The 144,179-nt window shown below is 39.9% G+C and overlaps 3 protein-coding genes and 1 long non-coding RNA gene across 6 annotated transcripts in view; 1 reads left to right on the forward strand and 3 right to left on the reverse strand.

The window, feature by feature from the left end:
* The window catches only part of LOC101395614 (prorelaxin-like), a 5,944-nt gene extending 4,847 nt beyond the window's left edge, over nucleotides 1-1,097 (reverse strand). The window contains exon 1 of the mRNA XM_087444551.1: nucleotides 725-1,097. Within this exon, the coding sequence (XP_087300677.1) occupies nucleotides 725-935 (211 nt within the window). The 5' untranslated portion in view covers nucleotides 936-1,097. The remainder of the gene's footprint in view (nucleotides 1-724) is intronic.
* A 750-nt stretch (nucleotides 1,098-1,847) lies between these two features.
* LOC147914387 (uncharacterized) lies at nucleotides 1,848-15,402 on the reverse strand. Its single transcript, XR_015555434.1, has 3 exons — nucleotides 15,324-15,402; nucleotides 3,357-3,455; nucleotides 1,848-3,077 (listed from the first exon to the last, which is right to left on the reverse strand). It is a non-coding gene; the product is annotated as an uncharacterized LOC147914387 (long non-coding RNA).
* A 4,247-nt stretch (nucleotides 15,403-19,649) lies between these two features.
* Nucleotides 19,650-65,238, reverse strand: PLGRKT (plasminogen receptor with a C-terminal lysine). 3 transcript variants are annotated; one of them, XM_087444552.1, is made up of 7 exons: nucleotides 65,152-65,220; nucleotides 64,299-64,526; nucleotides 63,649-63,776; nucleotides 61,747-61,833; nucleotides 24,660-24,790; nucleotides 23,563-23,672; nucleotides 19,650-20,049 (listed from the first exon to the last, which is right to left on the reverse strand). In XM_087444552.1, exons 4-7 carry the CDS (start codon nucleotides 61,825-61,827, stop codon nucleotides 19,928-19,930), a joined length of 444 nt encoding a protein of 147 aa, XP_087300678.1. In that variant the 5' UTR covers nucleotides 61,828-61,833; nucleotides 63,649-63,776; nucleotides 64,299-64,526; nucleotides 65,152-65,220; the 3' UTR covers nucleotides 19,650-19,927. The 3 variants fall into 3 exon arrangements, with proteins under 3 accessions (XP_087300678.1, XP_087300679.1, XP_004436880.1); XM_087444553.1 differs by having other exon boundaries at nucleotides 64,299-64,426; nucleotides 65,152-65,208; XM_004436823.2 differs by lacking the exon at nucleotides 64,299-64,526 and having other exon boundaries at nucleotides 65,152-65,238.
* An 11,418-nt stretch (nucleotides 65,239-76,656) lies between these two features.
* On the forward strand, nucleotides 76,657-92,419 carry CD274 (CD274 molecule). The gene is made up of 7 exons (XM_004436822.3): nucleotides 76,657-76,715; nucleotides 81,881-81,946; nucleotides 82,832-83,173; nucleotides 86,696-86,980; nucleotides 89,183-89,287; nucleotides 90,803-90,862; nucleotides 91,947-92,419. Exons 2-7 carry the CDS (start codon nucleotides 81,895-81,897, stop codon nucleotides 91,967-91,969), a joined length of 867 nt encoding a protein of 288 aa, XP_004436879.1. The 5' UTR covers nucleotides 76,657-76,715; nucleotides 81,881-81,894; the 3' UTR covers nucleotides 91,970-92,419.
* The last annotated feature ends 51,760 nt before the right edge of the window (nucleotides 92,420-144,179 follow it).

Genomic DNA, 144,179 nt, shown 5'->3' on the forward strand with positions numbered 1-144,179 from the left:
TCTTCAATCCTTTCTCTCCCAAATGAATTTCAAGACCCGGTTCAAAGAGGTGGGAGGCCATGCTCTCCCCTCTGGTGAAGTTCACAAATACAAATAAAATTATACTAAAAGAGGAAGTTTTCCAAGGCATGGGCGCTGGCCCAGCTTTTGGACAAAGCAGGAGAGTCGTGAAATCGAAGGCCCTTCACGTTTACCACTCCAGGACCCTATCAGAGGTCTCTGCCCCATGCCCTCTGGCGCACAAACACGATCGACAATCAGCTCACACCTCTCTCTTAGCCCCCTGTCGTCTCAAGTCCAGATGTCCTGTCCAGTTGCCGCAACCGCCAGCACGCCGGTTATCTGGCCCGCGGGACCTTGACTCGGGGCTCAGGCCCGTCTGCGCCCCACCTCCTGCGGGTCTTTGGGCAGCCTTCCCTCCTCCGTGGCTTCCCCCTTCTCCCCACCCTTCACCCTGGGTGCCAGGAGATGAAGGGCACCAAGTGCCTCTCAGGTGAGGCCGCTTGCTGTTCCCGCTGCTTCCCCTCCATCTGGTGAGATCCCCGGTGAGACCCTTAGTAGAAAAGCAAGTTACAAGGAAAAAGCCCGAACTTTTAGCCGCCAGCATCGGAGTCGCGGCCGCGGGCGGGCGGCTAATCAGGTCTCGAGCCAGGCCGTTCTGATTGGCCGGCACCCCGACGGCACCCAATGGGAAGTGCGGAGCGGCCGGGCCGGGAGCTCTTACCTGCCGGTGGTTCGGCGTCCAGCCCAGGCTCCTGCAGACTCACAGGCTTTTTCTTCCAGTTGATCGAGCCGCAGATCTGGATCCGGCGGCGGACTAATTCGCGGCCGCATGCCTTAACAATGTCGTCGGGGTTCTCGCCTGAGATGTCTCTGGGAAGTTGGCTCAGTAGCAGCCAGACTCCTAGCAGGTAGGACAAGCACAGGCGCGGCATCCCGGACCTGATCTCTGCTGCTGGACGTTTCAGCCTTTCTCTGGAGACTGCAGCTGCTGTGTCGCCTGCCAGCCTCCGCCTGTGTGCCTAGACTTCAGGCTGCTTTCCCTGCTTGGCTCCAGCAAGCTTTTATAGCCCTTGGGCTCCCGCTTAGACCTTGAGTCGGTGGTCCCAGCTCCACCCCAGTCTCCACCCACCTCCTTGGAATGCCCCACTCCCCGCCCCCAGCTGTCCCTCCCCTTCTCACCTTTCCTCCAGTTGCCCATCTTTTTGTTCTTGGCCCCTTTACAGTTGTTTATTTTTCTCTCCTCTTTCCTCAAACCGTTTGGTATACTTAGGGAAAGTCAGTCAGTAGTTGAAGTCTTTCTGGTATCATCAAGCTAGGCATGGCCACTACACTAAATTACATCCACAAAAATAAAATTGAGATCACCCATATTCTCACAACCCAGAGGTTTCCAGCTTGAACTTTGCTGCATAACCTTCTAATCTAAACAAGATCATATTAGATGAATTAGTATAGTGTCTGGCGTATCGATCCATAGAAAAATAATTAAGGAATGGCAAAATTGTTGACAAGAGAGAACTGATGACTTTTTATCTAAATCCTGGTAAAAACATGAAAATTCTCAATGCATCACTTTAGGCTTGTACAGTGTCCTCAGTTTACAATGCGCTTTTCCTTCGACTCTTCTGGTTTGATTATAACTAGTTACTTGAATATTTTAATTTGAGATTGTATTCTATAGCTCTAGAGACTGGAGAACACACACACACACACACAGACATACACAAACCAATAAAAAAGATGAAAAGTGTGGAATCTCACAGTTTTCAGAAAGAATATTTTGGCAACACATGTTACAACACAAAAATCATGTGTTTATTATTATTATTATTATTTTACTGTATTCTGTTTTTGTATTTGGTGAGGTAATTTTTCACACCTTCTAATTTAACTTTTAAGAATTCAACACAGTTTGAGATAATATGCTCGTGAAACAAGCTTTCTAGATGGACTGTAAACTTTTAGGTGCAAATAGGTTCATTTTATTTGCTTGTGTGCATAATGTACTCGGATTACCTCAGCTCTACCAGGTAAACTGGAGACTTGGAGGAAGTTAGGGTAGCTTTGAATTAAAGTCATAACTCAACAATCACTTAGTTACAAATAAAGCTATGGGATAGAATAATTTTAATTTCCAGATTGCTGCTAATTTCAAAGGGCCCGCTGCATTGGTCTAAGGCAAAGCATTGTGGAATTCTTCAAAAAAAATCTGACCAAAGCTCTGAGATGGTCGGAGGTAGTGTTTCTAGAGCTAACATCCGTTGCCAGTCTTCACCTCCTTAAGGCCAGATGGACTTGTTCAGTGCTCCACCCCTATGACCACCTAGTGGCTCTATTTGTTCCTTCCTTGGGGCTAGAAGATGTCATATTACTTATAGAAGCGCTGATGAAGTTTACTCCACAAACCCTTAATAATAGTCAAGTAGGAATAGTCTTATTAAATACCGGAATGTCTTTAATGAGCAAGGCTGTCCTTCAAAACAGAATGGACTTAGATAGTCTACCTGCATCCCAAAGTGGTACAGCGTAATCATTTGAGCTGAGTGCTGCTCAGACAAGCAGTTTGGGAGAGGCTTCTCAAACCTGAGGTTGGAAGGTATTTGTGGTTGACAGTCCTCGCAAAAAATAATCCATATGCAAGGCTTCCTCCAAACTAATTGCTTGTTTAAAATGTAAACTTCCCAGGGAGGGTTTCATTTGTTCAACCTTTGCATAGGTTGTCTTACAGAGTCCTCACAGCTGTCCAGTGAAGTGGCCATTCTCCTATTTTACAGAGAGAGGGAGCAAGTTGAAAGTGGTCAAGTAACTTGTGCCACTTTGTCTAGCACATGTGCCAGACGTGGGCTCACCGACTAGTAAGGGTAACAGGCAAATGGAGGATTCACAGCCTTTTCAGGCACAACTAAAAGGCATTTCTTGTTCTTAAGACAAACAACTGCGAAAAACCAAATGTGTGCCATGCGCACGTCTGGCAAGTGCTGGAGCTGGGATTCCTACCTGTGTCCATTCGATTCCAAAGCCCCCTTCCTTTGATTCCACTGTATCCCTGGGATCCAGCTTCAGCTGAAATTAATCTGCGTAGTGAAGGTTAATATTGATGAATAAACGGAAAGCAATAGGATATACTGGAGTACATGAGGAAGCCATATGGTTTAAAACTAATGTGGTTTAACCTTGGTTTTCCAGAGAGGCCTGATGTGGGCTGTTGAGCATGCATTGTACATCTTCTTTAAACAATTATAATGTCCCAAAGCCAAGAACAATGCCCTTAAAGATGCGGATGTTGCCTCCCCCATATCAGCATTTCTTTAAGGCTAGCATTTCTTTCCAGCAGCTAAAGATTAATTACTCACCTGCTTTAACTCATCTCGTGACCACTGACCTGCTGACCACCAACTTGCTGTCCTCACCTTGTGACCGCTGAGCTGCTATGGTAGCCAGGCATCTCGTGACTGTAGTAAAAGAGATAGTCCAGTCATATGCGATGTATTTTCTTTGTTCAAAAATGGTATATAACCGCTGTGTACACCACACTTCTTCAGAGTGCTTCCTTCCTTGGAAAGGAAGCCCCTAGGCTATCATCCTCAGACCTGGCTCAAATAATAAACTCACCCCAATTTTGATTTAGAGATTTATTATGAATTCTTTGTGTCAACAATAGATAAATATTAATGTCTTTACAAGTCAGTGTAGGTACAAAGCAGTAAGTGAACCTATAGGTTGACTACCTCAATCTCCTTTCTAGACCCTTGTCCCTTGCCTACCTCAACTGTCTAGGCTGTAAGTCATAGAAATGACTTCCCAATGTCTCCTGCAGGTAGCAGTGTCCATGTGACATGGTTCTGGCCAAGGCAACATAAACATACATGTGGAGGTTTCTGGCAAAGCCTTTCCTTTTCAGATCTAGGCACTAAGCCTTCTTCTGTCCCCTTCTTTTCCTGCTGGAAACACGAATACTGAGACCTACAGGTGCAGGAGCCGTCTTGGGACCATGAGGTGGGGAACATACGAGGAAGGCCCATATGGGAAGCACAACTGACTGAAAAGGTAGGAGGGGCCTGCTGGCATCATTCAGATGCTAAAAAGGGTTGGAGGCTTGCTCCCCAGGCTTGTTGAAAGCCACTGTTGTAGGCTTTTCTGTTATTGATGGAGAACACAATCCTAATTGTTACATATGTATAAGCAGAGTCGCTTTTTTATGTGAGAAATAAATTAAGCTTACATTTCTCAGTTTCTCATGAGAGCTTTAGGCATACTTGAGTGGTCTTTGAATTAGAAATTTTAAAGATTGAAGGACTTATTTGAGTGCTTCTACTAGATGGTTTACCACAGATTGTCTTTGTGCCACTTAACACTGGTCATATAATAAGCAGCAGTGAAGGCAGATTCTGAGACCAGAAGCCCTGCCTCCAGGGATTTCATGCAGGAGGGGATCAGGGACATGGGCCTGGGCAGGGTCTAGGGAGCTGCTTTTCGTGTCTGGGGCTGCACCTCTGTCTTGTACAGGCTATAAGTTTCCTGGACCCTGTCCTTGTTCCTCCGGGTTGGAATCTCCATTTCACAGAATTTTGTCCCGAGTGGCAGAGGAGCTTCGAGGTTCTACAGCCCCTGATAGAATTCCCTTGCTCACAGCCTTCTGCCTACACCACCCTCCAGCATCCACTACATCCAGTTGAGGTCGGCCAGTGGTTCTAAGAGAAACTCACTTTTTTAAAGATATGAGACTCTGCTCTTTTATATTTCACCACTAATCTCTTTCTACCAGCTTCATATCTTATGGCAAATTCTCACTATGTTTTTGATCTGTCACTAGGAGACAATCCCACTCAAAACCCATGATGATCAGTGCTGCACTGGATCTATTTTGTTTGTACGTTTCTTCCATCGTTTCGTTGGGATTGGAGGCAGAGGAGTGATAAACCCTGGTGTCTTTTCAAGCAGCTTGGTCAGAAATCAGTGCTGACTCTCTATCTTGTAGATGGCCTCGAAACTACTCTAGGTGTTTGTGCTTTCACTTCAGGTTATCATGCTGAAACAAAGACTGAAACAAAAAATGAAGGGAAATTGGAATCTTCAAAAAGTCTCTTGTCAGCAAACCTTTGGAAATCTCTTGGTTAAGAGATGAGAAAACATCAATAAATTCATTATTTTCTTTTTCCTTCTTATTTCAATTCAAATAACAACATATGTGCTAAGGGAACATTCAGAAAGAATCATGTCACTAGATGGAAACTCCATGTGAATAGGGATCTTAGTTTTGTCCACTGATGATACATGCTTGTCATGCAGTAGGCATTCGCAATAGGTCCCTAAATATACTCATTTTATTGATCACCATAAATGTTAAAATACTTGGCCTAAAATTAAGGCCCAACATTAAATGCTGCCTTGACGTCTGGTGAACTGCAAGGGACCGACATGGCCTAAACACAAGTTCTTCTCCCCACTCTGCTCCCACAGATAAAGTCCCCTAGCTAAATAACCCTCTTTACGAAGAAGACCAGGCACAGTTCTTGGTTATCCCTGAGTAGTGGGGTTCATTTCCCTGCCAGCTCATGGAATTATTCAAAGAAGCTGATCACATTCTTCCACGGTAACCATGGTTACCTCACCCCCTTGATACTACAAGACCTGCCTCACACAACCCCTGGTTGTTCACTCTGTTCTGAATGCAGCTCCCACGTAGCCTTGTGAGGCAGGCAGCAGCATCCTTCCCTGGGCTGTGAGTATATGTGACTAGTAAACTGCTGCCAGTCTCATCTGTGCAGTGTCCAGGTGTCGAATGTTGTGTGTTGCCATCCCCAAAACCTTGGGGCAGAAATTCCTCCCTTACCAACAGGGTGAATAGGAGGCCATTAAGACAATTGGCCCAATCATGACCGTGGACATGAGCAAGATGGCCCAATCATGACCAAGGACATCTGGTCAGCTTTAACTAACTGCTCTAGGCTAACTGACTGATTCCATGATATGCCAAAGGCTACCTGAGACAGATCTACCAGTTGCTGCAGGCTTGTGTTTTGCGCATACTCTGTGTTTATCTCAATATTGCCATCTCTCCCCACTCTGAAATGTTCCCAAACCAAAAGAAGAATTGTTGTAAATTTACTATACTACAGCTTGACATATTGTTGGGTTTGGCTTGTGTTTGGCAGGTGGTCTCTGAGGCTCCTGGCTATAAAGGCAGGGACAACTAACCTTAACTGATTGACTCGAGTTCTATTTACCAAGAGTCCGGCTAGAACAATCTGGTCACTGCATCTAGCCTCATGACCATCTCTGGCAGCTTGGGGGCAGCCATATGGATATTATCTGCGATTGTGCATCCCTGGGACAGGCTCAGGGATGGCCAACTGTGAGGTGTGTGGAAAGGAAGGAGACCACAATCTTGGGCGGAATTAAGTATGGCACCCTGGTTGCTTAAGAATAATTGTTTCTTAGGCAAAGGTAGTGGCCTTGCCCGTCTCAGGTGCTGTTGCTTTCCCTTGTGCTGTTGCATGCATTCTTTTGACCCCATGTGTATCAAGGTGCACATCTATGGAGGCCTGTGGCCAGGTGCTGATGAGAAAAGAAAAGGGGAAGGAGCATTTGGTACCAGCCCATCCCAAAACACCAGAGGAGGTAACTCAACTGCTCTCCTAATGTAAAATCCCTATCCAATGTGCTGATTGGCTCTTGAGCCTCTACAACATGGGTTTTGAATTAACGTTAACATCTGCTGAAATGCACCAGTTGGCAAACTTTCATGGACTTAACCAATACTGGGGCTCAAATTACAGTTATACCTGGGGATCCCAGTAAATATTAACATGATACCCCCCTATAATCTTAGGGGAGTTACTACATATAAAATAGAGAACAAATAGGTGTGTCTCACCTTAACCATTAGAACTCTTTCATGCCTAAATTCCCCATTGCACCCATTGCCCTAAAATAGACTATAGTGAGCATAGATATTCTGGCTCAGTGAGTGATAAATTAAAATTTAGTCTTTGGCACTTACATATCGGCTTAACAAAATGAGAACCATTGACCCCTTCCCCCTAAGATAAAATAGCTAATATGGCCCAATGTAAATTAAAACAGGATTTTCAAGGATTGCAATTTATAAGACCTAGTTAGTAAAAGGGTGATCATCCCCACTGCTTCTCCATTTAACAGCCCAATTTGGCCTGTTCTTTAACCCAGAATGAATGAATGGTGCCTCAAGGTGGATTATCATAACCTTAATGCTGCAGTCCCCATCCATTGAGGCCCTAGTACCCAGTACCCAATATTTTTGAAATTATCATTTCCATCCAATCAGCAATGGTCAATATTTTGCTATCATAGATTTGGCTAATAAGTTCTATTCAGTGCATATATCAACAGCCTCTCAGCTGAAGTTTGCTTTCACCTCTGAAGGGACATAATACACATTTACCTCTGGGGTACCTCAGCAGGCTTCCCGTTACACAGTCTTTGCAGGCAAGATCTTAACTGCATCCGCCTTTCTCCAGGAGCATAGATATGATATCACCTTGATGATATCCCCTTGATGATGAGGAGACTTATTTGATATACTCATTAAGAACATACGAATACTCACAAAGGAACTCATAAAAAGGGGATGGGCCATTGTGCCACACATAGTGTAAGGCCCCACCACCTCTCTTAAATTCTTGAGAATTATTTGGTAAACTGAGACCTGATCCATCCCTGAAACTGTCAAGGAACAACTACTGAGCCTCTTAGCCTCCACAATATTGATACGAATCCAACATCTTTTAGCCTTTGTTGGGTTGTGGAGTCAACATATTCCTTATTTACAACTTTTACTTAATCTCATTGATGCTGTAACTTACAAACTGACCCACCTGAAATGGGGCCCCCTCCCACAAAAGGCTCTAGATTTTGTCCAATTTGAAATCAAAAGGCACTCTTGTTAATGCCCTCCAAGACACCTTCAGTGTAGAGGCTTTAGTAACCTCCCCTCACGCCTCCTGGAGTCTCTGGACCACCTATGATGGCCATAAGTTGTCCATGGGCTTCTGATGCCGTCCTAGGCCCTGCACTATATACCATCAGAACAGCAATTGCTGGCCACTTACTAGCCTCTTCTGGAAATACAGGCTCTCCTAGACCCTGAGCCTGTGACCCTCCATCCCCAGCTGCCCATTATGTGTTGGGTCATGGCGGTAGCACCCTACAAGCTCAGCATGGCTACCAAGGCCTACTTGCTGCACAATATAGCCAAACCTGGACATGAAGGAGGAGGTGGTCTCCCCTGTCCTCAGACCCTTGTCAGATGCCAGGATGCTAGAGGAGGGTACCCCTCTTCCAGACCCCTTGGCTACCTGGAGAGTCCCTTGGGATCAACTGAGTGAACAAAAATGGGAGTTTGTACACTTTATGGATAATATCATCACCATATATGTGATGAAGCCACGTTCAGTGGAATTTGCTGCTCTCCATCCCTTAACTGGAATGTCCCTGATAAAGGACAGCACGGTTGCCAACTTCAGGTAGTTATCTGCACTGGATTCCCTGGCCAATAAACGGCTCCACCTTTACATTTCACAACTCTTGGGCAATTGTGTAAGAGTTGCCCCAGGACACTTCTTATTCCCAGCCCCATAATCTAGAATCTTTCCTTCAGTAGGATGACTGATCCTTCAGATTAGCCAATGATCCGTGGCTCCCACTCCAAACCTGGACCTTTCCCCCAGCTCAAAGTTTCCCCAACGTTGTAGCACATTAGAATCATCTGGGGAGCTTTAAGAAACCCTAATGCTTATGTTGCATGCCAAAACAATTAAATCAGTGTATCCTGGTGTGGGAACCAGGCATCAGTATTTTTAAAGGTTCCTGGTTGTCTAAAGTGTACCAAATTGGGGCCGGCCCCGTGGCCTAGCGGTTAAGTGCGCGCTCTGCTGCTGGCGGCCTGGGGTTCGGATCCTGGGCGCACACCGATCCACCGCTTGTCAGGCCATGCTGTGGCGGCGTCCCATATAAAGTGGAGGAAAATGGGCACAGATGTTAGCCCAGGGCCAGTCTTCCTCAGCAAAAAAGAGGAGGATTGGCATGGATGTTAGCTCAGGGCTGATCTTCCTCACAAAAAAAATAAATAAATAAAGTGTACCGAATAGTTGGTAGACCACCTCGTAGCCACTGCCCAAAGCCTCTGTTGAAAGATTTGGGGAAGAATTCCATTGAATTTGTTACTTATACAATCCTGAAGAGATTGATAAAGTTAAACTTCCTAAATACACCAGTCTTTTGCATAAATCGGTTACTTACTACTTTAAATTTTATTGTAAAGAGCTAGTATCAGTAATATTAGGAGATTCTAACTAATATGGTGAAAAACAAATGTGTATGTATGAAAAGGGATATATATTTTGTAACTTATCTACGGTTCTAGGCAATGTATTACAGAAACACATTAATTATTGTACTTCAATCTTGTAACAGTGGAACACGTGAAAAGTTAGTACAAAGACGTTCAGTCATGAATATACAACCTGAGCAATCATACTTTATTCCTTCTTACTTGACATTCAAAATTAACCTTTTATTTTGCAAGGACATCCCATGTCATTTAAATATACATATATCTGAAGAAATTAACAAGTTATATTTTATATTTACTTGTACCTGGATCAATATACGGACCTTGAAAGATCTCAGAATAGTCCTTATTAACTGTTCTCAAACAATTCTCAAGCACTTATTAGCATGCCAGACATGATATAGTAAAGCTTTAGAAAAAAGTATAATTCTGTTGCTATTCAAGAAGTATTGTTTTCGTAGCAGCAAGTTTGAACAGAATTGTAAATTGCACTTCTCATAGAATGAAGTTTAATTCTTCTTTTTTTGTTAACATCAATTGATAGGTGTGATTGGCTGTATTGTTTTTTCAAAAAGTGAGGGAGATACCCAAAAGCATTTGACAAAGGGAATCCTTCTGAACTAAGCTGACTGGTGGAGAAGAAAACTGATTAAGAATCAAGGGCAAGTTGTGTGCCTCTGTGTGATTATGAGCTCTCTTCAGCTATGATTTAGTGGCTTCTAACAACTGGTTTATTAAGTGTTGAGGAGGGTGCTCTGCCTGCTGTTGCGTGTGCATAGAATATCTGCTGATGTCATCACAGTGAGTGAAGAGAGCTGCTTCTCACTTGCTTCCAGAGATTGAGTCTATTAGACTCAATAACCAGCTGTTTTGAATGTCCAGGTTTCTTGTCCACAGGCCCAGATACTTCACAACTGGGTTTTCCAGGACAGCCCTGATTTCAGTTTTATTCTTTTCAGAAAATATCATTTGTTTAATAAATAGTTGCATTCATTGAATTTATACCTTTTTTTGGCGAAATGTCATCTAAATGCACCAATCAAATATGACCACTCATCACATCACTTACTCTAGTTTTAGTTCTGAAATATCTCCATTGTGTCCATAGAAAAGGAATAGTCATTTTCTGAGAAAATGCTATCAGTTTCAGCTATCAGTTGCTCCTTTGTAAAACAGAACTCATCAGTTTATAGGGTAGAATGAAAATAGCCACAGACAGGCAATATGCTTTGGAGAATGTCAATAAACATAGATGAACCATATTAGGAAATTACTTTATCTGCATCATCTCATTATTCATCCTTCCCAGCAGCCCCCTGAGCTGGGTAATATTAGTCTCACCAAACTACTAGTGAGGTGATGGAGGAACGGAGATTCAGTCACACGGTCAGGTCTGGTGAGCGGAGGGGTGATGGTTCACACTGAGACCGTCTGTCTGCAGAGCTTGGGCTCTTAACACTTGGATATTGACCACAGTCTCCTGACAAGTTTTACAAACATGAATTCCTTTTGCGCACACAACAATCATGTTACACAGGTATTTACCCCATTTTACAGGTAGGACTCAGAACTGCTTTGCCAGAGATCACACAGTTAGCTAGAGTCTGTGTTGGGACTCAAGCAAAGACTTCGGATGTTAAATTCAGTACCTTTTCTACCACACCAAAGCCTCATCTCCCCTTAGTGCCCTCAGGGTAGTCAACACAGCAATGACATATTGATTTGATTTTGACAATTAACTATAGTTTAGAGTTTTATAATTAACATATGCACATAATGTAACACACACCTTCATCTTTTGAGGATGAAAGTCAGGTTTTCTAACCCTTTAATTCCTTCACCCACTTGAAGCAAATCAACAAGTTTAAAATACCAGTTCTAAAACCCGGCCCTACTTAAGATCCCTGTTGAGGGACATGGGCTCTTCCCATTTGCCCTTTGAAAATTTGAGGCTTGGGAAATGACTTAATAAAAAGAATAAATCATAAAAAAAATATTTATGATATCATTTTTAAATCCTTGCATGGATAGTATTTTAATTAGGTATATAGAAAAATACCAGTCAAATTTTGGCACACTGCACATAAGAGGCATGAGCATTGCCAGAACAATGTAAAAGTGGAAACTTTTTTTCCAAAATGATTTTGAGCTGAGTATCTTGCATATAACTCCAAGATAAGTAAATAAATGAGGACCTGGAGCTCTAGTGAAATAGTTTTAAAATTAAATGATTTGTTTTGGAAAGTATTGACAATTTTGAGTTTGACAGATAAACTTTCTCCCTGGAATGTATTTGTAAAATCCAATACCTTCTGATTGCTCAGTTTTTACTTTCAGTCATCTTTCAGTATGGTTAGTGGAAAACAGGTGAAATAGGAAATCTTGGAGCTTGAAGAGTAGATAACAGTGGAAATGTTGTAGTACAAGCTCACTACCTTCTAAATTAGCACTTTATGTTGCCAGCATCACCAGCCATCTTTCAATAATCATCTGTTAATTTTGTGTAGCTGGTCAGCCATAAAGTAATGATTGTTCATCACTCTTGGGAAAAAAACGTACATTTGAACAAAGATAAGAAGACAGTCTAAATGATTGAAGTATAAATTCAAAGCCGTGGTTCTCAACTCCGGATGACTTGGAGACATCTTTGATTGTCCAACCAGGATCGAGGGGGGTTGCTATTGCCATCTAGTGGGTAGAGCCCAGGGATGCTGCTAAACCTCCTACAATGCACAGGACAGTTCCCACCACAAAGAATTATTGGACCCCAAACGGGCTGAGGTTGAGAAACCCTCGATTAAAGCAACAGAATAGTTTCATTTACACTAGTAAAATTACATACTCTTATACACTATTAGAACTATTCAAGTAATTACAGACCATTTGGCTAATGATGTGGGATAGTAAGTGTAATAGTATATTTTGGGGAGTTCTAAAATATACTGCTTTAAGGATGATATTTAGACTCAAGTTCTCAATTGGTAGAGTACTGGATGTTCAAATGTTTCAAGGGCCAGCATAGTTCTTGAGAGTATCTGTATCCTATACAGAAACTGGTCAGCGGCTCAGGTTTCAGTCCTCTTCTGCTGAGGCGGGGGTACCTTGGTTACCAGGGGCTTTGTTCTTTGGTTGCTTTGGCCTTGACATCCTGCTCTCTGCTCACTGGCATTGCCAGAACAACTCACTGGAATACTTTTCTTCAATCAGCATGAATAGTCTTTAGCAAAAACCTCTGTATTCAAATTCTAAATAAAAGGATCTGGCCTATAAAATCAATACCATTAACATATAGTTTAAAGGTAATTTTGTTGCAAAATTTCTAAATATATGTATTAGATGCCAAATGTTAAAATTCAGTTCTTTCAGTCTTCCTGTTCCCTTCTCTTTCTGAATAATTCCACCCCAAAGCCATAGGAGGGGCAGAACAAAGGAGATGTCCGTGCTGGCAGGGCTAGAGAAGACTGTGGTGGCTCAGAGGGGAGTGTTGGAACCAGAGAAGAGTGAGGAGGGCGTCCACACTGGGGGCAGGGAGGAAGGGAAAGTGGTCCAGGTGTGTGGGCCTGAACTGGCTAAGGAGGGCTTCCGCACAGTGGGGCAGGCTAGTGGTGTCAGCGTTTGAGTGGGGTGAGGGACACATCTATCTGTGTGATGGGTGGCCCAGCATGAATGGTTGGAGCTCAAGCAGGGTGAGGTGGGGGACCTGTGCAGGAGGGCTTCCCAGCACAGGGTGCTGACACCCAAGCAGGCTGAGAAATACAAAAAGGCAATGAGATGATGCCTTAGGAATCCTGAGGGAAAATTATTAGCAATCAGGAATTCTGTACCCAGCCAATCAATCTGCACCTTTAGATATGTAAGGGCTCAACATTTTTCCTCTATTCACTCTCTCTGAGAAAGCTACAGGAGGATGAGTTCCAGCAGATGAGGGAGCACAACACAGAATACGGGAAACAAAAGACCCAACACAAGAAGAAGGAGAAGGGAACCCCCACCATGGTGGTGAAGGGAAAACTCAGGAGGAAAGCTGAGTACCAGATGTAGAGTGGAAACAGTCGAGGTGAGAACAGGTCAGAAGTCTCCAAATTTCTTCAAGAAGAAGATATTCGTTGAATAACTGGTGAGAACGGATGTCTTGGGAGGAGAGTTAGAAACCAACAAAGAGTTTGAGGTTAAAGAACTGATAAATATGTAAGAACATTAAGCACATAAAACAATAGGACTTACTAATTCCAGAGAAAGCAGGAAGCTGAGCAAGAAAGGGAAAGTAATTGTACTTTACTACATGGCAAAGTTGTGACAAGTGTTTTCATCATCAGTATAATGTAAACATTGAATGTTGATCTAACCAAAATGATCAGATAACAATACTGGAAGGATGGGGGAATGCGAAGGATGGAAGTGAGCAGTAGTTGTGGTGGACACGGTGGGATGTGAGAGTTAAGAGAGCGAATTCTTCATGATCTATATAGTATGTCAAGAAATAATATATTTTTAAAAATTGAAACATTAAAAAGTAGCTACACTGGAACATTACTTAGAGATATATAGTTAAACAAAGTAACACTGTCAGTAACTAAAATATGAGTTGCTTTCAACCACTTCCCATTGGCCCTTACCATTTCAGTTTGAGCTAATCTGACTTCCAATTTCTAGCACCTGCATCTCTTGCCTGAGGGTTTTCTCTAGCCTCTAGAGCCCACTTTGCCTGAACACCATAAGTGCTGGGGAAAAAATGCACCAGGAACAGCCCTCCACCAATGAACTCAAGAGTGAGTTATAAATACCCCAGCTCTTTCATTCCTTGGGTGGGATATGTCTGTGGCAAGGGGTGGGGTAGGTCTGGGGGTGAGGCACAGTTCTAAACCATTTTCCAGAGTTCTCCAGCAGTATAAGCGCCAGTTTGACACAGAGGCAACTTCCTGGGTCAGACTTCATTTACTAGCTTCCTTCTCTGTCCTATCTTATTTACCCACTTCCCCACCAGTGTTTCTGGGATCACCTCCCAAATAAATGACCTGCTAAAGTCATTATTGCAAAGTCTGCTTCAGGGAGATCCTACACTGAGACAGCTAAAAGAGATAAAAGTGAATATCTCTGAGGAAAAGGAAATGGGACGGAGAACAGAATGTCTTAACTATGACCCATGAGCCTATTTGAATTTTTCCTTATCCTAAAACACTCTTATTTTGGTAGGAAATTGATGTCTCTGCTTGAATTGGTGAGGGGAACTTATAAAAGTCGGAAGCTGAACACAACCCCCTTTGCCCGCCTAGTTCAACTTTCAGGCTGTTTCAGAGTTGGCGGGCTTGTCCTAAGCCTTCAGTTCAGACAAGGAAACTGGCTGGAAGGCTAGTCCAGTACCCTGTGTTGTACATGACTGTTGAATTCAGAGAAGTAACTATCCATAGGCATAAGCTGTATTCAAACCCCAGGTTTTTTTTTTATTATTGCTAGTTTGAAATAGGTAGCATTAGTTGGACTCCTTTCAAAATTCTTAGTTCCTTGAAGATGAAAAGAAAAGCATTCCAGAGGCCACTCTTTTTTCTCTGGAGTATTTTAAGAAGATGTGAAATTGTCGAGTATCTCAGAATCCATATTGAGTTCCTAGTGCACATGCTCTCTTTCTCTCTTGCTTTTTTTCAAAATTACCTTGGTGGGTAGAGTTGGTGCTGCCCTCTACGTAAGTCAGATCTTTATCAGCAGTAAATTAACGGTGTGGGGATGGTGGGAAGAGAAGGAAAAACTGTCACCTATATTCCTCAAAGCCAGACCATATCATCCTGACATCCTGACAGCTTTTCACAGACCTCCCTTATCACATTTCAATGTCTACTAATATCTCTAATCCATTGACTTTCTCATGTTTCCTTACAGGTTTTTGAAATGTTCACCAAGCTAGAATCCCAGATTACCAATCTAGGACATGACTTCACGTGGACACATCCTGAACTCTGTCCTTCTATGAAATGAAATGTAAAAACCAACTCACATTCAGGGTCTGCCTGTCTCTCATGTCCAGGCAGAGCAGAAAACATCCACAGAAGGCTGCTGACCACAGATGAAGTCCTCCAAGAAAAAAATAAATAAACTGAGGTTAGCACTCCATCATTCAACCTTGTGACACTTGTGGACCAGAAATGTCATCCAAACCTCAGACTCAGTGACGCCACTGAGTCTTTATCAGTGGGATATAGGTTTCCAGTTGCTTTTGTCAGCGGTCATGATGAATTTGTACTGCCCCAGACATACTTCTTACTGTCATGCAAGTAGTCAGGGAAACAAGTTAACATAGCTAAATAAACTGGCCTGTGAGGGGATCCCATGGGTGACTTTGGTCCGTGGGCAGCTCAGCTCCCCCAACTAAGCCAGTAACTGAACCCTGGCAGCCATTCCTGGGCTGTTTACTGACAGGCATTTGAGTCAGCTCCATCCCTTCTCTTCCTTGGCCCACTTCTTATTTTCTAGGCCTTTCTCACTCCTCCTCCCCTGCCCCCAGCCAGTGTGGGCTTCCTGGTGCATCTGCAGCCCAAGTACTGTTCCAATCTTCATAAACTCCAAGACTGACCCAAAGTTACCAGTAGAAAAATCAGCAGAGATGCTAAATAGTCAGCCCTAAATATTATAAACTACTTTCTGCAAATTGGACAGTTGATAGTATGCAGGGTATTCCTGAAATCTCCTAAACACATCCACAAGGCCAAACCTAAGGGAGCATTTCCAACTCTCTTGCAGAACAGACACTCTCCAAGGCCAAGAGACACTGCAGCACCTAAGCAATGGGCTTTATTTAAAAATATTTTCCCAGCAAGGGTTTGTTCCTTTCCCAGAAGAGTGGAGCAGAAAAACTATCTAGGTTCTGGCTAGTGTCTCTAAAATATCACATTTGAACACGCATATATTAAAATTGTTGAAGTCTATAAAATATATTATCAGAGTGCTCATATTTGGATTACATTGGTTGTAGATTATTTTTACAATCTGAGTCTGCTCCCTCCCCATTGTCTTCTGACCCATGCCCTTCTAACCCCACCTCAGGACACTTTCTAGCTTTCTGAGACTAAACATATGTGATAGTTTTTAAAAATTATCTTTGATTTTGATTTTGAATGTCACTGTCCTTTCAGAGTAAGGCAGCATGTTGCATTGGAAAGAATCCTGCCGTTGATACCAAACACCAAGGTTTTAGTACAAACTACCGTTACCAGATGTGGGACTTCAGGTAAATCAGTAAGGGCCTCCAGTTTCTCAACTGTAAAATGAGGGCTTAGACTAGACCATTTCGAAGGGTCTCCCTTCCCTCTTTATCATCTTGACAATAATTTCAGTATTTGCTATTAAAACTGTTTTGAGTAGATTTTGGACACTGCTATAATCTTTTACAAATTGCAGTTCAGTACTACACCATAAAGGCCCCTTCAGTGTTACCCCCAAACATAAACTAAGTCAAGTAGAACACCATATAAACTTGATTTACTTGTAATTTTAGTACCCAGTTATCTCATTTAAATATGAATTTAAAACATTCAAAATGCTTAGATACTGCGATGTCATAATTGCATTTTTACCATATTAACACTATTTTACCATTTCAAAGTGATTTCCAAGAAGGGTCGTTCTGCTGCAGAGAATTTCTGGGCCCATATTTATCTCCTTCAAACCATGACTCAACCTCCACATACACCTAAGAGAGTCTCTGCATTGCTTTGGTTGGGCCGGCAGTGTCTTGGGAAGAGATGGACAGCCACATGGAGGATGAGATTTTTTCCCCCTAACTTTGTTCCTAATCACTGACAAAGACACTGAGTGAGGTTACCATTATTTTAATCTCTAAATCTTTGCTCATAATCAGACCTTAGTTTCTTATCCTTTCCGTAATATACTTTCTTATAATTTCCTCATTCTTCTTGTTTTATCACAAAAATCTGTAATTATAAGCCAGCTGAACAAAGACCAAATCAGGTTCAGTATTTGGAAATGTCAGATGTCTCATTGGTAATCGGGGCTTAATAATAATAATAATAATAATAAATATAATAATTAATGCAAGTATTAATTAACATAAATGGCTAAGAAATAGCTCAAAAGTGTCAGAGCAGAAATGTTTGTCCTTCCAACTAAAGGGTACTGTAGTGATAAATAAAAGGAAAAGCTTTGGATAATCAGAATTCCCAAAGACAATTGGGATATATTTTAATATAGTTGAGTTGCAAAGCCATCATTTAATAGCTCTGCTTTAATTTTTTTGCCTCACAATTGGAAGCAAACAAAAGTGTGAGTGTGTGTGTGTTTAGCAGAGGCTCTATTGAGTAACAATTATTAATGAACTCAGGGTCAATGCCAGGGTGAGAAGCCAATACAAATGAATGGCCTGGTGATCCAGAGGGGGCTCAGAGCCTGCTATGTTGCATAGCAATACAAATCCCATGTAAGGTCTTGTCTTTAGCCAGTCAACCCTTGCAGGGGGCTCAAACCCACTCTTGGTGAGCTCTGGCTAGACTATGGCAGGAATGTTTGGACAGCGTGATTGAATTTAATGGGAAAGAAATACTTAAAATTCCAGGTTCTGGATGGTCTATGAGTCAGTGCTAGATCTTAGGCATCCACTAGACCCCAGCATGCCTCCCAATCACTGAACATGGAGAAACCATGTTCTCCAAGGGCCCCAGAAAATCCATGCAGACTAAATGAAGGGAAATCACCTTCTTCTCCCTCCATAACCTCAAACTGATTTCCCAGTCCTGCTATTCTTTATTTTCGTTTTCTTGAATCCAAGCCTAAAGCCACAGCCTTAGCTCAGGCTCTGGTCAGCACTCAGGTGGACCACTGCAGTTCTTTATTGACTAGGGTCTGGGGTCTTCCCCCTTTAATTGACTAATCCCTGTAAAATCCCAGTGCAGATTTTTTCACGCCCATCTCCCCCAGGATAGAGTGCAAACTCCTTGGTGTTACAGCCAGAGCCCTTCAGAAGTTGAGCTGTGCCTCCAGGCTCATTTCTTAACAAGTCTCCCACATGAGGAACTCCTTGCCCCAGGCAAACTGAAGGACCAGCAGCAAATCCCCGGACTGGGCATGCATGGTCCTGCATTTAATCAGTCTCCTTCTTCTGCCCAGAATGCCCTCCCTCTTCACCTCCTTGTCTTCATGGAGAACTTCAGTGCATCCTTCAAGATCTGGCCCAAGCTTCTCTACAACTATAATTGTATCAAAACCATATGTTGATATGTTCTCAGCTGCTTGAGGGTAGCAGCCATTGTATTCATGTTTGTTTCCTCTCTTCTGATTTCATCTCCTACTAGTCTCCCTTGCCTTCTTTCTATTCTTCGGCCATGCCAAGTCCCAGAGCCTTTCCTCTGGCTCTTCCCTTTGCTTAGAGATCCCTTCTCTGTCCCTATACCTACTCTTCACAGGACTGGTTCATTCATCATTCAGGTCTCAGCTCAAATGTCACCTCTCCAGAAAGGCAGTCTCTACTGTCCCAGATCTAAAGTAGTCCCCCTCCCAACAACCTTCCAAACATTCTCTTATCCTGTTTCATTTCTACTGAAGCATTTGTCACCATCAGAAATGATCTTGTTTATGTCCATGGTTATTTGTTCCTCTCCCCAGTTCTCCCACCCCTCACTAGAACATATTCCTCTGCCTGGCATGCAGTGTCCTTGTCTATTCATTCACTTATGTAGTCCTAGTGCCTACAACAGGGCTTAACACATAGTAGGTATCAATAACGGTGTCTTTGGGATTGGTGTAGGGTTTGCAACTGTAGGAATGGGTACAAATAGGATTATTTTACCAGTTTAGGTTTCCTGGTGAGTGGAAATAAAAAGGTGGGCATCCTAATCAACCTCCCCCTCCTTCCCACCTCTTTAGCAACTATGCCCTACGTCATTATTTGAATGTTTTTACCTTTTGTCTTTCACAGCTGTCTTTACTTGTCAAGAATGTGTTAAGGCCTAACTTTTTCAAGGCATTTTAGAGCACAGACACTGGAGCCAAACTGTTTAGGTTCAAGTCCCAATTCTGTCCACATATTACTTGGGCAAGTAATTGAAGCTCTCTCTGCCTCAGTCTCCACATTCCTAAATTGATGCCTACCTCATGGGATTGTTGGGATGATTACAAGAATATATGCAAAACACTCAGAACAGTGCCTGGCCATAGTAAGTGCAATATATATGTTAGTCGTTAATATTAGTTGTTTTCTATCATGTGGACACAGGACACTATTGACAAAGCAAAAATAAAAGGAGTATCTGTGGGAGATGAATGTGATGGGGAAAGCATGTCTGACAGAGAAATGAGAGCAGCAGGACATGTGTTTCCAGGAATTCAAAACAATATAGTTTATTAATTTTACATTTAGATATTTGTAACACACATAAATGTAGGAAATCTGAGAGTTATTTAGAGTACCTCCATGATTTTGTGTTGAATATTATAAATTTTAGTTTAAAATAGTTTAACAAAACTCATCTTGCATTTTAATTTCTTAAAATTAAATCCATTATATCAAAATCTTGAGTATTTAAAAAATTGCAAAAGCCATGATTCAAGACAACAATTCTGTGTTTTGATATCTGGTGGGTAAACATGATTTCATTTGTCTGTGAAGAATTGACTCTGTTCCTTTCTGGCTTTTTCAAGGCTTTCAAAAGTGATCGTTCCTTTTGGCAGCTGCAACTTACTCTTTTCTGTGTCCAGTACGTTCTCGGCTTCACCTTAAATAAAGTACAGAAATATGCAAGGTGACAAAGGGGTCTTTGGTGTTCGTGAGAAAGTCTAAATGCTCTGTTCCAATGATAAGCTGTAACACTGTGTGGAGGCATGCCCCCAAATATCACAGTTAAATATTTCACTCCTCGTCCTCAGAAGTAGTGACCTCTCAAATGAAAGAATGAAAAAATAAAAGAATTCAGAAAGGAATTCTGAAGATTCAAAGAGAGATACATCAGATGCCATAGATTTTATTGGAAGAAGACAGCATTTTAAAACATAGAAGAGAAAGAATACCAAGTAATATTTGTTTTCCTTGAAGGAAAGTCAAGATGATAAACATTAGTTGTGTTTGGAGAGGTTTGGTGTGGAGAAACCACATACAGTTCTTCCTTTTGCCCCTTAATGTATCATAAATGACGTGAGAGAAAATAAAGTTTACTAAAAATTCTAATTTTTCAGGAAAGCTAGTCTTTGACCTGAAACCGCTTATAAATACCCAAAATAATATTAAATATTCTAATGTACATATACACATTTTTATAAACACTCCCTCTTTCAAATAACAGCTAGTAATTTTCTGGCCCAGTGACATTTGCCAACTTTTAGCATTGAAGACTAATCAGCAAAATTTTTTAAAATTATAATACATGTTATTAACATTCCATAAGCTTTCCTTGGGAATGAAGGCAAAAGTTTTCTTTAAGTAGTCCTCTTTTAGCACATAATTAATTTGTACTCCAAACCCAACAGGGCAGGCTACAATTTTCAAATTATAACAACATTTCAACCATCTGCAAACATTTTTTTTTTTTTGCCTCAGTCTTACATAGTAATAAAAATCATTATAAATTGTATAAATTAGGCAGGCTTTTGATGACAGCCTAGATTTTTCCATGTGAGAATGCCTCGCATATGGCAGATTCGCAGTTATGTGTTTACAGAATGGCTGATAAATTCAGTCAAACAGGGATTGTATTTTGGGGTCATCACTAGTTAACATGGCTAAATGTTATATCCTAAACTTTCTAATATGGTAAGTTTCCTGGTGGATTCTACAGGTGTATTTTTTTTACAGGAAATTCCCACGACATGCTTGAAAGTTTAAAATTTCATATTCTGTAAACTCTGATGGACCTGTAATAAAATTACTCCACAAATATACAATCAAAATGTTCTTAGAAAATAAACTTGCTCTCCCTTTGTAATACGTTAAAATGAATGCTGTCTAATAGAGTTGAAATTTCTTAATACTACATATTAATTTTTATGGGGCACTGAGAATTCTAATGTCCATATAAACAATGAGACATAGTTGAGCTCAGACTAATGAATTCTTAAACAGATGAGTAATGTGAAAATGAGCAGGTTATTGAAATGAGTTTTAACATTAGTAAATCAGTTGTGTACAGTTAGTTTCCAGCTTAAAGTGGGATTATACTCTAAAAGTTAATTTGTAGAACAGTGTTTTAGAACTTAGGATACATTTTCCCATAGCAATAATGCTATAAATCAGTTTCTAGGCCATCAACAAAAGACTATTTAGCCCACAATATAGCTGAACTATGATACCAATAATGCCCGATACCAAAGAACATTTTAGCATAGTTTCTATGTGGAAATTTTCAAATGGGAATTTTTAAGAACAAATAACCCTTCATATCCCTAGGCCTGGGAATGAGATGTTCTACTTCCTACTCCCAATACCTGCAGAGGAGTCTGAACCTCCTCCTTTCCCATAACAAACAGAGCTTCAGGGATAGTGATGGGCCCATAGCCCAGGAGAGATCAGGATGGCAAAAATGAAGACTTGGGAAAGCACTGTTTGCAATATGCTCTGGGTTGAAGGCTCGAGAAGCAGGGACACAGCTATCCTCAGTGTAGCTTCAAGAAGTGGTGGGAATTTGGAGGACATGGATATCCTAGACTAATGGAAAAATCTATCCTCCTGGGACAGGAATGGCTTCAGTGGCAGCAGTGCTATTTTCTAGGGCAGTAAGAGCCAGAGTTCTGTGAAAGCGACCTGGTGCTGGCAAATACTTAAGAACTAGCTCTCCAGAAAAAAAAAATGTATGTAAGTTTATTATGTACATAAGTTTATTATAAATTTTACTTCTATAAAATATATGTACAGGCAATTTATAAATAATAAAATGTACAATACATTTTATCATAAATTCCATATAGCAAATTGATTCTCACAGAATGTTTTCATTGATTTTTGAAATTGAACTCTTGTATCCATAGCTAACCTATAGTTGCAGTTGATGAGACAGTATAATTCCAAGTTGGAACTTCACTTCTTTGAGAATGATGTAAATAACTTTGCTGAATCAGGTAACAATTTCTAAATATTGAGAGAATATTTCCTCAATTTTTTATGCTATTCACAATGTGATGGCTACAGACTCAACACACTTTTACGCATAATCTGCATTAATAATATTTTATTTATCAGTTTCTTTTTTTGTGCATGTGAGAAAGATTAGCCCTGAGCTAACATCTGTTGCCAATCCTCCTCTTTTTTTTTTTTTTTTTTTGCTGAGGAAGATTGGCCCTGGGCTAACATCCGTGCCCATCTTCCTCTACTTTATATGGGGGATGCCTGCCACAGCATGGCTTGATAAGTGGTGGGTGTAGGTCCACACCTGGGATCTGAACCTGCGAACCCCGGGCCACCGAAGTGGAGTGCACAAACTCAACTACTATGCCACCTGGCCAGCCCCTTTATCACTTTCTTAAGTCTAGACCATGGGTTGGCAAACTTTCTTAAAGGGCCAGACAGTAAATATTTTAGATTTGTGGGGCCTTATGTCTGTTGCAATGACTTGGCTCTGTCATGGTAACGGGAAAGCAGCCATAGACAATTCAGAAATGAATGAGCATGTCTGTGTTCCAATAAAACTTTATTGGAAAGTGTGGCCAGCCCGCAGGCTATAGTTTGCCAATGCATGGTCTAGATAATCAACAAAATAATAAGTCAAGCCTTCATTTAGCATTTGTAGATTTCCATGGTGTAAATACTCTCACCATAACCAACTTCAGCTACCAAAGGGATGTCACTGAAGTTGAAGTTGTATCTATATTTTATTGTGTCTGTATCTTGTACCTGCGTTTCTACCATACAAATATAATAGGTATACATAGCTGAAGAGTATAGATAATAGTAAAATAACTAGAAACTGATAAATTCTGAGTATTTACCATTTAAAAAATGTAATTTAACATTATTTATTTTTTGTAATTTATTTAATTTTAAGTTTATATAATTTAATTTTTAATAATGATTGTATTTAACAGCCAGCTTATAACATTCCTGAAAATTTGACATCGGTTCTTGTGAGCTGGTATGAGCTGGCTCCAGCACACCACTGTGTGAGAGGGAGCAGAAATGTTGGTCATTGGAGGCTCAAGGAGAAGGTCTTGTCAGAATCTTCATAAGTCAAGGGGTCATAAAGAGGGGATCCTTGAACCAGAAAATGAATCAGAAGTAGAGACTCTGGTTATCAAAGACTTACCTTTCATTCTTTGTAGAAGAGTTCCATAGCCCAAGTCATACTGGTAGGCAAAGATAAAGCCCAATGGAACAATAGGGACGAGGAAGGCTGGCTTCTTCCTTTTTATTGCTCTGGTTCAAGAACAAAAAAGAATGAATATCAAGAATAACCTATAAATACATATCTCCACACGATGAAAAAAAATTTACCTCCTTTTTGGAAGAATGTCCTCCATTTCAGAAGTTACTTAATTCATTTGAGTCTTCTATGGAAATAGGATTTCCTTACCCATAACCCCTCACCAGATTCTGCAGTTTTCAAGGGCAGGGTCTATGACTTGCTCATCTTTATTTGATGTTGAGGCTCAGATTACTCATTTTAAAAATGGTTAGTATTGATATCTACCTCTTAGGGATTGTGAAGATAAACTTGTAGAGGCCTCCTTCTATCTTGGTGTCAAGTCAGTCCTCTCTCTAACTTACAAAATGGAGGAAAGGACAGAAGAAATATAACAAACTAAAGGCAGAATTAACTGTATGATTTCACTTACATGTGAAATCTAACAAAAACAAAACAAACAAAACAAAACAGAAACAGACTCATAGATACAGAGAACAAACTGGTGGTTCCCAGAGGGGATGGGGATTGGGGTGGGCAAAATAGGTGAAGGGGATTAAGAGGTACAAACTTCTAGTCATAAATAAGTCACAGGGATGTAACGTACAGCATAGGGAATATAGTCAACAATATTGTAATAACTTTGTACGGTGACAGATGGTAACTAGACATATCATGGTGATCATTTCATAATGTATAAAAATATCAAGTCACTGTACACCTGAAACTAATATAACACTGTATGTCAATTATACTTCAATTGAAAAAAAAGCAGAGCAAATATCAAAAAAGGAAAAGAAAAAGGAAAAGAAAAAGGCAGAATTAACTATTACTACCCTCGTTCTATAGAGTTACCTCCAAGGACTAAGCTATAAGAGGTCACTTTGTTTACATAAACAATATTCAGACAAAGTCCTATCTTGGTCAACTTAATACGATAATGGCAAAGACAAAAAGAAGTAAATTATTTGAGAAAATTTTAAAGTGAATAGCAAACGTACCCAGATGTTAAAGAGAAGGCTGCAATGCCAAAAAAAGTTCCAAAATATTTGAGAAATTCCCGAGACCAAGCAATCTGCATGGCCATTAGTCTTTCTCTCATTTCATTCTGCAGTGTTAGCTGCCTTTCCAGCTGAGGACAAAACAAATGAAAAGTGTGGTTACTCATCTTTTACATCTGAGCACAGCCAATACTCTGCTTTTCCAGTGGATTTTCATTCTTCAAGTGCTTTGATTCATCCTTTTTTAAAAATTTCAATAGACTTTAACTAAAGTCTCTCTGGACAGCTATCCCCAACTGTCACTTTGACAGTGAAATCTTCCTGGAATGCGTACAGACTAGATACGATATTCTTTTTCTGCATCCTGAGGTCTTGAATGCATCTGATCTGGACTTTCATCCAAGCCTAAAATATATGTTCAGCTTGTTATATCACATGTGAGGAAAGGTCTATGTGCCTTTAAATGCAGATACATCTTATTGGCCTTTATTACAACTTGCATTCTAATCATTTTGCTTTCCAAATCCATCCAACCCCACACTGAAATTCATTTGGAGTATCAGGTCCATATCATACCGTGATATGATGGTAGAGGGGTATTATTTTGAGACATGAATAGAGACTTTTTTCCCCACAATTTTCTTGTTGCCTCAAGTCTTTCACCACTTTAGTCAGTGCCTTTCACTGCTTTGGAGCAGAAAGCAGATACAGCCCAGAACACAGAAGGAGACTGGATTTCTGAATGGATTTTTAGAAAACATACAAGAGAAGCAATAGTCTGAAAGTTCAAGCCCATTATTTTGAGAAAGTCAGATTCTTGAGAGAGAAAAGTCATTGTTGTTTTTGTAATTTTAAAATATTGGCACTGTGTATCATTAACAAAGCATAGAGGATGGCAAGCATAGAATTCATGATGTAAACCATAGGATGGGGAGGAATGAGTAAAAATGTGACACAGTTTTCCCTCCATGTCTTCATTCTACTGTGGGAAGGAACTGGGAGAGGAAAATGAGATTTTAGATATAAAGATGGGGCTTGGCTCCTTGGTCCCTCTTGGGGGTTGAAGTCCCAGAGGATGTGATGGGTTTGGGGATCCCCAGACAGAGACCACTTATGGTCCTGCCTCCTGTGGAGAATTCTGGGAAGGGCAGCTAAAGTAGAGCAGAACTGGTTGCAGGGCAGATCCAGGCTTAGAGCAGGCTTGAGAGAGGCCAACCAGTCTCCCTCAGCTGCCAAGGGGTGTGGAGAAAGTCTGCAAGATTCCATGTGAACCTGGAGAGGGGCAAAGAAGGTAGTTGAGAATTGAAAGCACATGGCTTACCAGGGAGTCACTAATGCCTAGGGCCTGGGGACCTCACAACAGACACTTGGGTAGAGACTATAAGCCAAGGGCTGGGTGGAAAAGGTGGTTGGACCTCAGAGGATCAGCAGTACCCCAGAGCACAGAGGTAATGGCCAAGCCAGCCTGAAACATGGTCAAATGCCCTCAGAACAAATCACCTGGCATCACTGAGGTTGATCGAACAGAAAACAATGGCAGAAAAGCCTCCTCCAACCAGATATGCCTTCCCCAGTGACTGTGCCACTTGAGATCACCTGGACCCAAACCTAGATTGGTCCAGGAAAAAACAGACAGAGAAGCGGGGGGGGGGGGGGGGGGGGGCGGTCAAGCTGAATTCAATTCTTTATCCATAAAGAAGTAAGTTTTAAACTAGAAGTAATTGAGTCACTTTGACTTGTCAAAATTAAATTTGCCCTCAGCAGTAGCAATTAAAGTTCATTTTGAGTTCACTTAGAGAGTAAAAAATAGTGTTTTTGCATACATGATTATTTAGCATGTGAAATTCATCCTTGCTATATTACTTATTCAAAACACTTACATGATAGTTCATAGTATCCCCCCAAAGTAATGTAGATGCATCAATTAATCATTTGTGTTGTTATCAAAAGGCAGCTAAATCCAATCATGACACAGATGAACACAAGATCAGTGGTTCTGAACTTTAGTTGCACTTTGTGAGCATCTGGAGAGCTTTTCAAAGTCCCAATGTCCAGGCCCACACCTCAGACTTACTGAACCAGGAAGGACCAATGAAACCAGGATCTGGACATGGGACCAGGCATCAGTATTTTTTTTTTTTTTTTGTGAGGAGATCAGCCCTGTGCTAACATCCGCCAATCCTCCTCTTTTTTTGCTGAGGAAGACGGCCCTGGGCTAACATCTGTGCCCATCTTCCTCCACTTTATATGCGATGCCGCCACAGCATGGCTTGCCAAGCAGTGCTTCGGTGCGCTCCTGGGATCCGAACCAGCGAACCCCGGGCCGCCGCAGCGGAGCGCGCGCACTTAACCGCTTGCGCCACCGGGCCGGCCCCAGGCATCAGTATTTTCTAAAGGTTTCCAGGTAATTCCAGTGTGGAGCTAGGATTGAGAACCACTGCCTGAGATGAAAGAACTCACCACCTAGGTTTTTTCACACCAAAGATCAAGCTGAAATATTAATCTGAAAACTGATCCTCTGGGAACTCTCAAAAGATTGTGAACAGGGAGGTTTTTAAGGGTGGTGGAACTAATCTGTATGGTACTATCGTGATGGATACATGACACTCTTCATTTGTCAAACCCTTTAAAACCTTACAGCACAAAGAGTGAACTTTACTGTATACGAATTTTACAAATCAACCAGAAGATCAGGGGATCCTATGTGCTCCATAGGATGGAATGTGGACTGTGACAAAATAATCTAACTGTATTATAAATATATCACATAACTTCACTGAAGGAAGTGGAGGAAAAGGAACTGACCTAACTAACTTTGGAAAATGGTATTTTGACTGGAAACTGTAAAACTAAAGACAAAAGGAACAGTACATAAACATTGTACTCTAGTTGGTAAAGTTATTTCTCACAGGGTACAGGTTAACAATTCTGAAACTGCTTTACATGTAAACTGGAGATGAACAAACAAATAAATTGATGGCAGATGGCTGGAGCCAGGTTTCTTATTATTAGAGAGAGAGATTATAAAAAAGCAAGGGGAAAAGTCTAGAATAAACCATGTTGTATTGGATTAGAGTCTGTGACATCAGTATGAACTTGTATTTAGTTTAATATAGATACAGATGGACAAAGATAAAATTATAGATATGGATGTATACATGGGTCAGTGTAAGCACGTATATTTCGCAGCTCTGCCCACTGAGAGGGCACAGAGGCGATGACACCTTTGTACAATGAGCACATCCAGCACCCAGATTTTGGTTTCTAATACTACTCTCCAATGAAAGGAACCAGGGCTCCTTGGAGAAACAGCTGACATAAGACTGGGACAGGAAATATACAAAATGGGCTAGAATATCTTATAGTGCCAGAAAGAAATGCTCAAAAAAAAATGATGGAGTATGTCAATGGGACACAGGAGCCAACCTAAAAGAGCTCCCAATGGCCCAAGTTGGAACAATTTGAGCAGCAAAATATATAACATAGTATTGGATTGCAACTCGAAGTGTAAAATAAATATCCATGACTCCATACTAATATAAATGGAGGAGACAAATATCCTGTACAGAATTCCAAATCATTTGTGTAGATACTCCCCTGCCACCTTCAAGGAGGTGGAATTTAATTCCCACCCCTTGATGGTGGGCTTCACTTAGTTATTTGCTTCCAAGGAATAGAGTATGAGAGGGTAAGGGGAGGGAGGGGGAAGTAACATTACTGCGGAGAAACCTGACAAACACTAGCTTGACCAAGTGAGCAAGGTTAACATCATCAGTGATGAGACACATTGCTAGCATGTACCCTTGATGTAATGTGATGAGAAAGGCACTTTGCCTCTGTGGTCTTCCACCCAAAAACCCATAAACCCAATCTAATCATGAGACAAAACCAAATTGAGGGACAATTTACAAGATATCTGACGAGTATTCCTCAAAACTCTCAAGGTCATCAACAACATGGAAAGTCTAAGAAGTCACAGTCCAGAAGAAGCAAAGGAGACAAGAAGACTAAATGTAATGTGGCATCCTGCATGGGATTCCGACAGAAAAAGGACATTAGGGAAAAACTAATGAAATTTGAATATGGAATTTATTTAATAGTAATATACCAATGTTAGTTTCTTAGTTGTGACAACTGTACCATGGTACTGTAAGATATTAACTGCAGAGTATACAAAGTGTAGGGAACTCTGTACTTGTTTTCCATAAATGTAAAACTATTCTAAAATTTAAGTTTATTTTAAAAAATGGTTATGAACAAATGTTATATTCTGACTCTCTACTATCCTACTGATTAGAACAGAGGCAATCATCTCTATATATCATAGATAAATTGTAAAAATCAGCAAGATTGTGGGGTCGGCCCCATGGCTTAGTGGTTAAGTGCGCACGCTCCGCTACTGGCGGCCTGGTTTCGGATCCCGGGCGTGCACGATGCACCACTTCTCCGACCATGCTGAGGCCGGTCCCACGTACAGCAACTAGAAGGATGTGCAACTATGACATACAACTATCTACTGGGGCTTTGGGGAAAAATAAAAGGAGGAGGATTGGCAATAGATGTTAGCTCAGAGCCGGTCTTCCTCAGCAAAAAGAGAAGGATTAGCATGGATGTTAGCTCAGGGCTGATCTTTCTGCCCCCCCACCAAAAAAAAAAAAAATCAGCAAGATTGTGTATCTGCAATAAACTCTGAGCCTCAAGTTAAAAAAAAAAAAAATCTATGTAGACCATCTCTAAGGAAAAAATTACTGATGAAGGACAGCATTGAGCTGTAATGTTAATTATCAGATAAAACAATTAATTACCCCATACGTCATAAAATTGTGTTTAAAGTCACAGGTCTAGATCCAAATACATTTTGAAATTCAAATTAACTAATAAATTTTATTACCAAACTTTTCCAATAGCCATAAAGTGATAATTATATTAACGCAATTATTAATTTACCAATAATAGGCATCATTTAACTAAATGTATGTTCATTTTTATCCTTCTTCCCCAAATATTGACACTAATAACAAATAAGAGTAAAAGAGAACATGTACAGTAAGTTTCCTTAACAGTCTTTAACCCAAATCATAAATATGAAATTCTTTCTCCAATTTTAAAAGAATTTTAGATCTTTTTATAATAATAATTTTCCTATCTCTGTTACTTTTGATATTGCTTTACAGAACAATTTGAAATTAAAATGTCCCTGATTATGAGTTTAGACTCTAATAGATCTTATAGGCTTATCTGATACTAGTTTAACAAGTATAGAACCACAATTAATTTTGAAGAGAACATAATAAAAGGGAGCCAGCTTATTAAAAATAATTGTACATAGTAGGAGAAATCACATTCATAAAACTGTTACATTTGCTCTTTCCTGTGTATTTTAATTCTTCAGTTTCCTTGTTTAAAAAATATTAAGGATAGCCACAAAATTACTGATCTCAGTAATTTGTCAATCTCTTGAGTTTCAGGAGGGGCAATTTCGTAAAGGCTCACAGACCACTTACTACAAGTTTCCCCTTAATACAATAATAAAATGATTAAATTTCACTTGGACACATAAAACATTTTGAGAGCACAAAGAAGGCAATAACATTGTCCTATAAATTATCTTCATTGCAATTTTTTTATTTCGAGACTTTCCTATTTTTGAGAAATAATTAGGCCAACCTCAAGAAAAAATCTGTTTACTTCTGTGTTTTTAGTTTCCAACGGTCTTTTAATTTATACATAATATATTCATATGTAATAGAAAAGTTATCTTTTTATTTGCTTAATTGTGCAATGCCAAAAAGTTATTCTACGTGTCCTGCCACAAAAGAGGTTTTGTTTTTATCAGAAATGAGAATATTTTATATTTGTCTATGGCTTTGTTAAATTAACAGAGATATTATTGATACCTTAAACTAAAAGCAACAGCTGAATTTTAGGTAAACAAAACATAAACTAAGATCGTTAAAATAAAGCAACCCTAATGAAAGCTGTGACAAGTGGCATTTAACTTGAACTTGCTCTACAGGCATTTTAAATGCTCAACATCCAGTAAGTAGTTTGGAAAAAATCTGGAAGGGGAAATGACTAGTAAATTGAAACTGAAAAAAAAAAGGCTATTTTTTTTTTATCAATGACACGAAAATAATTGAATGTAAACAAAATTGTAGTAGTATTCAGAAGCTTCAAAGCTTTGGTTGCAGCATCTTTTTACATATCTTCTAATAAAGATTACAACACAATTAAATCCATTCTTACTCTCAGATGTATGTAAACAATAAGATCACCCTAAGGAAAAAATAAGAATTCCAGTTTGGCAAAAACCCTTTATATTAAGTTATGAATTCCAAAATTTATGGACTTTCCCCAACAAGAGCAGAAGATGCCAACAAGATGAACAGAGCCTGGGAAAGAACAAAAGATGGCAATGACCTTCTCAGCCATTATCTAAAATTCCTTAAAGACACAGCTTCTAAGACTGTGTGGTACATTATAAGCACTATTAACTGAAGTTGAAGACAATTTCAGAACTTAAGTAATAACAACAATAAGGGTATTTTATTTTGGATTTCCTCATTTTAAAGAGTAGATATTTCTTAGTTTAAAAGTTAATGTTCCACTAAGTCAATCTTAACTGTGCACAAAGCTAAGACCTCTATTCTACAGTACTTAGACCTAAGACTCTTAGAACCAAGATATGCTCCAAAAAATAAAATCAGAAAATCCGTAAGAAAGTGCAAGATGCTTGTTTCTACTTTACTGTGGCAGCTGACACACTAATAATAATCATAATGTGGCCCCCATGTGCTAAGCGCAGTACTATTTTACCTATGTTGGCTTTCTTTCCAAATCCTATGAGATTGGTCTATGAGTTGAAGACAATGGAATCCACTCCAACTAGTAGTTTCAACAGAAAGGAAATTATTGCAGGGTATTTGGCAGCTTAAGATTTTCTGGGAGAGCCATGAAAGTTAGTTTGCATTCTACACCATCAGGAACAACATAGCTAAGAGAAATGCTCAGCCAGAACATGGGACTCTTTTAGGTATAGCCCATAGCTACTGCCTCCTGCCACAGATGTTCAGGACCAAATACTGAAACTCCACCTCCACCACTCCCAAAATAACAGTCACCTCCACTACAGTGGTTACAAGAAGATCCAATGTCTTCCTGAAGCTTTACACTGCTCACGTTTACCTCTCAAGTCTCCTTCAGACATGCCTACTTGGCAGAGGTAGGTCAGATGAGAAACCCAGCTACAAGGGAGTCTGGGAAATTTGCCTTTGGCTTTCCAGCTTCCGTTTACACGCAGGCATACTATAAGGGATTGGAATGGAATGGAAGTTGAGCAATCCAATCAGTATTACCTGCCATAGAAGGTTTTGTCTCAGTTTACAGGTAAGGAAACAGGATCAGAATTTGGGTCATTTTTCCCTGTGGTCACAGTTATTAAATGGCAGATCTGGGATTCAAACCCAGGCTTGCCTGTTCCAAATCCCAAACTTGCAGTCTACTATAAGTACACTTGCAGTAATCAAGTCAATATGGAAAACAGGGATAAAGTGGACAGGGTATGTGATTACCATCTGAAAAGCCTTTAGCTTCCTGTATAATTAATGCAAGAATCTTAGAAAGGCACTGCATAATGAACTCTAAATTGACCTGTGGTACAGACTCATCTGAATTATTCTGTTTATATCACTTTGAAAGAGCCTCTACACTCACTGTCTCCAGTTTCTCACCAGCATTTCATACCCCGTCCCTATAGTGATTTAGGTGACCACCACTCTCTGAACGTGAGACTCCCAAGGCCCCTGTGATCTCTTCCTCATTGCCATTATCTAATTCCTCAGAGAACTGGGAACCACCACCACATCCAAATAATGACCATGACCTTCAGACGACTTTCTAAACATTTCTTGAGGTGTGGACTCCTCTACCCTGTTGCACAAGTGTGGGTGTGGGGCTCCAGGGCAATGGCCCTGGGAGAAAACAGAGCCAGCCCATAGCTCTATAAGGAAACTACTGTCTGTGCTCAAGGTGGGGGCAGAACAGGAAGTTCAGTAAGTTCTGAAAGGTCAAGACCTGTTCCCCTTTCACAATGAGATACAAAGGGAAAAGGCAGCTCCTAAGAACAGAGGAGCACTAGAGCCTGTTCCAGAGAAGGTCCTTCAAATCCTGTTTTTGTTTACTTTCCCCCAGAATTTTCTTCTAAGCCATCTCCTCTTGGTCTTCTTAGTTCCTGGTGATATCATCACCTTCCAGGCTCCAACTACCATCTCTCGCTGATGACTTCTGAATCCTAAATCTCCATCCTGGAACTCTACTCAGTGGTAGATCATATTTTCAACTGTCTTCTGAGCATCTCCACTGGGAGATGGATAGCCAAGTCTTACTAAAATGTCTCTGCATATCTCTTGAATCCAGTTACCTTCCTGCTGTCCCTGCTCCAGCTCCAGCTCAGATCATCATTATCCATCAACAAAAGCACTGCACTACTGCCAATCTGTGTTCTCTGTTCCTAGTTTCTTCTCCTTCAATCCATTTTTTTATACTGCTCTCGTTATATTTATTTATATTTATATTCCTGTCTCAAAAGTGACCTCATGTTACTTTCCTGATTAAAAACTTTCATTGGTTCTTTAACTCCTAGACATGACATGGCATTTAAAAACCATATTCCAATTTACCTCTTAGGCTTCCCCTAGACCCCAGCCACCAAGCCTTACCCAGGCTCATCTTTCCATATCTTTTTGCTATGGAAAGAAACAGACTTTGGAGTCACATAGGCTGGGTTCAAATTCTGGTTCTGTCACTTACTTGCTATGTGGCTGTGGGCAAATCCTCTGGACTTCAATTTCTCTATCTCTAGGAGCGACATAGCTGCCTTACAGGGTTGCTCTGCTAAATAAGATGGTATATTTGCAAGGGACTGATGTACTGCAGGCATTGGTATATGTTATCCCCTTTGTCTTGCTTTTTTCTTCTTGTCTCCCACCCCCAGTGGTTACCTAGACTTAGAGCCTTTTTTTCCTTCACTTTCTTCCCTCTCTCTTTCTTGGATAGTTCACCTGTTTTCCTTGCTTCAAAGTTTCTCTTTGCTGAAGATCCCCACATCTCGATCTGAAGCCCCATCTACTCACTTAGCAACGCCAGCTGCACACAGCTGACTTGTGTTCCTGGCACTACCCTGAATTTAACACGCCCTACACTGCAATCATTTCCTCTAGACCAGCTCCGCTGCCAGTTCCTTGTATTCCTCAGAGGCCCCATGATTCTCCCAGAGGGATGAAAACCGTGGTTTCATCTTCCACTTACTCCTCTTCTTAATCCCCCAAGTATCTAGTTAGTCCAGAAATTCCACCAACTTTTCTTTTGAAATCTACTCTTTTCTCCACTCTTGCTGCCTCCCCTGAAATCCAAGTCCTATCACCTCAGACCTTGGCTACTGCAATAGCCCCATGTTAGCCTTATATATCTAGCCTGTGGTATATGTCTATTAACAAAAGCACTATGCCCAGAAGTTAATACCGTGGACACTGGGGCCAGACTGCCTGCATTTGAAGCCTGGTTCCATCACTTACAAGCTGTGTGGCTTTTGGTGAGTTCTTGCATCTCTCTATGCCTCAGTTTTCTCATCTGTAAAGTGGGGCAAATGACAGTGCCTACCTTAAAGGGTTTTTGTAAGGATTAAACGAGCAAATATATGCAAAGGTCTTAGAGAAGAGCTTTAATAAGTGTTCAAAAAAAGTTAGTTACTGTTATTTGCCTAGAAAATAGATACAAAATTGTGGATTGATTATTTAAAAATATCAATTCTGTTTCTATTGCTCCCCTGCTCAAAAACTTCCAATGCATCTATTTTCTGCCACATCACATGTAAATGCTCTGCTCAGCTTTCCAGGCCCTCTGAACCAGATCTGTGCCCCAGGACAACCTCATTTTCTGCTGTGGCCCTTCCCAGCTTTGGCCAGCCTGGCCTCCTGCTGTTTTCCAGATGTGGCTCCATCTGTCTCTTCCCAGCCCTGTGACCTCAGGCAAGTTACAACATGTCTTAAGTCTCAGTTTTCTCATCTGTAAAATGGGGATAATAACGGTACCTACCTCCTGGGTTTATTTTTTTACGAGACTAAAAAGAAATTATGTATATAGAGCATCTTTTTTTTTTTTTTTTTAACACGCCTGTGGTTGTTGGGGGAGAAGATGTTTGTATGGAAAGAGCAGCAGCAGTTCTACATAGTATCAATCAGAAATACATTTCTATAAATCCTAGAAAGGTAAAAATATGTTTCAGGAGAAAAAGACAAGATTTCTACAGAAATGAACATATTATTCCTAAAAACTAATGGTTATTGAGTCATTTACTTCTAGAACAGTCTGTTTGGCAGGTGTTACTAACATCCCCATTTTTCCAGATGAGGAAACTAGTGGTAAGAATGATTAGGTAACTTGCCAGTGCCTGTAGTTCTAGTATGTACTGGGTGTTTCTTTTACCTCTTAGATGAAGAAACTGTAGCCCAAAAAGGTTACAAGGCCCGTGCAAGTTTGTAGAATGAGTTGTTGGTAGGGCTAGAGCTGCAACTTCCTTCTCTGGACTGTTAATCCAATGTTCTCTCAATAAAACCAATCTTCCTTAATATTTATTTTCAGATAAAAAGTCATGTTGTTTATTTAGTAATAGAAAAATATGTTTTATATAACATGTTTAAGTCATTAGATGTTTACTTTATTACAAATGTAACTTATTCTAACAATAATCAATAACTTCCTCATAGAATTTACTTTAAATGTTGTAATACCTGGTTACAAATGGAGCTACAATCTACCAAAGATTAGTCTAGCATCTTAATTTTTGTCAGTTGATGAGAACAGGCCAAAAAATAAAAACAACACAAAAAAATACAGAAATGGTACCTTTTCAGCAATACTGGGGAATCAGCTGTTCATATTTAAGTGCATTTTCCAGAGAACTGAAATATACTCTTTTAAGCAAGAAAACTTATAAAAGAATTCTAACCATTTTAATAGACATTTGTCTAAAAGCTATGATATACTGCTGCCTTCATAATTTAATATAGCAAACACAGTTGCTTGATTGCTTATTTATTAATTTAGTTAGTGGTTATATACCCTTCTTCCAGGAAGGACTGGAGGTGGGTTAACATAAAGAAACTCCTTTTCATAAAGACATAGAGTCATCATTAGCTCTCCTGTGCTGTAATGCAGCGGTGCTGTCCGAGTTCATCAAGTGGTGCCAAGCCTCTGTGTCCATTTTCTGTCTCCTCCTCTATCAAGCTATTATTTTTCACTCTTAGTAGTAAATCCACTTCTAAGCACCAATCTCTCCTGGCTTCCCTTTCTTCTCCCTCTCCTTCTCTTTCTCTCTCAATGATCTATTGCTTTTAATTCTCTTGGGGCAGTAAGAGACCAAAGCTTGTTAGAACTGTGTATAAAATAAAAGTACCTAAGTTCCTAATGTGGACCTGAAAGTGAAGGGCTTCCTATGAGTATGTTGCATGCATTTTAGAACACAGCCTTGTTATAATTATTGATTCTTCTGTCTTTAAGTATTTCTCCTTGCTTCCTCATCATGTTCCAGTTAAGAGGTTGTCAGATATATGACTTTGGTCCAAAGAGATGTCATTATAAGTCAAAATAAAACAGAGAGTAATATTGTCTACATCTCTTATAATAATAGCCAGAAAATTTGTCAAGTACTTATTTTCAGAATACAAGCCAAGGCAAAACAGAAGTAAAATAAAATAAAACAAACAGAGAAAACTAAACCCCACTGAATACAGTTATGATCATGTAGAATGTTCTTTAATTAGTTTCCCTTCTGCCTTCTCAGTGAGTTGTGCTTCTGATCCTACATTTCGATATCCTCATGGAATCCTGAAAACTAAAGGTTTTTATCCAAAAAAAGTACTTTTGTACTTTCATGTGGTTTTATTACATTCAGAAATGTTCTAAATATAAAATAATTCTCCCCAAATGCTTCAGAAGATAGAGGAATCCAAAGCAAAAAACAAGTAAGAGAGATGAAAGGCTGTGTTGAGCAAAGGCCTTTCCACTTGGTTGACTGGAAGTTTTTAAAAATTTGCTTAACAAGCTGATTCTAAAATTTCTTTAGAGGAGAAAATATGCTTCAACATGGATGCAACTCAAAAATATTATGCTAAGTGAAAGAAGCCAGACACAAAAGACCACATATTGTATGATTCCATTTATGTAAAATGTCCAGAAAAGGCAAATCTGGAGACAGAAAGTAGATTAGTGATTTCCTGGATCTGGGGTTGCGATCAAAGATTTACCATAAATGAGCACAAGAGAATCTTGGGGGGATGATAGAAATGTTCTAAAACTGGACTATGGTGATGGTTGTACAACTCTATAAATAATGTACTAAAAATCATTGAATTGTACCCTTACAATGGGTGGATTTTTATACTATGTAAATTATACCTCAACAAAGGTGTTTAAAAAAATAGAAGTGGAACAGGGTACCCTTTCAGCATCATTCATGACAGGTAAGTAACAGCATGTGTTTATTATAAATCATTATAAAAAGTAAGGCAGATTTTTGATGATATAGTTGCTTGACCACACAATTATTCCTGTGTCTTAACAAAGTCTTTCATGTTCCACTCTCAATAATTGTTCAAACACATCTGGACTACTTGGTAAGGAATAATTCTATTCAGATGCAAAGACTTCATAAATAATTTTATAACAAAACATTCCATCTTTATATTTATCAAAGAGGGGAGGAAAGACTGTTTAGCATTACTGTAGGTATTCCTTTTCGTAAATAATTACTTTTAAGCTTCATATTCCATACTTATCTATTCTCATACTAAAACACACCACCAAAATTTTCCTTGCAGTGGTAGGAGATAGGGAGCATATTGGTTTTTTTTCTGTAAATGTTTCTATTTTCTCTTTAAGCTTTCCTATCCCTAAATACTAATATCACCCTCCCTAGGTATTAGAGCTTACTTTCTCTAAAGAGGTACAATTTACACCACAGCGAATTTTTGGTCAAGAGAGTGGGTTAAACTGATCTGTCTTCCTTTAAAACACTGCTCAAATGTCAGCCCATCCCCAGTTTTGCAAAGTATTTTGGGAGCTCAGCTTGGATGGTTGTTAATCTGGAGATTCTTTTATTTAGAAGAAAATACATTTCTATAGTAGCTAAAATCAGAATACAGCCAACATTAGAAAGTTAATCTAGTGATATAATAATTGTTAATAGGAAGAATTCATGGGGCAAGTCATCTCCAATTCTAATTAATTTTAGGCAAGCCTTTAAATTAGACATTTCTTATTTAAATCTGATTTCAATATAAAAACAAAAGTAGATTGGGAAAGAATTCATTATTTAGTTACCCATTTCTGGGAAATAATACTGCTGATATTCATGTTTACATGTGATTTCAAAAATAAAATATCATTTCATTATTATAAGAAAATAACCATTAATTCCTAAAATGGAAAAAAATAGTTATTTTTACATTCTGTCCTGTTCTGATTTTTATGAGTCTAAGAGTTCTACAGGAAGGTGAGCCTGACCCAGTCATAATGAACAAACCTTATATTTGCTGCTGTTTAATTCCTGTACACTTATTCCTCCCTCAGTACAATAATGCTAAATAAAAACCCAAACTAGCCCCAGATGGGGAGAGGTCAAATTGAGAAACATAAATATAAATGTAATTAGAGTTTTATGTCATAAAATTTTCTTTTATAATCCTCCTGAATGTTTTTTCTTAATAAGAAAGAGGTACATTTTTTATCATGGGCTGTTTATTCACATGGATTTTTTTTTTGCTGAAAACTAAAGCCTAATTTGATAGCATTGACAAGCAAGCCAAGATATAATGTATTAAAAACAGTATTGGCTCAGTATTGGCCCTGGGTGGGAGGTTAAGGGGGAAGGGCCACAGAAAAGATAGCGTGGTGGAAAGGGAAAGACATGAGCTTTCGTGAATGATGCTGGCATCACTGACTCTCAGTCTGGAAGATGACAGTTAGCATTCCCTATCTCAAATCAAACAGAAAATGAATTCCAGGTGAATCAAAGCCCTAACTGTACCAAATGAAATGATAAATATAAGTAAAATTTGGAGACTGCTTGTGTAACTTTAGGGAGGCAAAGACCTTTTCTAGGAAGACAGGAAACATGAAGGAAAAGATTAACAGATTTTATACATTAAAAATGAAAAATTCACCACTTCATACCCATTAGAATGGCTATTATTTTTTTAAAAGAAGCAGAAAACAAGTATTGGCAAGGGGCAAGGACGTAGGAAATTGGAACCCTTGTACATTGCTGAAGGGGATGTAAAATGGTACAGCTGCTGTGGTAAGTGGTATGGAGATTCCTCAAAAAAATTAAATATAGATTTACCATATGATCCAGCAATTCTACTTTTGGGTATATACTTAAAAGCAATGAAAGCAGGGACTCAAAAAGACTTTTGTATACCGGTGTTCACAGCAGCGTTATTCACGAAAACCAAAAGGTGGAAGCAACACAAATGTCCACTGATGGCTGAATTAATAAACAAAATGTGGCATATACATACAATGGAATATTATTTAGCCTTAAAAAGGAAGGAAATTCTAACACATGCTACAACATGGATTAAACCTGAGGACATTATGCTAAGTGAAATAAGCCAATCACAAAAGAATAAATATTATATAATTCCAGTTATATGAGGTACCTATAGTAGTCAAATTCATAGAGACAGAAGGTAGAATGGTAGTAGCCAGGAGCTGGGGGTAGAGGGGAGTGGAGAGTTAGTGTTTGATGGGTACAGAGTTTCAGATGGGAAAGACGAAAATGTTCTGGAGTTGGATAGTGGTGAATTCTTTAAGGATTCAAGAAAATAAATTGAAAAACTGCTAGAATCAACAAGATAATTTAGCAGGATGGCTAAAGATCAACACACAAAAATTTTAAATTTTCTATATGCCAGAAACCATTAAAAACTATTCACAGTATTATAAATACTATACAATACCTAGGAATAAATCCCAGTCAGAATCCTATCAGGAATTACTTTAGTGAACTTGACAAGCTCATTGTAAAATTTACTTAGAGGAGAAAATATGCCAGAAACCACAATTTTGAAAACTGTCTTACCTGCCAGACATCCAAAGTTACTATAGAGGTGTGTTGCACATTATGATAGACACTAGCAATATGTGCATATTTAAATTGAAGTTAATCAAAATTAAATAAAATTAAGAATTCAGTTTCTCAGATGCACTGGTCACATTTCAAGTGCTCAGTAGCCACATGTGGATATATATATATATATATCTGTGTGTGTATATATACATATAAATACATATGAACACTTTCAGCCTATCATATATGTGTGTGTGTGTGTGTCTGTGTGTGTGTGTGTCTCAAGTCAGGAGAAAAAACTGCTGACCAGGTTCTGGCTACACAACTTCTCAGTTGTGAGCACATCTGGGGTGTCTAAGGAACAGCAAAATGACCAGTGAAGGGACACATCGTCAAGGACAATGCTTCTCAAACTTTAATGTGTGTGGGAATCATCTGAGGGATTTGTTGAAAGCAGGTTCTGATTCAGTAGGACTAGGAGGACACATGATTCTGTATTTCAATGAGCTCCAATGTCAATGCTCTTAGAAAATGGACATCTGAGCACAAGAGTATAGGGTCTTGCAGGCCCTTGCTGGAACTTTAGCTTTTAGTCCGAGGAAGATGGGAAACTGCTGGAGGATTTTGAACAAGAAGTTGTGTGATTTGACATTTCAACAGAATCAGTCTGACTTTTAGGAATATCACATACCCAAGAGAGATGAGCATGTATGTTTACCACTCATAGCAGTGATAATCGTAACAGACCCAAACTGGAACCAATCCAAGTATCCATATCAACACTAGAATGGATAAATAAATTATGGTATATTCATATAATGTAATACTACAAAGCATGTAAAAAGAATGCTACAAGCAACAATGTGGATAAATCTCACAGATATAATATTGAATGAAAAAAAAAAGACACAAAAGAGTACATACTGATGATCCCATATATATGAAGCATTAAAATGGGCAAAACTACCCTATGAGGATAGAGGTCTGGATAGTGGTTGCCTTTAGCAGTGGGAGAGGCAGGAGGAAGCCTCCTAGGGGCTGGCAATGTTCTACATATTGATCTGGGTGGTAGTTATACAGGGATAAACATATGTAGAAATTCAGTGAGCTGTACATATAAGATTTGTGCACCTCACTATATCTATGATATACTTCAACACAAGAAGGAAAGAAAAAGTTGCAGGGGAGCAAGGGTGAAAACAGAGGGAGCAGTTAGGAGGCTGTAGTACTAATCCAGGCAAAAGATAGGGGTTTGGAGCAGAGCAATGGAGGTGGTGAGAAGTGGCTGGATTCTGGATATGTTTGGAATTTAGAGCTGAAAATGATTTTCTGATGGGCTGTATAAAGGGGTGTGAGAGAACAAGAAAAGTATGAGGTGATCCCAGGTTTGTAGCCTGAGCACAACATGGTGGTGCCATTTACAGAGTTCGGGAAGCCTGCAGGGTGAGCAGATTTGATGGATGAGAATGGGATCAGATGGGATGAGAATGAGAAACTGTGGTTTGGACGTGTTAGTTTGAGTGTTTATGGACATCCAGGTGAATATGTTAAGTAGATAGTTTGATATATCAGTCTATAGTTATGACCATAGTCTGGGCTAGAAATATAAATTTTAAGTCATCAGTTATATAGGTGGTATTTGAAATTATGAGACTGGACGAGATCCCCTAGGAAATGAGTATAGATGGAGAAGACAACTGTGATCTGAGCTAGGGCCACTCCAGGAATGTGTAGGAGCCGGGGAGAAGAGGAGGCAAAGGAGACTGAGATGGTGTGATCAGGGAAGTAGGAGGAGAACCAAAAAGTATGGTTTCCCAGAAAGCAACTGAGGAACGTGTTTCAAGTAGGGAGTGATCAGTGATCAAGTAAGTTGAGAGTTGCTAAGGAATTGAGTGAGATGAAGACCTTGATATTGATTAGATGTTGATTAGTAAATATGTGAAACTGTGCCTGTCATATAGTAAGCACTCAAATGTCATAGGCTCTATGAAGAATAACATGAAGAATATACATTAAAACCTATATGAACTCATTGTTCTTGGCAAGAGATCATATTTTTGCAGTGAAGAAAATAAAAGTTCTTCAGAAACTAGCTCACTCTTCCACTCTTTCCCCCAACCCTTGAGGTTTTGGCTTAAAATAAGCAAGTATAGAGAAACTCCTCCCCATTTGGACAGCCCTAGGGAACTAGCCCAGCCTTCAGTCACACCTGGTCCTAGAGATCATAGAGAAATGAAATGTTTTCTTGGCCTGTTCTGTAGTTTAAAGACTGCCCGAACTTGTGATGGAGTGTTTCTCTTTGGGGAAATAGGACTGCCACTTATTCAACCTCTCTGTGCTTCAGTTTCCTTATCTACAAAATGGGAATAATAATAGTGCTGATCCCACAGTATGTAGCAAGGAGTAAGGTGTTCATATATACAAAGAGCTTAGGACAGTACTTGGCACATAGTAAGTGCTAAATAAGCATTAGATATTTATTATTTTATCATAGTGATATCAATGTCCTCCAGCTAAAGACCACCAGGAGCGTACCTGTAGTCAAAAAAGTAGGGTTTATTGACTTATTGCAGTGAAGGAGACACAACACCATAGGGAGCCATGGGGCATCTCAGTAAGAGAGTATTAGAAAAGACTTACAGGATATGGACTTATGTTAGGTGATTTGGGAAAGGTTCAAAGATCATCTGGACTGGGTGTTGTCAGGAAGTGGTAGTAATTCCATGACTGGATCTCTTAAGTCTTCTTATCAAGAAGGTAGGAGGAACCAAGCAGGTTTAAGTGGTATATAGTAAAGACGCTGAAGCAGTCATATTAGTCAGCACGTGGGGATGCTTGGTCATTTCCGTAGTTTGAACAACGTTCACATCTTTGTCTGTTCTCTGACACGATTACAGAGTGATCTTGTCTGATGGTGGTGATCTGTGCAATTGCTTATGTGCCACAGGAGAACACCATGGCCTAGCTGATAGTGCCAGGTCCTAGCTGTCAGGGGTGCATTTTACTTTCTCGGTCTGTATAAAATGCCCTGTGCTTTGAGGGGGCGATTAAAAGACTCTGGGAAGACTTTCACAGTTTCCTCTGACAACATCTGAGTAACGAATCATCAAAGAGGACCTGGAGAGGCGGTCAGAGAGAGTGAACCGATCTAGGAGAATTCTGATTGCTTAGTCCTAGGTATGCTCATCATCTCTTCTTTGCAGATGATCCACTCTGGAAGCTCTCAGAAAGGGATAGAAATTTAGTAGAAGAGCCCAGAGAGAAAATAGGAAGTGACAAGAGTTTGCTTCTGGCCCTTGGGAGGAAGAGATCCTGGCATGCACTCCAGGTTAAGATGGCATTCTCCTTAGTGACCCAAAGCCATTACAAAGTTGAAGTAGAGAAACTAGCTTCACAGTAGATGAAACTGACCTTCCCTGAAGGACGGGGCCCATGGGAACTCCCAGCCAGAATGTACATCAGGAAAAACGAATTGCCAAGGAGAAACATCAAGGAGGGGTGAGGTGCAAGGGTGAGGTTTCAGGGGCCTGAAATGTAAAATACCCAGGAAGGTTGGTGTAGTGTGGCCAGAAGCACTAGGAATGTATCTTTTGGGTCAGATATTCATTGAGGAAACTCAGTGGAATCAGGGGGAAATAATGCAGGCTGTCTAGAAGGTTCTGAAACCCTGGTGCCAGCCCTTGTTTGCCTCAGGCTAGAAGGGCAAGGTTTTTTTGTTTAGAATTCCAGTAGTTGCCCACTCTGTACCTAGTTAAGTCCTTGCTTATATTTTGTTTGCCTTCCTCCACGTATAATTACCCAGCAAAATCATGAGACTGCCAAGGGAAGACCTGGATGTGTTGACAGAATTGATCAAGGTGACCTCACACTGGACCAATTTCAGAATCTGAAAGATCACAGGAGAGGCCAAACAGCGGGCTCAGGCAGAGAGGGTCAAAGAGGCAGGCTGTGGGGCCTGGAGACGCTTCCTCCCTAGGCTCTGCCCCCACAGGGTCCAAGGGCGGAATGTGAATAGTCTTACATCATTCTCATCTTTCCTCTACAAAGTTTAGTCTCCGTGGCATTCCACGATTCACCAAATCAAGTTGGGGTTTGTGGCTTTGGAGCCAGAGAGATCTAGACTTTGAACTCAGTCTCTTTTGGGTATTAGCTGTCCGATCTCAAACATGGAAGTCTACACTGCAGTTTCCTCAACCTATAAAATGCAGCCGGAAGCACCTACCTTGCAAGGCTAGTGTGAGACTTACAGATGATGTTCGTAAAAAGGCAAGCCCAGGATGTAGGAAACAAAGGATGGCGATGGCCAATCAAATCTACATCTGTGCTGCCTTCCACATCTCATGTCATGTGGCAACAGTTGGAGCGAGAATTTTTTAAATGTCTTTGAAATTAAAAAATGACTAAATCTTAAAAAAAAAAAAATTCTATTGACTAACAATGTTCAACTGTCAGAAAATTTTTAACAAAGAGGACATTTGTTCTTTTGCACTACTTGGTCTCCCCACCCTAAATATCAAAGTAGCAGGGTTTTCTAAGAACAACAATTGAAGGATATATAGCACATCCCAATGGCCAGAAAAACACTTTACTGAATTGATATTAGCCACAAAAGACCTTAAAATTTGGCTCCAATGGTTAAATGTTTGTGTGTGCTTAAAGCATCAAGTTTATCTAAAATCATTGATTTGAGGCAACTTTGGATGATGCAACATGGTTTTGATTTGTGCTAGATCAAAATAAGATTACTTATCTTTGAAGCAACTGCAACTTATGACATTTGGTTACTCAAAGTGGAATAGAAAACAGTCAAGATATTCAAAAACATTGCCTGGGAGAAAAAGGCTAAGATAACAGAAGTCATAACCCACTGCAATACCAATTTTATCTAGATTGTTGCAATATTTTTTATGAGGGTAGCACACTTTGGTTTCATGTCAGAAAATTCCACAAGAGTAGTTTGTCACATGTAACGAGCTGTGCAGTTGGATACAAAGATAACGTCATACTGGCCATTTCTTGGGGTCTTCAGTCAGAAGCAGTGACAAACTGGTGCTGATTCAGCTCTGCCCTTTCTGCATCACCCTGTGATCAGTGGCACACATTTTTGAGATTGTCCTCCAGAGTCAAAGGCAGGGTCTGTGGCCTTGAAGCAAGGGTAAGGTTGGCCCTTAACTGTGTTGAACCATGAAACAAAGCAAGCAGCCCCACATGTGTCCTAGAATGTTTATCTTTTGTGTGTGCTTTGTCCAGCTCAGCCGTCATCAACATTTTAGCAAGTCAAGACACCCTGAAGCTGGTGACTTATTAGGTTCAGTATAGAATTTGGGGGGAGGAAGGTTGGTTGGAAAAGCCTTACAGGTAATTTGGATGCACCCACTGCTTTCCCACTGCTACCATGATGAAGTGGGTAGGGGCATGTTCCCCTCAACTGGGCAATCCCAGGCCAGTCTCCTCAGCTGCAAGGATGCACAGCGATGAGAAGCTGGCCTGGCCTAGGCAGCACTGAACTCAACCTCTTAGAGCTCTGACATTTGTACTATGAGATCCAGAGGAGGAAAGGCAGCATATATCTTGAACAACAATGCTGGGGAACTAGGGTTTAATCAAACAAGATGTAGGTTGAACACTTTGGAACAAATCTTGATTATTCTGCCTTTGGTTTTTTTTTCATTTATATTTTAGACATCCTAATAACAGTTATATAACCTTCTTTCCTCGGGACTACTCCAGGAAGGGGCTTTTAGGATAAATTAAGTGATATTCTCCAAGTTGTTACAGATGCTCACAATTAAGATGCTATCATAATTCTGATTAATCGCTTAGGGTTGATATATTCATATAAATTAATTGCCACTGACAATAAGTCCCAGAAGGGTGTATTTCTTATTTCCAAAGCTTATCCTAAATTTTATCTTAAAACTCATACTCATACTTCCTATTCACTGTATCATTACTGTGCAATTATTACATAGTTATTCATAAGCCAAATTGTTTAAGGTTAACTCACATTCTCATATTAGTTAATGCCTCAGCTTTTGTATATGTTTTATGATTAAATATTTCAAGCAGAAAGAGAAAACTATTGTTATATAAAAGTGCAAATTCTATAGTCATACTCCCTGGTTTGAATCCTGGCTCCACTACATACTAGCTGTGTGACTTTAGGCAAGCTATTTAACCTGTCTGGACTTCAGTTTCCTCATCTATAAAATGGGAATAATAATAGGATTTCCTTATTAGGTTTTCATGAAATAGAATACATAAAATGCTCAGAATAGTGGCTGGCATTTAAAAAGCACTCAGCAAAAATTGGCTATTATTATTAGTATTAGTGACGTTTCTTTATTAAAATAATTTATGAATTTAAAAAACTATTTGCAACGTTATAATACAGACACTTCACCCTGCCATTTTCATTTTCCCTCTTGGTGGGGTTGGAGGAGAACAATATCCTTTATTTTTCTCCTACCATCTACCCCATAACAAGAAATAGGTGGTTTGAGCAATGAACATCTCATAATAATATGAAATAAATAAAAAGACTTCTGTGTAGTTCTTATACCTCCTGTTGATTTTTAGTATAGTTACTGTGAAAGGTGTGGGTTTAAAAAAAATAGCTCTAACAGATAAATAATGTTGCTGTAAAATCTCAATAAGGCAAGTGTAAATAATTCTAACTACTTTTTCATAACCCTACTCCACAAAGCAGTTTCTTCTATAATTTAATGTGGTCTCTCAACATTAATCTGACGTTTTACTTAGCAACAGATGATATGTGCTTTCTCAAAGGGAATTGTAGATTAACAGAACTAACAATCTTCATTTTTTCTTATCTATTCTTTTCTTTTGGTTCCAGATATTCTGTGACTAGTTTGTAGATTATATGGAAGTTGTTATTGCTTTAACAAGCTGATAATAAGGATCAGCAAATTCAAGGAGTCAAGTAATTTCCTTCTAATAATATTTAACCATTTGTTGATTTAAAGTAAAACTAGTTCTTTCTGGGTAGATTTAAAAGAGAATATATTTCTATTTTAAAGATTTCTAAGATTGGTAATAACAAAAAGGCTAATCAAATATAAGCCTGTGCTTAATTATTTAACTAATTCTGTTAAGTCAAGAAAGTGGTACAAGGCTTCCAGGGGAGGAAGGAAAACTGAGAGAAGTGAGCAATGATCTTTCCTCTTTGTAGCAACTCCTTTGATTCCCCTTGGTGAATTCCACAAGATAACAATTTGACTTTGAAATGATTACTTCTTAGATGCTCTAACTTTTCCGTTTGATAAAGCTATGAACATGCTGACATTCTTTCCTGCTGCCCCCAACCCCATGATGGAATTTGAGGGTCATAAAGCAAATACATGTCCCTTTGGATCCTCTCACTGGAGAGGTCCACATCTGAAATACCTCCTTTTACATGATAAATTTTAGGCAAAATTATATTTCAATATATATATATGTAAACATACATATTTATTTAAACGTATATACTTATTTAAATATATATTTAAACACACATACACGCACATACCTATAGGGAAAGACAGAGAGCATGTGAGCACACCAAATCATGTTATGGTGTTCAATGGCAGTAGTTTTTTGTCTAATGAAACATATCAAGAGGACAAAACCACTGCCATCCACATTTCACCTTACATCCCTTGTTTCTGAACATTACTCGTTCTTCCCTTTTATCTATCACAACGGGCAGATTTTTTTTCCCTTTTCTTCATAGTTGTGTGTTTTAGGTTTCCAGCTCTTGAAAATGACAGCTCTTGCAAATGAAAGTTGTAATTGATATATTTATTAAAGGGGCATACCAACAAAGTGTTACTTAGAAATGAATTAATTTTAACAGGTTTTTTTTTTTTTAAATCTAATCTAATAGAATTTCCTTTGCCTTCAAGTTCCTAAAGCTTTTAAATATACAGATATTTAAATACTAAAAAATGAAGAAAATATTAAATTGAAATATACATTCCCAATCAGCTCTTATGGTGGAATTCATTTTTATTATAATATGTGCAAAAAAACCTTTTACCCAAAGCCTGTGGGTAGATCAGCAGTTGCTAATGTTAAGGTATGGGGTCTATAGCTGCAGCTCTAATTGCACTGTTTGTTTGTTTGTTTATATTTTGCAGAAAGATTTTTCAAGAGAGGTAAATCACCCATATGACCATTCCAATATAATTTCTTAAGCTTTAAAGTCCTCATGTTCAAATTTTCCTCAAAACAAATATGACTGCAAATAAATACTTTTCTTTTTGGGTACATAACCGAAAATAAACATTTTATCCTATACAATTTGGCATTCAAGCTATTTAAAAATCAAGTGAATGCGCCCATATATAATAAAAATTCAAATCTTAAATTATATAATTATATTACCATTAATGTAATAACTCCAACATTTATTGGCCCACATATTTCTAATTTATCATCAGTAAATATACTTGAACTGAACCTAACCATGAACCTAAAACTAACATCATTAATTTACCAAATAGATTCAAAGAGTACACAAAATTTTTCCTTACTGAAAATGATCCAATCATTTCTTCTTCCAAGAAAAACATTATGTGAAATAATATGAACCATTTTAGAACATATAAATATTATAAAACTACTCAATTTTGTCTTTTCATCTTTATATCTTCATTAAGTAGCACAGGGCCTGGCATACTGTCAGTGATCAATCAGCCTTGAATAAATAAATCAGTATCAGAATATTCTCTGTGGGATTCTATCCTTTACATAAACATTAATTAGAAGCAAATAGAAATGCCAACATGTCAATTACAGTGCTAGACAGCAGTATAATGTAATTCCAACGTATTTTTCCAAAACCATTCTGAGGCATTGTTTTGCAAATCCATGCCTAAGTTTAAGGACAAGTAAGGACGTGGGCTATTGGGAGACTTTACCCTCAAAAACCCTAGAAACCAAGTTAGATAGACTATAAAATAATTGGATTAGAATTAAAAAATAATATTTTGACTTTAAAACTTTACTTTTGAAAATTTGCTTTGGCTAGAGTTGATTGTACCTCTTTTGTGCGTGTGTGATTGATAGGAGCATTTAAGGCTATCATTCTGAAGTACAAAAATTTAGTGTTCTATTATTCAATCTGTGAAATAGACATCACTATAAGCTCAAACATGGAAATTAACAGAAGCTCACCAAAAACATAAAGAAATAATAATTTAAGCAGTAAGAAGTGTAAGTGTAGGAAGGGCTGGAAAAATTATGTTTTAAATTACGCTTCTTTATAAAACTTTATTAATTTTCTTACACCGAAACTTTGTCTAACATGATTGTCTGTTGCATGGCATTTGGAATACAACAGATTCACAGTAGAAAATTAAGATAGTTTATATCTAGTATATGTCTATGGCTTGTACCCCAGAGAAAGTTTAGAAATGGCTCCAGTATATCAAATAAGCCTCACAAATGAACAAGAAAACTTTTTCTTCAATTTTTTTTTCAGAGCCTTTCACCTAGGGACCAATATTTAACCCTCATGGATGAAATAAATCAGCATTATTTACTTCAGCTTGATGTTATACCGTTAATTGCTATATGGCTGAAGAAGCTAGCTATTTGGAAGTCACTATTTAGCTTAACTTTGCTCTAGATATGTACCTAAGTTGTAGTTTTATAACTTCTCTGTAGTTCCAATATCTATATCTGAAAGGGGACATCAATTTTATTAATGAAGCAGCGGCTCTGTTGTGAATTCCATGTAACATGCTTGACTTCTAGATCTTTTCTCTGTGGTCAGCACAGACACTTCTCATTTCATTGGACGTACACACCCAAGGTGGGAACTGGAGAAGAAACTACCAACTAGTCAGAGAGCTCAAGTGAGTGCAGACTTAGAGCAAAGTCTGACCCAAATTTTCAATTTGTAATTTTAGCATTTATCTCATACAGTTTTGGAAGCATCACACTAAACCTACAATTGCCAGAAGCATTGTTACAGTTTAATACATATTAATTAAAAAGTGTGTATTTTTAGTGTTCAGGATAAATGTAGGTATCTTTTAAATTTTAGATAGTTGTTTACAATAAAAATATGAACATACCTGTTACTTTGTGTGGTGTGGACAGGAGGTAGAGAGCACACTCCCTCAAAAGAGTTTAACTGAGAAGAATTTAATTAAGGGACTGCACCAACTGTGGGCAGGGTTTAAGGTAACCACAAAGGATAGTGAGGTACCCAGGGGCTGACAAACAGCAGGAAGCCATTTACACTCCTAGGCTAGAAGGGGAAAGGGAAGGACACAGGGTTAACCAGAGCCCAGGGAGAGATGGAGCTATGGAAGAGACAAGGCCTGAAAAGAGCTGCAGCTCTGGGAAACCACTGCCTTCCCACCCTCCAGGCTCCTGCTGGTGCCTCTCACTGGCTGAATCCAACCTCAAGCCAGAGAGCAAGGGAGCCTGGGAGATGCAGGGCTGAGTGTTAGACCCCCTCGGACGCAGGGCAGGGAAGGGCAGAGAATGGATCTAGTTGGGGGCAGGGAGAGGGGGTCAACAGAGAATAACTGACAAAGTGGTCACCTGATTTATGTGAAATAATGATTTGATTCTACACGAGAGAATGTTTTCAGAGTTCTGGTTTAGATCAGATCCAAAGGTCTTAGAAAGTATTAAAGATGGGCAATGAATTTTAAATCACTTTTTTTTAATCTTAATAAGAAATTATGGTTATGTACAAAGCAATATTAGTTGTAAAGTAAATGCTAAGTATAGGAATAGGTGTCAAACGTCTTGATAAGAAAAATTGGAAACAGGAAATATTTTTGTTCAATGATTATAATAAAAGCATACTTTAAATTACTATTACAGTTAGTCAAATTTAAATACATGATTCTTTTTTTTTTTTTTTTTGTGAGGACGATCAGCCCTGAGCTAACATCCATGCCAATCCTCCTTTTGCCAAGGAAGACCGGCCCTGAGCTAACATCTATTGCCAATCCTCCGCCTTTTGTTCTGCTTTTTCACCCCAAAGCCCCAGTAGATAGCTGTATGTCATAGTTGCACATCCTTCTAGTTGCTGTATGTGGGACATGGCCTCAGCATGGCCCAAGAAGCGGTGCATTGGTGCGCGCCCGGGATCTGAACCAGGCCGCCAGTAGCGGAGTGTGCGCACTTAACCGCTAAGCCACGGGGCCGGCCGCCAAAACACATGATTCTTAAGAGAGAGAACTATTTTCCCTTCAATTACTCTGGTTCTTCAGGACAATGTCTACTCAGTACCTTCCTAAATTTGTGTGGATTCCTTTGTAATGTTCCACATACACCACAACTAAATTGGTATTTACAGAATGCATTTTTTTTTTTAATTTTTTGTTTATTGCGGTAACGTTGGTTTATAACATTGTAAAAATTTCAGGTGTACATCATTGTACTTCTATTTCTGCATAGACTACATCATGTTCACCACCAAAATACTAATTACAACCCATCACCACACACATGTACCGAATTATCCCTTTCACCCTCCTCCCTCCCCCCTTCCCCTCTGGTAACCACCAATCCAATCTCTGTCCCTATGTGTTTGTTTATTGTTGTTATTATCTACTACTTAATGAAGGAAATCATACGGTATTTGACCTTCTCCCTCTGACTTATTTCACTTTGCATTATACCCTCAATGTCCATCCATGGTGGGATTTTTGTTGTTGTTCTGAAATTTCCTGGGAAAAAAAGCGTAAGAACCCTGAAATATCGTATGTGCAAAAGGAATGAACAAGAAGCAATTCTTTTTTTTTTTTTTTTTTGGTGAGGAAGATTGGCTCAGAGCTAACATCTGTTGCCAATCCTCCTCTTTTTGCTGAGGAAGATTAGCCCTGAGCTAACATCTGTGCCCATCTTCCTCTATTTTATATGTGGGATGCTGCAACACGTGGCTTGATGAGCAGTGCGTATGTCCGTGCCTGGGATTCGAAACTCTGAACCCTGGGCCATGGAAGCGGAGCATGCGAACTTAACCACTATGCCACTGGGCCGGCCCCAAGAAGCAATTCTTTTTTGTACCAAGGTGGGCACACAGGAATACATCTGTGTGCTCTGGGTCAGGGCGCAGGAACCTTTCAGAATGACAGGTTCTGCCATGGCTCTAGAGGGAACACTTGCAAATGTCTCCTAGTGTCTCAGGGCTGAGTATGCCCACTGGAACTGGGAGTGCCTGTGAGAGGCTGTGGGCTGCCAGGCCCCATCACCAGGATTGATTAAGTGCTAAATATCCTGCAAGACGGAGGGGAAAGAAAGGTATATGTCTGAGCACAGAATTGAAGATACAGAGATGGGGAAAGATAAAAAATGGTAAAGAATGAAAGATGGAGAATGAAATTAGAGATGGAAGAAAGAATGAAGTAGTGACTATGAGGAGATAAGAGAGAGGAAAGTAGATAAATGTGAAAGAAGGGAACATTTATTGAGCATCTTCTCTGCCATACAAGCTAGTACTTGGGTATCCTCCCCATCTTAGTGATGAAGCCGAGCCTCAGAGAGCCTACGTGATTTATCCAAGGTCATACAACCAATAAGTGATGAAGCCAGGGTTGGCCCCAGGTGCGTCTGACTCCAGTGCCTGTGAATTTCCCATTGCACAAAGGAGAGTAAATCCACAGTCCTTAGCAGCCATATCCTGGCCTTAAATCCAGTGGGCAGCAGTCTGGGGCCCAATTTTCCTTTCTAGATTTCCTGTATGCCACCCCAACCTGCCTAGAAGTTATGCCATTCTCTCTCTTACTACTCTTCAGTCTCGCACATTTCAGAGTAAGAATGTCCCTCCGTTATAGGCACTGCTAACATAGTCCCTTGCCAGATAGGCAAGGAATTCCACTGCAAGAATATTTTTATAATCATTTACAGGAAAATTTTTAATTTAACTTAAATATTTCCTTTTTTCACAAAAAATCTTTGGTTTAGTCTGTAATTCATTTATAAACTCCCAGAAGACATAAAAATAGACTCAAACTAATGGAAAAACATCCCCTGTTCTTGGATAGGATGACTCAACAGTTCTTCCAAAATAAATTTATAAATGCAAGCAATCCCAATTAAAAAAATCAACAAACTATTTTATAGATTTGGACAAGTCAATACTAAAGTTTCTATGAAACATGTAATAAACATTGAAAAGATAAACTACAAGGTGTACTAGCTTAACCAGGTATTAAAACATTCTATAAAGCATCTATAATTACAATAGTGTCGTACTGGTACATAAATAGACCAATTGCCCAGTGGAATAGCGTGTCTAGAGACAGACCCAAGTACACATAGAAGCTTAGTAAAGGTGACATCTCAAATCACTGGGGGTAAAGATGGACTTTTTAATAAATGTTGTACGTACTACTAAGTAGCCAAAAGATAAAACTGGATCCTTATCTCACACTATATATGAGAACAAACTCCAAATGGATTAGGGATCTAAATGTAAATAAATGAAGCTATACCAGTACCATAGGGAAACATGGGTGACTACCTCTTTAACTTTGGTATAGGGAAAGATTTTCTAAATAAAGACTCAAAATGCAGAGGGAAAAAAATAATGGATTGTTAATTTGAATACATAAAACTTAACAATTTTTTCCATGGCAAAAAAACTCCACCCTAAACAAAGTCAAAGATAAATGACAATCTGGGAGAAAATATTTGCAATGTATTCCACAGACAAGAGGTCAATATCCCTAATGTATAAAGAACTCTTAGGGGCCGGCCCGGTGGCACAAGCAGTTAAGTGTGTGTGCTCCGCTGCGGCGGCCTGGGGTTTGCGGGTTCGGATCCCGGGCGCACACCGAGGCACTGCTTGTCAAGCCGTGCTATGACGGCATCCCATATAAAGTGGAGGAAGATAGGCATGGATGTTAGCTCAGGGCTGATCTTCCTCACCAAAAAAAATAATAATTAAAAAAAAATAAAGAACTCTTAAAAATTGAGGGACAGGGGACAAAAACCCAATGAACAGACAACTCACAAAAACAAGATATATAAATGGCCCTCAAACATGTCAGAAAATGTTCAAGTTCACTCATAATTAAAGAAATGCCAATTAAAACAAGACTGAGATACCATTTCTTGCCTATCAGACTGGAAAAAATTAAAAAGCAAAAACTTTTTTAAAAATTAAAAAAAAAATTTAAGTCTCTGTTGGTGAGACTTTGGGAAAACAGGCACTCTCAAATTGGTACAACTCTTCTCAAGGGAAATGTCACAATACCCAACAAAACTACATAGGCACCTGCCTTTGACTCAGCAATCCCACTTCCAGAAATCTACCTTGAAGATACACCTCCAAGAGTACAAAAACGTGAAAGCACAAGGTTATTCATTGCAGCATTGTTTGTAATAGCAAAATACTGGAAATAACCTAAGTACCTGTGGTAGGCAGAATAATGGCCCCCCAAAGAAGTCCATATGCTAATCCCCAGAACCTGTGCATATGTTACCTTACATGGCAAAACGGGATTTTGAAGATGTGATTAAATTAAGTAAGGGTTTTGTGATGAGGAGATTATCCTGAATTATCCAAGTGACCCCAATGTAATCACAAGGGTCCTTATAAGTGAAGGATGGAAGCAAGCGAGTCAGAGTTAGAGATGAAGATGCTACACTGCTGGCTTAAAGAGGGAGGAAGGGGACACGAGCCAAGGAATTCAGGCAGCCTCTAGAAACTGGAAAAGTCAAGGGAAGGAATTCTCCCCTAGACCCTCCAGAAGGAATATGGCCCTGCTAACACCTTGATTTTCGTTCAGTGAGACCCATTTCAAACTTCTGGCCTCCAGAACTGTAAGATAATTTGTGTTGTTTTAAGTCACCAAGTTTGTGATAATTTGTCATAGCAGTAGAAAACTAATACAGTGCCCATACATAATTTGAATAAATTATGATATATCCACACAATGGAGTACTATGCAACTGTTAAAAAAATGAGGAAGATCTCTATGAACTGATTTGGAATGATTTCTAGGATATTCAGCTACATGAAAAAAGCAAGGTCCAAAAGGGTGTCAATGGCATGCTATCCTTTGAGTAAGAAAGAAAGGGACACAAAATACACGTGTATCTGTTTATTGTACAAAAGAAATGCAGGAATGGGGCCGGCCCGGTGGCGCAGCGGTTAGGTGTGCACGCTCCACTGTGGCGGGCCTGGGTTCGCAGGTTTGGATCCCGGGCGCGCACCGATGTACCGCTTGCTGGGCCATGCTGTAGCGGCGTCCCACGTAAAGTAGAGGAGGATGAGCATGGATGTTAGCCCAGGGCCAATCTTCCTCAAGAAAAAAGGGTAGGATTGGCATCGGATGTTAGCTCAGGGCTAGTCCTCCTCACACACACAAAAAAGAAATGCAGGAAGGATAAACCAAGGATTAGAGAGGTTACACACCCCATAGAGAGGGCGTGGGAAAGTGCTTTGTAAATAAGAGGGGAATGGGAATAGGTTAGTAGGGATGAGGAGGGAGCCACACTTCTTGGAGTGTATCTTTTTGTACAGCTTTGACTATTAGAACATAGTAATGTTTCATATACTCCCCTGCCCTGTAACTAATTAAAATCAACCAGGATGTGGAGAGAATACAAAGTATAACTGTATTGCAAATAAATAACCTAACCACACTGAAGGAGCTCAGGAAGAACCCAGTTAACAGGAAAACAGTATTCTGACTGGATACTGTAAAGACAAAAAGAACATATAAACAATGTACTCTAGTTAGTGAATCTGTCTCTTACAGGGGTATGTACAGTACTGGCAATTCTGTAACTACTTTCTGTGTCTACTAGGATTGAAGTGAATATATTGTAGAAAATCAGAGCCAAGTTTATCATTGTCTGAGAAAAAACTTACAAATAAAGAAAGGGGAAAGGGAGCCGGGCCAGTGGTGCAAGCGGTTAAGTGTGCGCGCTCCGCTGCGGCGGCCCAGGGTTCACTGGTTCAGATCCCAGGTGCTCACCGACTCACTGCTTGGCAAGCCATGCTGTGGCGGCGTCCCATATAAAGTGGAGGAAGATGGGTTAGCTCAGGGCCAGTCTTCCTCAGCAAAAAAGAGGAGGATTGGCAGATGTTAGCACAGGGCTGATCTCTTCACAAAAATAAAGGGGCGGGGGGGAAAGGCTAGAAAGAAATACCTTACTGGATTGGAATCAGAGGTATCAATATGAACTCCTATTTTAGAATATATATACTTATAGAAATAGAAATGGGTATAAATGTCTGTATACACATGGGTTAGTATATGTACATGTCTTTGCTAAGAAGATCTAGGAACAATGGCCATAGCTATAAGCATACCTAGAGCCCAGATCTTGACTTCTAAATACATTCTCCAATAAAAGGAACCAGGACTCCTTGAACAAGTGATTAATTCCAGGCCTGGGGCAGGAGCAATATATATGGAATATCTTATGATCACAGAAAATAAGCAAGCAATCAAAAATGGATAGAGTATATCAAAAGGACATAGGAGCCAACTGGAAGAAGTTCCCAATAGCCAAAGCCAGAACTATTTAAGCCACAAAATAAACCGATGATAACCCATAGAATAAAATGTCCATGAGAACATATTGATATAAATAATTGAATAAATAAATACATGGAGAAGGGACAGCTTTTCTAATGAACACATATAGATGGAATGAAGGAGATAAAAAATCATCATTAGGCAAACACCACCAGTAATAATTGTTGCATGTAGGATCTCACCAATGAATATTAGGGTGTGGACATCTTTAAGGGGCTAACGTTCTACCTACCACATACATACACACGAACATCTGGTTATTTGCAGCACACCTCGCCCTCTACCCACCAAATTAGATGAGAAGTTCCTTGAATATAGAGCCTATACCTTACACATATCTGAATCCTGCTTAGCATGTAGCACATTATTCTATATATATGAATAACTATATTTTTTAGTTTATAACTATACCTCATTTCCTTAACACCAAACTCTAACAATAGACATACAGGTCAAAGGCTAGCCCTCATGTTGTTGTTGTTGTTGTTGTTTAATCTTTAGTTTGTTGCTTGCACACAGTAAACAGTGAATAAACTGCTTGACTAATTCTTACATGGACCATAACCGCCTTGCCTACATAGCACGATAGCACAGCAAGGACCTATGGAATCCTTTCTTCCCTCATTCTTTCTGCTTTATGCTTCCAGTTTCCATCCTATTTTATAACATCAAAATGCTTTTCTGGCCACTCAGGTGATATACAATTAGTTTAGGTGTGCCATCTAGTGGCATTTTAAGGAAGTATTCATTTTCACCTCAGTGATGCTTAGTTGACTGAGTTGAGACATCCATCTACCATCCTCAGTAACAGAGGCTAGACAAAGCAGTGGGAAACTGAAGTTTGCTGATCTGAAAACATCATTATAACTAGTAGTGTGAATCCCCTCCAGCTCAGCTTAAACCAAAACTGTTAATCAAAAAAGAAAACTTTTTGATTTGAAGTCTTTTGTAAATTTTTTTTTTTTTTTGGTGAGGAAGATTGGCCTTGAGCTAACATCTGTGCCAATCTTCCTCTAATTTTTTTATGTGGGTTGCCAGTACAGCATGGCTGATGAATGTTATAGGCCCACAAACCCGGGCTGCCAAACTGGAGTGTGCCGAACTTAACCACTATGCCACTGGGTCGGCCCCCTTTTATAAATTTTTATTAACCTGATTCCAGTGATTGATTTAATTTCATGATTAACTTACATAAACTTAGAATTTATTTGGTTCCATCTCCAATATACCTTATATTAAATCTCTGGCAATCACCCCTTACAATTATATAACATAATTGAAAAGGACAGGGCAAAGTTCTCAACCCAGGCTGTGCATTACAGTCCCCTGGAGAGCTTAAAACAACAACATGCCCGGCCATGAAGAGAACTGATTGATCTGGGGTGGGATCCAGATCCAAAAGCTCCTGGGTGAATCGAATATACAGCCAGAGTCGAGAACCCTGCCACTGGTATAAGATGTAGCTGAATCTCTAATTCTGGTCCTTTCCTCTGAAACAAACAATAATATGGAATTATTGAGTTATGATTTATCTTTTTTTACCAAAAATAAAAGTAGAACTAAAAAAAACCCACTGGGAAAAGGATTCTAGTTATTAGGCTTTTCTTTAATAAAAGTTTTGCTTTATTTCTTCTATTTATCCTTTTATTGAGGTGCCATTGAATAGGAAAAAAGCCAAAAGATACGCCATCACAGGCTAAAGATATTAGTAGGCACAGTGTTTCAATCAGGATTTTAAAAAAATCTCCCCTTTGAGGGAAGGGGGGAGGGAGGAGGGTGAAAGGGATAATTCGGTACATGTGTGTGGTGATGGGTTGTAATTAGTATTTTGGTGGTGAACATGATGTAATCTATGCAGAAATAGAAGTATAATGATGTACACCTGAAATTTTTACAATGTTATAAACCAATGTTACTGCAATAAACAAAAAATTAAAAAAAAATCTCCCCTTTGAAAAACTTACAAAGACACGTTGTCTTCCACCCCAGTGGCCCACTCCTTCCATTTACAGAGTCCTGCTCAGTCCTAGGGGCTCTCGGACGTGCAGGGCAGAGCAATGGCTCCAGTGAATGAATGAATGAAAGAATGATGCCCCTGAACCCCAGTGCTCTCTGGAGGCCATGGGTGTACAGGGGAGGAAGCAGCACCAATTCTGGGATGAGGAGCCAAAGGGCAAAAAGTGGTCCTTGCCCCTTTGCACTCCCCAGTCTCCCCCAGTTGAGAGACAGCGTAATCTTCTGAAACTAAGATAACCCCTGAAGTACCTATGTTAAACTCTTTGGTCTGTGTTCCCATAGGAAAAAAAAGCACTGGAATTCAACTGATAGGATTTGAGCAAAGTTTGCAGTGAGGAAGGGGAATTAAAATGACCTTTGAACTGATTCAAGATACCCTAGTTGTGTCTCTCACGTATAAATGTATAATGAAATCAATGTGTTACTCGCTTATATTGTAAATATTCATAGTGATGAAAGGACACTCTGCCCTTCAGGGATTCCCTGACCCTGATTCCAGATGGTCTAACAGAAACAATACAGAATCCCAGCAGGAAAAAGAAAAAATCACAGCTCATCTCCAGAGAGGCCATTGCCCAGGACAGCAGCGCCACCTGCCGAACACAGGCACCAAATGCATCCTGTGTTAGTTTCTTGGGGCTGCCATCATGAAGTAGCACAAAGTGGGTGGCTTAAGCAACAGAAACTCATTGTCTCAGTTCTAGAGGCTGGAAGTCCAAAATTAAGGTATCAGCAGGGTTGGTTCCTTAAGAGAGCTGTGAGGGGAGGATCTGTTCCAGGCTTCTCTCCTTGGCTTATAAATGGCCAACCTCATACTCACATGGCATTCTCCATGTATTCATGTCTCTGTGACCAGATTTCCCCTTTCTATAAGGACATCAATCATATTGGATTAGGGCCCACCCTAGTGACCTCATTTTAACTTGCTTACCTCTGTAAAGACTCTGTCTCCAATAAGGTCACATTCTGAGGTAATGGGGGTTAGGACTTTAACATATTAATTAGGGGGGGATACTATTCAACCCATAACATACCCCTTTCAAAAAGGGGAGGCAGCTATTGGCATACTCCTGAGCTTCTGTTAAAGATGAACACCTGACCCATGGGGGCCTTGTGACTCTCAGACCTGATATCGCCATTTTGGATCAACAAGCATACGACAACCCCAAGAAAAGGGCCCATTTGCCGGTCAAATGAGAATGTATTTGAGAATATGGCTGGCCTGGTCCTATTGTCATCTCAGCTTTGCACAGAGGAGTAGGAGCTACCTCTTTGGGAAAAACTGTATTCCTCACTCTGCCACATGAAGCAAAGCTACTGGCTCAATAGGGGCCTTGGATTCACAGATTCTCCTAAATGCCTGGGCCTGGTTCACCTTTGCTTCAACTAAGCTGAAAATTGATGGTGCCAATAGTGCTCCTGCCAGTTTGACTTCACCACCAGCTATAGTGGTCGATGGGATCAGTGGACAGAAATCAAGGCTGTTCTCAGAGCTCTGGTCTGTCAGGCTGAGGGGCAGGTTGTTGGGAGGGGCAATCTGCCATGAGCCCTGAATGTCCCTGCACATTCTTGCTGAGTAGGCCAAGAATGCAAGGGGCAGACTGCTCTTTGCTCAGGCCATTTCTATGGGTTATGTTTGCAGTGAACAACCTTCAAGAATGAAGTCAACACCCCTCCCATCCAACCACTCCCCACCCTCCCCACCCCCTGCCAACTCCACCAGCTCAGCACTCGCTATAAAAGCAGCAGATTCCCCAAGCCCAGTGTTCCTCGAATGTGCCACAAAGCCACTGAAGGCACTGCACCCATTTAAGCCCATCTTTATCACCTCCGTGAGGCTTGAGGGGCATGGGGAATTGACACCAACCTCATGCTTATGCTGCTTGCTGCGCTATGAGTAATAAAGTCTTCTGTCTCTGACATTGGTGGCTCCTGTGTTCTGCCAGTGTCCATGAGATAGTAACAGGCTAATCTGTCAGCTTGCAACAGGGTAAAATCCAAGACTCTTCACAGACCCTGACTTCACGGGGACTGACATAAGAGTAAAAGCCTTGTAGTTTCCAGAGGTCTTAGACAAGTATTCTGAGTATGTGACATATTTGGCTGGTTCAGACACCTAATGTTTGGTCTCCCCTAGGTCACTTTGCTCTGTTACAATAATTCAGTTGCCCATTCTTTAAATTATTCCATTCCCCTGAATGAAGTTTGTATACTGCACAAGACATTCTTATCAGTCTTTATTGGCAAAATAACAGCAACAACTAATATTTATAGAGTGAGAGACACTGTCCTAAAGACTTGAGCCACTGTTCTATACATTCTCTATAAACTGTCATCTTTACTCCTGAAAACAACACTCTGAAGGGGATACTATCACCTCCAGTTTACAGATTAGGAGACTAAGGCACAAGTCACACAGTTAGTCAGGGGCAGAGGTGGGATTCAAACCCAGGCAGTCTGGCTTTAGTCCTCTCACTTTTAACCATTCACTATGGTCTCACAGTAGGACCTTCTTCTCTCGGGGCCAGAATGAACCACAGAAGCCTACAGACCTTTGTTTGAAATCTTAGGAAAATAATTCTGGTCAAACTTTTAACACTTCATTTTGACATACAACATTTTAAAATACTTTTTGACAACTTACATTAGGCAATTAGATAGTCATCTACTTTGCTTTGATCTTTTCTATCCAGCCTATGTATAAATCTAGTGTCAAGTTTTCACACTCTGTATTAATTTCCTATTGCTGCTATAACAAATTATCGAACTTAGTGGCTTAAACAATACAACAAATTTATTTTCTTACAGTTCTGGAGGTCAGAAGTCCCAAAAGGGCTGGTGGGACTGTGTTCCCTCTGGAGGCTCTAGGGGAGAATCCATATCCTTGTCTTTCCAGGTTTTAGAGGCTGCCTGAATTCCTTGGCTCATGGCCCTTTACTCCATCGTCAAAGCCAGCAGCATAGCATCTTCAAATCTCTCTCTCTGTCTCTGACCCTCTTGCCTCCCTCTTTCCCTTATAAGGACCCTTGTGATTACACTGGGCCCATCCAGATAATCCAGGATCTTCCCCATCTCAAACTCCTTAACTTAATCACATTGCAAAGTCTCTTTTGCCAAGGTAACATATTCTCAGGGGATCAGGATGCACATGTCTTTGGGAGGGCCATCATTCTGGCGACCCTATACTCTAAGCAGTTAGCTCTTTCTATGGTATGGAAATTTTTACACAAGTATCTGGATTGGAGATTTCAACAAGTCCATTCACCAGATAATTAATAATCCATTTCATCTTGGCCTTAAGGATAGAGCCCCAAGAGCATTTTACCTTTTGGGCCAAAGAGAACATACTGCTAGAACACATGTGGTAGAAACTTTAACCACTGTAATAACATAAAAGCTTAATTATTTGAAAATGTACCTGAAGGTCAGCATGCGTAACCATGAACTCCTGTTGGTTTTTCATGTTTTCATTCATAGCTTTTGAAAATATAAACCCCATCTTGACCTAAAATGTAAAAAAGCCAAAAGGCTTAAAACAATATATTCTACCTGCATCCTCAAATGCTCTGCTTTGAGCTACCATGAGCTTATAACAACATAAAAAAAGAAAAAAATTTCTCACCTGGGAACACAGTGTGGATTCTGGTCCTTGCTCCTAACTAGCTGTCTGATCTTAGGCAAACTTAACCAGCCTGGCCATCATTTACTCAAAGACTAGCTGATTGAACTAGATGATTTCTAAAATCTTCTCCTGCTCTAAAGTATATGGCTCCATGTTTCCTGATTTTGCTTCCTACAGTAAATCTTGAAAAACTGAATAGTTTAAAACAAGCAAACAAAAAAACTCTCTCTTTTTTGTGAGGGACAGGGTGGATACCAGCCATCCTTTGACTTCTGTACAGTTTGATGATAGAACCTTTGCTTCTGAGGAGTGGTGATTCAGAAGGTACATCGTGCACCTTGAGGACAGAATTCTCTGTGCTCCTTGCATTTGGGTTTTAGGACGTTTTAGGTATCTCAAGGTCACTATATCAATACTCTTCCTATAATCCCTGCCCCTCTCCTACACACCCCCTATTTCCATCCACCTACTGCTGACATGCCTTGGCCATCCCCCTCTAGCTTCACCTTTGTTCTCTTCAAGCTACCACTGAAGTTTGGAAAAGGGGAAAAAACATAGGATACTTAAATGTCCTGGGAAACACAATTTTTAAGTGAATACATAGTACTGTCTATCTTATTTATTTACTTAAGAAGTTCTTAAGCGGGCTGTCAATTCTAGGTGGCCCAGAACTCCAATTTTTTGTTCTTAATCCAATCGGGTGGGTACAGAAGACCTTCAGTTAGTTGCTGATTTTACTTTCAGAAGACTGCAAAACTCAGGGAAGTTACAACTGCTCTACCCTCCTCGACAATGTTGCTGATTCTCTTTGGTAGGCTGTGGAGCAGGGTTGTGAACCTCAGGTCAGAGTGGCCAGTCATAATACTTTCTATCCAGGATTCACAGTATTCTGCGGGAAGCCCAGCAGAGCTCCTATTTTCCACACTCTTATCAGGAAATCCTGCGTTCTGGCTAAGTGGGGAGAAGATGGGGGAGAAGGAGGGCATTTCATGCCAGGTGGAATGGGTTATTCCAGCTATGTGGCTCCAGGTGAGTGGGAACTACAAGCCAGACTTCGGTGGCTTCCTTGTATTCTGGCTAAAGACATACCCCGTAATTACAGGGGCCTCAAAGCCAGAGTCAGCTTCAATGCTGGGCATAGGCAAACCACTCACCAGAGAAAAGGGGCACAGTCCTGGGAGGTCATGAGGTGTCCCTGCCCCTCTGCCACTCCATCCTAAGACCAGAGTTAGAGGCTATCCTTTGAGGGTGGGAAGATCTAGCAGAAGTTCTTTCCCTTCTCTAAACTCTGACAGCCCCATGTCAATTGTCTCCTACAGCAGACCAGAACAGGAGCAATATATTACCCATCTTGGCAGTCTCCTTGGTGTCTCTTTCCCATAAATGTTTGCAGAAAGCATGAGTGATACAAGAGAAACTCTGGCTCAGGCCACTTGCCATTCCTTATTTTTCTTCTACACATGGAAGTGAATGACTGAACTTTTACATGTGCTGTAAACATTTATAAAGAAAACAACTGTCCTCTAATCCCATTCCTACACACACACACACACAAACACAACCTGTCTGTCACAGGGCTGTGTCTCTGACAGTGCCCCTATTTATAGAGGGTAGGATCCCCCCTGAAGAGCAGGGACAGTCCTCACGTCAGCCACCTAAGGAAGAGAAACTATTTGGAAAGTTAGGACCCAGGCTTACCTCTTTCTGGGCCTTGCTTTCTTGGGTCTGGATTGTAGTCTGAATGTGTTAAGCGACGCTCCTAAGAGTTAAAAGTAGAAGCCAAGCAGGGAGAAAAGCTTCCCCGTGCTTCTCAGCGGAGACCACACCTGGAAATGATTGCACCACACCTTATAAACTATGCCCTGGAGTTCAGTATTTTCAACCTTCCCCTCCTTCCCCACCCTATCACAGCCATTTTCCAGTCTAGGAGTTTCCTTAGGGTGTCCAGAATACTCTCAGCTTTCTCTCTCCTGCTCACAAAATATATATCAGAAATGATGACCATAGTTAACACTGCTGAATGATACATAGGAAAGTTGTTCAGAGAGTAAATTCTAAGACTTCTTATCACAAAGAGAATTTTTTTTCTTTTTATTATATCTATATGAGATGATAGATGTTAGCTGAACCTATTGTGGTAATCATTTCACAAGATATGTAAATCAAACCATCATGCTGTATGCCTTAAACTTATACAAAATGTCAGTTATTTCTCAATAAAACTATTGGAAAAGAGAGAAAAGAAGCAAGAGTGACCTTGCAATAGCAATAACTTTGAATTCACATAATTATATGTCTCTCCAAAATTTCAACACTTTATCATTGGTGACAAATGTCTTGCTACTTACAACTTAGACACCAGTGTGTCTCAGGGCTGAGAATGCTGATTTGGGTCCCTTTTGCCTTCATTTTTCCTTTGATTACTCCTGAGACCTTAGAAAGGGCCCTTTCATGCTCCAGCCCCGCCTCAGCAGTGCTATAGATTACAATGGAAGGGGTATTGCTGAGGAGGAGAGTTGGGGCTGCAGGTTCCAGGCAGCCTTCTTCCAGTCACCCTTGGGGACCTGGATTTGATTCTACTTATTAAAAAAAAAAAAAAAAAAGGATAATTCCATGACCCATCATGACCTCTGTCATGCAAATTTCTGCAATGACTCATTTCCTGATCTAATGACACATTACCTACATTTATGACTGGTTCCATAATTACAACCATTTTCAACGTGTTTGCGTTCCATTCAAACTAGGCCACTTCCCCTGCAAAGTCTAGCCCGCGCGTTCCGTTCAAACTAGCCCACTTCCCCTGCAAATTCCAGGACCGAACCCACAGCTTCGGGGAGGTTTTCCCCAATTCAACTCCACCCGCGCTCCCTGGACCCAATTATTGTAACTTGGGAACTTCCTGTAGTGATGTGATTTCCGTTGATAATCTCTGCCTTCCTTCACAACTGGATTACAACGTTACGGGAGAGGCCAAGAGTCCTTGCGACGAGAACAGACTCTTCTGAGTCTAGGTTGGCGACACTGGTCAGCACTGGGGGCCGGAGGAGAGCCAAGGGCGGCGCTCACGAGGAGCAGGCGCCCAGGGCGGCTGGGCAAGCCCGGGGCCCCGGAGCTCGGCGCCTGCGGACGCGGCCGCACGGCCCCGCCCTCCCCACCCGCCTGCGGCCGGCCGGTCCCGCACGGCCGGCGCTCACTCACTGGGCAGCGGGCGGCGGAGGCGCGGGGACCACGGTGATCGTGGCAGAGCCTTCGGGCCGGGGATCTCCTAGACCGCGGCGGTGACCCGGCCTCGCCCCGCAGAGCCTCGCCATTGGCTGGCGTGACAGTAGATTCCCAGCCTCAGCCAATCAGCGGAGCCCTCGGCTTTCTTAAAGGGCCCGCACGCCTGACCCGAGGCCTGGGTTCCTGGCCAGGCGCCTGGGACGGACAGGTCAAAGAGGCAAATTCAAAGCAGCAGGAACTCAGCCGTCAGATTTTTGAGGGCAGGCAGAGGAAGCAGAATGGAAATCTCATTTAAAGGCCTCAGTGAGTTTTGTCAGTTACCCACGTATATGAGGAATCCATGCTCCTTCGCTGAGCTGAGCTAAGATTCGACAGAGTTTAATGAGCCATCTCTCTGTTATTCTCCAGAAATAGTGTCAACCACCACTGTTGAGTCTGTTTCCGAGATGAGAATGTGTCTCATGAGTAGTTGTCACTTAAACATATAATCCACATTTATAAACTTTTTTTAAGGTCTTTTCTACTTGCGGAATAGGTTTAATGTTGAGAGTGGACATTTTTCTTTTCTTTGGTTGAATCTCACAATAGACACAGTTTATTTAATGTTAGAGCCTCAGTCTCCTCATCTGTTAAATTGCCACCATTAAAGTGCCAAACAGGTTCAGACAAGAAACAAAAAAGAGCAGATTCGACCATAGTTACTAATTCTTTATTTTTGGACAGAGCTGTCTCTCTCCTCTGCTGCTCTGACAGCTGTCCATTTCTTCTCACCCCCACCAGCGATTTCTATCTAGAGTAAGTCAAGCCTCTCTCCCAGCCTCATTGAGAGAGTATTTGAGGAGCTGTTGGCACTCTGTTCTTTGCTACTAAATGGCTTGGGAGAATAGCATGGACTTCACCAGGCTCTGACCTTGAGGAAGGTCCATCAGGAGGGTCCCTGCTCTTAACCCTGGCTGATCACCACATCAGTGGGAAAGGTGAGTGAACACCACACAGACCTCCTAGGCTTGCCTCGATGCTCTCAGCACCGGCCCTCAGTATTCTGGAGCTTGGGTCCCACATTCCAGACACTATTTGTTGAATGGCTGTGTAGGGAAATCTCACCAGCATCCCTGTTTCCAGTTGTGGGAGTGGATAGGTTGCCAAGATAGCCTATGTACCACAGGAGCAAAGCCATGTGGAGCTTTGACTCTTTAAGGGAGGGTAACAACTGATAAAAGAAGTGGGGAATAGCATTTGAATGCAAAGGCTCTAGCATTAGCACGAGTAGATTCAATGTCCAGCTTTGTCACTGTCACTCTTTATCCTCTCCAAAACTTACTTTTATCATCTCTACCACAGGACTAAAGCCATCTAACTTATGGGATTGTGCAGACTTAATGAGAAAATATATTTAGATACTTAGCACAGTGTCTGGCACATAGTTAGTATTCAATAAACAGTAGTAACCAGCAACAGTAGGGAGCTGTTACTAACTCTAGCTCAGAAGGGACAAGGGGGAAGGAGCAGTTACTAACACCAGGCAAGAGCCATACTGTGGCTGTAGGAGAGGGTAACCCAACAGGAGCTATGTTGTTCAGTAGAAGAAAGCAGTCAATGCTGACCTTTATCCCAGCAGGGTGAGATCCTGTGATTGTAGCCACTGCTAGGACCTCAGCTCAATGTGGGGACAGAGTGGAGAAGACAGACCCATCTCGCTGTCCCCCGTGCTCTGATATCCTGCTGAGGTCTTCCATTGGCTAGATCTACTAGGAAGCCAGAAGACGAGGGAGCCAGGTTGATGCAGTCTATAGAGGTCAGCCTCTTACACACAAAGACTGGAGGGACAAATGGAAAATATCCAGCACACCATTTCTACAACCTTGGGTTTGTCATGTTTGGAAGTCCTAGTTCAAAAGGAAGAAATGCCTCCACTAGAGGACCCAGCCATGGTTCTATTGAATTGGAAGCTGAAACTACCCCCTGATCATTTTGGTTCCTCATAGTGATGGAACTGGGATAACTGATCCCAATTACCAAGGGAAAATTGGGTTGCAGCTCTACAGTGAAAGCAAGGAGAACTGTGCGTGATGCCCAGAGATTCACCGGGCACGTCGCACTACTTCCATGTGCAATAACAATGATCACTAGATAACTGCAGTAACCTGATAAAGTCAGACCACTTCAATTTCAGACTATGCAGAAATTAAAGTGTTGCATCACCACACCAGATAAAAAATTTCTGATTTACCGAGCTACTGCATAGGGCAAGGGAAATATAAGTGAATGAAGTAGAAAGCTATGATTATCAATTTTAGCCTTGTAACACACTATAGAGGCAGGGACTGTTGTAGCTCTGCATATAAAATGTTAATCATTTTTTCCCTGCCCCTCTTTCCTTGTTACCTGGTATGAAGAATACTGGTGGAGACAAATATTACAATTTAGTCTCTAGGTCAGAGTATACCTAAATTGACATCACCTCAAAGCAATATGGTGGTTGGTGGGGTTCTGTGATTCTCATGTGTAGTGGATGAGCTTCTCTTCATCTGAGCAAAGGGCAGGAATAAATGCTGAGTGGCAAAACAGGTAGACTATCTGGATTTTCTGTTTACCTTCCCTCATATCCATTCTCCCCCCTTCCCTGCCCTGTTCTATGCCCCTAGAAACTGACTCTTTAGAAAACTTCACCTGGGCTCTCCTCAGCTGGTTTCCATTTGGGTTTGGACAGTGGGAGTCATCTCCAGGAGACTAGAGGCAGGAGGAAAGAAAGGTAGGGTATGTTTTCTCCATTCTTTCTCTGTTTGAGGCTGAGGATCTGATGGTGGCTGTGTCCTTCCACAACTCCGGCTCTCAACCAGTGGCCTCTTCTCCATGGCTCCAGCTCACAGAGCTCTGGAAACGCTTTCTTACCTTACTTCTTAGCTTAGAGATGGTATGGGCTTTCCACTGTTGCTAGACTCTCAACTTGATGGTCCTCTTAACCCTATCCACACCCCTTTAAATAGTGTCTTCGTTGATATCTCTTTAGTGGAACCAACTGAGTAGAATTCCTATTCCTGATGGAAACCTAACAGCTACACTTTAAACCGTACACATACATTATAAATACTCTTGTATGTATGACATTGTTCACAATTTTAAAATATAAGTGAAAAAAGTGACCATGAGAATATATACCCTGGGAATTAAGAGAAATCTTGGTATAGATATGGAACACATTTCATAGAATGTGAGGTAAGAGGATTAAAGGAAATTTATTTCAATATCAACATATAACTTTAACTGGTGTGTGCATTATTTCTAATTGTATGAATTTGTGAATGTATGTGTATATGTTTTTACACATACATATAAATAGGTGCTTTTTAGCATTTTGCATTATAGCATAAGGATTTTCGTGTTCTTATATAGCATTCTTATACACCATTCATAACAGGTATATGATTTTCCACAAGTGTGTATACAATTTTTTTGCTACTGTCAATAACATCATGATGATCAACTTCATATACATAGTTTTTTAATATGTTGATTGGAAATCCTGGGTTAAATAATATAAATATTTTAGAGAGAATTGGTGTAAAATCCTCAACTCATTGAAAGTCCCCTATCCCAGGACAGTAAAATTACTCAGTATTTCCCCGTACACTATAAAGTAGTTTTTGAAAAAACAAAGTTTTTGAAAGTTCCAGATGCGCTTAATAGTGTTTCCTTTTAACAAAAACACTTTCACAAGGTGGGTGAATTTCTCCATTAATCTGGGAACCGGGTTTAGCCAAGAACCTCTGTCTGTGAAGGAGGGCAAGTAGTTGCACGATATAGGGCTGAGGCTAGAAGCTCTTCAATATGAAGCTGTTCTGGAATGGTGTTGCCTGTGCTCTGAGGAACACGGTCTGGATTTTAATCTTATACCTCAATCATGGAGCACGCCTGTAGCTTGGGCACAATCTGAACCAGAGCATCACTAAGCTTTGTATAAACCTTGTTTAGACTTTGTCCATTCCTCAACAGTGACACCATGTGGCAGTGTAATATAATGGCAGTGGTAGACTCATCCAGTTCTCTCCCTACCTAGAGATTTTTAAATTGAGATGTAATTCACATACCATAAAATCCACCGCTTTAAAGTATGTAGTGTGGTGGCTTTTAGTATATTCAAAAAGTTGTACAACTATCACCCCAACTAATTCTATAACATTTTCATCACCCCAAAAAGAAACTCCATACCCAGTAGCAATCACTCCTCATTCTCCCTGTTCCCCCAGCCCCTGGCAACCTCAATCTGCTTTCTGTCTCAATAGGTTTACCTATTCTAGACATTCCACATAAATGGAGTCATACAATATATGGTCTTTTGTGTCTGGCTTCTTTCACTTAGCATAAGGTTTTCAGGGTTCATCTGAGTTGTAGCATGTATCAGTACTTCACTCTTTTTTATGGCAGAGTAATATTCCCAGGCATAGTTATACCACATTTTGTTTATCCATTCAAAATTAATAGACATTTATATTATTCTGACTTTTTTGCTATTATGAGTAATGCTGCTATGAACATTCATGTACAAGGTTTTGTACATATGTTTTCAGTTCTCTTGGGTATATATTTAGGAGTGGAATTACTGAGTCATATGGTAACTCCATGTTTAGCTTTTGTTAAACTCCAGTGTAGACACTGGAGCCAGAGTGCCTGGGTTCAAATCTTGGCTGTGCCACTTCCTAACTGTCTAAGCTTAGACAAGTTACTTAACTTCTGTGCCTCAGTATCCACATCTCTGAAATAGGGGCAATAATAATACTTTCCTCATAGGATTGTTGTAAAATTTAAATGAGCTAATATATGTAAATCACCGACACAGTGTCTGACGTAAAAAATGCTGTATGTTTTACTATGACTGCTATTTTCAATCTTTATTATAATTATTGCATTTTGTTTTGTTAACTTGGTAGTTAAAAAAAGTGATGATATAGCTTGTTGAGGTTTGCCATTGAAATGGAATAATCAGCGATGACAGTAATTTAAGGGGGCAGCAAAGTCAAGGAAAGCTTTTTTGAGCAGGGGGTGATTATATTTCAGAGTGTAGCCTGAATAAAACGAGGCTTCACACGGTTCAGGCCAAGCATGTAATAGCATTGTAAGAAAACACCAATTGACTGCTGAAGCATTGAAGAATAATACTTAAGCTTTTTAAAGGAGTCCCTGCAAATGCTCTGCACAGCATATTGAACAGACTCCTAACATCTTCTCTAGATATTTCTCTTTCCAAATTTTTTTTTGCTTACAGTAGCATCTTATATTTCTCCTCCTTCTCAACCACAAGGTCTCCATACCACTAGATTAAACGCCTGTTAATTTCCTCCTCCTACAGCCCATGCAACTCACATGACCCTGTTCTCAGCCTGTGGCTCTCAGCCTCCTGCACCCCTGAGAAATTCAGCCTGGTCTCCTACCCTAAATGCCCTTTTTTTTTTTTTTAATTGAGATTAGTCCCTGAACTCTGATGAATAAAATAATGTACCTTACTATATATTTCCTGTCCTTTGCAGGTCTTCACAAGAGGGACACAACATCTGTTTGTGACCCAGGGACACCAAAAAACCATACCTAGACCTCAGCCTTCATTCTTTTTCTCCTTCTATGGCTAGCATCCCTAGAAGTGCTGCACAGCTTGGCCTGGCAGTGTCTATGAAATTTCTTCCAAGCAAACCTAGGAATAAGCATGTCAATGATAGAATTTATTCTTCCCTATGCCAACTCCCCATCTTTCTCTTGCCCTCCAAGAACACATGAAAAAGGATGAGTTAACTGGGTTAAATTTTTTGTTGTTACAGCAGGCATTAATTATCCTCTTTACCAAAACCAAGCAAATGAGGGTTATTTCCATGACTATTGGAGTCTGTGAAATATAGGGTGATAGATACTCAATGATTTTGCTTGAGACCAATCCTCCTATACCAGAAGCAAGCTAGGACTACCTTTTCCAATCCAAACTTAGGCCAGCCCTCACTGGGTTTGGGGAAACTGCTTATCTCCACCTCCTGGGGCCTTGCCTTGAGAGAGTTGAACTTCAAGGGGTAGAAGTATGCCTACGTTGCTTCTGCCTTCCCAAGTCTACCTCAGTGTCTGAAACCAGAGTGTCACTATCTTATCTTACTCTTAAAATGCTGCCATGGTTTCTTTTACTTTGTCACCTCTGATTAGCCCAAAATCAGCAAGAATTTCTGGGTCAGAGACCTTCACTTGAGGTTGTAAAATGTAATTCACACGTTTCTACTTGGCTTGTTCATGCACAGGCATGATTGAAACCTATGCTTTCTACTTACTCCCCACTCTGCCATGTTCTGTAAGGAAATAAAACACTTCATCCCCAAACAGAGTTCACACCCCTCAATGCTGATGCCTTAGCTGATGGTATTTCTTAGCCTCTGAGGCTTTCCCTCTGCAAAATTTGTCAAGGAATGCTCTAACCATAACTCAGAGCCTTTTTCTCTCATCCCTGGCACTATGCTCCCTGTGAATTTTTTCAGCTTCTGATAGCAAGTGACCTGAACCAATAATTTCATAGTCTGATTAATAGCAAGTCCCAGGTGTAAGACCAAGGCCTTGGGCCACTCCTAGCATACTGCCACCAACTTTGCATTTCCAGAAAGGATTGTAATTTCTTCTTAAGAAATTATGAGTCTCTTGACTGGTTAAAACCAGCTTCTAGTTGTTAATTCTAGCTGAATATTTCATTTTTAGACTTCCTTAATTTAGAGAACTCACAAATATTGTGAAAGCCTAAAACTCTTGCTATAATATCCTATTCTGGAACAGCATATTAAAACATATATATCATCCTTGATTCCCTTTTTTCCCTTAGTACTCATATCTGTCAACAAGTTCCATTAGTTCTACTTCCAAATTATACTTTGAATGTGGTGTACAGCAACAGATCCTAAAAGTCTCCCAGCTTCCATGCTGGCCCCTCTATACTCCATTCTTCAGACCACAGCTAGAGTGATATTTTCAGAACATCCATCAGGTAACTCCTCTGCTTAAATCACCCAGTGGCTTTCCATTGCAATTAGAATCCAACCTTCTTCCCTCAGTCCTCAAGGCCCTTCATGATGTGATCTGATCCACCACGTCTCCCTTCAGTCTATAATCCAGCCACAATGACCTTCTTTCCATCCTCAGAACTTGCCAAATTTGTTCCTTCCTTATGGTCTTTGCACCTGTTGACCCCTCTGCTAGGAATGCTCGTCCTATAGATCTTTTCATGGTTGTCTTCATAATTCATTTCTCAAATATTACCTCTTAGAGAAGCCTTCCCTGGCCACCATAACTAAAGGAGCCTCACATCCAGGCATTCTACCATATTGTCCCACCTTGTTTTCTTTCTTTTTTTTTTATAGGACTTTGCAGTATCTGAAATTTCTGTTTATTAGTTTATGTTTGGAATCTCTCTCTCGGAACAGAAAAGCCTGGCTGTCCTTTCAGGAAAAGGTGGGGAAAAGAAAAAACTACTCATTCTTTCATGATGAGTCTACAATCATGAATGGCAGATTAAATTCTTGATCCAGTAACCGGGATGTGACTATAATTGGTCTTTGAATAACCACTTACTCATATCAGGAAACAAAAATCAGTTGTTCCCTTCAAAGTAGGGGTTTTAGAACTCATACTGTTCTTGGTTTAAAACCAAGTGTGAGTATAAAATAATACTTCTGGAGGCAATTCTACAGGAGACTTTTGAACTAAGTCCTTAAACCAAGTGAAATGACTTACAAGAGGATTGTTTCATTTGTACAACATTCACATAGGTTATTTAACTCTCAGATATTAAATCAATAAAATATTTCCCAGTATCCTCTGAAAGGGTATCTCCTAATTGTAAACTCTATTTTTAGTGGGCTTTCGTTCATTTATTGAGACTCCTTCAAATTAAATTGTTTACGACAGAGTGTTCCCAAATTCCTACAGCATCTATCTGAGTCATAATTATTTATGTCTGGGTTTGTGAATTCCTGAGGAAAGGGGACATTATAGGAGGCCTCTCCTTTGTTTTAAAGTACCCACAGCGTGGGAGCTGCGCTTTGAAGGCAAGAGCTCTTCACTTGGCCAGGTCTTCCCCAGCTCAGGACAGGAAGGAAAGAGATAAGTACAGTGTAAGTGAGAGAAGCATCTGAGCATAGGTGTCAAGTGAGGACAGCAGTTACCCGCTGGCCATCCACACATGTTAATCATTTCTGTATTTTAAACAGTTGTATAACCAGGACAAAGTGTTCTGCTCCACGAAGTCTGTTTGGCACCAATCAATGGGGTATGAATAGATGGCAAAGGTAGAGGTAACAGAAGACAGGAGTTGGTGAATGGAGACAGAGTGAGAGAAACATAGGGTAGTGGTTTATAACCCTGAACAATCAAAAATAGAAAATGGAAACAAATCTGGATATTGTCTTTAGGTATAATAATAAAATGCATTTTTAAATATTAGTGCAAACAAAGCAGTTTGTCAATATTTTTTGTTTTAATTATCTATAATATATCCTGTTTTTGATGATCAAGAAAGTTTACTGGATATTGCTCCCTCACCAGGAAATTGCTAGCATCACTTGAGGCCCAGTTGTAAGACCCTGGAACCTATCCTCCTTCTAAGATCAGGACAAACAAGGATCATCTCTCTTGTTTTAGGAGCAGAAGTGGAAGTTGAATGGGCAGAGGTAGAGCAAAGAGTGGTGTTGATACCGGTTAACCAAGTTAGATGGAGGAAGGGGAGTTATCGCTGCACTTGCAAAGAATTCTTGGTTCAATTTTTTCCTTAAACATTATGCCATCAGTTTTTAAAACTTCAGTGTGCACATGAATCACCTGGGGATGCTGTTGAAATGTAGACTCTCAGGAACATCCCAGAGAATTGGATTCAACTGTGATGCAACTGACGCTCAGAAACACTCTGAGAAACAGCACATCGGCCATGATGAGCTTTTACCTCTAAAAATGAATAGAGTAAGGGGGACATGAAAGGGAAATGGTGATCCCGGAGATGATAAGAGTGTCTAGTTCATCAGCTCTGGCTTTCCGCTGCTCTTCTTCTATCTCAGCATTTCTCCATCCACTTCCCCCAAATCACAAAACCAACACAAAGTTTTAGAACTAATGCCCCCCATCCCTGCCCTGGCTGTTTTGATTTTCATATATTTTTTTGAAGTGATAAAGTCTTTTTTTTTCTAAACACATGCTGTTTTTCTGTCGCCAGAAGATATCAAAAATGTCATTAAGAAGCTTGATAAACTGTATAGGAAAATGAATGGCTGAAGGGTGGAAACAGGTGGGTGAGATGAACAAAATCACAAATCCTTAGATTACTAATATGTAAATTACTGAGCAGGAAGCTGAGTGAATACCTTCCATTCTCATCAACAACTTCAGAGAAAGGCAAATTCCATTCGCCTCCTGCCTTCTCTGTTGATCATTCTGTAGACCTTGAACATTGCTTTAATAAAACAAACAAAAAAACAAAATATACCCTCTCCCCTAATTTTAAAAATTACTCACAGATCATAGTGGCCATCTAAGAAGGTGTTACTTATCGTGCCTACTCAATAAATTATTTGCCCGAGATAACTCAGCTAGTTAGTGGTAAGTGACTCTAGAGCCAGTTTTTTTCTGACTTGATAGTCATGACCACACTAGCAAGTCATGAAACCTATGTCCTGGGTCTTCACCACCATTTTTAGAAAAATGAAACAGATTAAACAGAAAATATCACAGGAACTAAAGTTGGGAAAACACTGCTCTATTCCACTATGTGGCCTCAAAAAGAGATTTGAAAGAGGGAGCATCTGAGCTGAATCTCCAAGTCTATTACAATTTTATTGAGGTTAAAGAGAATTTCACACTCCCCACCAGATTTTTTTTTTTTTTGCTGTGGAAGATTTACCCTGAGCTAACATCCATGCCAATCTTCCTCTATTTTGTATATGGGTCGCCACCACAGCATGGCCACCAATGAGTGGTGTAGGTCCATGCCTGGGAACTGAACCCAGGCTGCCAAAGTGGAGCGTACTGAACTTAACCACTAGGCCACGGGACTGGCCCCCAGATTTTTAAGGCAGTATCATTGTCAGTATTTTTCTAAGTTAAAAAATAAAAATATGTGAGCTAGCCCCGATGGCCTAGTGGTTCAAGTTAAGTGTGCTCCACTTCAGTGGCCTGGGTTCAGTTCCCAGGAGTGGAACCACACCATTCATCTGTTAGTAGCCATGCCGTGGCAGCAGCTCACATAAAGAACTAAGGGGACTTACAACTAAAATATACAACTATGTACTGGGGAGGAAAAAAAGAGGAAGAATGGCAAAAGATGGCAAATCTTTCCCAGCAAATTAATTAATTAATTAATTTTAAAAAATGTGATACTCTGAGAATGTGAAAATTCTTACTTGAGAAGCAAATTCCTTAACCAAGCCAATGCACATCTCAATATTCACTCATTATGCAGTATTTTGAATTGCGGTTGAAATGAATAAGTAAGAAAGGCTAACGAGAAAGAGTTCACTTTATCAATTTAAAATTACAAACAAAGAAGGAAGGAAGAAGTAAACAAGGAGGGAAGGAAGGAGGGAGGGAGGGAGGGAAGGAAGGAAGAGAGGAAAGAGAGAGAGAAGCACCTAGAAGTCCAGTTGTGGGAATGGTTAAGTAAATTATGCCCCTACCCTCTGTGAGTCACGAGGTTTCAGCGTGGGCTCATCCACTGATCTGGAGTTACCAGAAGGGTTTTCTTAACCCTCACCAAGAATGTGCTACGCCAACCCAAATCTCAAGGATGGCAAGATAGAGAGCAGGGATCCACAGCATTCTTAAAAGTTGTAACTCATGATGGGAAGTTCTTTCAATGACGAAGCAACTGAAGTTTCATTATGTCGAGGAACTTTGAGGAAGTCACAAAATCCACGTTTTAAAAATATATTTCCTATTACACACACACACACCTACTTTCTAGAATAAAAACCAAAGCCATATGGGCCTGTCATTTTACTTTCTATATGTTGTAGAATTACATCAAGTTATGTCACGATATTCCGTCATCTTGTAAAAGCTTTTATCAGAAAGAGGGGAAACCTGATGGCAGAATTTAAGAAGTCTAAATTCTGAAGGTAAAACTAACGTCCTAAATCGTTGTGATGATTTCGGACGTTGGTTTGTTTTAAACCTTTTTAAAAACATCAGATGTTGATTTGGTTGAATCTTGAAGAATTTCTTTTAAAAAGCTGATTTACGGGAAACCGGATGGTAAGTTTCCCTTTTGGTTTCATTTATATGTACTTTTATTCCAAGAATGTAAGATCCGCTTATTTCTCAGATTAAAAGAGCTGCAGAGAAAGAGTCCAATTTCCGAGCCGGCTGACCCAGGCAATCTGTTCTCAGAGATGGGCGGGGACCTCTCTCCCGCTCCACCCTACCCGCCCCCCCAAAACCCCGCCCCGGCTCAATAGCGCGCGGATGCGCAGCGGCCTGTCTTCGCAGCTGGGGGCCGCCTGCTGAGTCTCCGCGCTCGCCTCGAGACTCCCCGCCCGCAGGTAGGGAGCTTTCTTCGCCCGTGAGTCGCCCGGTGGCCGCAATCTCTGGCCATCTCTCTCGCAGCTTTAAAGATGGACGGTCCATAGACCCTTTCTTTGGGATGGAGAGAGGAGAAGGGAAAGGGGAAGTGCAATGGTTTGGGGGCAGTGGAGCCGATTACCTATCAGGATTAATAAGAACAGATAACATGTTTGGTGTTTCGCCAGGTGGGATTCAGTTTTGCTTAATGTGACTCTTGTAAGTATATGTTTGTATATGTTTCTGCACGTTCATGAATATGGTTCTGAGGTAGGTAGCCGAGGGTAGAGGGAAATTCTTAGGCTGGAGGTCAGGACACCTTGGTCCTAGTCCACCCCCAGCAGCTCACTAGCGGTGTGTTCTGGGTGAGTTCTCACACCTGCAGCATCTCCTACGGTCCCTTCCTGCTGTAAGATCCAGGATACCAGAACCTGAGTTCTTGACTCTGTCTGCCCTGAGGACCTATAGGAGTCCTGAAGGAGGAGGAGAGGAGCCTGAGGAAAAAATGTTAGAACATTTCTTAGACGCATTGACCTTGGCTTATGTCAAAGTTCAGTTTAGGTTTGCCTTATAACACAGGAGCTACTTTAACTACCATTGCGCCACCTTGCTTTTTGCACCTAAAAATAACATAGTGTGGATGATTTTCTATGGATTAAATAGCCTTCTAAAATGTGATTTTTTTTAATAGCTGTATTCCATTGTGCTGAATAACCAAGCAAAATTAACCCCCATGTTGAGCAAAAAGGTTATTTGTAGTGGTTTACTATCTTAGCCATTCACTGAACATCATTGCACAGAACTCTCTGGGTCATTGCTAATTATTTCCTTCAAATAAACTCTGTAAGTGTAACTACTTAGTCAAAGAGTCTGAATATTTTAAAGGCATTTTGATGTAAATTGAAAACTGCCTTCCAGACAGGTTGTGCCATTTCACACTGACAATTGCCAGCAGTTTTTAAGAAGGACTATAATACTCTGAAGAAAAAATTAGCCTTTTTCCGTGGAAGAGGATAGGCAGAGGTTACAGGACAACAGTTAGAGTGTGGTCTTAAAGGAAGTCATAGAAGTACTGTGGGGAATTGAAGCCACACCTGGGAGATGTACAAGCATGTCTCAGGGTGACTGAAGGGAAGGAGTTGGGCACAGGGTTTAGTAGAGTTTAATAGAGTTTGCTAGTTTAGTAGAGGTTCAATAGATCAACTTTCTTGATCTATTAATGGGGTGGGTTTTCAGCTTACTTGGAGACACGCTGTCAAACTCTAGGAATTTTTTTTTTGAAAATCAAATCATAGTTCATATACATCAGGTGAAAATCAAAGGAAACCCTAAACCAACAGAAATCAAGACACTCCTTGCTCCTACTTTTGAGAAACAAAGCTTAAATTCTTTTCCCTGTCTCTTCGTCCTACCCTTGGGAGATAGAGAAGTAGTATCAGTTTCACAGTATTATACTGGGTTCCCCCAGGGACAAACCTGCTTCCCCATCCTGAGCGAACCATCACTTCTTCCCTAGGTCACATCTCCTTGCTCTTTGAATGTCCCAGTTCTTTCTGGAAATTCAGATACACTGTCAGAGTTTCTTACCTGAAGAAGATGCTGTTGTTCTTCTCTTAGACCAATTGCCCTGATGTGGGGTTTAGAGGTCAAAGACCATGTTATGCACATGGTCTCTGTCTTCCCCCTTTTGTTCTTCCACTGGTGACATTTACAGTCCAAGGGAATGGAGCCTTGGAAAAGCAGGTATTATAAGGAATTAGGTAAATATCAGATCTAATCCATCACCTTCCACTAAACCTTTGTTACCCTTAAAATTTTCAACCAAATTCATTAAAGGATAGAAACTCCACCAGAATGTTCCATAAACATTGGCAAAATTAGTTGTAATCCATGAGTGGATTTAATGTTCCTCTGGTTTATTCATTAGTTCTTTGCTTGGAGTTAGGGGTATCTTAAGTTTTTTTTCTGCCCAATATGTGTATTTGTGTTTATAATATCACATTAGTATTTTATAATTGTGGTTTAATCAACTTTGGCCCATGGAAAGGACAGCCAGATAGCTGCTGCAGCACCTCATTTCCACAACCTTTGTGTTCTCACAGGCCTGAATGCCATCCCTATCCCTATCTACAGGGCAGACAGTAAGGAGAGAAATAAGAATTATGCACCTCACACTAGCAAGAGGAGGACGATTTGTTTTATTTTACCCTTTTTGTATATGTATATGAACGTGAAGGATTCATACAGGTTGATAAGAAACCAGTAAGATAAATAGACCAAAAATTAATCAGATAAATCACAAAAGAACTAAAACAATCAACAAATTCATGAGAAATTCAAGTTGTAGCTTTCAATAATCAAACCAGAAAAAAAATATATTTTTAAAACAACACCCAGTGCTGGGTGAAGAAACAATGTAACTGGTACCGATTATCCACATGTATCGAGAATCAGAAAACTGTTCTTTCTCCTTGAAAAATAATTCCACTTGGAGAAATCTATCCTTAGGGCCTAGCTTGGGGCCTGGCACACAGTGCACACTTAACAAATATTTGCGGAATACACAAATACTTCTGATATTTTTAAAATTGGAAACAATCTTATACGTAACAATAGAGAAATTAAACATGATGGGACCACTAAATAAGATAGTTATGAATATCATACAGTAAAATGGAAAATATTTATGTCATAATATTAAATAAAAAAATGGGTGTTAAATATATGATAAGGTTATAATTACTTTTTAAAAGATTCATAAGGGAAAAGACTGGAAGAAAAATATAGACTAAAATGCTCACAGTGGTTGCAAGGTTTCTCAACCTTGGCACTATTGACATTTTAGCCAGATATGCCTTTGCTATGGGGTTTTCCTGTCCATCACAGGATGTTTAGTAGCTTCTCTGGGCTTTACAACCTTTACAACCCTCCCCCTCACCCCGTTTTGACAACCAAAAATGTTTCCAGGCATTACCTAGATTAAAGTGATAGAATAGTAGGTGATTTTCCCCTTCTTTTCTCATTTTCTGTGATGTGGTTATATCACTCTACTAATGATGGAAAACATAAGAATAAGCAAATGTCATTATTCTACCTCAACTCAGGGGTTCTGGGGTTCTTTCCATTATGCTACTCTATCTGCCAAACACTCTGCAGCTTGGCAAGGTGAAATGGTTCATTAAATTTTGTTTTTATTTTTTTCCAATAATAAAAGTGAGACATTCATTCATTTGAAAATTTGGACACAGAAAAACACCAAAGAAATCATTCACAATCTCATCTCCCTTTTTTTTTCTTTTCTTTCTTTTCTCTCATCCTCTCTTCCTTTTAGAAACCATGAATACCTGCCTATCCTCCCTCTAATTTTACCTGGAGAGATAATCACTGTCAGCACCTTAGTATGGATTTTTCTGGACATTTCCTATGTTTAAACACACACATATGCATACAGACACACAGATTTTTCTTTTTTTTTTTTTTTTAACAAAAGTGGATTTCTGCAGCTAACTTTCTGCATCTTTGCAAAATCACTATATCTACATGTACTTAATTTTGTCTACCAAAATTTATTTAACCACTTCAGCTATCTAGGGTATTCCCAGTTTGGGGCTAGTAATAGCAATGACATCCCTTTATATATATTGTCATATGTGTGTGTTTTTGTTTTTGTAAGATATACTTCTAGGAGAGGAAGTGAAAATGCATATGACATATATATTTAAATTTTTAATAGAGATTACCAAATTGCCCTCCAAAAAGGTTATACAACTTCACATCCCTATCATTAGCAGGTGAGAAAACCCATTTGTTCGTATCCTCAAAAACAGTAAATATTTGGAATCTTTATAATTTTGATCAAGCTAATAAGTGAAAAATGGTATCTCATGTCTTAAATTTATACTTTTTTTTATTGGTGAGATTGAGCATCCTTTCCTATATTTAGAAGTCATTTGTGTTTCTTATTCTCTGAACTGTATGTTAGAACCTTTTATTCATTTACCCGTTGGATTGTGTGTAGTTTCCTTATTGATTTTTAGGAGCTATTTATATATTAGGAGCATTAATCTTCTGCCTTATATAGGTATAGTGTTGATTAATTGATCAATTGTGAGTTTTTCTATTTATACAGAGGTCAAAGAGACCCTAAGACCCAAAGACCCAAAAAGACCCCGAGAGAAAACTGACTTTATTCTCAAAGTGTATAAATGTACATATAACACAAGAGAGAAAATGTTATTAAATAAACAGATTGGCTGAAATAACAGTACAAATCTTCTTTATTTACTCCTCTACTTGAATATAAGCTCCAAGAGTAGAATGAGTTTTCTTTCCAGTTCACTGCTGTATCCCCAGTGCCTAAAATAGTGTCTGGCACAGAGTAGATCTCAATCGATGTTTGCTGGATAAAGAATTGGTAGAATTTCAAGCAGGATGACAAAATGAAGAATAGAATCTAGGCAGATCACCCTGAAAGAGTGGCTGTGAGTCATTCACATCTTAGTATGAATTGTTCAAATCCAATTGTTTCTCCTTCTCACTCCCCCTGCTGTTAATGGAATCAGTTTATTGAGGGAATAGGATTTATAATTTGGAATAAGTGAAGGACAGAGAGTAGATTTTTGAAGAATGGCAGCTGGGGGAGAATTGGCATGGTTAGGGTAGTGATGTGGAAGGCTTGAATAGTTAAAGGACAGGATGAAAGTATTCAGCTGCTAGGGGAAAAAGGAAGCATTGAGAAGTGGGGGATGTGGAAGTCATATTCTCCTTGCTTCGAAATTTTGCATAGGGCAGGTTTAGATTTCTAGATATGTTACACTGCAGAAAAGACATGAAATAGTTGAGAGGATTTTGGTGCAATATTTTCTTCTTGGCTTCTTTTGAGCATAGGCTGTAAGTTTTTTTCAGGGCTTGTAATTAAATTTAAAAATTCTCATCATAATAGCTTTTTTTCATTTGCCTTTATATGGCTCTGGGATTTTAAGTGAAAGTATTGAACTTCTAAATTCCCTGCTGCATTTCGACACTTACAAATCAGTCATTGTCTGGTTATCAGAAGACTATTTCAGTCAGAACTGCCAAGTCCCATAATGTCTGGGTATTCAATTATTGAGTAAAGCAGTTTTCTTTTTGTGTTTTCCATAATTAGGTCATTCCAGAAAGATGAGGATAGTTAGTGTCTTTACATTCATGGCCTACTGTCATTTGCTGAAAGGTAAGACACCAAATCCTTTCATTAGGTTCTATATTTTAAATATTTTAACCATGAGTTAAAAACTAAAATAATAATTAAAAATGGATGTAATTTTTTTATAGAGAGGACATTCTATTTTTCCTTTTTTATTTCATAAACATATTTCATAAATCCATATCATTGGATGAAGATATAAGGAATATAGACAAACTGAAAGAGACAAAATTAACCCATTACCCATTTATCCCTTACCCATTGTTTATTTCCCAGGGATAATTACTGAAAATATTTGGGGAAATGGCCTATGTGTACATTTTTATTTGTTTGTTTTATATAAGGGCAGGATCATTCTATCTATGTTGCTCTGTGACCTGCTTTTCCCAATGACTATATTCTAAGGAAGAAATAATTTGTACATGGAAAGTATCAGGGTCACACAGTACTGGCATCATCCTGAGACCTTCCCTAAATCTCCATACCCATGTACCTCTGGCCAGACAACAAGATCAAGAGTTTAGGGCAGTAAGAAAGGAGGACTATTGGAATCTACCACACAGACTATGTAGAAGGCAAATAGGTGTCCAGTCAAAGGACATTCTGGGGATGTCCACATGAAACAAAGTCTCCCTTGTTGTAAGTACCCCATCACCATATAATATTTCTATAGTAATGTGTGTTTATGAATTTTGGGACAAGCTAATTTTGTTATTCTAACTCAGGGATGAGATACAGCATCCCCAAACATGTTTTAAGCCCACTGGATAAAATATGTGTTTTAGGGAAGTAGGTACTTAAACATAATTATCACATGAGTGACCAGAGAAATTGTTTGTAAACCCTGCACTCATTCTGTAAATATTTTGAAGAGTGTTCCATCTTCTGAAGATTGGTCCTGTCTCTTTTCAGCATTTACTATCACAGTTACCAAGGACCTGTACGTGGTAGAGTATGGCAGCAATGTGACAATGGAATGCGAATTCCCAGTAGAAAAACCATTAAACCTGGCTGCATTAATTGTCTACTGGGAAATGGAGAATAAGAAAATTATTCAATTTGTGAATGGGAAGGAAGACCTGAAGGTTCAACACAGTAGCTACAGCCAGAGGGCCCAGCTGTTGAAGGACCAGCTCTTCTTGGGAAAGGCCGCACTTCAGATCACAGATGTGAAATTGCAGGATGCAGGAGTTTACTGCTGCTTAATCAGCTATGGTGGTGCTGACTACAAGCGGATTACTTTGAAAGTCAATGGTAAGAATTATTATAGATAAAGAGGCCCAACCTTTATTAAAACCATATCCCAGTGTTGAGAACTTTTCATTCTTGGAAGTCCAGCCTCACTTTCCACAGCAGCCGTCTGTTCATTCATTCATTCACACACTCCTGCAATAAGCATTTCCTATTTGACAGCCCTTGGAGATCCAGAGCCAAAGGTGACAGAGCCATGTTCCACCGTATGTTCAGTTTTCCTAAAAATAATTTCCTAGTCTTTTTTTTTTATTCAACTGCTGTTTTTTAATTTTATTAGGTCTACTAGCATTTTCCTTCCTTTGAACCTATGTCCAACCCAAATAAATATATTAAAAACAAACCCCATTGTAAGGTTCACCTACAAAAAGACTTGAAGTCAATCTATGAAGGAAAAAAATAATCATATCAAGTATAGAGGAAACTATTCTTCCTCAGAGACAGTATAAACTATGCTCACTGGGCATACATTCATCTGAAAAAATCTCCAACGTTATCTTAGAGTGTTGAAGAGGAACTGTGAGTGTCAAATTCCTGGGTACTGACCCACAAATGTGTCATCAGGTTACCTGGTTCAAAGTTACGGGTTGCCACTAGCTAAGTAAAGGAAAACACCTCAGCTGACCACCTCTGCTTTCACTGTTAAGATTCATAGAATTGAGAGCTGTGAGGATCCCAGGCAAGAGCAGCTAATTCAAACGCCCAAAGAACAGAAATCCCCCTAAGGGATCTTCTGCTCACCTACTTCCCACAATGACACCTCTGTCATTTGAACTTCTGTTCACAGTCTATTGAAATTATTTTCTGATATTGAGCTGAAATCTGCCCTCTCTAGTCATCGTTTTGAGATTATCTGCCTGCTTCTTTTGTTTACATGATAACATTTTATTACATGACTAGAATTAAATTATCATCACTTGGTCTTTCCATTCCTGGCCTAACTACTATCAATCTGAAGGTCAATAATATAAGTAGAAAAAGTTTACATTTATCATAAATGGATAACTGATCATTATAAAATCAAAATTATATAGGAATTAGGAGAAATGCATCTATTCTATGGTACATTACTGGGTCTCTGATTCTGGCTCAATTAATGCTACTGTTGTCAAGAAAATGTCACTTGTGAAGTAGATTTAATTTTAATTATATTTTACCATGTTTCTTCAGAACAGTGATATTCATGAAAGCAACCTGGTGGGATCCCAAGTTGGGATTTTCAACTTCTCTTCAGTCCATCAGCAAATATCAGGCACCTACTATGTTTCAAGTATTAAAGAAATTATCAAGACTTAGCCCCATCAACAGCCAACGTTGCTGGATCTGGGATGGGGAAAAAGAGCATAGGCCTGACAGTCAGATAGAAGGAAGTATAGAGTGTATAAGTTTCTGCTTCCAGAAAAGGTTTCTCATCAGCCTGTAAGGGGTATGCAGAGATTGGGACAGCTGTCCCTGTAGTGAGGAAGGGTGTTCTTCCAGGGCATCTGGGCTCTGTAATGTCCCTTGTGGATCTGCGATTTCCTTTGCTGTGGTTCGACACAGTGGGAAATCTTCTGGTACTGATGATGTTTCCAAGGAGGGGTCGCTGATGGAGCAAAACAGATGACCAATGAGATTTGAGGATCTGATTTGTTTGACCATTCTGTTTTGTATTATAAATTACTCAATTGCATCCTAGTCCCAATCCATCTTGTTGTCATTTGCATACAGTGGTCTTGGGGGTTGAGTTGAGCTGCACTGAGAGCAAGCCAGCCACCAAGCTTCAATTGCACTAAGGCAGTGTCACCAGTAGAAGTCTGGCCAGCTTGCATGAGCTTTACAACTCAAGGAAGTAGAACTCCTGAGTCACCTCCACATGAAAATGATTTTACAGTAACGCTGTCAGCCTTCTCTTCCCATCACTGCAAACTTGTGGTAACACAGCTTCCCCACAGGGGGTTTACTCACCATGGGATTTTAAACATGAAGCATTTCAAAACTGAAATTAGAAAGAGTTTAGTTTGGGATTAACTCAATTTTTATTAACACTTTGAGTGTTATTCCACCTTTCATGTTTGTTAGTTTAAATACTAGACTCTCAATCATCTGACTTTGAATTGAAAATATTGTTTTTCGTTAATCATTGAACCTAATAGCAGGGAAAATGAAGCGCTCATTTATACTTTCAAGATCTTACATGGGATTAGGCAACTAAAAGAACAAAGTTTTGCATAGTTATTTTGATAAAACTAATTTGTTCATATGACCCAAGGATTAACTGCTATCATTCCCTACCAAACCCATCACTCCCCTAAATTTACCAGCCAGCCCTGTTTAAGTTTCCTCTATAGCATTTATCCCCATCTAATATATCATGTAATGTATCATATAAATGTATCTATTTTGTTTATAGTTTCTCTCCTCCTAGAATATATACTCCACAAAGGCAGGGATTTTGGTCTGTTTTATTCATGCTGTATCCCTAGGACTTGGCATATAAGAGTAGTATTGGAACAAGAGCAGACAAAAATATTTGTTGAATGAGTGAATGAATGAACGAAGTATTTCCTCAAATAGGATAAGACTAAAACTTTTGAAACATGAACAGGTTGGATATATGGAAATTAATTTCCAAGACTGTTCATCAGGAGCTGTCAGTACTTTCTAAAGAACACCACGTGAGTGCACGTAAGAGGCAGGAGTAAGAAGAGGAGGAGGAGCAGCTCTAGTGTAACAGTAGTAGTAATGAACACTTACGTAGTGCTTATGTGCCAGGCCCTGTCCTAAGCACTTTGCCTATATCAACTCATTTAAGCCTCAAGTGACTCACTGGAGTAGGGGCGTCATCATGTCTAAGATGCATGCTTTCCCCATTTTACCATCTCTGAAATATGAATGTGTTTTTTACTAGATGGCATCTTAGATTCATTGATATGTGGTGTTATTCTTCTCATTGTATTGATGAGGAAACTGAGATCCAAACAATTAAGTAATTTGCCTAAGTTCACTCGGCTATTAAGCCAGGTTCTAAACTCAAGCAATCTGGCTCTGAAGTCCGTGCCCTTAACGACCGGGTAGTACTGCCTGTATTTGTACCTCCAGAGTGTGTATCGAGTTGTATATTGACTTCAAAACTACTGTGAGCTTTTCCGTGGTCCTGATATAACTATAAAACTTTACTGAGAAACATATAGAGACTTGAATAAATGGATAGACATATTTTATATTTGGATAGAAACACTGCTGGTTAACGATGACAGTTCTCTTTAAATTAATCTATACATTTACTTTGAGCCCAAAGAAAATAGCAATATGATTTTTATAGCAAGATAGTTGTTCTTTTAAGCCCAAACTTGGCCCAAGTATGAATAGAAGAGTTGAGGCAGAACTAACAGGAGTTCCCCACTGCTGAGACATCTGAACATTAAGCTTATTTCTCTGAGAACCAGCCTGGATTGATATTCTTTCTGATGTAGACAACAGTAAGACAATGTCTTATTCTGTACTAAGTGAAAGCCCGGATTTTTCTTTTTGCTTATAACCTAGCCCCATACCGCAAAATCGACCAGAGAATTTCTGTGGATCCAGTCACCTCTGAACACGAACTAACATGTCAGGCTGAGGGTTACCCCGAGGCTGAAGTCATCTGGACAAGCAGTGACCACCGAGTCCTGAGTGGCAAAACCACCATCACCAATTCCAAGAGGGAGGAGAAGCTTTTCAATGTCACCAGCACAGTGAGACTCAACACAACAGCTAACGAGATTTTCTACTGCACTTTTCGGAGATCAGGTCTTGAGGAAAACAGTACAGCTGAGTTGGTCATCCCAGGTAATATTCTGAATGCCTTATTAAAATGTGCCTAGTGTTGTCCCCTGGCGCCTAGCATGATGCCTGCTTATCATAGGCATTCATTGTTCACTGAATAAATGAATGAATGAATAACACTATATTTAGAAAATGCATCTTGCTTCCTCACCTCCATTCATCCAAGTCATATTGCTATTTAATAAACATTCAGCAGATATTTAGAATATGCTCTATGTGCCAGGCATTCGGGACTCACAGAAGAATAAGACGCTGTTCACACTCTCCAGGAAACAGACAAGAAAACAGACAATCTTGTTCCATGTAGGAAATGCTTTTGTGGCTGGGGGATCTGGGGGAGCACCTGAGAGGAAGAGTCAACTCAGGCTGTGATTCGGGAGTCCAAATCTGAGCATATCAGAGCTGCTCCTTTCTTTCTGGGGTTTCTGTGACAGAAAGCAAATGGAATGTACTTTTCTATCTTATTCCTCATGGGAGAGATCTTTCCTCCCCATCTGTGAAAGTCTATGACCTTTCAACTCAAGGCAGTCTGCTCAGTGCACAGGAACATAAGGCTGTGTGTCCCTGAGCAAGCTACTTGACTTCTGCATGCTCCACTTTCCCTATATGGTTATAACATATCAGGCAAGGTTATCATAGGGATAAATGAGCTACGGTGTTTGAAAATGATTTGAGACTCTTGCCTGTACTGATTCAACTATTTTTTGTCTCACTACCCTACAGTAGTGGGTAAGGCGGGGTACAGAGTCTGATGAGAGGCTCAGACCTTTAGAGAAAGTGAGGTGGGAGAGCATGATGTTTAATGTAAACCCAGAGGTTTCCTGAGAAGCACTTCTCTCCCCACCCCCCACTAGATGTTGACAGTAAAGCTTTAGGTACTTCAGAGAAAACAACTAAAAAATGGAGTAGAGGGTTGAGCTGGGTGGCATAGTGGTTAAATTCACGTGCTCCACTTTGGTGGCCTGGGGTTTGTGAGTTCAGATCCCAGGCACGGACTTACACACCAATCATCAAGCCATGCTGTAGCAGTGACCCACATACAAAATAGAGGAAGATTGGCACAGATGTTAGCTCAGGGCCAATCTTCCTCACCAAAATATATATATATATATGTATGTATATATACATATATATATATGGAGTAGACAAGTCAAACAATAGGAAAAGGCAATCCAGGATGGTCCTATGAATAAAAAGAGCAAAAAAGTTTGAGAAAAATTCAAGAGGTGCTCTTACTGGAGTCTAAGTCACTTTGGCAGGAGCTGCCTTAGTGGGTTCCTGCCATTTAAAAGCTGTTTTATGACAACTTATTTGTGGGAGGATCTAGGGCAACTTACCTAACTGCTTGGAGTCTGTTTCCTTATCTGTAACCTGGGGATTTTTTTTAATACCTGGCATGCCTAACTGATGAAGTTGTCTTGAGATTCAAATAAAATAGATATGAACAGCCTTTGTAAAGTGTAAGCTACTAGACAAAGGCTCACTGCTGTTGTGGCTTTAAAGCTCAAACATTAGTCAGGGATCATGATTAATGGCGGGAGGTGGGAACTAGCTGTCTCTGAGCGTCGTGTGCCTGGGACCCTTTTCCTTCCTGCATGGACCACAGACAGAGAGATTGGTGAGAGGTACCAATGACTAGATGTCCCAAGATGTTCAAACTGTGGAGAAAGAAAAGAAAGCAAACATTGATCCCCGATCATGACCACAGATATGGAGAGGTAGGAGCTCGTTGGCAGTTCCAGCTGGCCTTCGTCTTCCGTCGTTGTCATGTACAGTAGGCTGCTAGCTTCTATAAGAATGCAAGAGGAAGTGAGATAACCAAGGCTGCCATTTAGTATTGAGCAGCCATTCCCTGTGGTACTATGCTAAGCACTTTACAGACATTAGCCTCACAAAATTTATTATCATTTCCATTTTGTAGGCTGGTTAAAGGGTTTGCCAGAGGTCAAAAGCCAGTGAGTGGCAGCACAATTTAACCCCAGGTCCATCTGTCCAAAACCTGAGCTGCTTCTACTTTTCCATGCTGCTCCCATTTTCATATTAGAGGTGTCTCACCATTCCAGCCACTCACTGGCCAGAAACTTTTGGTATTTAAGAAAATTAACCTAAAGCCATCCTAAATTAAACTTCAAAGGTGGTTATTCTCTTGACTTTTTCCCATCAAAATTTTATCCTGAGTCAGTTTCTTTTTGTTTTGTTTTTCAGAACCACTTATAGTTCCAGCAAATAAGAGGACTCATTTGGCAATTCTGGGAGCCATCCCATTGTTACTTGTAGCCCTGACAATCATCATCTGTCTAAAAAGAAATGGTATTTCCTTTATTGCAATGGTCCCCACTGGGGATGTGGGGAAATGTGGGGGAGTGCTATTGTTGTCACTATGGCATGTAGTAGGCAGAGCCAGCGATGCTAAATCTCCTGTAATGTGCAGAAGAGTCCCACGTAACAGGAAACTGTCCTACCCAAAATGCTAGCGGTGCCCCCACGAGGAAACACTGATTTGTAAAATGCTGCCTTCCTATTAGCCTTCCCTTCCAGGGCGAACTTTCAATTATGCAAAGTAGGTTTTAGCTATGCCTCGATGTGAAACCGTGCGTCACCTCTTCCTCTAGTTCTGTTCATTTCGCTGTTCTGCAGCATCACCTACGTTGGAGGGCAGCAATAAACACTGTAGTTGCATTTCAAGGGGGTAAGAGTTGCATCATGGCTGCAGGGAAACCTGACTGCCTTTGCAAGATGGCACAAAGACAGCCCACTGTTCAGCAGCAATTATAGTGAAGCAGAGCAGGATTGCTGGGTGAAGATCATGTGTACAGGGATGAGGGGTAGGAGAATGGGTGTGCCTGGAGGATGACGAAGACCGTGCAAATCACCACAGACTTACATGAGAGAAAAAGCTAAAATGCCTCTTGGGTTTCGGATGACTTTGAGTCTTGCATTAGTTGCGCTGTTATATTAAGCTGGTTTCTGGGCACCATAAGTAATAAAAATAGTTTCTTCTGTAGGGCTGTGATACTTTTACAATAGAGTATTTTATGAGATTTCTGGCTGAGAGTGTTATGTAGTTTACTAAATAATTTGCATGTGTTTATCTCTCTATTTACCCATGGGAACAATTAAAATCCAGGAAAATGAGTCTATTCAAATAATTTCCTCCCCTTTTAAGATGATTCAGATTAAACATTTCCCCAGTACTTTGAGAAGTATGCCAAGTGATCCAATGATGATCTGTGTATAGAGTTATCTGATGTCAAATAGGGAAGTGGAAAATGGAAGGGAATTCCAGCAGACGTTGAGAAATTCCCCACAACCCCTTTAGAGGGCGGGTAGATCTGGGAAAGTGGTGTAATTGACGGAGTAGAGGTCAGCTGTTTCTAAAGAATAAGTACTTGACAGAACTGAGACAGTTAGCCAGAATATAAGGATCAAGTTTCAATGATAGGAAGATCCTGAGATGGAGTTGGTTTGTCCAAGGAAGTGACTGTTAGCCAACTTGCATTTTGAATATTTCCTTGTGAAAAATAATTAGTTGGCATTAGGAATGGCTGGAAAACCAATGCATAATAAAGTACCTCAGAATATGGTCCATCTCTGAGGGAAGGATGGAAAATAAAAGTATATACTCCTAAAGAAAATCTAGGAGCAAAAAACATGTGTCCTAAACTGTTGAATTAGCCTCAGAGGTGGGAGCCATGGAATAAGGAAGTCTACCAGATTTCCTAGGGAACTAAAAATGTTTCATAGGAACCTAGAATTTAACCTTGAGTCACTGTGTGGGATATAGAGTTGTGTTATGTTGGAATAAAAATGATTTTTTTTTTTAAGTGAGAATGATGGACGTGGAAAAATGTGGCACCCAAGATACAAACTCAAAGAAACAAAATGGTAAGAATATTAGCAGGGATCGGGGAGTTAAAGAAAAAGGAAACAAAAAGTTAAAATAATAACAAGGAGAAAGCTATCAGCCATAATCTCCCCTCCTTTTAACGAATGCTTGCTGTTGGAACTGCTGGCTACTCTTTGCCTCACAACTCTAAGAACTCTTCCCACAGTCGGAGGAGGTTTAGGGATGGCCCTGGAGAGTAAAGAGTGGTGAGCATGTTTGTGTGAGTGGGGGGAGAAAGCTTCTCTCTGCTAGGTTTCCATTGCTCTGAATCCTAACATCTCCCTGCAACAGGGGACCAAGCTGACTTATGTGGATGGGTGATAGATAGATAGATAGATAGATAGATAGATAGATAGATAGATAGATAGATAGATGATAGATAGGTAGAAGTTCTATGTCAGGCACTGTGTTAACTGCTTCATGTGCAGTACCTCATTTAATACTCCCCCAAATCAAAGAGATAAATACTGGGATTATCCCCACTTTATAGTAGAGAAAACAGAGGGTCAAGAAGATAATGTAAATTGCCCAAGAACATATAGCTGATAAGTGACAAAAATCAGGCTTTGGAGCCCACTGGCTTGACCATAGAACCTTGCTCTTAACCTATCTGCTTAATTCCATTTTGCCACAAATGTCTACATTTATAAAAGGTGAGAAAGACCTCACCCAGCTGATTGAACTAAGAAGAAAGTTGTATTAAGGTTTTTAATTCTTTTTAATGTAATCAGAAACCAAACCTCACAAAGAGCCCAAGTTTCAAGTAGTCTAATTAGCTTGGACGAGCTCAGTCAGGTTTCATTTTGTGATCCATAGCACTCACATGTGTTGTAAAGCTAATTAGTGACTGTTGTTTGGATCATCCTAGAGTGACCAACTGTCCCAATTTGCCCAGGGCTAAGGGGTTTCTCAGGACATGGGACTTTCAGTTTTAAAAGCAGGACAGTCCCAGGCAAACCAGGATGGTTGGTCACCCTTTATCATGTAAAGGTAATTGGGCATAAATATAATCTGCCTCTTTCTCTTATTGCAAATTTATTATATCAGCAAATATAAGTTATGTTTCTCATTATCACTCTCCAGATACACAATTTGAAGAGACGTAATCCAGCATTGAAACTTCTGATCTTAAGGCAGGGATTCTCAGCCCGTGGTCTGAGTTCGTCAGGGCCAAGCATGCCAGAGAAATGCAGTGGGCCAACAGGCTGCAGGTGATGTCGGAGGCCCAAGCACTGAAAATGGAAGCTGGGAAAGAAGAGAAGGAGAACGAGGAAGAATGGAGTAGAAAGGGTAGCCTGAAAGGAAACTTCGGTACTTCAGAATGACTGGAGATTCATCGGTGCAGATGAAAGGGAGAAAGGACACTTCTGAATGATAAGCCTCCATGCCAATTGTCCATTGCTCGTCCTAGGAAAACAAGTTGAGATTCCCTGATTTAATGGTTGGTGCCTGCAGAAGTGCCCTTTGCCTTCACTCAGTGTCTCAACTTGTCTTCTGCGTGATTGAGAGGCCCAGTGTTACAACAGTATTTAAGTATATTTCTATTTATTTTGAGTCTATGGGGTCTTGTCATGTGAGTGTGGTTGTGAATGATTTCTTCTGAAGATATATTTTAGTATAAGTTAAAATTTTGTCACCAAACTAAACTTACTGCTTAATGACTTGTGTGTGTCCAGTAAAATATGTAGTATTTGTAAGGTGCTTGGTATCCTCTATAACTGTTGGTCCATAGGAAGCATAGAGAACAAACCATTGGTTTGTATAGGATGTTACCTTATTTAACCTGTTGGTACTTTGGTTGACTTGAATAATCTTATTCTCAGACCTCAAGGTAAAATATGTTACCACAGTATCCGTTGCATTTAAATATCAGCTTTACAACTATGTGGAATGCTACGCACAAAATCTCATTTAATCCCTGTTAACAACTGTGTTGTGGTAAGCACTATTATTCTAGCCATTTCACAGCTGAGGGAGCAAAGAGAGAAAACAACTTGCCCAAGCCAGTAAATAGCAGACCTCAGATTTCCACGACTGTCACCCACTGTCCTTTTAGAATACAATTTACAGCTGTGTTTTACTTTAAGAAATTCATTCATTCATCAGACATTTAGGAAGTGCCCTTGCCTGTCAATCACTGTATCAGGCAGTGAGTCTACAGATGTGAGCAAGATAAAGGACCTCCCCTCAAGAGCTCGTAGTATCATGGGGAGATTGATAAAATTTATTATTACAATTTAGTGCAGTGTCATAGCATAAGGTGTTGGAGGAGAGTGATGGTGGCAGGAGGAAAGTCTAGAAACGCTGCCAAAAAGGGGGGGACATTCTGGGTGGCCAGTCAGTGTGTTCCTGGACAGCTGAAAATACTTAAACACTTTATAATAAAGCAATTTTAGTTTATGAGGAGAAGTCAGTATTTCTTAAAACTGGAAAATAACTGTTGAATTCTTTTTCTATCATTGTGTTTACCCTTGATTTATTTGCCGTTACCATACCATCTGATGCTTATATATATTATGTCTGGTATTATTTAGCAGTTCTTTCTTTTTTATTTAAATGCAATTGAATTTTGAATTCATACCTTGCCATGATTCAAAATTCAGAAGGTCCAATAGGAGACATTAATAAGTCTCCATTCCATCCTCCTAGTCATCCAGTTTCCCTTTCCAGAAGCAACCACTCTTGCTTTTTGTTTATGTATTCTTCTACAGCTATGTTATGAATGTATGTGGAAATATATGTGAAAGTATATATTTTTTTATTTTTTCCTCTTTTTCACATAAGTGGTAACATATTATGTGCCTGCTGTGCACTTTGCTTTTTTTATTTAATGTATTATTTCTTATGTACCAGTCAGAACAAATTTGAAGTTCCCAGAGGTCCAAGATGTTTTGTTTGTTTCTAGATCATCTTTTCCATAGCCTCTTCATATCTTTTATAAGACTTCATACATGCTAAAAAGTTACTGCATCTACATTTAGACAACCAGCATTTGTTGAGTACTTGCTCTATAACTGAGTTTGGAGTTGATTTATTTTGTGTTTCTCAAAGTGAGACCCATGGGTCCTCCAGGGTACAACCTTATTACTAACTCCATGATAGAATCATGTCTGGAACTTGTTTTTTTTAAATCTGTTTTCTCTTGAGTATAAACTTGACTTTGATGTTGCACTTACAAAATTATGTGTTCTTTGTGGAAATTCGAGAAGAGTACCTTGACCCTAGACCCTCATCTATGCCAGAAAAGGCGCATGAGCTGGCAGGTCTCATCACTACACATGCCTCCTAAGATGTTGCTTTCCAAAGGCTTTGAGATTTAGATGCCATCTCAGGAGGTCCCAGAGTATTCTCTCTCTTGGCCGTTCACCTGGATCAATGACAATGAAAACCTTTGCTTTACCACGTCAAGACTGAAGAAACAGAACCTCCAACAGAACTCCTTTTGTTATCTTTTTGTACATGTTCATTTGTGCAATAGCCCTTGTTTGTGTGACAATATCCTTTGTTTGTGGTGAAGTACAAGTGAGGATTCTGGCTGAGCAAGACATACAGTCTATTCACCGCATTCCTAAATCTTAATACCTTCTCATGGCATTGGATTTGTAAGGCACTTTATCCCGTTGTCTTGTGTTTCATTGTAAATGACATAGGCAGAGATGATATCGAATCCTGCATTTTATTGTCACTGTTTACGCCTGCATTAATTTAATAAAACATTCTTATTTATTTTGTTAGTGCACCAGCATGTCCATTTTCTTCTTTTCTACATGTTTTATAAAACCATTCCCAGTTTAACATCCCACTGGAGACATTTACTTGGAATATCTGCAGCCACCCTCCTAGTTCTTTTTTACATAGCTTCTTTGTTTATACAGCATACTCTTGAATCCTCTGTGATGAAAAATATCAAAAGAATTATTTTTTTAAAAGAATGGATTGAAAATTTTCATTCCCTCTCCTTCGATAGCTTCTTTTAGGACAACACCAAGGAAGGAGTGAAAATTGTGTCAGCCAAATTGGAGATCTGAGGGAGGAGAGTGGGAGAGAAGGAGTGGTCCTCCGGAGAACTATAGGGAAACGAAGGGGCTTTCCTTTAGGAGAGTACTCTTCTCCAATCAGTAAACATGGATATGCAAGCCAGAGCATATGAAGCTGGACGTATTTCAATCTTCAGGTTCCGAAAAGGAAGTGATAAACCTGGAACAAGCCAAGCTGAGGATTAAGGCCTAGTAAAGGGTGGGGCCATAAGATTTGCAGTTTTAAAACAAACATGACAACACACCGTTCAGCAAAGTGTAGCACTTTTACTGTGTCATTTATCTTAATTACTTAGTCATCAAGCTCGCTTTAAAGAGACTTTTGATCATCTCTGAGTCAGACACTCTCAAGAGAGGATAACTATTTCTAAGAATATATGTCAGATTCTAGGTGCTTTTTAAAGAAAGAGTTTCGGTATCTTTGCATAGATGGTGATGATATAATATTTATGCCAGCCGCTGGGCAATCAAAGCAATAAAAATGGGTGCTGGACATCAGGATATCTCACCTTACTGACCAGTCTTCCTAGCTGGTCATGGTTCTGGCTGGAATTTTGTGACAGTGGAGGGGTCCGTGTTAGAGGAAAGTTAGCCTGAAAATGGACCATAAGCTTTCATTAAATTTTTACTCCAGTCCGTTTTACGAGCATGTAACTATCTCCCACAAGTGGACCAATTAAGTTTTTATCTAAATATTTTATAAAACATACAGATTATTACTATTTTAAAAGTTAGAATTCAAAATTAACTTTTGCATTATTGATATCCCTGGCCAAATTTGTGAAGACAAATTTCATTTTTATAATTTTTTCCTACCCCATGCCCCCAGAGTTTCAAGGAAATTAATATAATAAACCAACTTACCCCATTATAATTCAAATATTTCCAGAATTATGTATATTTTAAGATGTAATTCTTTGCTGGTTATTTACTTATGTCTTTTCTCTCAACAGAAAAATATAAAATGCCCATTTGAAAATAACGTATATAAGGGGCCGCCCAGTGGTGTAGTGGTTAAGTTTGGCACACTCTGCTTCGGTGGCCTGGGTTCGCAGTTTCGGGTCCCTGGCACAGACCTACATCACTTGTCAAGCCGTGCTGAGGTGGCAACCCACACACAAAGCAGGGGAGGATTGGCACAGATGTTAGCTCAGGGACAATCTTCCTCAAGCAAAAAAGGAGGATTGGCAACAGGTGTTAGCTCAGGGCCAATATTCCTCAACAAAAAAAAAATAATAATAGTGTATATAAGACTATGATATTAATTTTGAATGGAGAGTAAGTATCCAAATATTGACTGACGTATACACTTCTCAGTTTCTTAATTGTTGTTAAGCTATCATATTTTACCTCCATTTTTCACCGATTTATGATCTGATTGTAGATTCTATAGTAGAAAAATGCAATTGGATGGACAGGAAGTTCAGAATATCTGTTTCCATTCAAGGAAACACTGTCTGTAAACACAGATTTCCAATCTCCTCCTTCCAGTCAGTGTGACCTCTCTAAGAGACCTCTTCTTGCAGAAAATGAGAGTGGCTAAGCCTGTCTCACCGAGGAGAGTCAGGCTGGGGAGATGGGCCACAGTCTGGTATGTGGGAGTGAAATCTCACCATCTTGAGATTTAATCCCTCATCAGATTCAGACCAGGCGACAAACCAGGGGATGACCCAGATAGGGAGGGGAGGTCAGAAATATTAAGACCTAGGTCTTGCAGAAGGGACCCTCACTGCAACGACAAGCCTAAGAACATAGGCGGCAGCAATCTGGTTGAATGGGAGGTGAAGGGAAGTGAAGATCCACCCAGTCTCTAAATTTGCATCATCTCTAGGCTGGAGACCAGCCAAAGGATCACACACTCTCACATTCAATGCCTTGAGACCCCTCAAGGTGACTACAATGGTGGTGAAACTGAGTCAGGACAGTGTACCAGTCCCTACATTCTGGGGGAGGAAAATTCTCAAGATAAGAAGTAAACGGGCTTACCAGAAGAAAGCTTTGCGGCGGGACTGCGGCAAATCTCAACACATTAATCTGATTTTTCTCTATATATTTCCCTCCACCTCTGCTCTCCCTCTTTGTACCCTGAGGGTCGATTTTCCTCCCCCAGCGCATGCCGAAGCTGAGACACAGAAAGTACCACTTTAATACCTGAAATTCCACTCATATTACCCACAATTCCATTACAAACATCTCACTGGGTCACAATTATTCACTGGGCATCTTCTACAGGCCAGGCATTTACAGGGCTTTGTGGAGGAGTTAAAGAAACATTAAATGTGGTTCATGCTGTCATGGAGCTTACACAGTCTGAGGAGACAATACATAAATTTATGAAAAATTAAGTAATAATTCAAGTGCTAGAGAATATGAGAATTTAAGAAAATGTCTCAAGACAATGAAAAGAGAGGACAGCAAATGCTGTGAAGTGGAGGATGGAGGAAATTCTAGGCACTAGGAAGACTTCACTAAGGAGGCCAGATTTGACTTGGACCCTGGTGAATGGAGAAGATGCTACCTCTGCTGGTGTGTGTCTTAGTCCATTCGGGCTGCTATTACAAAGTACCACAGACTAGGTGGCTCACAAATAACAGAAATTTATTTCTCACATTTCTGGAGAATGGGAAATCCAAGATCAAGGTGCCAGCACGGTTGCGTTCTGGTCAGGACCCTCTTCCTGATTCACAGCTGGCACTTTCTCACTGTGTCCTTACATGGTGGCAGGGGCAAGGTTCTCTGTGAGGTCTCTTGCCTAAGAACACTAATCCCATTCATGAGAATTCCACCCTCATGACCTTAGCACTTCCCAAAGGCCCCATTATCCTAATACCATCATTTTGGGGGGTTAGGATTTCAATATGTGAATTCGCGTATGTAGAGGGGATGACAAACATTCAGACCACAGCAGTGTGGAAAGCAGCTTCTTTTCTTTTCATAAACGATAAATTTAATGATTGAAGAAAATCTGTGATCCTTTACATTTCTAGTGGAAATGTAAATTGGTACAACCTCTGAAAAGGATAATTTGGCAATGTCTATCAAAATTATAAATGACATTGCAATTCCCTTTATAGAAATATATCCTATAGCTATATTCTCATACATGCAAAATGACATATGTATAAGGATATTCACTGCAGCTCTATTTATGATAGCAAAACACTGGAAAAAACCCAAATGTCCATCATTAGGGAACCGGTTAAATAAATGTGGTGGCACTTCAAAACAATAGAATACTATATTAGACAGCCACATAAACAAATAAGGAAGCTCTTTCTGTACTGATATGAAACAGATTTCCAAGATATATTTATTGTTAAATGAAAAAGAAAGGTATAGAATAGAGCACAGTATGCTATACTTCGTACACTATATTAATTATGTATACAGCATGTATGTGAACACTTACTTTACATACTAGGTACTTAGTATGTATAATATGTACCCTTGATTTGTATATTATATACACTATGTATCCTTCCAAACATTTTGCACTTTTTGAAAGGAAAAAAATGTAGATGCATATTTGCTTTTATGGGCAAAAAATACATATCAGAAAAGATGCATAAGAAAGTGGTAAAACTGGTTGCCTTTGGGGTGGCATATTGAGTTCCTAGTGAGAGAATTTTACTGGTATAACCTCTTACCTTTTGAATCCAGTGAACATATTACCTTCCCTAAAAAAATAAATTATAATTTTTAAATGTCTGAGCTCAATTATTTGCCTTCCAGGGACTTGCATGTACTTTGAAGGAAATGATAACTCTCATTAATGTATAAGGCCAAATACAGAATTCAGAGGTGAGGAAGTTTGAACAACTAAATTCAACCACTGCTGGAATTGAGTCTGGACTTGAACCCAATGGAATCGAATTATTCTTTCATTTAATTTTTCCCTATTTTTCACTTGTCTCACTTCGAGCATAGCCTCTAGTTTGTGGAAGCTTGATCAGTTTATTTATGGCCTCTGATTAAGCAGCTATGAGTTTGGATCTGCAGGATGATAAATGGTACCATTATAAACGAATGAATGGGTCAAATCAACCCACTGTTTATGCTGCCATAAGCATGAAATAGGCTTGCATATTTAGAAGCTTGCAAGAATGATCCTAACTTATATTTATCCAGTTTGAGAACTGAGTTTTACATGAGTGAAGTTTTTGCATAACAGCGAGGTGAATCTTTTGGTCAGCATTTTGGGAGCTCTTTGTGACTATCAAAATCCCCCAAGCCTAGGCTTCCCCTTTCAGTATCTTGGCTTCTCCATGGGAAACTTTGGAAGCCTGCCCTAAGATCAAGCATCCAGCCTCTGACAAGAAAAAAATCTAGCTGTATTGAGAAATGTACACATATTTGGGAAGAGTGGGAGATTGCTTTTGTTGGGGTGGGGGAAAATCCCCTTTCTTCCTTCTTGTGTTCTTATGGCTGGACTAATAATAAATTTGACACAAGAGCAGATTAACAGGAGAAAAAAATCAGTTTAATAGGTACATATTGGAGATCATAAAGAAATGATGCTCAGAGAGTGAACAAAGCAGGCAGTATATATATCTTTTACACAAAGAAACAGTAAATTTGTGAAGAATTGACAGGACAAAGAAACAGGTTTGGGGTACGTAAATAGTGAGGAATTTAAGCAAAGTTTAGGTGTGAGGTAGTAAATTAGCAAGGTTTGTGTATGCAGGCTCTCGGCCCTGAATTCCCTAGCTCTGGTGATAAGGATGCAGTGAGAGCACCTTCCAAGTGGGAGATTTATTCCCTGTTTTCAAGGGGAACAGAGACAGGAGCGTCAGAATGTCCTTTTTGCTTCTCAAGTAACTTTAATTCAAAATAATCAATATGCTATTGTGGGATATTTTGGGGTGGCCTTCCCTGGGTCCCAACACTTTAAAGACCTGGAGTCAGTCAGACCTAAGTTCCGGTCTTATTAACTCTATGACTTTGGGTATGTAATTGAACTACTGAGCCTGTTTCCTTACGGGTAAGATGGAGTAAGGACTAAATGGGGCAGCATACCTACAATGCAGTGCCTGGTGCAATCAATTTGTTTGTTGATACTATCGATGCCAAGAAATGGCTTATTAAGTTACTTTGAGGTCCAAGAGCTACAAATCCAGCCAGACCGTTATTGTTATGAAAGACTTAAAAACTATTTTTTAATTAAAATTAATTTTGTATTTATTTTTAAAAATTAAAAGATGTGTTTAAAGTTCAAGTGTTTAATTTTTCTATCTTCAAAGTTAAAATAACTGTGAATTGAAGTTGTGCCAGGTTGATGGTCCAAGTTGATAGTCTTAATAATTTTGGAATTTTTCATAGTGTTGAATTTCTTTTTCAATTTGCACATTTAAAATTCTGGCATCGATTCCTTTTTGATTCATCTGAGTTCCTCATGTCAGCAAATGTTGAGCTTCTGTAAGCAGAAGTTACTTACGTAGGACAACATAACTTTTTTAGGGGCAATTTAGTAAATGTTTATTTGGATAAACCATGCTTTGTTTTGTTGTTAAAGAAAGATGCTTCATTCTTTGCTAATTTCAGAACAAACAACTTTCTAGTGGAAATCAATTCCTCTTTTCATACCTCAAGTTAAGTATTTCTGTCTACTCTTCAGTCAAACTGAAAACAAAACATAACAAACAATGACCCACCTTGGTTTCTAGCTACACGGAAAAGAGAACACCATAAATGAGAACTTATCCTCTTTATTTGAACAAACATTCATTGAGCGCCTACTGTATCCACAGGGATTATGGAGAATACAGAAATGACCAGGACATCCATGCTGCCCTTAAAAACATGACGATTGGAACATACTATCATTAATTGTGGGCACAGCTCCTCCTCCTCCCAAAACAACAAAAGACAAAAATAACAATATTTATCAGAAATACAGACACAAACCACTGACTCGCCAGAAAATAATTAAAGCAGTTTAAACTCAATCTGCACACTCTCTACAGCCTGAGTTACATTTTATCAAAACTTAGTGAGTTAGTTCATGTATTTTGGTGCCTCATTGATTCTAATCCAAATGTGGTATTTTTGTAGTTCCATCTGTTCTAGTGCCATATCACAGAACTAGAATATATGGAAGAGATTTAATGAATAGTATTAAGATTTTTTTCAGTATTTACTATGTGCCGGGCAACGTTCTGAGCGCTTTAGTATTAATTCATTTAGTCCTCCTAAAAACTCTATGAGGAAAGTACTGTTATTATCATCTCCTCTTGACAGATGAAGAAATGGAGGAACCAAGTTTAGGTAACTTGACCAAAATCATGCATCTAGTAAGCTATGGCCCCAGGATGCAAACACACTTTGGCTTCAGAGCCCATGCTCTTAAACTCTATACTATACTACACTACACCTGAATAATTGATTGTCATGTTAAGAGGTTTCAATGTTTAATACTATTGGAACAGTGTAGTATACCGATACCTGCCTGGGTTGGACAACTCCAGAAGCAGTCTGATGTTTGTTTGCCCATATATTTTTGGTTTTCCAGACAGTGGGGGATAATCTAACTAGTACTACTATAGGTATTCTAGTATGTGTCTTTGATGAATCTTTGAACTCATTTCTGTTCAGTATATACCTGGTAGTTCAATTGCTGAATCATTGGTATATACACAAGAACGGAATTTCTGGGGCATAGTGTGGCATTGCTGGAAAATGTACCAATTTGCATTCCTGGCATCAGTGTATGAGAATTCCAGTTGTTCCACATTCTCACCAAATTTGGTATTTTGTTTCTTTTATTTTAGGCATTCTGGTGGATCTGTAGAGTTATCACATTATGATTTTAATTTACATTGTTCTGATGATTAATGGAGTTGAGCTCCTTTTCATTTATTTATCAGCTATTCAGCAATAAACTTCATGAAGTATCTTTTCAAGTGTTTTGTCCATTTTTCTATTAGGTTGTCTATCTTATTGATTTTGTAGGAAATCTTAACAGATTCTAGATGTAAGTCCTTTGTCAGATATATGAATTGAAAATATCTTCTCCTACCTTGTGGGTTGTCTATTCTCTCTTAATGGGGTTTTCTTAATTTTACATCGTCCAATTTTTTTCCTTTATGGCTAGTAATTTTTGTGTCCCATTTAAGCAAACTTTGCCTACTCCAAGGTCATGAAGACCTATTTCTCTCTGAATGTGTTTGTCTCTCCATAAGCATAAAAGCATACTTTTATCATTTACTTTATTTATTGGATATTTTGTCTTCCTTGTGCATTATTTTAAAAGCAGATGAATATAGGATTTAAATATATTTTCTAAAAATAAAAAAGAAATTAAATTACACTTATTTATCTAGGCTCCAGTGAATTTTTTTCTACTATAAACTCAGTAGCTTTTGATTTTAGAAAAATATTTTCCACTCTCACCCTAAAACAACATGGGTATCAGAATTCTACAAGGAAGTGATTTTATTCCAATCTAACAACCACTATAAAACAATACATCCTTTCTATTTTAGTTTAAACATCTATAATAAAAAGTGAATATTGTATATAACTGTGCCTTGCTAGAATTTTGGCTCATAGCTACAATATTGCAGGATCAACTAAACTTTATCTCAGATTCACTTTTGGAGTAAGGCATGTAATATGCAAAGCAGATCGCCTGTTGGGATGTCTGTTAGACTCCCTGGCTCACTTACAGGGTAATAGTTTGACTAAAACAGAGACTGTGGGTCACGCCCATTGTTTCCCCATTTCTATTAACGGCTTATTAAGTTCCCAGTCACCAGAGCTAAAACTTCGGGACCATCTTTTTACTTCTCCCTCTTCCTCATGGCTCAGCTTTAATACTGACCTAACCCCCTTTCACATAATTTCTTGTTCCAATCACTTCTTTTGTGAATTCCCTGTTACTGTCCCCTCTCGGCCTTTATAGCAGGATGTTCATATTGGCATAAACAATAAGGAAGATTGTTATCTCATATAACAAGAAATATACAGGTAGAATGGCTCTGTCTCTGCTTCTCTGAAATTCTCTTGGCCCCTTCCTACTGGAGGGTTGACTCCATACCCAAGCTTGTAGCAAGACAGCTGTGGTAGTTTCAGGTTCCATACCCAGCAGACCACACTTCCTGTCTCATTGGCCAGAACCAAGTCACATGCCCACCCTTCAAACCAATTGTTAGCAAGGATTTACCTGGGAGCCAGGGATGAGATCATCTTTCTGTGGGTCGCATGAGGAAAGATGTGTGAACAGAATCAGGGCCTTGTCACCATGGATGATGGGGGATTGAATGCTGGTAGATAATCAACAGTGTCTGCTCCAGATCCTAACTGCCTCAGTTTGAATAAGTGCAGCCAACTCCTATCTATGCCCCCCGACTTTTGTTTTTAGCCCCTATTTTCTCAACATTTATAATGAAGACAGTACAATCCTCCTTAAACATACTCTGTCATCATAGCACTTTCATAGTAGTGTGGGAGTTTCCCTCTGAGTGAAGGATAAAGTCTGAACACCTTGACCTCCCCATTCAAGATCCCCACAATCAGCACCCAACCTGTCGCTTTACCCTTCCTTCTCCCTAATCCCTTATGACAGAAGCGGGCAATTTTTTTCTGAAAAGGGCCTGATAGTAAACATCTCAGGCTTTGTGGGCCATGTGGTCTCTGTCGCAACTACTCAACTCTGCCATTATAGTGCAAAAGCAGCCATACATTATATGTCAACAAATGAGTGTGGCTGTGACCCAATAAAACTTTATTTACAAAAGCAAACAGTAGACCAGATTTAGCCCACAGCCACAGTTTGACAATCTCTGCCTCATAGGAACCCCCTTACTCCACTGGGCCTTAAACTGGTATAAGCAACGCCCCATTAGAGCCACAAAGATGACAAGATAATAGCGTAGGAGCAACGCCATATATGCAGGATTTCTGGCAGGGTCTGGGCTTCATATCTGACCCATCATCAAAAGTTACTATGGCAGCACAACTTTTTGTAAATTTATTAACTCAGCTAGATCATTAGAATGATTCAAAGATCAAAAGATCCTCTAGGGCTGTATTTCTAACCTTTTCCAAGTTATAGTACATGGATTTCCTAGAGTGACTAAGGCAAATAAATGAGTTCATTTCTCCACTGTGCAGATAATATCTTGGCAAGTCATCAGTTCAAGCTCTTCTTCCCACCCTCACCTGCAGATACACACCCTACTCATGCAACCTTTTTTTTGTTCTCATGATGCTATTGCTTTTTTTAAATTGTGGTAAAATACATACAACATAAAATTTACCATCTTAACTATTTTTAAGTGTATAGTTCAATGGTATTAAACACATTCATAACATTGTGCAACCATCACCACCATCCATCTCCACAACTCTTTTCATCTTGTAAACTGAAACTCTATACCCGTTAAATAATAATTCCTCAACCGCTCCTTCCCCTGGCCCTTGGCCACCACCATTCTACTTTCCATCTCTATGATTTTGACTACTTTAAATACTTCATATGCATGTAATCACACAGTATTTGTTTTTTTGTGACTGGCTTATTTCACTCAACATAATGTCCTCAAGTTTCATCCACATTGTAGCATATGTCAGAATTTCCTTCCTTTTTAAGGTTGAATAATATTCCATTGAATGTATATACCGCATTTTGCTTATCCATTGATCTGTTGATGTACACTTATGTTGCTTCCAAGTTTTACTATTGTGAATAATGCTGCTATGAACATGGGTGAACAGATATCTATCCGAGATCCTGTTTTCAATTTTATTCTGGGTATATACCCAGAAGTAGAATTGCTGGATCGTATGGTAATTCTATTTTTAACTTTTTGAGGAATTGCCACATTGTTTTCCACAGTGGCTATACCATTTTACATTCCCACCAACAATGCACAAGAGTTCCAATTTCCATACATCCACCTTCACCAATACTTGTTATTTTCTTTTTATTTTTTTTGTGTGAAGAAGATTAGCCCTGAGCTAACATCTGTTGCTAATCCTCCTCTTTTTTCTGAGGAAGATTGGCCTTGGGCTAACATCTGTGCCCATTTCCTCTACCTTATACGGGACACCGCCACAGCATGGCTTGACAAGCCATACATTGGTCTGTGCCCGGAATCCGAACCTGCAAACCCCTGGCCACCAAAGTGGAGCGAGTGATCTTAACCACTACGCCACCGGGCCGGCCCCTCTTTTCTATTTTTTTTTTTATAGTAACTATTCTAATGGGCATGAGGTGGTATGTCATTATAGTTTTGATTTGTATTGTATTGATTTGTATTTCTATTTGTATTTGTATTGTAATGATTAGTGATATTGAGCAACTGTTCATGTGCTTTATTGATCATTTGTATATCTTCTGTGGAGAAATGTCTATTCAAGTCCCTTGCCCAATTTTTATTTTTTTATTTTACTTATTTAACTTTTTTATTGAGGTAACATTGGTTTATAACACTGTGTAAATTTCAGGTGTACATCATTATATTTTGATTTCTGTGTAGATTACATCATGTTCACCACCTGAAGACTAATTACCATCCATTACCATACACATGTGCCTAATCACCCTTTTTGCCCTCCTCCCTCCTCCCTTACCCTCTGGTAACCACCAATCCAATCTCTGTCTCTAAGTGTTTGTTTGTTGTTGTTTTTATCTTCTATTTATAAGTGAGATCATACGGTATTTGACTTTCTCCCTCTGACTTATTTCGCTTAGCATAATACCCTCAAGGTCCATCCATGCTGTCACAAATGGCAAGATTTCATCCTTTTTTATGGCTGAGTAGTATTCCATTGTGTATATACACCACATCTTTATCCATTTGTCCCTTGATGGGCACTTAGATTCCAAGTCTTGGCTATTGTGAATAATGCCACAGTGAACATAGGGGTGCATGTATCTTTATGCACTCATTTTCCACATTCCTTGGATAAATACCCAGCAGTGGAGTAGCTGGATCGTATGGTAGTTCTTTTCTTAATATTTTGAGGAATCTTCATACTGTTTTCCATAGTGGCTGCACCAGTTTGCACTCCCACAAGCAGTGTATGAGAGTTCCCTTTTCTCCCCATCCCCTCCAACAGTTGTTATTTGTCGTCTTATTAATTATAGCCATTCTGACAGGTGTGAGGTGATATCTCATTGTAGTTTTTATTTGCATTTCCCTAATAATTAGTGATATTGAACATCTTTTCATGTGCCTGTTGGCCACCTGTATATCTTCTTTGGAGAAATGTCTGTTCAGATATTTTGCCCATTTTTCAATTGGGTTGTTAGTTTCTTTGTTGCTGACATGTATGAGTTCTTTATATATTTTGGATATTAACCTCTTATCTGATATATGGTGTGCAAATATCTTCTCCCAATTGTTAGGTTGTCTTTTCGTTTTATTGATGGTTTCCTTTGTTGTGCAGAAGCTTTTTAGTTTGATGTAGTCCCATTTGTTTATGTTTTCTATTGTTTCCCTTGCATGGTCAGACACAGTACTTGAAAATATGCTGCTAAGACTGATGCTGAAAAGCATTATGCCTATGTTTTCTTCTAGAATTTTTATGGTTTCAGGTCTTACATTCAAGTCTTTAATCCATTTTGAATTAATTTTTTTATATGGTGTTAGATAATGGTCTACTTTCATTCTTCTGCATGTGGCTGTCCCGTTTTCCCAACACCATTTATTGAAGAGACTTTCCTTTCTCCATTGTATGTTCTTGGCTCCCTCGTCAAAAAGTGCAGTCCACAGATGTGTGGTTTTATTTCTGGGCTCTCAAGTCTGTTCCATTGATCTGTGTGTCTGTTTTTGTGCCAGTACCATGCTGTTTTGATTACCTTAGGTTTGTAGTATATTTTGAAATCAGGGAGTGTGATACCCCTAGCTTTGTTCTTTTTTCTCAGAATTGCTTTGGCTACTTGGGGTCTTTTGTTGTTCCACATAGATTTTAGGATTCTTCTATTTCTGTGAAAAACGTCATTAGAATTTTGATAGGGATTGCATTGAATCTGTAGATTGCTTTAGGAAGTACAGACATTTTAACTATGTTAATTCTTCCAGTCCAAGAGCATGGAATATCTTTCCATCTCTTTGTGTCTTGTTCAACTTCTTTCAACAATGTTTTATAGTTTTCAATGTAGAGGTCTTTCACCTCTTAGGTTAAATTTATTCCTAGGTATTTTATTCTTTTTGTTGCAGTTGTAAATGGGATTGTATTCTTGATTTCTCTTTCTGCTACTTCATTGTTAGTGTATACAAATGAAACTGATTTTTGTATGTTGATTTTGTATCCTGCAACTTTACCATATTCCTTTATTTTTTCTAAAAGTTTTTTGGTGGATTCTTCAGGGTTTTCTATATGTAAAATCATGTCACCTGCAAATGCAACAGTTTCACTTCTTCCTTGCCAATGTGGATCCTTTTTATTTCTTTTTCTTGCCTGATGGTGCTGGTTATGACTTCTAATACTACGTTAAATAAGAGTGGCGAAAGTGGGCATACTTATCTGGCTCCTGTTCTTAGAGGGATAGCTTTCAGTTTTTCTCTGTTGAGCACGATATTAGCTGTGGGTTTGTCATATACAGTCTTCGTTATGTTGAGGTACTTTCCTTCTATGCCCATTTTATTCAGAGTTTTTATCATAACTGGATGCTGTATCTCATCAAATGCTTTCTCTGCATCTATTGAGATGATCATGTGATTTTTATTCTTCATTTTGTTAATGTGGTGTATCACATTGATTGATTTGTGGATGTTGAACCATCCCTGCATCCCTGGAATAAATCCCACTTAATCATGGTGTATGATCTTTTTAATGTATTGTATTCGATTTGCTAGTATTTTGTTGAGGATTTTTGCATCGATGTTCATCAGTGATATTGGCCCGCAATTTTCTTTTTTTGTGTTGTCCTTGTCTGGTTTTGGTATCAGGATAATGTTGGCCTCATAGAATGAGTTAGGAAGCTTCCCTTCCTCTTCAATTTTTTGGAAGAGTTTGAGAATCATAGGTATTACGTCTTCTTTGAATGTTTGGTAGAATTCACCAGGGAAGCAATTTGGTCCTGGACTTTTGTTTTTGGGGAGGTTTTTGATTACTGTTTCGATCTCCATACTGGGGATTAGTCTATTCAAATTCTCTATTTCTTCTTGATTCAGTTTTGGAAGGTTGTCTGATTCCAAGAATTTATCCATTTCTTCTAGATTATCCAATTTGTTGGCGTATAGCTTTTCATAGGATTCTCCTATAGTCCTTTGTATTTCTGAGGTGTCCATTGTAATTTCTCCTCTTTCTTTCTTTCTTTTTTTTTTTTTTTTTAGTCTCTATTTCATTTATTTCTGCTCTGATTTTCATAATTTCCTTCCTTCTAGTGATTTTGGAATTTGTTTGTTCTTCTTTTTCCTGTTCCTTTAGATGCACTGTTAGATTGTTTATTTGAGATTATTCTTGTTTGTTGAGGTAGGCCTGTATTGCTATAAACTTCCCTCTTAGAACTGCTTTTGCTGTATCCCATAATTTTGGCATGTTGTATTTTCATTTCATTTGTCTCCAGGTATTTTTTGATTTCCCCTTTGATTTCTTTGTTGACCCAATCGTTGTTCAGTAGCATTTTGTTTAGTCTCCACACATTTGTAGCTTTTCCAATTTTCCTCCTGGAGTTGATTTCTAGTTTCATACTGTTGTGGTCAGAAAAGATGGTTGGTATTATTTCAATCTTCTTAAATTTATTGAGACTTGTTTTGTGGCCTAATGTGTGATATATCCTGGAGAATGTTCCATGTGCATTTGAAAAGAATGTGTATTCTGTGGTTTTTGGATGGAATGTTCTGTATATATCTACTAAGTCCGTCTGGTCTAATGTGTCATTTAAGGCCACTGTTTCCTTATTGATCTTCTGTTTGGATGGTCTATCCATTGGTGTAATTGGAATGTTAAAGTCCCCTACTATTATTCTGTTACTGTCTATTTCTCCTTTTATGTCTGTTAATAATTGCTTTATATATTTAGGTTCTCCTATGTTGGGTGAATAGATATTTACAAGTGTTATATCCTTTTGTTAGATTGTTCCCTTTATCATTATGTAGTGCCCTTCTTTGTCTCTTGTTACAGTTTTTGTTTTCAAGTCTATTTTGTCTAAGTATTGCTACCCCAGCTTTCTTTTCATTGCCATTTGCATGGAGTATCTTTCAGTTTGTGGGTGTCTTTAGGTCTGAAGTGTGTCTCTTGTACGCAGCACATATATGGGTCTTGTGTTTTTGTTTTGTTTTGTTTTGTGTGTGTGTGTGTGTGTGTGTGTGTGTGTGGAAGACTGGCTCTGAGCTAACATCCATTGCCAATCCTCCTCTTTTTGCTGAGGAAGATTAGCCCTGAGCTAACATCCATGTGCATCTTCCTCTAGTTTTGTATATGGGATGCCACCACAGCATGACTTCATGAACAGTGCATAGGTCCGTGCCTGGAATCCGAACCTGTGAACCCCGGGCTGCCGAAGCAGAGTGCACAAACTTAACCACTACACCACCGGGCTGGCCCGGGTCTTGGGATTTTCTTTGTTTTTTGTTTTGATGAGGAAGATTTCCCCTGAGCTAACATGTATTGCCAATCTTCCTCTTTTAGCTTGAGGAAGATTCGCTTTGAGCTAACATCTGTGCCAGTCTTCCTCTATTTGATATGTGGGTTGCTGCCATAGCATGGCCACTGACAAGTGGTGTAGGTCCATGCCTGGGAACCAAACCCGGGCCACCAAGGTGGAGCATGCAGAACTTAACCACTAGGCCACAGGGCTGACCCTTGGGTCTTGTTTTTTTATTCAATCAGCCACCCTATGCCTTTTGATTGGAGCATTTAGTCTATTGACATTTAAAGAAGCTATTGATAAGAATATGTTTATTCCCATTTTGTTACTTTTTTTCTGGGTGTTTTAGTAGTTCTTCTCTGTTCCTTTTTTCTTCTTCTGCTCTCTGCCCATGTGCTTTGATGGCTTTCTCTAGTATTATGTTTGGGTTCCTTTGTCTTAATTTTTTGTGTATTTATTATAGGTTTCTGGTTTGTGATTACCATGAGGTTCATATATAATAACCTATGTATATAGCAATCTATATTAAGTTGATGGTCTCTTAAGTTTTGACCTCTTGCTAAAAGCTCTATTCTTTTACTCCCCTCCTGCCACATTTTATGTTTTCGATATCATATCTAACCTCTTTTTTTGTGTGTGTGTATCCATTACCCTCTTATCATAGAAATAGATAATTTTAGTACTTTTGTCTTTTGACCTTCATATTAGCTTCACAGGTGGTTGATCTGCTACCTTTACTGTATATTTGCCTTTGCCAGTGACTTTATTAGGTTGTTTTTTTTTTTTGATAATTTTCTTATTCCTATTTGTGGTCTTTTCATTTCAACTTAAATAAGTCCCTTCAGCATTTCTTGTAAGGCTGGTTTCTTGATAATAAACTCCTTTAGTTTTTGTTTTTCTGGGAAACTCTCTATCTCTCCTTCCATTCTGAATGATAACCTTGCCAGATAGAGTATTCTTGGCTTAGGTTTTTTCCTTTCAGCACTTTAAATATATTGTGCCACTCCCTTCTAGCCTGTAAGGTTTCTGCTGAGAAGTCAGCTGATAGCCTTATGGGGTTTCCTTTGTATGTGACTTGTTGCCTTTCTCTTGCAGCTTTTAGGATTCTCTCTTTATCTTTAATTCCTGACATTTTAATTATAATGTGTCTTGGTGTGGTCCTCTTTGGGTTCATCTTGTTTGCTGCTCTTTGTGCTTCCTGTACCTAGATGTCTGTTTCCCTCCTTAGGTTAGGAAAGTTCTCAGCTATTATTTCTTCAAATAGATTCGCTGCCCCTTTATCTCTCTCTTCTCCTGTTCGGACACATATAACACAGATATTAGTGCACTTGATGTTGTCCCAGATGTCCCTTAGACTGTCCTTGTTCTTTTTAATTCTTTTTTCTTTTATCTGTTCAGCTTGGGTGATTTCCTCTAGTCTTTCGTCCAGCTCACTGATCTGTTCTTCTTTATCATCTACTCTGCTACTGAGTCCCTCTAGCGAATTTTTCATTTCCGTTATTGTATTCCTCATTTCTGATTGGTTCTTTTTTAGATTTTCCAATTCTTTGTTGAGGTTCTCACTGAATTCATCCATTCTTCTCCCAAGATCAGTGAGCATCCTTATGACTATTAGTTTGTACTCTTTATTGGGTAGATTGTTGATCTCTGTTTCATTTAGTTCTCTTTCTGAGGATTTGTCCTGTTCCCTTATTTGGAATATATTCCTTTGTCTTCTCATTTTGCCCCTTTCTCTGTGTTTATATCTATGTTTTAGGTAGATCAGCTATGTCTCTTGATCCTGGAGAAGTGGCCTTATGTAAGAGATGCCTTAAGAGGCCCAACAGTGTGCTTCCCTCTCGTCACCTGTTCCAAATGTTCCAGGTGTGTCCTCTGTGTGGGCTATATGTGTCCTCCTGTTGTGGCGGGGTTGCTCTTGCTGCAGGTGCAGAAGGAAGCTAGGCTATTCCCCTGGCTGGCTGTTTGTAATGCTCAGCTGCCTGTGGCTGCTATGGTCCCTTCAGTCACTTTATTGGGGATGGGGAGCCCCAGCACAGTTGGCTGCAAGGTCTAATAGCACATTCCTGCTGCAGTTTTTCTGTTAAGTGAGTAGGCCCCCAGTGTGGCTTGTTGTTAGGCTCAGGGGCTTATAATTGCTGTAGGCCTCTGGCCTGCAAAGCTGTTGTCAACTCTCTCAGGAGTGCAGCTGGGTGGGGTTGGCCCCAGGCATGGCAGCATGTAATTGTTTCAGGTGTTGGAAGGTGGGGCAGATCCCCTATGTGGCTGTTTGAGAAGCAGAAGTCTGCTGCAACTAACAAGCCCCACCACACACAGGCCCACACACCGCGTCAACTCAGTCCTGCCCAGTGTGCATGCCCTGACCCACTGCAGTGGAGACACTCACCCTGCTGCAGAGGTCCCACACACCCCGCCTATGCAGGCCCACAAGTTGCCCAGGGCTTGCTGTTGGGTGGGGCCAGTCCCTAGGTCGGGCTGCCTGCCCTGGCTGAGCTGGATTAAATCAATGTTCTAGTGGGTGGGGCAGACCCCTGTGCTAACAGACCAGGGGAAGAACTCCAATGGCGTCTGCCAGCATCTGTGTCAGCACACCTGTTCTAGGTCACAATAATGGCTGCCACAAATGTCTCAGTCCCTGGGGAGATGGTCCCAGGCTAGGGAGGTCTCACCTCTCACCAAGATGCATCCAGAGCCTATCAAAGGAGTCTCTTTTCACCAAACGACTGTGCACCTTTCTTTCTGGTGACTTTAGGTTGCTTTCTGAAATGGCTAAATTTGTGCACGGGCCCTTTAAGAACAGGCTTTTCTTTCCTTTATGTCTGATAGCTTTTCTGGGGTTATTCTTCGTTGTCATTAATAGTCAGCAAAGCCAGATATTATGACACTTGTCTTGGTTGTGCTGAGTCCAAAAGCTGCTTATGGCAGCAAAGCTCTCCCGCTCTGATCCCCCACTCCTCCAGGAAAAGCTTCTTACTTTAAGATTTCCCCCAGCCGTGAAGTGCCATGGCTAAAATGTGGCTTTTTCCTCTCTGGAAAGAAATCTCTGCCTCTTCCACCTCAGTCAGCACTGTCTGTTGTTGTGAGGGTTCTTTTTATCCGGTTTTCAGTTCTCTCTCGGTGGTAATTGTTCCAAGAGTAGTTGTAAACTTGTTGTGTCTGTGGGATGAGGTGAGTTCAGAGTCCTCCTATGCTGCCGTCTTGACACCAGATCCTCCTTTGCCAATTTTTAATCAGGTTGTTTTTGTTGTTGTTGGGTTTTAGGAGTTCTAGATATTAATCTCTTATGAGATACATGATTTGCAGATATTTTCTCCCATTCTGTGTATTGCCTTGTTACTATGTTGACATTGTCTTTTTTTTTTTTTTTTGGTGAAGAAGATTAGCCCTGAACTAACATCTGTTGCCAATCCTCCTCTTTTTGCTGAGGAAGATTGGCCCTGGGCTAACATCTGTGCCCATCTTCCTCTACTTTATATGTGGGATGCCTGCCACAGGATGGCTTGATAAGCAGTGCATAGGTCTGCACCCGGGATCTGAACCTGCAAACCCCAGGCCGCCAAAGTGGAGTGTGAGAACTTAACCACTACGGCACCTGGCCAGCCCCTTGACATTGTCTTTTGATGCACAAAATTTTTAAATTTTCATGAAGTCCAATATGTTTATATTTTCTTTTGTTATCTGGGCCTTTGGTGTCATATCCAAGAAATTATTGCCAAATCCAATGTTGTGAAGATTTTGCCCTATGTTTTCTTCTGAGAGTTTTGTAGTTTTAGCTCTTACATTTAGGTCTTTGATCGATTTTGAGTTAGTTTTTGTATCTAGTGTTAGATGAGTCAAAATTCATTCTTTTGCATGTGGATATCCAGTTTTCCCAGCAATATTTGTTGAAAAACTATCCTTTATTCATTGAATGGTCTTGGCAAGCTTGCCAAAAATCATTTGACCATGTATGCAAGACTTTGTTTCTGGGATCTCTGTTCTATTCCATTGGCTTATATTTCTGTCTCTATGCTAGTACCATACTATTTTGATTACTGTAGCTTTGTAGTAAGTTTTGAAATCAGGAAGTGTGTGTCCGCCAACTTCGTTCTTCTTTTTCAAGTTTGCTTTGCTATTTGGGGTCCCTTGAGATTCCATATAAATTTTAGGATGGATTTTTTTATTTTGGCAGAAAACATCACTGGGATTTTGATAGAGATTGCATTCAATCTGTAGATCACTTTGAGTAGTATTGACATTTTAACAATATTGAGCCTTCTGATCTATAAACATGGGATGTGTTTCCATTTATTTATGTCTTCTTTCCACAATGTTTCTTTCAGCAATGTTTTGTAGCTTTCATTGTACAAGTTTTTCACCTCCTTGATTAATTCCTAAGTATTTTATTCTTTTTGATGCTATTGCAAATGGGATTAAAAAAATAATTTCCTTTTAAGATTGTACATTGTTAGTGTATAGAAATGCAACTGATTTTTGTGTGTTGACTTTGTATCCTGCTACTTTGCCAAATTCATTTATTAGTTCTAATAAGGTTTTTTTTTGTGTGTGTGTGTGTGGAATCTTCAGGGTTTTCTACATATGAGATCATATCATCTGTGAACAGAGATAACTTTACTTCTTCCTTTCCAGTTTGTGCAATTCTTATTTCTTTCTCTTGCCTAATTGCTCTGGCTAGAACTATGTTGAATAACAGTGGTAAAGCAGACATCCTTGTCTTGTTCCTCATATTAGATGTAAAGCTTTCAGTCTTTCACCTGAGCATGATGTTTGCTGTGGGTTTTTCATATATGGCTTTTATTACACTGAGATAGCTTCCTTCTATTCCCATTTTGTTAAGTGTTTTTATCATGAAAGGGTGTTGAATATTGTTAAATGCTTTTTCTGCATGATTGAGATGATCATGTGGTTTTTCTCCTTCAATCTGTTAACATGATATATTATTGATTGATTTTCATATGTTGAACCAGTCTTGCATTCCAGAAATAAATCCCACTTGGTCATGGCGTATAATCCTTTAAATATGTTGCTGAATTCAGTTTGCTTGTAATTTGTTGAGGATTTTTGCATCAATATTCATAAGAGATATTGATCTGTAGTTTTCTTTTCTGGTAGTGTATTTGTCTGGCTTTGGTGTTAGGGTAACACTTGCCTCATAGAATGAGTTAGGAAGTGTTTCCTTCTCTTCAATCATTTCAAAAAGTCTGAGAAGGATTGGTATTAATTCTCTTTAAATGCTTGGTAAAATTCACTGGTGAAACCATCAGGTCCAGGGCTTTTCTGTGTTGGGAGATTTTTGATTACTGATTCAATCTCCTTACTAGTTGTAGGTCTATTTAGATTTTCTTTCTTTGTGATTTAGTCTTGGTAGGTTTTATGTTTCTAGGAATTTGTCCATTTCATCTAGGCTTTTCCAATTTGTTGGCATACAATTGTTCATAGTACTCTCTTATAATCCCTTTTATTTCTGTAGAATTAGTAGTAATGTCTTCACTTTTATTTCTGATTTTAGTAATTTGTCTTTCTCTTTTTTCTTTAAGTCCATCTACCCAAGGGTTTGTCAATTTTGTTAATCTTTACAAAGAACCAAATTTTAGTTTCATTGATTTTATCTATTGTTTTTCTATTCTTTATTTCATTTATCTCTGCTCTAATCTTTATTATTTCCTTCCTTCTGCTAGCTTTGGGTTTATTTGTTCTTCTTTTTCTTAGTTCCTTAAGTTGTATAGTTGGGTTGTTGATTTGAGATTATTCATGTTTTTTAATGCAAGCATTTATAGCTATAAATTTCCCCCTTAGCACTGCTTTCACTGCATCCCACAAATTTTGGTAGGCTGTGTTTTTGTTTTCATTCATTTCTAAGTATTTTGTAGTGTCTGTGTGATTTCTTCTTTGATCCATTGGTTGTTTAAGAGTGTATTGTTTAATTTCCACAATTACATGAATTTTCCCATTTTATTTCTGTTATTGATTTCTAACTTCATCCATGGTTGTCAGAGAAGATATTTTGATATCGATCATACAAATAAGCCTATCATCATATACCTATCCTGGAAAATGTCTCATGTGCACTTGAGAAGGATGTGTATTCTACTGTTGTTGGATACAGTATTCTGTATATATCTGCTCAATCTAGCTGGTTTGTTGTGTTGTTCAAGTCCTCTATTTCCTTAGTTATCTTCTGTATGGTTGTCTATTCATTATTCAGACTGGGGTATTGAAGTGTCCAGCTGTTATTACAGAACTGTCTATTTCTGCCTTCAATTCTGTTAGCTTTTGCTTCATATATTTTGATAGTCTGTCATTAGCTGTGTAAATGTTTATAATTGTTATATCTTTTTGCTGTATTGAATCTTTTATTAGTATATAATGTCCTTCTCTGTCTCTTGCAACCTTTTTGGTTTTAAAGTCAGTTTTGCCTGATATTAGTATAGCCATCCCTGCTCTCTTTTGGTAACTATTTACACAGCATCTTTTTCCAACCTTTTACTTTCAGACCATTTGTGCCTTTTGATCTAAAATTAATCTCTTGTAGACAGCATATAGTTGGATCATGTGTTTTTATCCATTCTGTCAGTCTCTGTCTTTTGATTGAAGAGCTTAATCCATTTATATTTAAAGTAATTGCTGATAAGAAAGAACTTACATCTGTCATTTTTCTATTTTCCATATGCTTTATAGCTTTTTTGTCCCTCATTTCCTGCATTACTGTCTTCTTTTGTGTTTAGTTGATTTTCTTTGTATTCAGATGTTTGAATTCCTTTCTCATTTCCTTTTGTGTATATTCTATAGCTGTTATCTTTGTGATTACCATAGGGATTACATTTAACATCCCAAAGTTATAACACTCTAATTTGAATTTATACCACCTTAACTTCTATAACATAAAAAAACTCTGCTGCTTTACAGCTCCGTCCCATCCATTTTGATTATTGAAGTCAGAAAACTAATCTTTACACACTGCATACCACCAAAATAAACTAATAATTCTTTTAAATGCATTAATTTCTTAAATCATGTAGAAAACAAAAGGTGTAGCTACAAAGTGTTGTTACAATAATACTAGCTTTCATAATTGCCCATGTATTTATCTTTATTGAGATATTCATTTCTTCATACAGCTTTGAGTTACTGTCTATAGTGTCATTTCATTTCACCCTGCAGGGCTCCTTTGAGCAGTTTTTTCAAGGCAAGTCTAGTGGTAATGACTATCAGCCCACTGCCTTCTGGCCTCCGAAGATTCTGATGATAAATCTGCTGATAATGTTATTTAGGATCCTTGTATGTGATGAGTCACTTTTCTCTTGCTGCTTTCAAGATTTTCTCTTTGTCCTTGTCTTTCAAAAGTTTACTTATAATTTATCTCAGTGAATTTCAGAACTTGAAGTTTGTTGAGCTTCTTAGATGTTGATATTCATGTCTTTCACCAAATTTGGGGGGTTTTCAGCCATTATTTCTTCAAATATTTTTCCTGCCCATTTCTCTGTCTTTCTCAGGGACAGTTTCTGTTGATTTATTTTTCTCTTTTGAATGGGCCATACTTTCCCATTTTTTGGTATGCTTTGTGTGTTTTTTGTTTTTTAGAAAACCAGATATTTGAATCTAATAATGTGATAACTCTGGGAATCAAATTCTCCACCTTCCCCAGGGTTTGCTGTTTTTTTGTCATTATTTTTGTTTATTGTTTTTATTTTTGTTGTCGTTTTTATAGGCTGTCTCTGTGCCAAGGATCAGCCTGAGGTGTAAACTTAAGGTCTTCTCAGGTCTTTTCTGAACCTGCACCTTTCTCTGCCCATGTGAGGTCACTTCCAAATTTTCCCTATATACGCAGTTGTTTTGAATTTCCTAGTCTTTAATGTCAGGCTCCCAAAAGGGGAACAAAAGAAAAATACAGGGGTGTAACAAAGGGCGCTGACCCTTTAAGCCCCTTTAGCTGAAGGAGAGGGGGCTTGCAGAAATGAGGGGAGGTACAACAACAATAGCCACCTGCCTCTTTGTCTGCATCTCTGTGATCAAAAGCAGCAATCAGTGATCCTGAATATTTGGAGGACAGGGTCCTTTTTGCCAGCCTTGGCTCCCAAAAGCTGTGTGCAAGCTACTCCAGAAACATGTGCATAGCTTTCTGCTATAGGACTGGGGATGGGAGATGGGTAGCTGCTATTGTATTATGAGCTGAAATTGATCAAAATTAACTGCAATTTACCATGACTTCCCCTGAAAGTTGCAAGCCTTCAATAGACTCCAGGGTTCCAAAATAGTTGTATCAGACAGATTCTGCCAGCGCAATTGTTGTCTGTGGGGAGACAGATTCCTGGTGTTTTCTACCCCACCAGCTCCCCTCCTACTCGTACAATCTCATCACTGCCTCCATCTCCCTATAAAAAACTGAAGAAACAAAAGGATGAGACCCAGAGGTGGTGAAACACCCAAGATTACACTGTTAGACCTACATGTACTAAACACTGGTTGAAAGACAATGTTTTGATGATCCAAAATAATTCATGCCAAGTGTCAAAGTACTTCAGATGGTCCTAGAAATCACAAACATTTCACCCTTTAGAAAAGACTAAATTTTGGTTTGTTTAGTTAGTTAGTTAGTTGTTTTGCACCTACATCAACAAAGAGTTTAACAAAACTCTATTAGAGAAATAAAATAGTAGAGTGATTGAGAGCAGGGACTCCAGAGTTAGTTTGTCTGGGTTTGAATTCCAGTTCTGTTGCTGCCTATTTATCTGACCTTGAGTAAGTTACTTAATCTCACTGTTTCTTTATCTGTACAATGGAGCCAATGATAGTATCTGACTCAAGAGAGTTGTTAGGATAGTTACATGAATTAATACGTGTAAAAAACTTAAAACAGGGCCCAGCACATTATCAATACTGAATATGAGTTGGTAGAAGAGTATATATGTTCTCTCCTAGGCATGGAGTAAAATTCATACAAACAAAGGGACAGAGTCAATATCCACTTAGGAAGGCAGTCTATTCTGTGTAGTCACTCAAGGACTTTAATGGACAGTGGCTCTTCTATATTCAGCACATGGTTTTCAAGGTTTCCTTGGGGGTCTCATACAGCTTATTAAACCAGGAGAGCGTAGAGGAGGTCAGTGGAAGTTTTTTATGATCCAGGTTTGGAAACGGTGCACATAATTTTCTCTCCCATTCCATTGGTTAGAATTCAGTCGCTTGACCATACCTAATTGCAAGGGAGGCTGAGAAATGTAGTCTAGCTGGAAGAAGAAGATTATATGGATTTGGCGGGAGAGTTATCAGTGTTGGCTGCAGCTGAGAATCTAGACAACACCATATTGGTATTGGTATCCTAGAGAGAAAAGAGTACATTGAATTGCAATATCTATAATGTCATCAGCCCCTCCTGAGGTTATTTTAATGAAACAACCTTTTTAAACTGGTCACTGAGTATAGTCTAAAAATATGGATGAGGACATTCTTCACTTTATTACATAGTGTGCTTTCTAGGGAACACTAGAAAAATTTTCCCTTTGATCTTAATGCCAAAATAGCTATGTTTTCTCAAGTGAGAAGTTGCCTTGTTTTACTTTCTCAACTTTGGAAATGTTATTAATCGTTTAACTGTCCAATGTTGGCTTAGAAAGCTTAGAGCAAATTTTATTCTTTCATTCAACTGATATTTACTGAGCATTTACTATATGTCGAGTTTTGAGCTAGATACTGAAGATGTAAGAGTGAACAAAACAGACATGGCTCCTGCCTCGTGGAACTCACATTCTAGATGGGGGTCTAGGGGTGAAGGTAGAGATATACAATAAACAAACAGGTAACTATAAAAGTGCAACAATACTAATAAATAAGAAACCAAGGTAACTTTTATTTTATTTTTTATTTATTTATTTATTTTTTTTTCTTGAGGAGATCAGCCCTGTGCTAACATCTGCCAATCCTCCTCTTTTTTTTTCTTTTTTGTTGAGGAAGACTGGCCCTGGGCTAACATCTGTGCCCATCTTCCTCCACTTTATATGGGACACTGCCACAGCATGGCCCGCCAAGCAGTGCACCGGTCCGCGCCCAGGATCCGAACCAGCTAACCCAGGGCTGCCGCAAGGGAGTGCACGCACTTAACCGCTTGCGCCACTGGGCTAGTCCCAAGGTAACTTTTAACAGAGTCGGGAACTGACTAAATAGTCGGGCTTCTCTGAAAAGGGGACATTTAAACTGAGCCATATAAAAGGTGGTGTACCTCCAGCAGGAGGTACAATATACACAAAAGCTTTGAGGTGGGACTGAGTTTGGCATGATCAAGGGATGTAAAGGAGGTAGAGTGACTGGATAGTAGAAAGCAAGGGGGAGAGGGGCACAAGGTGAGATTGGAAAGCTAGCCATGCAGGACTCTGAGTGCATGGTAAAGAGTTTGGATTCCATTCTAAAGGCAATGGGAGGTTGTTGAAGGTTTTAAGTAGGGAGTGACTGATCCAGCTTGTGTTATGAGGTCACTTTTGCCGCAGTGTGGAAGAAGCATTAAAGGGACATGGGAGCAGGGAGAACAGTTAGGTGATGGGTGTCATAAGCCTGGAAAAAGCTGATGGTAGCTCAACCATGGCAAGCCTGCACATTCCAACAGGGAGCATGTGTTCCTGGCTTGTGCCCAGGGAGAAGAGGATACTCTGTGGTTTGGGCCTTATTCTTATCGGCACCCCACTTCTTGGTCCACTTTTCATTTGTGCTCTTTTGTTGTATGTTATAGACCCGCAACCTTAAATATTTTCTGGATATCCTAGACAGTCCTAGAATCCTAGGATATAGATCCCTCTTTGTTCCAAACATGATTTCATTATATTGCCTAGAAAGAAGAAATATTGTTTCTCAAGAAGGTTGGTGTGTCTGGGTAGATTAATCAAGAGGATTAAGTAGTGAAGACAGTTGAGACTTTTGGAGAAAGTGGATCTAGAACACCCAAACTGCTACTAAGAACAATTTATGAATGTAGGTCATGGAGCTCGGAAAGAAGTTTATCTTTGATATTTCTCCTGAATTATGTGGAAAGGAGACACTGGGAAATTCTGTGGACATTCAGGGAAGCCTTGAGTTTAGTGGCTATGAAGAAAGGAGTTACAATTGGGGAACCAAGGGTGAACATGGAGAAGGTGAAGTAAGATGGGAAACTACTTCCTCAAAATCAGGATCGTTATGAGAATTCTCTGGTTTGAACTTCAAGCAGATACTGGAAATGAATAATTTCATACACATGCATGCACACACACACATCTTTTGGAAAGAAGACATAGCAAATGTCTTTTGTAAGTGAGCTTGTGGCAAATTAAAGTACCATAATTATCCTTAAAATCTAGTGCTAGGAGAGAAGGGGTGTTGACTGCCCAGTGTGGGTATAGACAAGGAGTGAATATCCTGGCTGTTGTATCCATAAGGGAAATGTACTGCTCCCCCTCTTCAGGCCAGCCCTCCCAGCCAGCCCAGTTTCCTTCTTTCCCGTCCACTGCATGATGGCTTGCTGACTCGGTCCACTCTTAGGTCACTTCCCCCAGCATCTCTGTCTCTTCATTCTTAGTATCATATCATGGCTCAGGCCTCTGACCGGGCCCCTGGTAGTGTTTGGTACCTCATTTGACTCAACCATTTTCCTGTTTTCTTGAGCAGTAAGGTGTAATTTCATGACCTTGGACACAGAGTGCATAGAGTGAAACATTTATTAAATCTGATTACTTAATAACATTTTTAGAAAATTAACAATTTGTGGAGACAAATTGTGTATTGCGAAATATATATGTGTCTATAGATAGGTATAGATGTAGATATTTAGATATACACACACACAGAGCGTGTACATGCAAGAGAGATCATAGTGTGCATGTCCATTGGATACAAAGCAGTTGCAGCCTATGAAGAAGGGACAGAAGAAACAGGGAGGGAAGAGTAAAGGAACAAGAGTTGACATAGGTGTCCACATACCTCCTACTTTTAATGCAAAGCATGTCACTGTCAGATAATGTCACAAATCTCCTAGCTAGAATCCGCTCAGTTCTGCCCCTAAAGATGTTTCCTTTCCCAGTCCCAGGCCAGGATGGGCTCCATTCAATCCTCTTATATTTATCAGCTTTTGATCACTCTTAAGAGGTTTCATTTTGACCAACAGGCTCAAGAACTCCCATTAGCTTCTCTAAGGTTACCCCAGATGTATATACATGGTTTTTTTTCTGATTATGTCAGGAGTGTCTGGTTGAAAACAGAATCACAGATGCCCATTATTATAAACATGAAGACAAACAATAGTAATAAAGGAACCCCAGAGTTGGACTATGGGGGTTAAATCTGTTCTCCCATTTACTCAATGTGTGACTTTCAGTAAATTGTCTACCCTCTCTGTGCCTCAGGTTCCCCATTTGTAAATCGGGACCAGCGACCTCAAGGGTTGTGAAAGTTAAATGGGTTGATACACATAGAGCACTTGGAACTGCCCTGGCAATATTTAGACCTCTATGAATGTCAGCCTGTATTACTGCTTTCCTCTTCAGTTAGGAGTTATTAAAGTAGGAGTAGACTGCACATTCCATTAATCCCTCCTGGTCACTCCTCTCCCACACCAAGCCTGTATGATGGAATGTTCTACCCTAGAACAGCGTCTGAGGTGGTCAGAAAGGGAGGCTGGAGTGAAATGTGTAGAGAAGCTGACCTCTGGTTTAGGGTAGGGGGCCAGGTGTTTCCTCACCTCCCTCCATCTATGACAGGAGCCAGTCCGAACTGGCCAAGCCTTGATTCAGTTCAGCCAGTGTCCATTTCCTTTCCATCCTTTATTCATCTTTCACTACTCTCTGGCCGGTAGAAGGTGCTGAGCCTCATGGTCTCCACTCTTGTTCATTGCCTCACATCCCAGCTTTATTTGCCAAGGAAAAATGCTCAGGATCACTGACCAGGTGATGAGGAAAATTTGAGCCTAGAAAAAAAATCTTCCCCAAGCCTGACTGGAACAAAATACCCTTGGAAGTTATACCCTCAGAAGGTTCCTCAAAAGTTAAGTGACATTTTTCAGCCAACTGAACTTCCCTAACTCGATTTCCTAGAAAAGCCAGATATTCAGAGAAATTGTAGGGCACTGTTGGTCCAACAAAGAGGTCAGTAAATTCTCCCACAGAGTCCCTTCTCAGGCCTGAAAAATTACTTGCTAGTATTAGAACATGTTCGAAACCTGTGGGCAGGGACTGCCTCCAAATACTTGCCCTCCCACAAACTGACCATTCGCCTAGCTGCCCTCCCACAACTAGGTTCTGAGTTAATGCAAAAGCCTCATTCTGTCAAGTCAGCTGACTAGACAGTCTGTTTTCCTGCAATATGAGTTACTCTACTGGGACATGTGTCTTCAGGTATATACGCTTTGGTCCACTTACAGCAAGTTTTCCCAAGGAAATAATCAGACAAGGGCCCAGAGCTGACTGTACAGGTCATTCATGATGCCATCGTTTTGTAATATCAACAATACTGGAAATAACCTAAGTGGCCATCACTAGGGGATGGCTCAAATAAATTATGGTGTAGCCATACCATGAAATACTTATCAGTCTTTACAAATAATCATGGGATCTATAATTATTGGCATAGATGCCCACAATATCTTTGATGAGTGATAAAAGCAGTTCACTGAACAGCATCTGGATATAATGACATTATTAAATTATTATTATTAAAGATTATTAAAGTTACATTCATATAGATGTGTCCAGAAAGCTATAGAGAATTATGTTCACTAAAATATTAACAACAGTTATCTCTGGGGTTAGGTATTTGGGTAATCTTTACTTTTTTTTTTCATTTAAAAAATATTTTACAATGATACAATGTGTCATTTTGCAATCTGAAAAAAACTAAGCCTTTTACATTTTAATTCTGAGGGGAAAAAATGAGCTAGGTTTAATTGTGTTTTGGGAATGCAATCTTGGGTTGGCCACACCAACCAGGTAATAGCATAAGAATAATATAATTAACATTTACTGAGCACGTTCTGTATGCCCACAGGCCCTATTCTAAGCACTTTCCATGTCTCAAATCATTTAATCTATACAACAATACTATGAGGCAGATCTTTTATGATCCCTATTTTATAGGTAATGAAATTGGCATCAAAAGAGAAAGTCATTTGTTCAAGGTCTCAGAGCTAGTACAAGAAGAAACAGAGATTTGGATAGAAGTCTCTGATCATGACCCCGGTGCTGCTCCGCATACAGTTTGCCTGCTCCTTATCTTCAGGGAGGAGTGGAAGGTGCTGAGGTCTGGGAAGGAGCAAGGGGGTGACAGGAGCAGGGTTCTCAGCCCCCTGCTGTTCCTGAAGGCTCTTCAGCCTCCCACAGGCCACCTGTTTACTGAGCTCCTCTAAGCTTCAGTTTCCTCTTTCGTAAGACAAGGAATGCATCTTCGGCCCCTCAACTTAGAATTAATTAGTCCCCTCTCTATACCATATGCAAACCTAGTGGCTGTTCTATCCTGGCACTCATACTGCCCTCCACTGTCACCACCAACATCCCATCTAAGGCTGAGAGACAGGCCCAGCGTCCCCCAGTGGGCAAGCTATCAGAGCAGGCTGGAAGACAGTTGTGCATGACCACCCTCTACATTAACTCTGTTCATTTGTCATTCTCCCCACTGGACATGAGCCCCTCGAGGCAGAGACAATGTCTTGTACACCTCTACATCCCCAGTGCCTGGAACATAATGTTGTTCAATTAATAAACATCCTTTGTGGAGTGAATAACTGGAAATCACAGCCACATGGTCTTATGATTCCAGAGTTACAGTTAGGGAAAACAATGCTTGCATATTAATTTATTTTTCATTTTCTGTTTTCCACTTCATCTGGCACGGAGTTCAGAATAAGAATGATCAATTAAAAAAGAAGTCACTAATTTTTAACATGCCACTTACGCAAAAGGGACCAGCAAGCCCTATTTTAATTACCTAATTCAAGAAATTCTAGGCATTCTATATAAACTATAAAGTATCATTTATGAAACTCCTCTCAGTTCAGGCATTTTACCATCAACACTCAGAATGGTCAAGTCACACAGCTTGTGAGGAGAGGAACCTGATCCAGCTTTTCTGCCCTCTGTGTCAACTGCTCTCTCTACTTTCCACACAGCACTACCTCTACCAGTTACCATGGTTCCTAAAAGCCGACCTGCCACCAACTCTGGTGTCTTAGGAGAGATCAACTCATGTCTGAGTGCTTCCAGTTTCCCCCCACTGGAAAACCGAGGATCCCAAACCAGCTCTTCTTAATGAAAGAAAACCGAGAAAGCATAGAGATGCGTTCTCATCTTCCTTTTCTCCCTTTTACTCACTTTTCTTCACAAGGATTGCTGTGACCAATGTCATCCAACTCAGGGAGTCCCTAGTGGTAAGCCACCAATTAGGGCAGGCTTGTTACTTCAGAACCACCTGATCAAAGTTTCGAAAAATGCAGATTTCTGGACCCCACCCGTGGAGATTTTGAATCAGGATGTCTGGGGTAGTGCCCGGGCATGTCTATGTTTTCAAAGTTTCCCAGGGGATTCTGATGTGCAGACAGGTTTGGGAACCACTAATCTGACCCCCAAATAATGAGTCACCTGCCTTCTCCCCCGATTGCCAAGGAATGAATCATCTTTTCATTTTTTTAATGGAGTTGAAACCAAAGCGTCAATGTGAGAATCTCTGATTTCATTCACCTGAGATTGTCTCCTCCAATTGGTCCAAGTTCTGCATCTGTTTCCCCAGGTCTTAAGGCCAAAGGATGTGGGGTCCAGGCTTCAGGAGACAGATTTCTTCTTCCATTTAGTCCTGGGAGCATGCAGTAGTCCTGATCAGCCCTGGTTAGGGAGTCCCTGGGTGAAATGGCTATGTGCTATTGTGATTTATAACAAGAAATATATATTTGGTCTTGTGTTTTCATTTCTGGCACAGAGCTTCTAAAACCCTTGGAATTTCTTAAGTGATGAAAGCTATAAAGGTGTCTTTTGTTATATTAATGAGGTGACTTTTAGACCACACCTAAGGTTGGGGGCTAGTTGCCAGGAGAACTAAGCATGTGATCAGAGGATTGGAACTTTCAGTCCTACCCCCCACTCCCATCTCCTGACATCCCGGGAGGGGAGAAGGGCTGGATGTTGAATCAATTGCCAATGGCCAATGAGTTCATCAGTCATGCCTATGTAATGAAGCCTCCATAAAAACCAAAAAGGAAAGTGTTCAGAGAGCTTTCAGGTTGGGGAAACAGAATGCTCCCACTTGCCACTGTGCCAGGCCCAAACTCCATGGGGACAGAAGCTCCTTTCTTCAGGATTTCGCCCTATGTATCCCTTCATCTGGCTGTTGATTCATATCCTTTAATATCCTTTATAATAAATCGGTAATCTAGTAAGTAAATGTGTTTCCTGAGTTCTGTGAGCTGCTCTAGTAAATTAATTGAACCCAAGGAAGGGGTTGTGGGAACCTTCAATCTGTAGGTGGCCAATCAGAAGCACAGGTAACAACCTGGCCTTGTGACTGGCATCTGATATCGGGGAGCCGGGGGCGGGGGGCAATCTTGTAGAACTGAGCTCTCAACCTGTGGGATCTGATACTATCTCTGGGTAAATTGTGTCAGAATTGAGTTGAATTGTAGGACACCCAGCTGGTGTCCAAGAATTTCTTGGTTAGTGGTGTGGGAAAAACCCTACCCCACATACACTGGAATTGGGTGCAGAATTTAGGCTGGCTCTGGGGATCATTCAGTCCTGAGTTGCTGGGACCACACCGGGTTCATCTTATAGCAGGCCTAGATGTCTGGGTTCAACAGTCTTGCCTCCCTGTGTCCTCTCAGAGATGAGCCAGGACCAGGAAAAAGAAGAGACTTTGGGATGCATGTAGATTATTTAGTTCCTTAGGTATACCTTGTCCTTCTCCCCCCAACCACCCTAAAAATGAGGCCAGGCCTGGGTCAGCAGCAGCAGTAGGTGAATCTCGGGCACCTCTGCTCCTTTGTGTTATTAAAACTGTCTGATATAATAGAGACCCATTTGAGCAAAAGTCATAATTCCACACAAGTATCTAGCCAAACCTGACACTGGGACCACAACCCAAACTACGGAAGGAACTGGAACAAGGACGAGGATTCTAGTCAGGGCTGTCTCTCTTTCTCGTCTGCTTCTTTCTTCACTTTCTCTCTAAAGAGCTTCTCTGGGCTACATAGTTGAAGATGCTCTCTGCTTTCTTCCCACACACATCAGCTCCCATAATTACATTCCGCATTTTTTTTTCACATGGGGTAACTCACTATCTCTTAGACCCACTTCAAATGCCCAGGAAAAAGAATCTGATAGGCTTGGGGTCAGGTGTCCATGGGGATAGGAAGTAAGGTGACACAGTACAGAGATGGCTGCCAGGGATCAATGTTATGATCTGGGGAAGTTTCTACAGAAGAGGTGAATCACTGCGTCCTAAGAAGACACAAAGTTACCTTTATCTTGGATGGGGATGAAGCAACAGATGTCTGACCTTGTACTCTAAGCCAGAAGAGCTGCTGAAATGGCAGAACCCCTTGTGAGTATCTGAACTATAATTCCAGCCCAGGCCCATTATCCAGGTCTGGTCCCTCATCAGAGGCTTCTGCCTTCCTTCTCACTGTCTCCTTTAGTCAAGCTTCAGAGCATCTGTCCCCTTTCTGAGAGAAATTTCCCTGCTTTCTGCCTCTGTTCAAAGGGTCACCCTAGGAAGCCAGGTTTCGTTCTGTGTGACCCACCTTCCACAAGGCTCACTGGGCCAAAGAACAGTATTCTGTCAAACCTTCTGGCCTGTTGGGGAGAACATACCCTTCATCATATCTCTGTCCAATTTCATAATTTGCAGGTCACTTATTATGACTCAGTCCAGTTCCGTGTTTTCTAACAGCTGTTTGAGATATAATTCACATCCCATACAATTCACCCATTTAAAGTGTACCATTAAATAGTTTTTTGTACATGTACAGAGTTGTGCAATGATCACTACAATCAATTTTAAAACATTTTCATCATCCCTAAAGGAAACCCCATACCCTTTAGCAGTCACCCCTCTACTTTCCCCCACACGCCTAGTCCTAGGCAACCACTATTTTCTATCTCTATGACTTTGTTTTTTATGGACATTTCATATAAATGGAATTATACAATATATGATCTTTTGTGACTGGCTTCTTTCACTTAGCATTATGTTTTCAAGGTTCATCCATATTGTAGTCTATATCAGTACTTCATTCCTTTTTAAGGCTGGATTATATTCCGCTGTATGGATATACCAAAGTTTATTTGTCCATTCATCAGTTGCTGGACAGTCAACTTCTTTCCACTTCTTTGTGGCTATTATGAATAATGCTGCTATGAACATTCATGTCTACATTTTGCATGGACATATATTTTCATTTCTATTGGGTATATACCTAGGAGTAGAATGCTGAGTTTTACAGTAACTCTATGTTTAACATTTTGGAAAACTGCCAGAGTCCAGTCCCACTTGAAATTCCAATCTCATATCCTTTTCAAATCTCCCCCCTTCTCACAGAACAGGTTAAACTTGTTGCTCTGCCATCTTGGAGTCAGGGAGGGAAATATCCCCAGGCTCCATCTGGTTCAGTCTAAAGTCAGTGGCCCTGAGAATGTCCCAGGACTCCTGTGCCTCTGGCTTCCCTCCCTTGTGCGTTGCCTGAAGCCACAGTAACTGTTGGGGTCTTCAGTGACCACTGAGGGCTCAGGGGCCTGGAATGGGGGTGCCCCCATTTTCTTTATCCCTGAAAATAACCTGACAGTCCTTCACACCCCAGGCATGGGATACTCCAGTGAACCTCCCACCTTCAGAAACTCCAGGCATGAAGCAGGTATTAATCTCTATCTAAGGGCACTCGTAAACTTCAGGATGTGTACCCAGCATCCTCTGCCTCTCCCCAAGAATGAGAGGGGAAGAGGAAAGTACACATTCCCTCCAGGCCCTAGAACCTCCTCCTTGTCTCATGAATCTGTCTCTTTCATTTTTCATTGTCGAAGGCCAGTGAACCAGTTCAACCTCTCCCACCCACCGTCTCTTCTCCACCCTCATTCCCTGCCCAACCCTGTCCCTGGGAGACTCGCTTGAGGAATTAGGCCTTACTGAAATTTGACCTTTGTGACTTTAGTAACTTTTTTCTCAACAAGGAGCCATCTCCCCAGTTATTTCTTCCCCATTCAGCAACATGGAGGAAGCTGGGGCAGGAAAAGTACTTAATCAGTAGCTCACATCAACCCCTTCAACTTACAATAAACCTCTCTCTTATCTGAGTTCCTTTCAGGGCATGAGCCAAACCTGGACCTCCTTCTTTCTAAAAACAAACAACCACCTCTGTTGCTCTGGCCAGAACATCTGTCCACATCTTCCCTTCCCTCACTTTGAGGCCAGGCCTTGCTTTCAGGCCAGGCAGAGATTAGATGGGATTCCAAGCCAAGTGTGTGACATCTTGTACGATGACAGGGGACCTACCTCCAGTCCCTGGGTTGACCACAACTCAAGGAAGGCCAGTTTTTTGGTTTTTGTTTCGTTTTGTTTTTTTAAATTTTTTGTTTATTGCAGTAAGGAAGGCCAGTTTTTGTGGTGGCCCCCATGTAGACTCCTCCTTCCTCTCTGCCCCCAACTGCCTATGACTCTCTCCCCAGCTCCGACAACCGCCCCACCTCCATCCTCATTTTCAAGACGGGGGAGCTAGCCATCATTTCCTTTTGTCACATTCCAGATAAACTCATGTGAAAACCTTTGTTCCTGACATTGGGAAGGTTGCTAAGTCTGGTGCTAGATAAACTGATGGCTTGTTGCAGTTCTCACCCCTTCCTTGCTCTTCACCCATGTTCCCAAAACCCTAGGTGTATTTCTTTCTCACTCTTAAGCTGTATTCTTTTGTTCCCTATAAGGCCTAGCAGAGTGAGAAAGACTGGACTTATTCTTTGGATCTGAAGTAGTTACACTGATTTAGCACCTGCTACGTGGCAAGAACTGTTCTAGGTGCTTTACACGCACATTTACATCACATTACATTACATTGCATTGCATTGCATTATATACATTGCATTGTATTACACTGCATTTGGAGGAAAATATTCTGGGAAGAAAGGACAGAAATGGTTGTAGTGTTTATTCTCCGACTCTGTCCTGAACCCACAGGATGATCCTGGTCAAGCCCCATAATCTCTCTTCACCTCAACTTTCCCTTCTAAAAAATGGAAGGGGCCACATAGACTGGTTGTATACACTGGTGAGATCATTATTATGCTATTATAGTGTAATATTTATGACCTAAATTCCAATTTTCCATTACCAAGTATCGTCCTACGCACTATTAAAAAACAAAATTCAACTGAGTAAATTTTAAAGATCTTATTGGCATTATTCAATGATTCATGAATTGGGTAGCATTCAACCTAGCAGATAGAAAGGAGCTCTGGGGAGCTGTACAAAATGAAACACGTTCATAGTCAGAAGGGAGGGGAACATAGCTTTTTTATACTAGACAAAAAAGCTGGTTGGTTATGGCAAGGTCACTTTCCTTTAGGGGACAGCAGGTATCCAGGCAGATTACCTAACTAGTACTAATGAAGCAATTCCTGACTAACTGGTTTAAGATTCCTGGGATTTCTGGGAAAGCCACAACTACAATTAAGTCTCAGTTTGGTGAGGTGGGGCTTAGCATAAGTGACCCCCTTTGGGGCTTGTTGTCTTATTTTAACAATACACACACATACACAATTCAGCTATGCCTCTCAGGGATGTTCTATTATAAAGAGAACAAAGTTAAATTAAACAAATTAGAAATGAACATAAGCCCTTTGCCAAGTTTTTAAATGTTTTCTTTCTGCTGTTGTTTAGCAAATTAACTATACTCTCCATTACTCCATTTTAAAAATTATTTCTGTCTTTACAAAAGTAATTTGTGTTCACAGCAAGTTATTTAGAAAATAAAATATAAGCAAAAAGAAGAAACTAAAAAAATCACCTGCAAGTCCTCCACCCAGAAAGACCCGTGTTAACACTTTGATATCTCCCCCTACAGTTTTTTTTCAAGGCATATAGACTTAAGGCACAAAAATGTGCTGAGATATTAGTTTGAGTTTTATTTGGGCCCTGTTGTGAAAACACCTAGGCCTTCCCTTGCTCTGAGATGAGTCTGTTTTCCCAAACCTAGGTGTGTGGAGAAAGAGCCCAGAGGAAAGAGTGGAGAGGAGAGGTGGGCAGAGCAGGGAGGAAGCTTAGACCAGATAGAGGAAAGGAAACAGTAGGGAGTGTATCTCCCTCCTAAAGGGGACCAGAAACTCTGAGCTATAGATACAAATATATAATATATACATATATATAATAATATAGGTACTAACTCTGATTCTATAGATACTAATCCCTCAGAGCCACACAGGGGACATATGCCCATTCCTCAGCCAATCACGGTGGCTGGGGAAGAAGGTCAGGTGAGAGCAGGCAACTCCCCCGGAGACCGCATGCCTGGAGCTGCGGGTGGAGAAGCAGGTCCCCAGAGGAAGGACAGCTTTGCATAGACACAGCCCCATTCTTGGGGTCTAGGCAGCCACTTCTATTTGTAGCTACTACCAGCTTCATTCCTTCTTGCTTGAGGGATGGAGTAAAAAGAACAAGAAGGAGGAAAGGAGAATGCTGCTTTTTCAGAAGAAAAATAATTGGGCAGGGGAGACTTAGATGCAAGGCATGAAGAGAGGACAAGAGAACATTAGAGAAATGTGGCTAAGAAAACATACCCTGTCTGAGCATTAGAGCCCCATCTCTGCTGACCCCACCTCTCTGAGCCCAAGGGGAGTGGGGTGGTAGGAATGGGATTGGTCCTCCAGGCCTGCATTCAAGTTGGCCTTTTCTTGGCACCTGGGTTTCATCTCACCACTGAAAAGCCTCACAGTATATCTAGACCCCAGAGGCCTGAGTTCAGATTCAGCCATGCAACGGAGGAAAGTTTGCTTGATCTTGACTGTTTCTTCATATGTAAAATGCGTCTAACAGTATCTAGACAACAAGTTGCTCCGAATTAAATGAAGTACTATAGTGGGTTAAATAGTGTTTCCCCAAAATTCATGCCCATCTGGAGCCTCAGAATGTGACCTTATCTGGAAGTAGGGTATGTGCAAATGCAATTAGCTGAGATGAGGTCATACTGGATTACAGCGGGCACTAATCCAATGGCTGGTGTCCTTGTATGAAGAGAGGACACTCAAAGATATAAAAAGGAAGAAACTCATATGAAGAGGAGACAGAGCTTGGAGTGATGCAGTTACAAGACAAGGAACACCAAGGCCTGCCGGGAGCCACCAGAATCTAGTAAGAAGCAAGGAAGTATTCTTTCTTGGAGCCTTCAGAGGCAGTGTGGCCCTCTGACATCTTGATTTCAGACTTCTAGCCTCCAAAACTGTGAAAGAACTATGAGTACAGTGTTGTTTTAAGCCGCCCACCCAATTTGTGGTGATTTGTTACTGCAGCCCTGGAAAACTAATCAAGATACCTGGGTAAAGTTCCTGGTGCATAGTTAGAATATGCTGGTATTCTTCTTTCTCTCCCCTTCTCCTACTCCTAAATTTACACCAGCTTCCCTGGGGACACAGTTCAAGGGGTACTTGTATACAGACAAGCGATGTTGAAAGCAAAACCAAAACTTCTCAGTAGGCTGAGTTTGGTCAATTCCTCAGAACTAGTTCTGGTTTTCATTGCCCTCATGTTATAAGGAAGTCTGAGCTGGATGGAGATGACAACATCTTTTCTTCTCTTGCTTAATGTACCTTATCCCCACATTCTGGCGGCTTTTTCATTACCCATCCTCATATGTCCCTCTGCCAGCTCCTGGCTTGGAGCTACTGCTTCTTGCAGTGGTCTAGGCAGCAACCTAGGTTTTTTTATTTTTGTTTTATGTTGTTTTGTTTCAGCTGTTTGTTTAGTCGGCTTCTATGAGGGAATCTGACGCAAAGAGCAACTGTTTGTTATTTTCTTTTCTTGTACGTCTTTGCCTGAGGAGCGGTGCCAAGTCCTGAAGTGAGTATTCAGTGGGTGGTGATTTTCGCGTACTCTGAGTTGGTGTTGTAGATCGTGAGGTGGCTGCCACGACGGGGTAAGTGTGGGCAGACTCTCTCTCCACATCATTGGAGACAGGAGAAATTCTGCCTCAGAAATTGTGCTCAGAGGCACAAACTAGCTAATTTCCTCCTGTCTCCAAAATAGTAGGATTTCTCTTGCCTGTCCCTCTGCTTTTTATTCTTGTTGGGCAGTTTTATGAGGTAAGATTTTTTTCTGCACAAAATAAATTTGCGCTGAAAAAACTTTATGCTTGACATTGTCTCTCAGCTTAGAATTTTTGGACAGTTAATGGAACTTAAAAAATTTATTTTTCTACATCTGACATCTGTTTGTGGTTATCCCTTTGGCAGTCAGTCAGCATTCCAAGCTAGCTTGTGTTTACAAGCTATTCTCTAAGAGTAAGCTGTTTAAAAAAAAAAAAAAAAACAGCTATAATTACATTAACTTATAATATAGGCAACCATTATTTAACAAAAGCATGATTTGGGGCCTATATAAAATGATGAGATAAAGGTTAGCAAAATGAAAGAAAACTGCAACTATTGCTGTTGATTGCTCACCACCTGGGTGCACGTAGTAGAAAAGAGATGACAATGGATTCCTGGGAGAGAGAGTTGAAGTGAGGAGGTGAAGCTTGAGTAAAATTGCCTACTAATAAGATCTAACCCTGAAATTCTATGGTTCTGTGGGAGGAAATGATAGACGTAAATTGGCAAAATATGCAGTAAGAATATTCACTGTGAGCAGTAATCAGACAGTTGTATCAGGAGTCAAACGCTAATTGACCTGGGTGTTCTCCAAGCTCCCTTTCAAGCCAAATATTCTATGAATGGATGAACCATATCCCTCTTGCCACTCGGAACTGGTCTATTTTCCTTCATTACCTGAACTCTCACTATCAGCAGGATCTTCCTCGCCTACTACTTCAAGGCCTCTTTTCTCCGGATTTCTCCTGTCTGTGAGCCTTTTCATTAGACTGGAGCTCCTGGTAGGCAAGGACCACACCTTCCAGATTCTCTGAACCCCAAGTGCCTAGTACAGTGCCGCCATGCATAGGTGCTCAATGGGTGCTTGTTGAGTTGTTGAATTAATTGATTTGATGAAATGGCAGGTGAATCACCAGATGTGGGATGTTTGTGTAATAGATAGGGGGCAGTTTAGGGTTGATTTGAGGGGGAGGTGGTGCAAATGTCCTCAGAGACAGTATTACAGTTCATGCTTCATAGTTGACTTGCTTTACGATGCATTGCACAGTGATCCATAGATTGTTGTGTCTCATTTTTATTCCACATGGCAATATCCAAATACACCACATGCCTCAACTGTTGTATATTTGAGTTACCCTGTAACGAGGCAACTGCAGCCTGACCTCCTAATGTCACACCTTGCTCTACTGTAGTGGCCTCCCTCAGGTTATTTGTGTTCCCCTAATATTCAAACTAACTCACAGAACTCCAGGGTAGATATAGGAATCTGAAAAGTTATCTAGCCCAATCACCTCAGTGCCTTCCAGCCCTTTCTAACACTCCTAGGAGCTGATTCCCATTCTCTTATCAACCTCTGCTTCTTGGGATTTTCCTCCCTTGGCTCTGAGATACTGCGATGGGGGAGCTTCTCATAGTCTTAGGACCACTTCTTCTCTGCCTTCTTCTCCCGGTCTCCTACTCCTGCTCTCCAAATTTGGGGGCATTCCTCAGAGTTCAGACCTTTTCTTTCTAACCTCTCTCTCCCTCCTTTTTTTTTTTTTTTGTGAAGAAGATTAGCCCTGAGCTAACATCTGCTGCCAATCCTCCTCTTTTTGCTGAAGAAGATTGGCCCTGGGCTAACATCCGTGCCCATCTTCAGCTATTTTATATGTGGGACGCCTGCCACAACATAGCTTGATAAGTTGTGCATAGGTCTGCACCCAGGATCCGAATGTGCAGACCCCGGGCCGCCAAAGCAGGGTGCACGAACCTAAACACTACGCCACTGGGCCAGCCCCTCTAATCTCTCTTTTTTATATTCTCCCTCCTCAGAGAGTTAATTCATTCCCCAACGTCAACTAACATTTCTGTATCAGAAATAATTTCTTTATCTTCATCTCTAGCCCTGATGTATGTCCTTAACTCTAGACCTACATTTTTCTTGAATGCCTTGCATCACTTCATGACTCAAACTCAACTCATTCTCTTCCCTCTAAAAATCAGCTCTTGATTTTATATTTCCTTTTTTCCCTCCAATAGCATCAATATTGTCTTAATAATCTGGCCTCAAAACCACAGTCAACTTGTTGCTTCTTTTTCTTTCCTGTATGGCTGATCACTTGTCAATTGTTTTGTCAATTGTTCTGTCAATTGCCTTATAATAAATTTCTCCTTCCTCTTCCTTTCTTCCATTTTGACCCTAAATCAGGGGCTTTACTAAACATCTGGATGAATATATGACGCCCTAATCAAGTGGCTGGACTTCAATTTTACTCTCCCTCCATTCTATGCTGAAAAAAAAAGAATAGATTTATTTTTTTTTCAAATACTCCTTTGGTAGTCACTCAGTTTTTGAGTGATTGTCACTGTCTCCTGTTGGCAGGTCTACCTGGTATTAAGCCTTTGACATTCTCATCTCAACCTGTATTTCCAGCCAAGTTATGCTGTTCATTGTCCCCATCAACATGCTCCGTGTGTTTGTACCTCTGAGACTTTTCTTCTGGGCCGTCTTCAGTGCCCTCAAGAGTAGCTACAATGCTCTGAATCCTACCAGCACTCCAAAGATTCAGTTCAAATCTCACCGATCTGGGAAGTCTCCCTTCCTCAAAAACTTCAAAAGTTTTTGCATTTTTATGTAAAACCTTTTACACCACTTCTTAATATTTTTCATCTGTATGCATTTTAACCTTCTGATTATGTTATAATGTCTTTTAAGGGCAGGGACCCTTTCTTAGATGAATCTTTCTGTTGATTCTCCACAGTCTAATTCAAAGACTTGCAAAAAGTGGGAGCACAGTGTTTATTGAATAAAAGATTGAGATGCAATTTGAATTTAAGTTCAATTTAAACTTAACTTTAATTGACTAGAATAGCATCTTAAGGCTACAGATAGTCTACCTATGTGCAGTTGGTTTAGAGATCTAATAATTATACTGAAAGATTACTCATCCACCTCTAGAAGGAGAGCACTGTGGCTAAAATCCCCTAAAAGCTCAAATGCCTGTAGGTCTGGTAGGTAATAAAAATGTGTGAATCCAGTTGAGTATAATGCTATAGAAAGAGGTAGAGCCTGGGGCAAATTCTGCATTACTTGCCCAAAGGCATTCAAATTCAAGTTATTTTAAAACATTGCTAGTTACAATTCCTGCCTTAGACACTTTGCTTTAAAAACAGTGATTAAGTCAGGTATTTCAATTTAATTTGGTGTGTACTTATCTAGGTCTTCATAGAAACCCAGGACTAGGGAGAAGGAGGAGCCAAATGAGATAAGACCGGCAATGTTCAGCAAAGAATAAAGTGTTATATAAACATGACCCTTTATGCTGGTTATTATTACACAAAGGAATTATTTGCTAGGATTCTTGAGATATTTCCATAAAGTGTCTATGCCTTGGTTATTCTACAGATCAGAGAATTCTTGGTTTGTGTCTGTCTTATTTACCTCTGCATACCAGAGCTTGGCACATAGTAAATATAGAGTAAATGTCTTGAATAAAAGAAAAAAAGAAGTAATTAAAACTTCTGTACATTATTGCAGCACCATAAATTTTATTTCAGCTATCAGTTCACAGATAGATTTCAGCAGATAGGTGAAATGGCAAGAAACTGGGTCTATAGCAACCAGAAAGTGAAACTTCTAGCACCAACAATGATTTTTGATCCTCTCACAAATTTTGCTTGGAAAAGTTTTCCTCATTTTCTGCTTATAAACTTCTCCTCAGAATTTATGGAAGTTTTCTTGATCTTTCCAGAAAGATACAGCTTTCCAATACAATTGAATAAATTGATATTAGTACTTCTCATGTAGAAATAAACAGAATAAGATCTAAACATCTACTAAGGACAAAGTTGGACATAAACCATTAAACACAAGGTAGACAAGAAGTACCCTGGGAAGTATAACAGATCTGCAAACATTTGCTTGGGAGACTCAGGAGGATTCATGAAGGAGGTGGCCCTGAGGGAGTCTTAAAGACTGGGGAAATTTTTCCAGGTGAGATCTTTGTGGGTTAGTGAAAAGAATGGTCATATTAGGAATTCACGGGAATTTTAGATCATCAGTCACTCGTAAATGATAACAACAATGAATGTGAAGAATGCTTTGCTATTTACAAAGTAATTTATCATATACCTTGTCCAAGGACCCACAAGCATTTCTGTTCACTGTCTGTGGTTTGGTCAAGAGCTTCAGATGTTAGATAACTTGATTTCCAGTTTCCACCCCTTCCAATGTCACAATGTCAGAAGGGTCATTTATGGCTCTTGGACCACAGGAGCATGATGTAGTCATTCAATAAATATTAATGAGGACCCACCATGTATCAGGAGCTGTTTGGGGTGTTGGAGATATAGCAAGGAATAAAAATAGACAGAAATCTCTGTCCTCATGGAGATTAATCTCTTGGGCAGGGTAGAAAAACAGAAAAAAAAGAAAAGAAGAAGGAAAATGTCCATAGGAGTAGGAACCTTGCACTTGATGGTATCCATAAAGCCTTGAGGATTTCTCCAGGTCTGCTCCTCCTTAGATGAGAACATGACTGGCCAAACTTCACATTTCTGGCCACTGGCTCTGCCAGAACCTAGGCAACTCCCCACATTGTTTTGTATTACTAATAAAAAAGTGCCTAAATTATCAAAAGTTTAGTTTTATATCTATGTACACATACATATATATACACATTTATAAGTTGGAATTTATTATTTATTATCTCCATGATGTCATTTTCATTCACCTCCTAAAATGCCTTTTAGAGGGGAGGAGTAAAAGACTTAGCTGGAATAAGGCAAGATTTCAACTTTATGTTAAACCCTGGTGATCAACTGTTAACTGATATGCCAGTAATGGTTGTGGTAGTTACAAATGGAATCATGGTTTAATATCTTAAAAAATAGAAATGTTCATGATTCATCAAAAATATTGGGATATTATACACTTGAATACTGTACGTATTGTGTTGAAACAAAACAGTTGAGATTGGTTGTTAAGGCCAACAGTTGCATAGATCGTACACGGAAGGGACCTTAGAAATCACCTAGTTCACCCCTTCTTTTGTGAAGAGGGGAAAGGGAGTTCCTAAGGCATTAGGGACAGGACAAGGATTGGAACTAGTGTCTCCTGATGCCTAACCCAGAGCTTTTCCCACTATGCTGTCAAGAGAAGCAGCTTCCCTGGTGGCCTGGGGGAGAGCAAAGGCAGGGCAGCAATCTGAGCAGGATTTTTCACAAATCTAAAAAGAGTAGCTTTTGCTTCTTCTCACTCTTAAGGCTGAGCATCTCCTGACTAAGAGGGCCCTTCTTGAATCCTCCTGGAGCTACCAGCAAATGTTCTCAAATCTTAAATCCTATGCCATTCTGCTCTGTTTCAGATCATGACTTGACCTCAAATACCACAACATTTTCATAGGCAGAATTATTGGGAATTACCCAGAAATTCATTAAGAATTATCCAGAAATTATGAAATTTGGCTAAACTGATCATTTGATTAAAAACTACTTTTTCCACTCACGTTCCAGTGTATTCATTGGAGGCCAGCTTGTCTGATAAAAGATAGCTACAATGAGCACCCTCTGCTTGAAGGAAACTCTAGCAAAAACAAACATGTACCTAAAGAATATGCAATTAAGATGAAAATGAACAGCCATGCAGGCATAGACAGTAAGATAATTATATCCAAATGAAGATGAATTTTAAAAGGAGAGACTAAAGAGGAGGCATGGTTGTTTGAACATGTTCATTTCATCTCTTGGAGAAGAGTCATCAAAATGTTCATTTGGCCAAAGGGGAGCCTTACACATAAATGCTCTGTAAAGGATGCGTTGAGTTAATTTTGGCAATGCACTCTGTAAGTTCTCTAAATAAACTGTTTCAGGCCTTGCCTGCCTGGGTATAAAAGAGTTCATACTTCCCTAACATTAAAGGTTCCAAGAACCTGCTGTTTCAGAAAATGTGGTTCTCCTAAGGAACCCAGAGGGCAATGGTCTTATCCAGATTGCCTAGTGTTTTGAAAGAGGTTGGTGAGAGGCTTGAGATACCTGTGGAAACATTCTTTTGGGAGACAATCTTGTAAATAATCTTACCGTTCAAGAGACATCACCTTCCACCTCTTGTGGAAGCTCTTGCTTCAACGTGCGTCCTTTGCTTAAAAAATTGCTGGGATGCTCCCCACCCCATTAGCAACCCATTCCATTGTGAGTGGCTCTAATTGATCAAAACTTCTTTCTTGTTTGGGGCCAAAATAAACAACCAAATTAAGGTTTCTGTTTCTCCAGTAGAGGAAGTAGCCAACAGTCTCAGATTCCTGAGTATGATGCTAAATTGTCATGCATGCAAGCATTCATTCGTTTGTCCACTCAGCAAACAGTTATAAGGACCTAATAAAGTAGAAAGAGCTCTTGTTCTAGCAGGGAAGACAGAAGTGTAACAAATTAACGCACCAGTAATGAGTTAAGTGCTAACACTAGAGGTGAGTAGCAGAGGCAGAAGGAACAGCCTAAGGCAGTTAGGACAAGGTTTATCCACTTGCATAGAATGCATAAGAATGTAAGGATACTTGAGATATTTATGATGCAATACAATTTTTTAGCTCATGAAGAAATTGAGATAAAGGAAAATTGAGATTAGAAAAAAATAAGATGAGATCAGACATGAGAGATTAGAATTCTCAAAGCACCTGTGAGGTCCTAGTCACGGAAAGTACATGTATTTCTCAGCTGCTGCGGCAAGAGGGACCAGATCAGGGAAGATCTGGCCATACTATACTAGGCCATACTAGGGAGAACTTTATCTTGTAAATAATGAAAGTTATTGAAGTCTTTTAAGCAGGATAGACATGGTCAGATTTGATTATTCAGTATTTAGGAGACTGTTCTGCCTGCTAGGTAAAGGGATAATTCAGTCAACAAATACTAACTGAGTGCCTACTTACTGCCAGACACTGTTCTAGGGCTGAGGTCATAGTAGTAAGCAAAACAAAGATCCCTGTCCTTGTGGTGATTATAGTCTTAAGGAAGATGGCAGGCAATAATACAATAAACAAGTACGTTATATGGTATGTTAAATGGTAAGAAATGCTTTGGAAAAGAGAGACAGATAAGGAGAATTGGGAATGCTGGAGGGGTGGCGCTGTTGTAATTTTACATAAAGTAGTCTCACCAGAAAGAGCAAGGAAAGTATTCAGTGCAGGTGCAGGGATGGCACACTGGCAGCAAGGTCTGCCCTTGGGGGGATGGATCTGGGGAAGAAGTTGCACAGACTTGGAAGTGGGCTTAGGGCCATTGGGCAGGGAATTCCAGTGTCCTATGGACCAGATTGTGATGGGTAGTTGGGGGAGGTCCAGGGCTCCAGATGACACCTCTTGGCCCTGCAAACACTTCACACTGCAGGGAGGGGCATGGCTATAGCGCATCCTCTAAAGCATGGGGCTCAAGATAGACGTCCTTCTTGCCTGGATTATTGGAAGGATTTATGATTTTACTCTCAGTGAAATGTTGAGCCACCAAAAGTTTTGAGCAGACATGATTTGACTCATATTTTTACAGAATTGTTCTGGCTGCTGTGTTGAGAATCAACTGTAGGAAAGCAAGGTTAGAATCATAGAGTCCAGTTATCTGGCTAGTGCAGTTTTCACGAGAGATGATAATGGCTCAGGCTGATATGGAAGCAGTGAGAAGTGGTCAGATTCTGGATATATTTGAAGGAAGGGCCTATAGGATTTGTTAATGAATCACGTGCAGATGAGAGAAGAAAGGAGGTGAGGATGATGCCAAGGTTTGTATCCTCCATCTCAACAAGTAGAGGATAGAGCAGAGGGAAGCAAGAGTAGAAGTTAAAATGGCAGTGAGGAGGCTCTGCTATGGTATAAGGAGAAATGACAAAAAGCTGAATTAAGGCAATAGCAGTGGGGTGGTGGAAAGAAGAGGCATCATTCAAGAAGAATCCAAGAAGTAGAATTAACAGGACTAGGGGATGGACTGGATTTGCAAGATGGGAGATGAGTAGGTTTACGATGACACCCAAGATTCTGGCTTGAAGTGGGTGTTATTATTATTAGCATTATAGGAAAATGGGGCACAAAGAGTTACTACCCAAGGTCTTAGAGGCTAATAATTTATAGACTCAGGATTTGAACTCAGATCTGTCTGACTTTAGAGCTTGAGCTCTTAACCATTGCATGGGGCATATTATTCCTAGAAGAAAGAAGACTTCTGATTGGAAAGTACCTTTATACCAGTGTCTGTCTCTCAGCTGGCTCAAGGAGGCAGTGTGCAAGGAAAGTCCCCTTGGATGGGCAAGGAAGAAGGGGAAGTTAAAGACAGTGGTGGGTGAACTAGGAGTCCTTTCTGTTGCCAGAACTACATGTTACATGCTATCTTCTTGTGCTCTAGAAATAAGAATGCTGCGCATGTGCCAGGCCTGCAGATGCAGCGTAAGATGATACCTTTTCTGGATAGGTTTGCATTTTTGATAAGGAAGAGGGTTTTCAAGTCTAGCTAAGGTGTGCCTTGAGTATTTCCCTGTGGAAAGCATTTGATTCTGTTCCTAGCTGTTATCTGCTGTAACATCTCCTTCTCTAAAATAAAACCAAGAATGCAGCCCACTGTGGACTTCACATTCCCTTCTAACTACTGTCTTATTTCTCTTGTCCCTTTTATAGCACTCTTCTCTAAAGAGTTGCCTATATTCTGTTATCTCCACATCCTTACTTCCTATTTTTCTTGAATCCACACAGGTTTTCATCTGCACCAGATGCACTGATGCCGTGCTTATCAGGGTCATCCATGACCTCCATACTGCGAATCCACCTCTCAGGAGCATTTGACTCAACTGATCACTCCCTCCTTGTAGCACTGTGTTTTATACTCTAGGTTTTATTGTCATTTAGGGTATGGTGAGGCCAACAGATCAGGAGATGACTGCCATTGAAAAAATAGTTTGTCATGCTCACAGATCCCAAGAGAAGGGGACACACCACACCACAGGGGGCCACACAGGGAAGCACCAGGGTCATACAGGAGACAGACAGAGAAGGGGAAAATGTAGGCAAGAGACTTCATTGTGGTTTCTGAAGGAAGAAATGGCTGAGGCAGGTTAAGCGGGCTTAGAAATGGCTAGTTTGAATAATTTCAGCGGGCTCTGGGATGGAGGGACTCTCCCTAGTTGTCTGGCACCTGGCCCTGGGGTGATTAAGGCAGATCGATAGTGGCCAGAAGTGTGAGAGCTCAATAAAGGAGATGGTTGGGGGTGTGGGTTCTGGATTGGTTGGTTTGCATTTGAAAGGCACACTCATGGATGAATTGTTTACTATCTCTAGGAATTGGTTAATCCTGGGAGGGGCTGTCCCTCCAGGGTCAGCATGTCCCCAGATGTCAAAGCGTCAGAATACAGACAACATTAAGACAATAATTTGCCTTTTTACTCTTCCTTTCAGTCATCATTGCTAGTGCCCTCCCTTCTCAAAGATTGATAAATGTTGGAATGCCCCACATCTCAGTCCTTCAACACTTTCTCTTCTCTATCTCTCTTTATTTGATGTCATGCAGTCTCATGGCTTAAGTAACACTCTAACACTGATGACTCCCAAATTTATATTTCTACCCCAAACTCTGGACCACCTGGTATCCAACTGCCTACTAAACATCTTCACTTAGTTGTCTAATAGGCACCTCAAACCAAACATAATCCAAACACAACTCTTGATTTCTGCTCCCTAATCTGCTTCTCTCTCAGTCCTCTCCATTTTAATAAATAGCACCTCCTTTGCCCTAGGGACTCAAGCCCTAAACCTAGAAATTTTCCTGGATTTCTCTATTTTTGTCAAACTATCAGCAATTCCCAGTGGGTCTTCTTTGAAAATAGAGAGGATCTCAATAAATGGAAAGACACACTGTGTTCATGAACTGGAACACAATATTATTAAGATGCAACCCTATCAAAATTCCAGTGGTCTTTTTTTGTGGAAATGGACAAATTGATCCTAAAATTCATATGGAAATGCAAAGGAGCCAGAACAGCCACATGCAAAAACAAAAAACTTGAAAAAGAAAAACAAGATTGAAGGACTCACATTTCCCAATTTCAAAACTTACCACAAAGCTACCGTAATCAATAGTCTGTGGTACTAACATAGGATAGACATATAGTTCAATGGAATAGAATTGAGTGTCCAGAAATAGACCCATACATCTATGGTCGATCGATTTTTGGTAAGGGTACCAAGACAATTCAATGAAGAAAGAATAGTCTTTTCAACAAATTGTGCAAGGACAACTGGATGTCTATGTGCAAAAGAACAAATCTGGAGCCTTACTTCATATCAAATACAAAAATTAACTCAAAATCTATCCAAGACCCAAATATAAGAACTAAAGCTATGAAATTCTCAGAAGAAAACATAGATGTAAGTTTTTGTGATCTTGGATTAGGCAATGGTTTCTTAGATATGACACCTAAAGCACAAGCAATAAAAGAGAAAATAGATAAATTGGATTTCATCAAAATTAATCTGTGCTTTAAAATTAAGTTAAATTAAAAAATTTGTGCTTCAAAGGACACTATCAAGAAACAAAAAAAAACTGCAGAATCTGATAAAGTATTTGCAAATCATATATTTGATAAACAGTTTGGCAGTTTCTCAAAAAGTTAAACATAGGGGCCGGCCCAGTGGCACAAGCGGTTAAGTGCACACGCTCTGCTGTGGCGGCCCGGGGTTCGCCAAACACACCGGTTCAGATCCCAGGCGCGCACCGACGCACTGCTTGGCAAGCCATGCTGTGGTGGCGTCCCATATAAAGTGGAGGAAGATGGGCAGGGATGTTAGCCCAGGGCCAGTCTCACTCAGCAAAAAAAGAGGAGGATTGGCACATGTTAGCACAGGGCTGATCTCCTCACCAAAAAAAAAAAAAAAAAGTTAAACATAGAGTTACCAATTAACCAAGCAATTCCATTCCTACATATATACCCAAGAGAACTGGAAACATGTCTACACAAAAACTTGTATATGAATATTCACAGCAGCATTATTCATAATAGCCAACAAATGGTAACAACCCAAATGTCCATCAATTGATGAATGGATAAACAAGATGTGGTACATTCATACAATGGAATATTATTCAATCATAAAAAGAAATGAAGTACCGATATGTGCTACCACGTAGATGAATCTTGAAAATTTTATGCTCAGTAGAAGAAGCTAGACATAAAAGACCGCATATTGTATGACTCCATTTATATGAAATATCCAGAATAAGCAAATTGACAGAGGCAAAATGTAGATTAGTGATTGCCAGGGACTAGGGGAAGAAGAAAGGGGAATTGGGAGTTTCTGCTAATGAGTATGGGGTTCCTTTTTGGGGTGATGAAAATGATCCAAAATTAGATAGGGGTGTGGGTTGCACAATTCTGTGAATATACTAAAAACCACTGAATTGTACCACTGAATTGTCTGTTTTAAATACATATGTATATACACACATATATAATCCT

This window comes from Ceratotherium simum, chromosome 20 (genome assembly GCF_057802395.1).
Source record: "Ceratotherium simum simum isolate JZ-2026a chromosome 20, ASM5780239v1, whole genome shotgun sequence".
Classification (NCBI taxonomy): Eukaryota; Metazoa; Chordata; class Mammalia; order Perissodactyla; family Rhinocerotidae; genus Ceratotherium; species Ceratotherium simum.

What these genes read in the sequence shown, in the direction of transcription:
- PLGRKT (XM_004436823.2), bottom strand. Translation starts at nt 61,827, where the DNA reads ATGGGGTTTATATTTTCAAAAGCTATGAATGAAAACATGAAAAACCAA. An exon ending in TTACGCATGCTGACCTTCAG is followed by an intron (nt 24,791 to 61,746) that starts GTACATTTTCAA and finishes TTTTGTCCTCAG; the next exon opens with CTGGAAAGGCAGCTAACACT. An exon ending in GCCTTCTCTTTAACATCTGG is followed by an intron (nt 23,673 to 24,659) that starts GTACGTTTGCTA and finishes TTCTTGAACCAG; the next exon opens with AGCAATAAAAAGGAAGAAGC.
- CD274 (XM_004436822.3), top strand. Translation starts at nt 81,895, where the DNA reads ATGAGGATAGTTAGTGTCTTTACATTCATGGCCTACTGTCATTTGCTG. An exon ending in GATTACTTTGAAAGTCAATG is followed by an intron (nt 83,174 to 86,695) that starts GTAAGAATTATT and finishes CTTATAACCTAG; the next exon opens with CCCCATACCGCAAAATCGAC. An exon ending in AGCTGAGTTGGTCATCCCAG is followed by an intron (nt 86,981 to 89,182) that starts GTAATATTCTGA and finishes TTTGTTTTTCAG; the next exon opens with AACCACTTATAGTTCCAGCA.